General features: G+C 42.2%; 3 protein-coding genes and 2 long non-coding RNA genes across 10 annotated transcripts; 3 read left to right on the top strand and 2 right to left on the bottom strand.

The window, feature by feature from the left end:
- Positions 1–358: 358 nt before the first annotated feature.
- ST6GALNAC1 (ST6 N-acetylgalactosaminide alpha-2,6-sialyltransferase 1) lies at positions 359–26,184 on the top strand. Its single transcript, XM_081938883.1, has 9 exons — positions 359–487; positions 4,229–4,997; positions 5,601–5,769; positions 10,358–10,529; positions 14,670–14,808; positions 15,027–15,130; positions 17,853–17,939; positions 21,678–21,777; positions 25,605–26,184. The coding sequence occupies exons 1-9, from the start codon at positions 375–377 to the stop codon at positions 25,773–25,775; spliced, it is 1,824 nt and encodes a 607-aa protein (XP_081795009.1). The 5' UTR covers positions 359–374; the 3' UTR covers positions 25,776–26,184.
- A 14,451-nt stretch (positions 26,185–40,635) lies between these two features.
- On the top strand, positions 40,636–97,635 carry ST6GALNAC2 (ST6 N-acetylgalactosaminide alpha-2,6-sialyltransferase 2). 5 transcript variants are annotated; one of them, XM_081938884.1, is made up of 10 exons: positions 40,636–40,890; positions 79,307–79,399; positions 81,721–81,760; positions 83,936–84,110; positions 92,873–93,038; positions 93,228–93,366; positions 94,449–94,552; positions 95,522–95,605; positions 96,349–96,448; positions 96,817–97,635. In XM_081938884.1, exons 1-10 carry the CDS (start codon positions 40,769–40,771, stop codon positions 96,982–96,984), a joined length of 1,191 nt encoding a protein of 396 aa, XP_081795010.1. In that variant the 5' UTR covers positions 40,636–40,768; the 3' UTR covers positions 96,985–97,635. The 5 variants fall into 5 exon arrangements, with proteins under 5 accessions (XP_081795010.1, XP_081795011.1, XP_081795014.1 ...); XM_081938885.1 differs by lacking the exon at positions 40,636–40,890 and adding an exon at positions 40,954–41,069; XM_081938888.1 differs by lacking the exon at positions 40,636–40,890 and adding an exon at positions 41,037–41,056.
- Positions 97,636–103,248: 5,613 nt separating this feature from the next.
- Positions 103,249–130,234, bottom strand: LOC309382890. 2 transcript variants are annotated; one of them, XR_014173724.1, is made up of 6 exons: positions 130,225–130,234; positions 110,755–110,831; positions 110,357–110,504; positions 109,304–109,505; positions 108,882–108,998; positions 103,249–104,603 (listed from the first exon to the last, which is right to left on the bottom strand). It is a non-coding gene; the product is annotated as an uncharacterized lncRNA (long non-coding RNA). The 2 variants fall into 2 exon arrangements; XR_014173725.1 differs by lacking the exon at positions 130,225–130,234 and adding an exon at positions 111,672–111,732.
- LOC309382891 lies at positions 129,492–138,751 on the top strand. The gene is made up of 3 exons (XR_014173726.1): positions 129,492–129,667; positions 134,367–134,546; positions 138,216–138,751. It is a non-coding gene; the product is annotated as an uncharacterized lncRNA (long non-coding RNA).
- Positions 138,752–140,205: 1,454 nt separating this feature from the next.
- Positions 140,206–140,919, bottom strand: LOC309384573 (pseudouridine-5'-phosphatase-like; the record flags this gene model as incomplete). The annotated part of the gene is made up of 1 exon (XM_081938271.1): positions 140,206–140,919. The coding sequence occupies exon 1, from the start codon at positions 140,908–140,910 to the stop codon at positions 140,206–140,208; it is 705 nt and encodes a 234-aa protein (XP_081794397.1). The 5' UTR covers positions 140,911–140,919.
- Positions 140,920–144,179: the final 3,260 nt, after the last annotated feature.

The raw sequence follows: 144,179 nt of genomic DNA, 5'->3' as shown, positions 1-144,179 counted from the left end.
TGGGGGGAATTGCACCTCCTGCAACTTTGTAAAGGAGCCCTGTTCCTTTCATAACTCATTCATTTTAACTACACACCTTTGTGAATTCAGGAAATATTTGCACCTACTTGTTTAACTTGTGGGAGTCTATCCATTTGGGCAGCCTGCCCCCAAGTACAGTAATTCCAATAGGAGGAAATAGTCTTCTCTAACTTTCTGGCAAAGGAATGAAGAATAGATATTTTGCATGGAGCTCCTACCCTGCCCTGCCCTGCCCTGCCTCCCTCCCTCCCTAGACAGGTGATATCAGAGGACAAAGGCTGTGGGATTAGCCAATATGCACTATATCTGGGGCCAGGACAGATAGGGATAGTCTGAATGTTCAGGATAACACCATGAGATTAAGGGGCAAGTTTCCTACTTCATCCCATCTCTTTCTCCTAGGCTTTTTGTTCCTCATTCTGTCATTTGCTGCTTACATTGGCTTGGTTGAAAAATATCCATACAGGTAAGAAGAAATTCAACTTCTCAAATGACAATTATGTACTGCTTGCTCTAACATGATCAGCTGGTCTTTGATTGGGTACTGAAAAGTACTATGTGTTGTAGTTATCTATATCTTCTCTTTTGTGAATATGGCAATATGTTCTCCAGGCATGTATTTGTGACTTGTCAAGTTATAAAATATCTTCCATTATTATCATTCCCATAGCTTTGGGATGGGGTCAGTTTTGTTTTTGTTTTTTGCAAGATACGTCTTTTGCGTTATCAGGATAGGTCCCAGCAATGTGACTAATGTTGCTCCCAAGGTTAAAAACCTTTCCTCAAATTTGTGCATAATATAGATAAAACATCAATAGAAATGATGCTGCTCCCAGAGGTATGCTTCAACCTCATCCTTGTCTCTTTCAGCCCATGGAAGTCCCTGAAAATCATGATGTTTTGCCCATAGGCTGAGTGTGGGCATCTTCCAATCATTAATATCGCTGTGATCATTTTTAAGGGGTTTTTGAGAGATTGCTTTGATCTTCTATGTCCTGCCTGAAATTTCTTTTATTGGGACAGAATTAAAAGCAAAGTGATTATGATTCTAGAGACAGCAGAAATCTAAAAACGTATTAAAATGTGTACATATCTATGGGTATACAAATACCTACCAATTTATATACGAATGATACAGAAACATATTCTTTCTCTGTTCTGTGTGTGTGTGTTTGTGTGTGCATGTTTAATTGAAAAGTTTTCATCTATTTGTAATATATTCCTTAAACAATAGTGACAGGGTAGAATTTATGTAGCTTATCAGATTGCTGAGGTAAATAACTGTTATAAAGTTTTGTTTCAAAAAAAAGAATGGATAATGGAGTGCAACAAGTATAATTTATCAAAAATATGTTCTGTAGCAATGAAGTGAAAGATCATTTAATTTTCTTAGACTGTTGGTAGTGAACTCTTGCTACTTTCCAATATTTTTTTTAAGAATAGTATCAGATCACAAAAAAAAAAAAGATGCCGTTTCCTACCTATAAAATTATAGCACTTTCAGGTGTGACTATTTTCACTCAGAAATTAGTAAAGAGCATGAGTTTAACTCTTCTAAGTAATGACCTGGGGTTTGGTTGTTAGATAAAAAGCAGGAAAATCTTTTAATGTTCCTATTAGGTCAAGAATTATAAACCTGGGAGAAATTTTAGTTCTGCTTTAGCCATGAAAGCTGTCTGCTCTAGTCATTCTCTCTCTAGTAACCCCTCTCACAGGTGGTTGTTGTTGTGGGGAAAATAGGAGGAGGAAGTAATGTTGGATATGTTCACTGCCTGGAATTTGTAGGAATAGGAATAATAAGAATAGGAATATAATTGTTTGGCAAATGTGATTGGACAAGCAATTTGTGTTTGGTGCATAAGCTCTCTGGGTACATATAAGCAACAAAGTCATAAATCATAAGATACAGCAACAAAATGATAGCCATAAGAGATCAATAGAAGTAGGTAATAGAAAAGATGAGGAGGATAATACTAATATAGTCCTATTACATGGTTAGATATCCTTAAGCATAAGACAGTGCTGTGGGAATTAGCTGTTTAGCAGAGTGATTGCATGGCAGTGGGGGTGGGGGGGGACTTTTCCTCTTGGTTCTTCTTCCATTGTTGTAAGAAGACAACAACCAGTTTTTTAACCCTCACAGGAGGAACAAGTGTTATTCATGCCTCTTATTTCTTGCAAAGTTGGACTGCAAAATTTTCTATTTCACCTGAATAAATTGCCTGTTCCTCTATTTGTGTCATTTATAGGGTGCTTCAATATTTACTAAATGTTCCAGACGTGTTTAACAATTGAAGGCATGTAACTGTGTGACTGGAAGCTTTTGTATATCCTGTTTTTAAAAGTTGGCATCTTTTTAAGTTTGAAGTTGGTTGATAATATGTCTAAGATTCTGTTCATTTAGAAAGACTTAATATGTGATCTAAATGTGTGCTCTTAAGGCAAAAGAAGGGTAGAATAATGTTCAGAGAGTGAAGAAATAATATTTCTTTATAAATCAAAGTCTTATGTCTATAGCTGGATTATTATTTACAGCAGTGTTTCCCAATTTGGTCAACTTTAAGACATGTGGATTTCAGTTCCCAGAATTCCCCAGTCAACATGGCTGGGGAATTCTGGAAGTTGAAGTTCACATGTCTTAAATTTGGCAAGGTTGGGAAACAGTTCTAGAAAAATCATGCTGGCCAGCACACGATTGTGAGTCAGAGAGAGGCCAACAATTCTCACAGAAATCATGTTTTAAAAGGCTGGCACCTTAGCAGTGTATTTCCATTGCACTTCAGTGAATGATAAATGGGTATACCATCATAACCATACAATCTTTGCAAAACCATGGCAAACACTGTTTGTTGTAGACTGAATTTTCTTTGACTTCATATCTATATGTCAATCATTGCAGATTATGTTCCAGCAAGATCTGGTTTTGTCCCTTTACTTACCTAATAAATATTTTCAAACGGAATTTATGAGCTGCAATAGCAACCCTAGATAATTATAAAAGAAGGAAAAACTGCTTTTATAAATCACAACCATCCACTAGAACAGTATCTGTACACTGGGGATTTTTTTTTTTGCCTTTTGTTAATTTACTGCATTATATCTAAATATATGGAGAGGTGGACTGATTATGTTTTCCTACCATCAAAGATATTGATGTACCAAATTTCTAATTGCTATAAAGAAATAGGAGTTTTGCTTCTCTTTTCCACTTTTAAAATTAAATGAAAATACAATATATAAATATGATGGAGAACCCCAAAAGATAGTTATTATAGCAATAGCACTTAGACTTATATACCACTTCACAGGGATTTACAGCCCTTTCTTTCTAAGCACTTTACAGAGTCAGCATATTGCCCCCAACAATCTGTGTCCTCATTATCATACTTTTTGGTATACTCCTCACCTTTGCAGCCTAAAGCCAAGTACAAAATGTAGTATGGAGTGGTCTTGTGAACGCTTTGAGATTGGCCATGTCAAGAAACAGTCACTGCAGGGGTTCCAAAAATGCTCATTGCTGCTTGTGATTAATTATATCCTATCATTATGTTATGGACTTGGTGACCACATAGATAATTTTTATCTCTGATAATCTGCCCCTGACTTGATCCTTCAAGTCTTCCAATGGTACTTTCACCATCACTGTAACTGAATTTATCCACCTTATTGCTGGTAATCCTCCTATCTTCCCCAACATTTAGAGTCTTCTCCAGAGAGCTAGGTCTTTGTGTAATGTGTTCAAAGCAGGATAATTGCTCTTTGTTGTAGGACAGTAGAATAACAGGATATTGAAAGCCTCCCCATATTGCTTTCTCCCCATCCTATACTAAAATCAAGGTTAGGTTATTTTGTGGGGAGGGGGTTCTCCTCACACTTCCCTCTTTCTGTGAAATCTGTTTTGAAAGTTCTCCTGCAACTGCTTGTTCGTACCTTCCATTCCAATCTTCCATTTTCTTGAATTAACTAGATAATGAAAATATACCTATAGCAATTTGTAATCAGGTGCAGCACTTAAAAAGATAAAAAGGGATGGTTTGAAAGGCAAACATTTCTGAATAGGAAGTCTGCAATCCAGATGGGTTTAGGAGATTTACTCAGGTTTTTTTATTTTTATCATATGTAGGCATCTGCGTTCTAAATGCCATACATATGGACTACTTTAAATAAATACATTTTGAATTCAATTATCTTTTTAACTGCATTTCAGCCATTTGTTTAGTTTCCAATATGCCAAAACCGTGCCTCTGTTTGACATCCAAAACAATGTTCAAGAAGTGGTAGCTACCAGTCCAAAGACATTAGAGCTTCCAGATACAAGAGTGGGACCAGGCAGTTCTTCATGGCAGAAAGATTCTGTGAAGAAACCGGCAAACTACAATGCCCATCAGAAGCATACGGAGTTCCAAGGTGCATCAGCATCACTTCAAAAGCAAACCAGGAGTAGGCTTGTCTTAGTGGGAACCGGTCAAGAATCAGCCGAGAAGAAAGAAAGGCCTTCATTAAACAAAACTCATGCGAGTAAGGAGATACCAGCAGGAAGCCAAACCCATGCTAAAACTTTGGTTGAAACACGATCATTTATAGATGGGAAGAATAATTCATCACCAGCCTCCAACAAAAAGGAAGAAACAAATAAAGGTATGGCACCAGGAAATGAAGAAAAGGAGAAAGCAAAGGCTAAACGAGTGACACCAGTACCCCCTAGACAGCAGGCTGCAGGAAAAGCAGCCAAACAGCAGCAGTTTCTTAAAAATGCCACACTGCCCTCTAGAGCAAATCAAACTCACCTGAGAAACCAATCCAACAACACAAACCTAATTAAAAACCACTCTGCCAAGGCACCTGATGTTCAACATGTCACACATCTGGCTCCTTTAGCAACAACCCCTAAAAGGTTAAAAGCAGCTGACTTTAAATCTGAGCCCCGTTGGGAGTTTGATGACATTTACCTCTTGGATAATTCAACACCACCGTCGGTAAGTACCATAGCACGATCTTACCATAAATTTCCTAAAGGCGTGTGTGCTTGCTGCAACAAGCACACACATTAATAATTATATTCTGTGATATAAACAAACAAGGGGTAGATTTTATTGCGATGTATGATGCTTTCTGTTCTCTTAATGGCACTTAATTTTTCTGGGAAACCATGTATTATGAAGGCCCATAATTCATTTCTAGCAGAACTCAGTGAGAGTAAATGTTATGTCATGCTTGCCTGCATGGTTCTTCCAACTTTCAGACAGTTTTGGAATTGAACTCTCCAACCACATAATCCAAATGTATTTTATTTACTTATCCAATTTAGGCAAAGCCCATCTAGCTATCTAAGTGGGTAGGATTGCATAGGACCTTATAAAATGAGAAAAGCACAAAATTACTTAAAGATACATTGCAACAATCTCCACGGAAGATGAATCTGAAGACTAGTTCATGTTGTGATTGTGCTGTTGTACCCTGGGAAGAAATAGAAAGTCAGTGATTTGTCATATACATACATGAATATTAAGTATTGGGCGATACTGTTTTTTCAAACAGTTGTCCTGTAACTTTTCTCCCCTTCTTTCTCCACTTCTTAGACCTGCCCAGATTCTCTGAGGAACAAGGCTGCCAAATCTGATTGGTTACATGATATTTTCCTACCCAACATCACAATCTTCATGGACAGGAGTCACTTCAGTGACAGTGAATGGAAGCGTATGGACCATTTTGCTCCACCGTTTGGCTTCATGGAGCTAAACTTCTCATGTGAGCATTACTATTATCGGATTGCATAGTGTGGGTTAAAAACAAGACTACTTTTTCTGGTAGAAGGTATTAGAAGTCATATACTGAGTCAGTTATCAATCCATCCACCCAAAACCTGCTCCATGTTTCCCCATCTTGTGATAAGGGAAAAGTCCATATTCTCAGCATGATCCTAAGAAAAGAAGAAACAAAAGTCACTAGATTATTTTTTTTCCAAATTTTTTTATTGGTTTTTACACATATATGGGGAAAGGTATAGGGATATACAAAAAAATTTGGCACCTCCCACACTAGTGATAGAAACCCATCCAACACTCACAGTTTTTACAATCTTAAAAACAAAATATAAAAGATAAGCAGAAAACAAGGTCTTATTCTATATTGTCAACCATGTCTTCATTCATTTTCCTTTGTCACTTTCTAGAATATCACCAATTGCTTTTATTTCAAATGCTTTTATTTTTGTGATCTGAGCCTTTTCGATATTGCTCCTTCCTCCCTGTCCCCAGAGGAGGCCTCAGCCCGCCCCTCCTTCTTATCTTGCACCATACTGTCCCTTCCACTACGTTCGCTATGTTCGTCCTCTAGGAGGAGAGAATTCTTTTTTAATGAAGGCTTCCGCCTCCTGCACTGTATTAATTCTAATCCTGTTTCCCTCCCAAAAGATCAACATTCCTTCTGGCAATAACCATCTAAACCAAATTCCTTTCTTGTATAATTTCTTTGATAAGGAGGAATACTTCCTCCTTCTCTCTCTTATCTTTTTTGGAATCTGCTTAAGAATGGTGATTTCTTCATCTTTATATTTCAATGGTCTCTCCCTTTGGGTCCCAAGCACCTCATCCCTTGTGGTCCTCCTGAGAAATTTAACATGTACCTCCCTTGGAACATTATGACTTCTAGCATATGCTGAATTTATCCTATAAACTAAGTCCATATCCCACCACAGCTGATTTTTATCTCTCTTAATATAATCTGCTAAGATTGTACTCGTGATATCCTTAAGGTCTTCATTTTCTGTCTCTGGTAGGTTCTGGAATCTAAGAAAAAAGGACATTCTTTCAAATTCTACTTTTGCCAAAAAGTTTTCCAAGTCTACATCTCCCTTCCGGATTGTTTTAATTTCTTCCCCCAACCCAGCTGCTCCCTCCTCCAACACCACAATCCTTTGTTTATTTTCTGCAATATTGTGTTTAACATCTCTGAGTTCTTCTTTAAGCTCTATCATTTCTTTTTTCAAATCATTTTGACTCCTCATAAGTTCTTGAAACATTTTGAGAGACAGATAGTTCTTTTGGTCCCTCTCCAGACCCCTCTTGCTGTAACATTGAGGTGATTTTTGTTTGTTGCATACTAGGACTGGAGGAGACAGATGAGGGGGGCCGAGAGTGACTTGCCCATCGGTGGCTTCTTAGGCCCCATTTGTTTAAAATTCAGAGATGTAAGTCTTTTCCCAGGAAGATGGTGTCCGAGGATTGTGCAGCTGTGCTGATCCCAAAATGCAAAACAAAGCCGAAAGTGACAGTTCACAGTTCCAAGGCACCAAGACAAACCAAATGAAGGGTATCAAATAGTCAAAGTTCAGAAGAGCCACATTCAGGGAGGTGTCTCAGTTTCCCTCAAAGAGATTAATGAGGCTGAAGGTAGTTTCAAAGGGCAGACTTCATTTATAAGTAAACAAACAGAGAAGGGTGGGCGCCATCTTGGCTCCTCTTTCCACAGGGAGAAAGAAAATGGATATCTCTTATCAAAGCTTTTAAAGAAAAAACAGCTCCAAAGTCATTACTAGCAGTTGTGATAAAGATCTTTCTCCATTGGCTAGCTGAAGTGACGGGTCAGCCTTTGTTCTCTCTCTTCTAAGAGAGATCATTCAAACGCCGCTTAATCTGAGGAGGGGTAGAAGAAAGAAACATCCCCTTCTAATCTCCATTCAAATAGGTTGAACACAGAACTTACAAAAGTCTGCTGCTTTTCTTTTAAACGATCAGAGAGTTCAGGATGGGTCCCCTACCACCAGGATCCAGCCGCACTTCTCCAGGTACGCTCTCTCCTCCGGATCCATTCAGCAAAAGGGCGGAAAGCACAATGCTGTCCCTCGCCCCCCCCTCCACTCCCCGGCTCCTAGGCGAAGCTGAAACCACCCCTGCTGGCTGCCGTCGATTCCGGGGGGCTTCAGCAAGCCGCCCTTCGGCAGAGAACCCCTCCAGGGCCCCCTGTGCTCCTTACGGAGCCAGCTGGGGAGACGAGCGGCAGACAACACGTCCATCACCTTCAGGAACCGGAAGTCGTCTCCTAAGAAAAGAAGAAACAAAAGTCACTAGATTATTGACATGTGATTGCATTAATATCTACTACAGTAGATATTGTCAGTAATAGGGTTGGTTTACTATGCACCATAGGATGAAGCCAACAATTATAGAGCACGATGCCAACAATTATAGCCTTTTTCTATGTCTTAAATTGTCTTATGTCCCAATGGCGCTCTAATTCTAAACCTGAGTGCAGTATTACTGATCCCCTGCTAAATGCAATGCCATTAAACATATGAGTGGGAAAGGATCCTTCATATAGAAAAATAGTGATGACAGACAATGAGAGATAATAGTACTCTCTCCTCTGATGACTAAAGCAAGGAACAGGGTCATATGATCATGGCACAGAACCAAGTTGTTTGTGGGGGCCCTTATCTGCAATTATTTCTGCCCATCCCACCTGATCTGACATAGCAGGCATGCTCCAACTCTCTTCTATGAAACAGAGTAATGAGGTCCCCAAAGTATGCCTTCTCTGTCATGGTCCCTACTTTAAACACCCCATCTCCACCCCCAAAGACCCTCTTGGTCTTCTATAAGGCCTTTAAGATTTCTCCAAACCTTAAGTGAATGTGATTCATATGATTTCAGTGTTGGGAGGTTTTTTTTCCAGTTAAACCCCAATGAATTGTGCTGTATTGATGGATATATTATCTGTATCATTTTATTTATTATCATTATTGTTGCTACTTTAAATTGCTGTTAGTTGCCCAGAGTCATATCCTGAGAAAAGTGGACATAAATAAAATTATGTTGAAAGATTTGCCCTAGCTACAAGTTATCTACTAGGTAGATATTCTAAATGTCTTAGCAGACAATTATCTACAGGAGCACTTCTCCTGCTATGAACCTATCAGGTTATTTAGATTAGATGGGGAAAAAACCCTCATTTGAAGATGTTCCTATTGCTAGAAAGTAAACTTGTGGAACTATAGGTTGTTCTCTTACATAGTTACCAGACTAAGGAACATGCTCCATAGGAAGCATGTTAATGAAGGTGTCAACTTCTAAAGCGTTGCCATGACTATTATCAGGCTGGCATGGAAGGGGAAATTCCATGCATGTTTTTGGCCAGAGTCGGATCTCATGTCTACAGCCTAGTTGGAGAATATGAGTTATGACGCAGGACAGAAGGGAGGGGATACAGGGGTAAAGTTCAAATGCAATTAAGCAAAAGCAGTTTTGGCTCCACAGAAGTCCATGCCAGAATGTTGATCCTAATAAATGATTGGATTTGTTTTGAACTTCGTCTCGAGGCTCGTAAATTAATTAGGCCATCTTCTGGGAACTTCACAGAAGATGTTCAGCTTTCATTCAGAGTAGAGCAATACCTCCATGCAATAGACTTGGCATTTTGTTGTTGTTAGTTGTGAAGTCGTATCTGATCCATCACGACCCCATGGACAACGTTCCTCCAGGTCTTCCTGTCCTCTACCATCCTCTGGAGTCCATTTAAGCTCATTCCTACTGCTTCGGTGACTCCATCCAGTCACCTCATTCTCTTGGCATGCAAGGGACCAAATTCCATTATGCACATTATAATATCAGGCAAATGATTCTCTTTTTGCTATTGCATCTGTGGGCAGATACTACAGAAGGCAGGCGGAGGGATTGCTACAAGGGGATGCATGCTAGGAAATACAAATCTCCTGGCATCTCATATACCATACCCAGGCTCCTCGGGAGAAAAAGCAGTGGGAGTGGGAGTGATTTGCCAGCTTCCCCATTTACTTTTCTTGTGGGAGGCTGGCAGGGAAGGCCACAAATGATAATCATATGACCATGGGACACTGCAACCATCTTAAGTGTGAGCTGGTTGACAGGTGCTCAGATCACAATCACATGACCGGGGGGTTTTGGTCAGAATTTCAAGGACCGGTCGTAAGTACCCCTCATGCAGCACCACTGTAACTTTGAATGGCTGCTGAACAATTGTAAACTGAAGACTGCTTGTATAATAATAGAATCTCGCATGTACTTCTTTCTCCTTCCTATACTCCAGTGATTTGGGGGAAACATGCTAGCTTTTTATTTCCTGGTCAGGGTTATGAGATGGCACTGACAATTCCAGATTCAATTTGTATCAGGGAAGATCACAAGCTCTATGGACAACTGAACTTTCAATGCAAAGACAAGACAGTCAATGTAATATATTCTAATTCAGTTTTTCAGCTATGCCTGAAATGTTTGTTATGTCCTACCCAGTTTGGACCTGTGTGATTTTATGTAACCTGCTAGCCTCCTCCTGTGAATAATAGTGTCTCATTTCTTTGCAGTGGTAAAAGAAGTGATATCCATGCTTCCTTCTAAACCCTACCATCACATTCTCTTTGCACACAACAACAGTCAGACCTCCAAGTGCATCACTTGTGCAGTAGTAGGAAACGGAGGGATACTGAATAATTCCAGAATGGGCAAGGAAATCGACTCTCATGATTATGTGTTCCGGTAAGAGTAACTGTAGTTCTGCAGAAGGCCCTAAGTTGTATGCAGATTTACCTATTAAGATGCCACCTGCGCAGTCACAATTCTTCTGCTGTCATCCCTGAAGCATAGCTACCTCCTCCCCTCCAGCTTAGCTGCATCATCATCTATGTTACAGCAGGAACTCTTTAGCCAGGTAGTCAGTCACCTTTCAGAAGACTGCTGGGCGCAGAAATAAAAAGCAGCCCCCCAAAGTGTACTGGAATAGGCAGCTGTATTGAGCCTCTTTGTATTCTGTGCTACAGCAAAGTTTGGAGGTGCTGGCTATTTCCACCCCAATTTTCTTACCGCTACCTGGAGAAACAGAACTGGAAAATGGCTCTTCAGCTGCCACTCCATGGAGAGAAGTAAGCTTTTTGAGGACTAGGAGAACTTGCACCAAATATACTTTCCCCCTGCCCCTCCTCCCGTTGTTGTTGTTGTTGTTGTTGTTGTTGTTGTTCTTCTTCTTCTTCTTCTTCTTCTTCTTCTTCTTCTTCTTCTTCTTCTTCTTCTTCTTCTTCTTCTTCTTCTTCTTCTTCTTCTTCTTCTTCTTCTTCTTCTTCTTCTCCTCCTCCTCCTCCTCCTCCTCCTCCTCCTCCTCCTCCTCCTCCTCCTCCTCCTCCTCCTCCTCCTCCTCCTATATATATAAAAAAGGCTGTGTGTATGTACTGTATGTTTCAGCCAAACTTGGTACATAGATGACTTACTCTCTGGAAACAAATACTGTGGCGGTAAGACGTCCTTAAACCCCTCGGGGTGTGTGTTCTGTTAAGATACAGCCTGTTGTGCCCTAAAATGGTTTCTACTGTACTGCCATAAAATGGATTCTACTGTACAGCACAGTGGAGTTGCCGTGGTAATGACTTCAAATACTCTACAAGGGGGTTCACTCTGGTAAGGGGGAAAATCCAACATTAGAAATTATGTTTGATCCGGACATTTTCCCGCTATAAATAAATACCTGGGCAATGCTGGGTTATCAGCTAGTCATTATTAAGAGATGGAAGATATTGCTTTTTTAATTAAGAGAAGTGTTTTGTTTAGCACAGAATAGAAGCTGTGATTTGCCCAGTGCCAGAAAGCAAACGGAGCTGAAAATCAGAGACCAAATATCAGAGAAAGGTCTGTGAAAGTTTCAGTTAGCCAATGGACCTTGCTTCTAATCTTTCCTTAGTCTGATGCTCAGTCTTTCAGTCCGGGTCCATGACTACTGCTGGAAGAAGCTGGAAAATATAACCCTGAAGCAATTGAAGAAGAGACAGACAGTAGCTGCCTTTGCGATGGGCCAGAATAGATAGAGGACAATATTGTGTGTTCATGTTCTCCACAAACAGTGAGATATCTTCATGCCACGGCAAGCAGGATGTCTGGATGATTCCTTAGTTTATCCAAACAGGAACCAGGAATAGTCAGTTTTAGTTCCATTCTGTCAGTACCAATATAATACTGCTAATAATATACCGTGTTTCCCTGAAAATAAGACAGGGTCTTATTTTCTTTTGACTCCCATAATAAGGGCTTGGTCTTATTATCGAGGAGGGGGACGTGGGCTTATTATTTTCTGGCAGGTGGGGTGGGCAAGAAGCGAGGCACGTGTCTTACCTTTCCAACTCTGGACACTGACAGCTCCATCACATCTCTCAGCCAGTCTGTGCAGGGAAACACCTTGCACAGTAAAGAAAAACTTCTCGCAAGTGTGAGCAATTAACAACTTCTTGAAGTCGTGAGAAGTTTTTTCTTTACTGTGCAAGGTGTTTCCCTGCACAGACCAGCTGAGAGATGTGATGGCCAATGTCCAGTAAGATGCATGTCTCGCGCTGGGGTGCAATTTGGGGGTGGCAGGTGGGGTGTGAGGCGCATCGGGTGCTCTTTTTGCGGCAGACACTCTTTTTGCCAGGCTAATTTTCAGGAGGGGGCTTATTTTAGCCCATGCCCGGAAAAGCCTGATTGGGCTTAGTATAAGGACATGTCCTATTTTTGGGGAAACAAGGTACTTTCTTAAGTTTTCTTGGAAAAACAGAGTGATTGTTACTCCAATTGTCATATTTGATCGGCTGAGAGGTTTCTTTCATATCTATGCCTGTGGGCAAGGACCAGTGACGTGCAGTGAGGTTTATGGCTGGTGAGGCACTGACACAGTGGTGGGTTTCAAATATTTTTAGACTTATGGGCTTCAACTCCCAGAATTCCACAGCCAGGCATGCTGAGTTCCGATTTAAAATGACAGCATTTGTTTTTCTCCTTTGCTCCTTTCTTTTTCTTTTTCTTCTCCCTTCCCCTCCTTCCTCCCTCTCTCCCTTCCTCCCCCTCTCTCAAACACACACACACACACACACACACACACACACACACACACACACTGGATTGGACTATCCTACCCCCTTCCCTCTCTCACTCACTCTCAAACAAAGACACACACACACACAAAAGTTGGATTGGATATCTTTTCCAATGGCTTGAAAGCAGCTCCTCTGCCATCCCCCCCATTCCCCTGCTGCCTTCCCCAAACACCTCCACCATTGCAAATGCAGCCTGCTGTCTGGGTGGGAAATGCCTGGAATGCAATAAAGCCCACACCCACTCACCTCCTGCTGGCAGGCTGGGGTGAGAGAAGAGGCAGAGAAGCCAGAGGGGAGCTGATCCGAGCTTTCCAAAAGAAAGAGGCTGGGGGAAAGTTTGTGTGCTACAGCATGGCTCTTTGCCTGGCTTCCTGCCTCCTCCTGTGGTCTCCTCAGTGTTACCTTGTGCTCTCCCTTCCCAAGTGGTTTGATTGCAGGCGGAGCCACGTTGCCTTTTCAAACTTGTAATCAGTGAAGCTGGGCTGGATTTTATATAGTTTTATCCAGCTGTGTGTGTGAGAGAGAGAAATGGATGGGGACCTGGAGAGGAAGTCACTACACTTGGGGAGGGAGAGCACCAGCGAGGAGACCACAGGAGGAGGCAGGAAGCCAGGCAAAGAGCCATGCTGTAGCACACACACCTTCCCCCAGCTCCGCAACATGGCTCTGCCTGCAATCAAACTGCACTTGGGGAGGGAGAGCACAAGCGAGCCAGGGTCCTTCCCTCCAGCCTTTGCCCAAAGCCCCGCACAGCACCAGGAGGATGAAGTTTGAATTCCTCCCCCTCCCTCCGATCCACACGTACCTTTTCCAGCTGCTTCAGAGAGGACCTCAGCTTTGCTCTTGCCTCTGGTCCTCTGAAGAAGCCCGGCCCAAACGAGCGCCCTCTACTGTGAGGGAGGAGAACTGCTGCCTCAACTACGTCAGGAATTTTTAGGCTTTTAACCCTTGCTTAACTCTACTCGAGTGATCATAAAACACCTAAAGTCAGATTAGAGGAGGCATGCAGTTCTCCTGCCTCCTAGTAGAGGGCATTTTTAGAGGCTTTTTTTAACAGTTAAACAGAGTCATCCATGATGAGGCAGCAACTAGCTCAGCTTTTTCCTTTTACATTTTTTTGCTTTTCATGATGAGAGCGGTGAGGCTGTGCCTCACCTGCCTCACCTGACTGCACGTCACTGGCAAGGACCTTGGGAAACTAAGCTGATTAACTATCAGCTCAGTTCTTCTTCTAGAGGAGGCAGTTTTGCAAGTTTCCTTCTAGAGCAGCAAGGAAGATGTGTTCCCTTTGAAGGAAACTTTCATCTTGTTCCACTTCCTGCTCCCTGTAAGTTCTTCCTGCATCTAAGATTTTCTGACATATCATCTTCCCAGATAATGTCTCCACAGTGACTGGCTGGCTTTGATTTTGTTTTCCTTCTTCTTCACATGAAAGAACAGCAGTCTAGCTGCTTTTTTGTACTTTCCCATTGGCCGGCTGGGGGCACCGGCGGATGACTTACTGGAACTCAGTAATCAGCGCTGTGGAAATTAGACAGCAGGAAAAACTGTTACTAGTGACTGGACACACAAAAAAGCCCACAGTAGTGCTCTGTGAAAGCTTAAAGCTAAGACATTCCCTAAATCCAGTTGGAATTAATGAGAGCAATTCTCACTCATCGACCGATGGGTATGCATGTATGGAATGTATCTTAATATTCTTGGAATCTTGCAAATTATGCATATGTATCTGAAGTAGCTCCACTTAGCTAACTTGGTGGTTTTATATGATCTCTTTTACCAGAGTGAGCGGAGCTGTGATCAAGGGTTATGAAAAAGATGTGGGAACAAGAACTTCTTTCTATGGATTCACATCCTACTCCTTAATGGCTTCAATTATGGTTCTGGGGAATCGTGGATTCAAGAAGATCCCTGCAGGAAAAGTAAGGCAGATATCCTTATATCTCTCCTCCTCCTAGTTGAACAGAAGTTGTGAGAGCAACTTAGATTAAAAAACTGTAAACTTTCCTCCACAAGCCAACTCTGATTTATCCGTCTTTCACCCAAGACCAGCAGAGAGTGCCCCAGCCCTATCTCTTATGCCACTGTGGCACTCCATCTGCTGTGCCCCTTCCCAGTGTATCTGTGGCATGTTTCCTAGGAGATCAAGTATCTACACTTCCTGGAAGGAGCAAGAGATTATGAATGGCTGAAAGCTCTTCTTCTGAACATCAATGTCAGGAAGGGATTTTTGGACTATTATGGGTGAGTAGTGCTGTGCTTTCTCGATGAGGACTGCCACAATGGAAGGCAAGAGGGGTCAAATGACAAGACATGCAGTGACAAGGTCATCTTGCAAATGTTTTGATTAGCATAATCTCATAACCTCAGGTGTTGGGATGCAAGTACATAATGGTATTGGATATGCTTGACGACATTGCCATGTCATTGTGTGGTTCGCTATGGATGCTGCTGAGGAGAAAAATACAGAAATGAATATGCATCAATAGAATATGGGCATAAAAATGCCCATTTGAAATGCATAAAACTAATGTAGCATAATAGACATATTCAATTTAAAGCAGGTCCAGATGCAGAGTTTTATTTGTACTGCCTTTATATGTACCATATTTTTGGAGTATAAGATGCACCGGAGTATAAGACACACCAAGGTTTTGAAGAGGCAATTTTTTTAAAAAAGTTTTTGCACTCTGCAAACCTCCCAAAAATGGCCCATTTTTCACAAAAACAGGCACGTTTTTTGTCAAAAAAAGAGAGGCATGTAGAGTGCTCCTGGGGGCCGTGGGGGCAAAATTGAGCAAAAACGGCCTGTTTTTCACTCATTTCTGCCCTCCCCAGCCCCTAGGAACACTCTGAAAGCCCCCTAAAGGCTATGCATGGCCATTTTGGTAAAGGGGGCGGGGTTTCAGGAGGCAAAAAATGCTGTATTCAGTGTAAAAGATGTACTCAGATTTTCAGCCTCTTTTTTGAGGGAAAAAGGTGCGTCTTATTCTCCAAAAAATATGGCATGCATTTTTATATGTATATAAAATATATATGCCGTATATATCCAGGTTAAGTTCAGATCATCCCCAAAGTATATCTGGATGGGGACAAAGTAGTCCTTCCAGTCTTTATTATCTTGCAATTTTTCTGCCTCAGCAGCGTGGAGAGTTTTTCTCAACCTTGCATTGCTGACTCCTTGCAAACATTTTGAAGATCTTTCTTCAGTGTGTAAAACGTTAATGAATAAGGATGGCTGCATTTTCATAATTTATTAACATTTTGGTACACTGTGCCCACATCTCATTTGACATAACAGAAAAATAACATTCTCAAATAAGAACTCTAAAAACATTCTCCCACCCTCAATATTTTAATGAATAATCAGGAGATGAACCAGACAAATGTAGATTAATTTTGTGAATTCTGTTTTCAAGAATCTCTGGTGGCCCATCAGTTTCCTATTAATGAAAATAAATGGCAAAGAGATGAAAAAAAAAGAGTTTTGAGTATAACAATTTCTATCTTTCATAGAGCTTATCCCTTCAGCCTTGTTGTGATGTGCTTTCTCCTGTTCTTACAATGGGAGTGAAGTGTCTTGTCTTGAAACCCACTCAGTGGTGGGATTCAGCCAGTTCGCACCACTTCGATTGTTAACTTTCTGAGCAGTTTGGTGAATTGGCTGTTGGAAGAAATCACTAGGGCAGAGAACCTGTTGTTAAATTATGTGAATCCCACCACTGAACCCACTGTCCAATTTCTTGCCCTCTGGTGCTCTTTCCTTCCCTCACTGGGGACTTACATGGCACTTTGACCAACAATTTTAAGAACATTCAGAAGTTGGGAGCCCAGCTGACTTTCACCATTGCAGTGGCCCTCCCCATTTCTTGCTAAAGACATGTGTTGTGAAATGCCTGGAAATGAATACTTGCAGAGTTAAGGAGGAAAAAAGACTGGGATCCCTCCTCTTATTCAATTGTCCATTTCTATTTTGCTGAACGACCCAGTTTCTTTGCCTACAATTTTCAGTTCCCCCACAATTCTGTCAAAAATCAAGTAACATCAAATAACATTCACCATCACAGTAACATTTTAATAATACCGAAAAGGAGGGGGGAAAGCACACAAACACACAAACAAAGGTTGTTGAACAGGTTGGCATATTTCCTGTGCACTGCTGCAATGTTCCTTCCATGATTGACTAAGATGATGGACCAAAGAGGAGAAGGACGAGCAAAGTAAGTGTTTGTATCATTGCCCATTTCACAAGGCCTTCATGGTAGAAGATGCTACAGCAGCAGAAAGTCTGGTCTCAGAGAAGGAATTTCACAAGGTCAATATTCCCTGAGTTGAAAAAAAGAGAAAATTTTAGTGAAGTTTTGTTCTCTCTGGCAACTAAAGAAGGAATGACTTTTTCCAATGATAGAGCAAGGTCTTATCATTTGGAGCCCTGAAAGCTTCCAATGTTTCCTAGGAGTACAGATTGTTTACACGGATGCTTTTGTTCTGTTTTCTGATGGAAAATGTTACTTTCCTTGACCTGGTCTCAGCCTCCCTCAGGAATGGGATGACAGTAGAAGCCAAAACATGCATAAAGGTATTGTTCAAATACTGCCATTAAGTACATATCTCCTGACTTGTGTTTTGTATCACCCACATTTTGCCATAGGTCTCTGGTCCCTTTTTAAACAATCATATTCCTTATAATTTTTGCCACCTTCTTTCTTTTCAAAAAAGACTCTGTTGATCCACTATTTTTTCCTTTCAATAATAGCTGTTATTTTATGTCAATGTGACTTTAACCAAAGAATACAGTATAAAAATAAACGCTTTGAAGCCTCAGTTTTCCCCATTCTGATCTTAGATACAGTGTGCGAAAAGATAAGACCTTGCATCATACACTCTAACTTATAGAAAAGCTGGCCAAACCAGCTATGATTTTAACTGCACATAGTTTGCCTAAAGATATATTTCGTTTTTATAGACGAAGGCCCCGGGATAAATTTAACAATTTCAATTTGGATCAATACTTTGTGATTCATCCAGACTTCCTCAGATACACTAAAAACAGGTAAGACATAAGTGAAGTGAATTTCAAACCTCAGGAACAGTTTCAAGATTTTAAATAAGCAGTGTTGGCAGTATGAATAGATGTACAAAACATTTGTTTCAAATTTGCAACCGAAGTACAAAACATTCCATAAAAAGGATTACAAATTGGCTGTATGCTATTGGAATGAAACATAAAACAGTTGAGCATTCAATATCTGCTCAAAACAAAACCCAAAATATTTTGTGTCCTGACTGTATAGGAAACAATGAGAACTTGGAGCCAGCTGCTACTGCCTTATTTTCATTCTAGGATTATAAGAATTAGATGGTAGTGGTGGCATTTCATTGATTTATTTAAACTACAGGTAGTCCTCAACTTACGACCAGAATTGAGCCCCAAATTTTTGTTGCTAACCGAAAGATTTGTTAAGTGAATTTTGTCCCATTTTACGACTTTCTTGGGGGGTATAGTTGTTAAATGGATCACTGCAGTTGTTAAATTAGTAACACGGTTGTGAAATTAATCTGGTTTTCCCATTGACTTTGTTTGTCAGAAGGTCACAAATGGTAATCATATGACTGCAATAGTCATAAATGTGAGTCAGTTGCAAAGTGTCTGAATTTTGATCATGTGACCATGTGGATGCTACAGTGGTCATAAGTGAAAAACGGTTACAAATCATTTTTTTCAGTGCCATTGTAACTTCAAATGGTGACTAAGTTAACTGTTGTAAATCAGGACTACCTGTATTTATATGGTTCCTTCTTTCTAAATGTGTCTGGGTGGCTAACAAGGATTAAAAATATGTAGGACAAGGCCAAGGATAAAATATAATGTGAAACACCCTATACTAGCAACCAGGTACGTAATACATGTTGCACAGCAGGCTCCTCTAACTTCCTGGTCCAGTGCCTGTGGGGGAAAAACTGCTCTGTCATCAGGGCGACAAACCAAATTGGGGAAGGCTGCTCCATAGGGCAGAGGCTGCAACAGAGAATGCCACAATGCTCAAATCAGGTAGGTTCCTGCCAGTTCTAACCTCTTCTATAGAAGAGGTTCCACAAATCTACAGTGCCATTTAGAACCGGTTCCAGCTCCCTCCCCCCCCGCCCGTCTGCACATCATCAAGATGAAGAGCGAGAGGAGGAATTCTGGGAGTTGAAGTCCACAAGTCTTAAAGCTGTCAAGTTTGAACACCCCTGGGGTTTTTTTCTACAGGGTTAGGGGTGCAAGGGTCTTGTAACTTGACAGCTTTAAGACTTGCACGCTTCAATGCCAGAGTTCCTGAGCCAACATGTCTGGAGGAGGAATTCTGGGAGTTGAAGTCCACAAGTCATAAAGCTGTCAAGTTTGAACACCCCTGGGTTTTTTTCCCCAAAGGGTTAGGGGTGCAAGGGCCTTGTAACTTCACAGCTTTAAGACTTGCGTTCATCAAATGCCTGAGTTTCTGAGCCAACATTTTGATTGCTAAGCAAGAGCATTGTTAAGTGAGTTTCACAAAATTTTACAAGTTGGCCACACCCACCCAGTCACATGACTGCCAAGCCACTCCCACTCAGTCACATGGCTGGCAAGCCACTCCCACCTGATCACATGGCTGGCAAGCCACTCCCACAAAGCAGGCCACACCTACAGAAGAGGTTCTAAAAAAATTTGAAACCCACCACTGGCTCAAATGGAAGAACATTTAACTAAACTTGTGACTTTAAAAACATTAACCTCTTACAAAAAAATCTCTGCTGAAAATAGTAGAAACAAGTTTAAAAAACATCTGAAAGTTATATTTAGATTAGCATCTGTTATCAGCTCTTTTCCATTCCCCTACTCGTTCTCAACAGAAAGAAGAGATGACGTTTCTTCTTTAACTGAACCTTCAGGGTCACTTACCCAACACATTAGGATACAAAAAAAGCAGCTAAATTATCTAGCATTTATTTCAGTCTTTGGTGATTGATTTGTTATCTTAACATTAGTTTATGTTTTTGTTTACATTTCCTTAGCTAAGTTTCAGAAGGCACAGATTTTTATTTTATTTTTCAGCCTGCTTGCCAGGTGCAATCCTAACAAAAGCAACATAACCATTCTGGGATGAACCAGCTGGTTGATGATGCTTCCTAACTGAAATAATAATTCTGTAATGTTATGATCAGATATGAGAGCATGCGCAGGACATACACATACACAAAGTTCAACATGCCAATCCTGTATTATTAATATTTGTATTTCAATCTCAGGAACAGTATAATAAGAACTCTTGTGGAGAGGACACAAACTTCTGAATCTTCATTTTGCATTATTTCCTTGGCGGGGAGGGGGAGGAGAGAATCCTTGTTCTCATAGGAAGCATCCTGTCAGCGGAAATTTCACCCTGAGCTAATGAGGTCTAGAATCGACGACTTTTCCAAACAGCATATCTTCAAGAAAAACAAAAATAAAAACCCGAGAACATGTTCTAATTAAAAACAAGCTTTAATACAAAAATAAGAAAATAGAAATAAAACAAATCTATCTAATTGTTACATTTTGGCAAGAACAAATGTTGTCCACCTTCTTGGAAGACGAACAGAAGATCAAAAGGAAAGAAGTCTCTGGAATGTGTGATGTATTATAAACGTGTTAAGCATGCACAGTACATCATTGCTGATAAGGACCTATGACCTGCGCAGTAACTCTTTCAGCTCGGCTAGCAAACAATTAACGCAGTGACACATCCATCCACCCACATGAACTCCAGCTTCCCCAGAAAAAAGTTTCTTTAAAAACCAACTAACCAGGAAGACAGGTGGACAGTTCTGGGCAGCCATCTTCTTCCGCCATGTGTTTACCTACATTTTTTTCCTTCCCTCTTGATGTTCCACCCTCACATTGCTCCATCCACCCTCACATTGCTCCACCCTCACATTGCTCCATCAAGCTTCTGAACTACTCAATATTGAAACTTTGAAGGAAGAAGCCCAAACACAAACCACAAAACAGCTAACTCCATCCCCGGATTTGGAGCAGTCAAAACCCTCAAAACTAGGCCTCTTGAAATGGCTGAAATTTTCTTTCTCGCTTGGAATAAAATAGTAAGAATTTTATTTCATGCGCAGAATAAAATTTCTCAAAGCACCTGCACTCAGAACAATTGAAATGGCTCTTTTGTGCTTGGCATGTTCCAAGGGTGGAACCTTTTGCCATCCCCACCTGCCAGATTCGGTTCAGGATGGGATTCCTGGAGTTTGAGTAATCAGGCTGGCATTAAGCAAGATTTGTCTGGAATGTAGCTGTGAAAAACTAGTGTGTCTCCTGAAACTATTCCTCTTTCACAACCTTATCACTGTGATGGGGAACCTATGGCATGCATACCAGAGCTGGCTCGCAGAGCCCTCTCTGTGAGCACTGCGCCATCGCCAGCTGCTCTTCTGAGTTCCGTTGCACACATGCGCATGAGCCAGCTGCTCTCTTCTGGGTTCCGGTGCTCCAGCGCATACGCACATATGCACACGCACTCCAGTCTCAGCACTCAGTGTTGAAAAGGTTAGCCATCACTGCCTTATCAGATTGAACCCAAGGCAACTTTGAAAACAAACACAATTCATTGTGAGCATATGTCTATGGTCAGTTTTAAAGAATGCCTTATAAATGTCTTTCAACCTGTTTGTTGAGTGCTGAACGGCAGCTCATTCTCTGAGAAGGCCTCAAGGAGAGGACCTGCTCAGCTTTCATTGTCTCCCAGTGCCACCTTTTGAAATCTCCTTTTATAACCCACCCCAGGTTTTTGAAGTCCAAAAGTCTAGAAAAGTCCTACTGGCGTATTTATAGACCTACAACAGGCGCCTTCCTTCTTTTGACTGCACTCCATCTCTGTGATCAGGTAAGGGTTCAAAGATGCTGCATAGAATTTAAAGGTGAGCCACTAAGTTAACAGAGACATTTGTCTCTTGCACCATCCTTTAGGAAAAACCGCATTTAGCAACCAGTGGATCTGCTGCTATTTCAACATTTGGGTTTTTTTTTCCTCCCTACTTCGCTAGAGAAATGCCTCAGGGCAGGGATATGTGCTTTTAGCCCTTGTCCCCCTGCACGACCACTTCTGTGCTGCTGTTCCTTTAATCATATTCTTTCAACCCTTCCTTTCTTGACTTAAAACAACAGAAACCTCAAATTAAAACCCTTTCTGCCTGAGTGAGGTATCCTGGCACTGATTTACTTCATGAACGCCACATCTGCATGCCAGCCACAAAATGCAGTTCTAATGCTTAACTTGTGGTTAAACCTTTTGTGTTGCATGTCTTTCTCATATCTTAGTGAAGTTAATTTCAGTAAAAAAAAATGTTTGAAGGAACTCTGAAAGTCCCAACATCCCCAAGGCTTCTTGAAGAGCAGATTTTAATGAGATAAGCTCATTTCTTTCCTCAACTTTCTCTACAGCCTTCCTTGCAAATTCTTGGATTTCTTTGACATCTCCACAGAGTTAATTCACCATATCCATAGAGGGGCAAAGTCATCTCCCATTCTTGCAAAAAGCTTTAAATTAGCTTGCCTTCTTCCTCTTGCCTTTTCTCTTTTAAGTTTCAACTGTTAAGCACCCTCCCCAAGGTTATGTGCTATGCTTCTCCCTCATCTTCCAAAGCCACAATCCTCAGTTGCAGAAGAATGGTTGCTGTACTAGCACATATTTTTTCTCCCCACTTGCTTCACATAGCTGGTTTGAAGTTGCCTGTTTCCACATTACTCATGGAAATGCTCTCCAGAGGAAGAATAAGGTGTGGATTAGTTAATCACTGAGCAACTAAGAACTAAGCTTTACAGACATTTACTGTGTCCTGGACCAAATATAAGAATACGTAACTCACAATCTCGATCTGAGAAAGATGCTAAAATGTATGGTTTTAATAAAGAATTAGCAGAATTGAATCAGATATTAATTGGAACAGTTGAAAAATTAATAAACAAAATATATAGCTATTTACTAAGCATCAAATTGGAAAGTGAGCAAGTAAAGGAGACAATGAGAGCTTGGGCTAAAAACTTTGGATATGCAATAGAACTGGATAAATGGTAGAAATTGTGGGATAGAAATGTTAACTTAACTATGTCAACTGCATATAAAGAAAATCTGCATAAAATGTTTATAGATGGCACTTCTCACCAATAAGATTGGCAAAAATGTTTAAAGACAGGTCTGCTAAATGTTGGAAGTGTAACCAGATGCCTGGTTCGTATTATCGTATGTGGTGGACGTGCCACAAAGCAAAAAAAATATTGGACAAAAATACATACTTGGTTTGAAAAAAATGATAAAGCAGCATATAGCTTTGAAACCAGAAATATTTTTGTTGGGAATCCTACTGGAAAAGTATTACAAAAGGAATATATATTTGATTTTACATGTACTAACTGCAGCCAGAATTGTATTTGCACAACAATGGAAAAGCGAAGCGATCCCGACAGATGAGAGATTAATTTTAAAAAATATTACAATATGCAGAAATGTACAGATTAATGCTTACTGTTAAGGAAAAAGAAGGAACTAAATACTTTTTGACATGGGACTTATTTTACCAATGGTTAGATAATAAAAACAGAAGTTAGAAATATGGGGATACAAAAAGGACTAATGTTATAAAGGAGATTTAATAAAGTAGACAAGTAAATATTATTATTATACGATTGTATCACAGCGGCCAGTTGTTTTGCCAGATTTGGCATTGATTACTAGTTGGGCCCCACCCAGGGGCCTAGGACGTCGTAACTTATTTTCGTAATATACGTGCAGATCCAAACAGTGCAGCTTTTTGCATTTGACTGATGGTGATTTTGTCAAGTTTTAACTGTTTTAAATGCAATTCCAGTGCTTTTGGAATAGCACCCAGTGTGCCGATTACCACTGGAATTACCACTGCTGGTTTGTGCCATAATCGTTGAATTTCAATTTTTAAGTCCTGGTATTTCGTGATTTTTTCATGTTCCTTCTCATCGACCCTGCTATCACCTGGTATTGCGATGTCTATGATTGTAACCTTATTTTTCTCAACCAGTGTGATGTCTGATGTATTATGCGCCAGTATTTTGTTCGTTTGTATACGAAAATCCCATAAGATGATCTGATTTTCGGTGACTTTTTCAAGCTTATGTTCCCACCAGTTTGTTGTTGTTTTAATATTATAATTTTTGCACAAATTTCAGTGGATCATTTGTGCTACTGAATTGTGCCACAATTTATAATCAGTCTGCGCAATTTCTTTTACAGCAGCTGAGTATGTGGTCAATAGTTTCATCAACTTCTTTGCATTTGGCATTATCAGAGGATTTTTCGATTTTGGCCTTAATGGCATTTGTTCGGATAGCTTGTTCTTGCGCAGCCAGGATTAGTGACTCTGTTTCTTTCTTTAATGTACCTGTTGTTAACCATAACCAAGTTTTTTCACTGTCCACTTTATCTTTTATTTTTTCCAAAAATTGACCATGCAATGCTTTGTTCTGCCAACTCTCCATTCCTGATTTTATTACATCTTTTCTGTATTCTTGTTTCATCTGTTGGGCCTTCAGTAGTTTTTTGTTCTTTACTTTGATTAATAGATGTTCCTGTCTTTCTTTTAAATAATCAGCCAGTGCATGTTTTTCTTCTTCAACTATTTGCTTCACTTGTAATAATCCTCTACCATCTGATTTTCGGGGCAGGTATAGTCTATCAGTGTCACCGCGTGGATGTAAACTGTAGTGCATTGACATTAGTTTCCTGGTTTTTCGGTCCAAAATGTCCAAATCAGCTTGTGTCCAGTTAACTATACCAGCTGTGTAAAAATATTACAATATGCAAAAATGGACAGATTAATGCTTACTATTAAGGAAAAAGAAGGAACTAAATACTTTTTGACATGGGACTTATTTTACCAGTGGTTAGATAATAAAAATAGAAGTTAGAAATATGGGGATACAAAAAGGACTAACGTTATAAAGGAGATTTGTTAAAGTAGACAAGTAAATATTATTATTATTGTTGTTGTTGTTATTATTATTATTATTATTGAATTACTATCATTGTAATGAATACTATTGTAAATACTTTGATTATGATTCCTAAAAATAATTATATTCAGACAGCACAATTTGATTGAAATTGAATTTTTACATGTTACGTAAACAAAACAAATAACATTTTTGAAAAAAAAAGAACATGTAACTCAACATCTTAACAGTCACAGCTTCTTCGTTACAACTCCTAATTTTTGTTTAAGGAATGCATTTGCACTGCCTTTAGACAGCAAGTAGCTTAGCATTTTCTCAAATCAAAGTTCTATACTCTGGATATTGTGTGGCATACTTGGTTAGGTCTATTGTCCCATCTCTTGCAATTTATTCATTGAATTATAAGAGCTGTCTTTAAGATTGGGGAGTTGGTGGTCTGAAGAAGATTGATCCCCCCCCCAAAATCTCATAGGAGTAGCGTTTAATGTAGTTTTGCCTTTTCTCCTCCATCATCATTAACCCTGGGGGAAAGAGCAAATTGCCACTATCCCAGCCTTCAAACAAGCTTCCCTTGGAGCTATTGGTAGATAATGATAATGAAGAAGCTATCTCAGTAAATCCAATGAGCTCGTGGATTTATTAAGTATTTCTCATGTATTTTACTAGGCTTTTTTTTTCAAATCAACCACATTTATTTCCCTTCCCAATGATAATCCTTTGCTTTCCTAGGTAAGCGCTTATGGGTACATCACCGAAGGCTACCAAAAGTATTCAGATCACTATTATGATAAAAAACAGAATCGTTTAATCTTTTATGCCAACCATGACTTCGATCTGGAACGGAGGGTATGGAAACAACTTCATGACGCAAATATTATGACGCTCTATCAACGAACCTGACGGAAGGAGATTATGAACTCCTGACTGGAGTGGGTTATATTGCTATAACGCAGAAACTCTGAAAACAAAGGTGTTGTTTGGACATGCTGTTAACTAAGATGCACTAGTATTTTTTTTTTCTGAATGTTTCCATAACACTTAAGGTATTTCCAAGAATATACAGACCATGAACCATTATTATCCATCTAGTACAAAAGGATTACGTAATTTAAGAGCATAATTTAATGTAGGAATAATTCAGGGGTGTATTGCTGCCGGTTTTTACTATTGGTTCGGAACCCCCGCACATGCCAGACGCATGCTGCGCATGAGCTGTTTAATGTAAATTGTTATTCGTGCATGCGCAGAACAATATACAGTGAACTGTGCACATGCAGTCACTAAAAACCAAAATGGCGGCAGCCCAGCAGCGGTGAGGGAACCGGTTTGGGGGTGGGCAGGCCTGGGTCGCTGCCGGTTTTGCGACCCAGGCCTAAGCAGGGTTGAACCAAGTGCAACCCACCTCTGGAATAATTAAATTCTAGAATTTGATTACACTTAGGAGAGAGGTAGTGTCATAAGCAATTTATGGCGTCTGACCACTTTTTTCCAAATGTTCAGACAAAGAGATTCTTGATACTTGAGGTTAAAACTAATAAATCTGAATCCAAATACCGGTAAGCACTAAATAGGACCAAAAGGGATACAGATAACTCTTAGGTGCTACCTAGTTGCCCTCCTGATAATTGGACCCTGATATACTTGCCCTACTTGAAATACTAGCCTTGAACCCTATCTGCATAAATGTGAACTCTCCCGCCCTCTTCATCGGTAGAGAAACAAGAACCATGATTGCTTAGTTTTAATGTGAAGCCATTACCTTTCAATATGAAAATGGACTTGGTTTAACAGTAAAGAAAAAAAAATTCATATGTAGATTGTGAGGAATGTTCTTTCTTTCTTTGCTCTAGAATTAAGTTAGAAAAAATGGTGAAGCAGATATTTTATTTATTTATTCATATAAATCAAACTTATCAATCACTCCTCTCCCTCACAGAGGGGCTCTCATATTTTGCACCTAAAAGGGTCTCGTTGAATCCCTGGAGTTTTAAGAGACCACGAAAAATTCCTTTATGACTCCCTGCAAAGCTGCTGGCTAACAGAGTAGGCACAACTGAGCAAGATGACCTAAATTAAGGGACCCTCCTATGTTGGAAAGAAGAGAGGAATAAAATTTATTTCTCTCTTCTTGCTACTGGGAAATTAATGTAACTTTTTAGATTTGCTTAACTTCTTGATTTCCGGTGGAGAACTGCAAACCACAACAGTAATGCCTGCCTTCCTGATATTTGGGGGTGTGAAGTGGGAATTTGCAAAAACGGTTGTTATATTTGCCATCTCTCTAATAAAGACTGTTCTCTATAGAGATGTTTCCTCATCCTTCGCACTTGGTTGCTTGCTCTCAAGAGTAGAGCCTCCAGCTTTTGAGTTCTCAGTAGGGTAGCAAGGAGTTATTGTTTGCCTTCCCACTCTGGAATCCAATTCATGCCACATTGCTCCAGGTTGCTAAGTGACAACTCTGTCCTGGTATTCTTCAAGCCTGAATAGGACCTTTACAATTGAATGTTTTTCAAATGTTTTTTTTCTCTCTCTCTGTAGAGGCCCCCTTTCTCCCTTGTGTTTTTCTAGTGCAGAGAGGGCATTAATCTTAGTCTCCTTCACAACATGGAAGATGGTGGGAAAGTCCTTTAGAAAGTAATTTACAAGCCTTGGAATAAATAAGGATATGGAAACATGAACCAAGATTATTTGAATGGCCCAGACCCTCTCTATATTGTTTCATACAAGATCACATAAATGGTTTGAGATCAATAATATTGTAATAGAATAGAAATCATGATTTCATAGGTTAAAATATCACATAAATTTCATATTTATGGTACAATTGGAAATTGGATCAAATCTGAAAATTTTATATCAGAAACAGTGTGATGATATTAGGGCATTTTATAATTAGAGAGGTACTGAATTTACCAATAACCCAAACATGTAATTGCACACCATGGTTACAAATAGGTACAGCTGGTGCAGAGATTTTCAATCAGGATTTTTTTCACTTCCTATTGTTCATCTGCTGCAGACCCTGTTTCAAGTATCTGAGATGTATTGCATATGCTTTTACTGGCCTGCAATAATGCACAGATAGAAATATGTGCAGCACAAATCACCTGTTATTGAAGATACATTATTCAATTTCAAGCCCAAGAAACAAGCAGTGGAGATTCTAAAAATGCTGTTTTGTTGTCGTAGGGTATAATGACAATCTTGAAGACTGACAGAGTTTCTCTCTGTCCCATGAAACAGAATCAAAGTGGGGTTAGTTTGAGTTTCTATGTCATGTTTTTTTTTCTTGTGATTAAACTGCTGTTTCTTCTCCATTTGTTTCATTGCTCTCTTCCCCCTTTCCAAGGCCAGATCTCCATTTTTTTTTACAATCAGCAAAAATATATATTCTATTTATATTCTAGGCTAATCTATACAGGTATAACCCAGTTATAGGTAGTCTAGCACATGGCAAAGAACATTTGTCCATCTGGGGCTTGACTCAGAGCAGAGAGCATGGAAGTTAAGGAGAACTGCTCTCCAGTCTGAAAAGTTTTCTTATATCTGACGTGTTTTCTTCTTAAGGATTCTATGTCCTAAACTTCACTTTTTTATTGTTCAAATTTTTATTGGTTTTAAAAGTTTTACAAGGAAAAGGGGTTATAGGGTTATAAAACATTCTGACAGCTACATCGTGCGGGGGGGAGAAGTCCCCCCAGGTCTTACAACTTTTACAAACGAAAGTAGAAAAATATCAACATTTACATAAGTATTAGCAGTTTTGAGTTTAACACAAAATCATCAGTATGTTTCAATCATTTGTTTTGTATCACTTCCATAAAGATACATTGTAACAACAATTGCAATAATGGTTCAAATCACTTTTGTGATCTGAGTCTTCTAGTTGTCGCATCCTCCCCCCCCCCCCGTCCACTGGCAGAGCCTCAGCCCCTCCCTCCTTTGTTTCTTGTGTAACATCCCCCATTTCACCTAAGAGAGCACTGTGTTTTTTAGTGAAAGCCTCTTCTTCCACTACTGTGTTGATTCTAATTCTACTGCCCTCCCAGAAAATCAACATGCCTTCTGGAAACAGCCACCTGAACCAAACCCCGTTATTGTATACTTTTTTTGCTAAGAAGGAATATTTCCTTCTGTTATCTCTTACCTTCTTTGGGATCTGTTTAAGAATGGTTATTTCTTTATCTTTATATTTTAATGGTCCTCCCCTTTGAGCTCCTAGAACCTTATCTTTTGTAGTTTTTCTAAGACATTTAACATGAATTTCTCTTGAAACATTGTGTGTTCTTGCATAGGCTGAATTAACCCTATAGATCAGATCAATGTCCCACCAAAGCTGTTGTTTATCTCTATTAATATATTCTGCTAGTATTGTGGTCATAATCTCCTTAAGATCTTCATTCTCAACTTCTGGCAAGTTTTGGAACCTAAGAAAAAAAGACATCCTTTCAAATTCCATTTTTAACATCTGATTTCCAAATTCTACATTCCCCCTTTGGATTGTCTTCATCTCGTCTCTCATCCCAACCGCACACTCCTCCAGTACACCTATCCCCTGTTCATTCTGTGTGGTTTGCTGATTCGTCTCTCTGAGCTGTTCATTTAAATCCTGCAGTTGTTTTTTGATTTCGTCCTGTCCCTTTAAGATGGATTGAAGCATCTGATGAGTAGATAAATCCTTTGCACTCTCTTCAGAGGCTTTAGGTTTTAAAAAAATCCCAGTTGTGACTGGTGAGCAATGGGGCTGGATGTGGAAGATGTTGGGGCCAACGAGGCCTTACCAGGCGGTAATTTCTTTGGACCCATCATGAGGCTCAGAGATAATTATTGTTCTGTACAGAGAAATGGTGTCTGTAGGGGAGCACAGCCGGTAGGGATCACCAGACAAACAAGTCCAAAGGAGAATAAGTCTTCTAGTACAAAACTAGAGCAAATAGGTGGGTCAAAATATTCCAAATCCAGGGGAAAAACGTATTTGAAGAGGCTCCTGGAGATCTCTGAGGTGGAAATTAGTTGAAAGCCATAAAGTTTTCCAAGGGAGGAGTCTCATTCATGAAGACAAAGAAGAAGGAGGAAGTTGGCCATATTGGCTCAGCCAGTACAGGTGGTCAGGAAACAACAAAATCAAAGTTCCCATAGATAGTTTAGAGAAGAATCAGGTCAGCCATCCTTTCTCTCGCAGTTGTAGTCAAGAAAAAAAAAATCCCCCATTATTTAAGGGAAGTGAAAGTAGATTTTAAACTTTCTCTCTCCCCCATAAAAGGGAGAGATTTTCCAAGTGCCGCTTTTCCAAGGGGGGTGGAATTTCCCCCCCCTCCAATCTGAACTCCTCCAGAAGTTGAAACAAAGTCCCAAAAAGAAAACTACAGACAGTCAAAAGAGTAAAGATATAAAAGACCCGGGGAGACCCCTCACCTCACCGCGCTTCAGCTGTTTCATTCAAATTAATTGTTTCCTTCCAGGCTGCATTCGGCGAAGCGCGCGGTGGCATTCCGCGTGCTCCCTATGCTCTCCAGCTCCTGGGGCAAAGCTGGAGACCCCCCCGTGGCCGCCGCCGTTCCAGGGGGTCCCAGCAAGCGGCCCCTACAGCAGGGCACCCCTTCAAGGCACCCTGTGCTCCCCCTAGACTTCAGAGGAGCCCACCGGAGCAGCGAAAAGGCGGACGCACGCGTCCGTCACCTTCGGCTGCCGGAAGTCGTCTCCCTAAACTTCACTTTTTGTCAGCATGTTTCAGGAAGCATACACCCATTAAAATTCAAACATGGACAATAGCACAAACCCTACTGAAACCCAACATGCCTTAGCAATGATGCAGGAATCTAGCCACTGCCCAGGGAGATGATGAATTCTCAGCAATTCTCATTTTCAAGCAAATGCTGACCCACTAAGATTCTATAGCAACAGACTGCTTGCCCTACTGAAGATCTAGATGAACTTCGATGACCTTTCTGATTTGTATATTTTACTAGTGCTTATTATGAAAATGCAGGAAAAACGGGTTTTATAAATAGCAAAGAATACATGACTAAATTGGACAGAGCGGCAGGGAAGAAAGACAAAGAGAATATAGTATATTTGATTCTAAAGACGGACATTTTCACTAGACAGCAGAGTTAGCACAACAAAGAAACCAATAAGGTTGCTATAATTTGCTTGTATTGTTTAAAATCCAGGCTCTTAATGCTGCTAATAATTATAGATGTAATGGCAGTAAGAACTATGGCAATATGGTGAGTGGAAGACAATAATGAAAAAATATAACTGTCCAGATGTTACTTGAAAAGTTGTTTTTAATTGGGATGGTTAAAGATAATAGGTACCATCAATTGCCATGCACCAGCACCTGAGCCATCAGAAATTCCCACCCTCAAAAGGTGGAGAAATCTGGAAAATAGGGCATGGTTTTCTGAAATACTCATATAGGTATTTTTGAATTTGAACATTGAAGGTACAAATAAACATTACTCAATGGCCAGTTCCTCATCTGAACGCCACATGCCTATTATTCTGTTCTTTCCAAAAGTCCACATTTCCATAAGTCTCTTATTAATAGTTTTGTAGGAAGTTATCACCCAGCCCTCTCCCAGAAAAATGAAATATCCTAGGAAATATGGAAAAGGCAGAATATTTCTCTGGATGTGAAAAGGGAGAAACATTTTAAAGACAGAATAGCTCCCTGCAGCCTCCTGCCCCCACCCACTTTGTCAATGGGCCATTAAGATGTCCTAGCCAGTCCCTTTACATCATAAAGAGTTCTCCCCTTCAGCTCCAGGGGGATGGGATTAAGGCATGATAATATTGGCACTTTACCCAACTCACCACATGGCATCTGAGAACTCAAACAAACCTGGATTCAAAACACAGCCTAGAGCAGTGATGGCGAACCTATGGCACGCGTGCCACAAGTGGCACACGGAGCCATTTGTCAGGGCACGCGAGGCGCTGCCCTGTCAACTGGCCAGCGCGCATGCGCGCGTTGGCCAGCTGAGTTCACCTTTTTAAAAGCTATTTTTCGGCCTCCCCAGGCTCCAGAGGCTTTATAGGAGCCTGGGGAGGGCGAAAAGAGCCCCCCGCCCCCCCAGAGGCTTGAGGGACTGTCCGGAGGCTTCCCTGAAGCCTTCGGAGCACTTAAAATGATCCTCTGAGCAACCCGGAAGTCACTTCCGGTTTGCTCGGAGGGTGGTTTTAAGAGTTCCGAAGGCTTCAGGGAAGCCTCCGGACGGTCCCTGAAGCCTCCGGAGGGCCTCCGGGGGGTCGGGGGAGGCTCTTTTTGCCCTCCCCAGGCTCCTATAAAGCCTCTGGAGCCTGGGGAGGGCGAAAAAAGCATGTAAAATGGGGGGTCGCGCGTTTTGCACGCATGCGCACTGGGGGTGTCTCGCGTTGCATTATGGGTGCAGCACGCCCGCACACGACCCCCCCTGCGCTCCCCCCACTTGTGGCACGCGAGCCAAAAAAGGTTCGCCATCGCTGGCCTAGAGAGTTGCCCCTGCATGGCCCCATGGGAGTCTGACAACCAATCAGAATACAAGATCAAGATCAAAGGCCAGAAAGGGATAAAACCAGGGGCTTTCAGCATCTCAGGCCTCCCTTCTCTTCTTCTCCACCAACATTGAAGCATGTGATCACCTTTTCTGTTCAGGAGCTCAAGCCATGTGGTCCTGTCCACCATTAAACCATCTTTCCAAGCAGCCTCCATGTCTCCAGTGTCTTTTTCCCCACTTGGAGCCGAACCCAGAAGGACATTTCTTTCATCAGTTTAAAACTACTGAACGTAGTTTGGATTTCCTTTGGAATTCATAAAATGGATCAAGATATTATATGAGTCTCCTACATCTAAAGTGAAGGTTAATGGTATGTTTTTTCCTACTTTTTCACTATTTAAAGGAACTAGTTAAGAATGTCCACTTTTATGAATTCCAAAAGAAATCCAAACTTGTCTAGTTCGGTAAACATGTATTGTTTATTATGTATTTTGTCAAAGGCTCTTTCAGCACCTAATGATAAAATTACAAGTTGTTCTTTACCTTTATTCAAATCTCTTATGTTTATAATTAACCTCATGTTGTCTGCTTCTTGCTGAGTTTTTTATAAACCCTGCTTGATCATTCTTAACAACAAACAATATTACTTATTATATTTGCTAACACTGCTGTTAATATTTTTGTATCAACATTAATCAATGAGATTGGATGATAATTAGCACTTAGAGTGCGATCTTTGGTATAACTGTAATATAAGCTTGGTTAAATGCTGCTGATAAAATTTCCTTATCAAATATCTCATCATACAATTAACTAAGTTTTGGCACCAAAAGATCTATAAATGTTTTATACCACTGAATTGGGAATGCATCCAATCCTGGTGTTTTACCACTTCCCATGATTAAAATTATTTGTTTACTCTCTACCTCAGACAGAGGAGCAAATAAAAATTGCTTTTGTGCATCAGTTAAGTGAGGGAAATTAAAAAGTTATTTTAAAAAGTTAATATTTTCAATATATTCGCTGGTTTGCTATATAATTCTAAATGGAATTTTAAACATTGTCAATTTATACCCACTGAAGTTTTATAAATTTCATCTCTAATAAGTAAAATCAGTGCCCTATTTTTTATTCATTTTATTTTTGCTTTAAGTGATTAGTGTTGGAAGAAATGTCCTTCTGGGTTCGGCTCCAAGTGGGGAAAAAGACACTGGAGACATGGAGGCTGCTTGGAAAGATGGTTTTAATGGTGGACAGGACCACATGGCTCGAGTCCTGAACAGAAAAGGGGATCATATGCTTCAATGTTGGTGGAGAAGAAGAGAAGGGAAGGGAAGGGAAGGGCTGAAGAAGGGCTTGCAGTGCTTTTTATAATCTGTTTGGCCCCACCTATCTGTTTTCTGTTCCTGTGTAAGAAATGTATTCTGATTGGTTGTCAGACTCACATGGGCCCATGCAAGGGCAACCCTCTAGGCTGAGTTTTGAATCCAGGTTTGGTTGAGTTCAGATGCCATGTGGTCAGATGAGTAAAGGCTTATATTATCATGCCTTCATTCCCATCTCCCTGGAGCTGAAGGGGAGAACTATTTTATTATGTAAAGGGACTGGCTCAGGCTTTAATGGCTCATGAACAAATGGTGGGGGCAGGAAGCTGCAGGGAGAGTTACCTTGTCTTTTTGAAACATGTTTCTTTTCACATCCAGAGAAATATTCTGCCTTTTCAATATTTCCTGGGATATTTCATTTTTCTGGGAGAGGGCTGGGTGATAACTTCCTACATTAGCCATAATTTTGCCAGGTCTTTCACTCTTCTCCCAATATCATTGTCATAAACATATTATCATAAATTCTGTCTGTGTGATATTATAGTATGGTCTGCAGTGTCCTATACATACTAGGTTTTGGGACAAAAAAGTGGATTATATAAATATAGTGGCATAATAAGAGCTAAAACTTTCAGAGGATAACCTTATCTTGAAATTACATATCTAGTACTTGCTTTGACAACCAGACAATATAAATGGATTCTACATGCCCTTACTATGGCCAAGACTGATACTGCAGCATCAGAAAGATAAATGTATTGCTCCATTCACTCAATGGACTGAAGACCTGATTGCATTTGCCCCCTACGAGCTGATTGCCTAAACATAGACTTCATGTGGAACAGTAAAATGAAATACGAGACTTATTTATTCAAAATACTGAGGTTAAAAAGAGTTGTACAGATGTAGTATAAATATATACATGCATGAATAATATTTGCATTGGATAAGTATATATATAGCGTAACGGTTTACTGTTAGTGTTATATCATACTATTTTTTTCTTTATTGTAATTTTTCACTTTTTTGTTAAAGCACCTTCTATGTATTTTTTTTCTTTAACTGTATCATAGTTACTGTCATGTTCCTTTTATTCTTCTGCTATTACTTTAAAAGCAATAAATAAATAAAATATATCTGAAACTTACATGCTTTATTTTTACTTTTTTATTAAACTCACTGAGTTTGCCATTTAATCACACCAAGTCTGAATATATTATTTTATTTTATTATTTGGAAGATTCATATCGCCACTCAATTCAGTCGACAGAATTTTGAATTCTTCTTTACGAAATTCTTTTCATTAATTTCTCCTAAATAATTTGATATTGCCAGTATTCCTGGCTATCTGTCATCCCGAACAAAATTATTTCCAATGCTGATTTCACGCCACTGTTCGCATTTCTTTGTGAGGGCCCATCTTCTGTTTCCAGTTTATGAACAAGTCACTAGTTCATATGAGGGCTTCTCCATTCTTCCCAAGGCTTTTTTCGGGTGACTTTAGTGCAGAATTTCAACAAAAGGTTATTGAAAATAGAAGTAATCATCTGCAAGTACAGTTGTGCACACATGTTGATTCACTCTCTCACAAGAACTTTAAATGTGACTGAGGCAGAGGTTTCCTTTACAGTAGTAGTATGAATTTTATTTTGGTAAAACTGATCATGACTCTGAGATATTATTTTCTCTTTAATAATGTTTCGACCAATTTATAGTAATTAATGCACTATTTATTAATTTCTGAGCTAATTAGCCTTTGAAACCTTTCTAAAAATTCTGCTGTAACCAATCAAATGAGGGACAGATTTGCAAAACATAAAAATAAAAATCAGGTGGGATGTTTAACTAAACTCTTGGATATCTTCTGAACTAGAAATCTTAGGTCAGTTAAGTTTAGCTGGAAATGGAGATTTTTACCTGATGAACGATGATGGGTATGAAGAAAAGGTTTTTATTTATTTGGGAAAGAGATATGGCTACTCATCTTAAGCAAATAATTCTGGATGGATAACAATATAAGCTAATATAAAGCAATAAAATACAATTAAAAACCACCACAATGCATACAAAATACACCAGATTGTTAGAGGAGCTCCCTGAAATGATTTTCTTTTTCTATGTCAGTTACTAAAATAAGCAGCCCTAAGATAAAATAAGCAGCCCTAGGACATATTAACTTTGCTAGAGATTTAGAAATTATAAATCTTTTGAGACACAAAATTATTTATTCAATCTTAATTGTTGTTCTACAGCTGGGTGTCAAACTAGTGAATTTCAACTCCCCCCCTGCTAAAATGGGAGTGGGCGTGGCCAGCGTGTGAACCCCCGCTAAAATGGGAGTGGGCGTGGCCAGCATGTGAAGCGGGCTACAAGTTTGGCACGCCTGCTTTATAGGGAACTCTTTCATTATCTGGGTCTTACGCTGGATTCCCTTACTGTGGTAAGCAGTTACCATACACTGTTTATAAAGTTTGGTTTTCTTGTATTGTATAAACTCAGCTATTATTTATATCCTACTTTGGTTTTATATATGAAGGCTGAAAGCCCATTTTCTATTTTGCCCATAGCAACAAACCTGTGAGATGGGTGAGACTGAGAAACAGTAGTCCAAAGTCATTCAGCTGACTTTTATGCCTAAGGGAGGACTTGAACTCACAATCTCCTGGTTTCTAATCTAGGTTTGAACCACTGCACCAAATAAATGTGACAAATTCTTTTCATATTTCAATGTAATGCAAGACCAACCATGGCTTATTCAATAAACATAATTTAACAATATCTGAACTTACTGAGAAAGAATCAGGAATGGAACAGAACTCAAATCAAATGGAGCTAAATCTAGCCTGGGAGCAGGCTTTTTGCTAATGTTGACATTTTGATCAATTAGGCCAGAGATGGCTAATCTTTTTTGGATCATGTGCCAAAAGCGGGGGGAGCGCAGGGGGTGTGTGCGCGGGTGAGCCCACACCCATATTGCTATGCACGCGTGACCAGCACTCCACCCTGCTTCTTGGCTTTCTAGGAGCCTGGGGAAGACGAAAGCAGCCTCCCCCCACCCCCCGAGGCCCTCCGGAGGATTCAAGAGGTTTCCTGAAAGCTCCGGATGGCAAAAAACGGCCCTACGGCCAAACCGGAAGTCCGTTCCTTTTAAGGCGAAAAACGGCCTTAAAAGAAGGCCAAAGTCGGATGGAGCTGACAGGGCAACGCCTTGCGTGCCCTAACAAATGTCTCAGTGTGCCACCTGTGGCACACATGCCATGGGTTCGCCATCACGGAATTAGGCTGTGTAAGCTTTGCAAAGAGAGTTCTAACAGGCTTATAGATATGGTTTAGCTGGGCCCAAAATCTTAAAAAGAGAGGTAACTTCATCTGCTTTAAAAGGTTTTTAATTTGAATTCTCTCAGCCTAGTCTACTTCATAGGGTTGTTATAAGGATCACCATTAAGGGAAAACCACATGGAAACTACTGTCAGGTGCAAGCAACCAGAAGGGTTTCAGTAATGGCTCAGGTAGGTTTCTTTATTGTCAATTGCCAGATTATAAAAAATTTGCCAGATTGTCTGTCTTCCCTTGGGGAAGTCTGACGTGGACATCAATTTCCTCCCCTGCATGCCTCTAAGCTGGAGTATTTTTTAACCCTAGATATCTTTTAAAATCTTTTAACATTGGGGCTTCATCTCCTTCAACCAATGGTTTCCATCAAAACTACCTTGAAGTTCATGAAAAAGAGCAGAATATAATATGCCCAGTAAAGCATGGTTTTTTTTTTTTTTAAAAAAAAGCTAAATGTTATCCAGGCAGTTTTATTTGCTATATTTATACCCAGTTCTGGAAAGTACAGGATATTCCAGAAAATATCATAACAGCTGACTGCAGAGTTATCAAAGCTGAACATGGGGGCACCAGAGGTGGTATTAAGCAAGTTCTGACCAGTTCTGGAGAAAGGTAGTGGAAATTTTGAGTAGTTTGGAGAACCGGTAAATACCACCTCTGGCTGGCCACGATCCCATCTATTCTTTGCCTTCCGAGTCCCAGCTGATTGGGAAGAAATGGGGATTTTGCAGTAACCTTCCCCTGGAGTGGGGAGGGAATAGAGATTTTACAGTATATTTCCCCTGCCATGCCCACCAAGTTACACCAAACCCACCAAGCCACAGAATCAGTAGTAAAAAAAATTGAATCCCACCACTGGGGGGCACCCTATTTCCAGACTTATAGTGCCTGCCCCATATTGAAGAAAGTTAGCACCCACCTTCTCCTTCGAAGAATGAAATATTTTGAGAAATATTTAAAAAGGCAGAATATTTTATTTCCCTGCATGAGAAATTGAGAAACACGTTTTTTAAAGGGAGAAAGCAGCCCCCAGCAGATGTCAGCACTTAAAGAGATAAAGAGATAGGTAGCTCTATTTATCGGCAAAGCAAATACTGCAGGCAGAAATCTATTCAAGACAGGATATTTTGAAATTCCCTTCAGCAAGGTCTGAAGAAAAATAGGATTAGCCCTCAGCCACAGTAGGAATTGCCCTTCGTTGCATCAGTAGTCCAAACGTAGCTCAGGCAAATACCTAGGATTTGTACTTTGCCTAAAGAGTCAGATATGACCCCTACATGGCCCCATGGGAGTCTGACAACAGCCAATAGAATGCGTGTTCCTGCACAGGAACAGGAAGCTCAAGTGCAAAGCCCAAGAGAAAGTATAACCCCCTTCCAACTCCATGTGGTTCTCTTTCATCATTAAACCCTCTTTTCAATCAGCCTCCATTTTGTCTCCAGTGCCTTTCTCCCAGCTTGGAACTGAACCAGATAGATACTTCTTCCAACAATATGAAAATACACCCCCCCTTTACTCTTTCATAATCATTTTAATCAATATTTATCTTAAGTCTGTCTGTTCTAGCTATAACTAGCTCTAGAGTTGCTTATTTGCCTCAAATCAAGGAAGACTATTTTGCCATTAACTTTTTGACAAATATACTGAGACTGCATTTTATATTCTGACTCCATGCTTTACTGTAGTTGAGAACATCAGCAATTCTTACCAAATAGAGGGTGAAGCACTCAGTTTTCCTCAGGATGAATTGAGGGGTGGATCTGACCCTTAGAGCACTGGAAGCTTCCCTCCCCATAATATATAATAGGAATATTCTACCTGTATTCATCTGCTTGATCTATCCAATAAGACTGTGGTGGGAAAAAGCTGGAAGAGAGGATCTTATGTATACTACGTTATACATACACACACATACACACACTCACACACTTTATCTTCCCCTAATTTTTGGAAGGGGCTTTATTTGTGGTGCAAACATATTTAGAAGCAAGGAAACAAAACAACCTGATGATATCGGTTCTGTTGTTAGAATCATCCAGAGTTGTTGGGAGCCAAACACATGCAGAATCTCACATCTCCAGGAACGTGTTTTGCACATCTCTCTCGTTTTCCTAATTGGTGGGAACTGTTGGCTGCATTCTGCCTCTTGATCCTTGGATTTTAATCATTTATTATTGATTGATTATATTGATACCTGTGATGGAATGTAGTGAAGAGATGGAACCCCAGGAAAGAAGAGGTGCATTCCAGATACTTCTCTGGAAATACTGTAACTCAATCTGTATATCATACAGGAGAGTAAGAAGGTAACAGCAGCCCAATAGTTCACAGAGTATATTGTAGATTCAGTCTTTAATCTGGGACAATTTTGTCTATAGGTGTCAACAATAAATCATTCAGCTTGGAAGAATTTGCCACATTTCATTCTTGCTTTTGTGTCCTCCCTTCCACTGAGATTCACCCTCTTGGCCTGCTATTTATAAGATATTCTTCCTCTCTACCAGCTCAGAGCAGCAATATTAGCATGCACCCATTTGCAAAATGGTTACCACTATGCCTTCATTTCCTTACCGGCCATGAACAGTTTATAAATGCACAAAGAAATAAAGCTTTGCACCCAGTTTCCACTCAAATCAACTTGGGGTGGCAAGTTTGTTTTTGCAACCAACGAAATACACCTATAAAATAAAAACAAGGTTGGAAACGAGGACATGAGCAGGGTATATTGTTTTTCTTTTTTCTTTCTTGGAACCGGGATTTTTCTTACTCCAAAACAGGTGACAAGTCCAACTGGGGCAACTTGAATGATGTTCTTTGCACTCTCCTATTTGTCAGCTGTATTAGGGTACTGATTGGTTCATAGGGTGTTTAAGCTAGAGGCTGGCAGAAAATCCCCCAATTTCCCCTTTTCGACGTTAGGCCTCTACGACCACCGTTCGCTGTTGGGTTTCTAATGACTGCTCTTTTGGGCAAGCCAAGCCGGCATTATAATATCGGATCATTCACTAAATGACTGCCACTAAGTACACTTTCAAACAAGTTTTCCTCCACTGTCTTCTCTCCCCCCCCCCCCCAAACCTCACTTTTATGCACCGTAGTAGAGAAGTTGGGTAAATTCACGCCGCAGCTTTCCCTGTCCGGGTGTACCCTAGTCTTGTTTTGCATCGATCCGTGCAAAGTGTGGGTAAACGGGTGACTCTAGAAAAAAAAACCCGGTTTCTCTCCCAGTGAAAGAGAACAACTTTTTCAAGGTCGACGTGAAAGAAGAGAAGCGACTTCGAAGATAATGTTTTAAGCCAGCTCCCAGGAACGTCGCCCCTCTCCACCATTGCAAACGAGTCCGAACCAGTTAACTCAGGAGCGGCGTTTCTTCCCCCCCTTCCCTTTTTCTCGCTCTCTTAGCTAACCGGCAGAAGGTGCATCAAGCAGCGAGCAACAGATGAAAAGAGCAGGGAGAAACCAGGCGAGTCCAAAGTCTTCATTGCGGCGCGGCAAGGCACAGTACCCGGGCTCCGGAGGAAGACCTTTATCGGCTGAGCTCTGTAACTTTTCCAAAGAGCTAGGAGGAGGAGGAGGGAGGAGGAGGAGGAGGAGATAAAGCCTCCGCTGTTTAAAGCGGGGGGGGGGGGGGGGGCGTCGCTGGAGAGTGGAGGTGACTTGATTTCTTCCCTAGTCAGGGTTAGGGTGCTCCAGCCTAGCTAGCGGGACGAGTCCCCGCGGCGCGTTTCCCCTCAGCGCGTCTTCCTTTTCCTGAATGGGGTCTCCCCGGAGGAAGAGGCTCTGCCTTTTGTTCCTGGTAGGATTAGGGCTGTCTGTCATTCTCCTCGGACTTTACTACACGGCGGATTCGCCCCTCTGCGCCGGGACTGCGGCCAGGTAAGAAGATTTGGGAGAGACTCAAAAGGGAATCTTTCAAAATCAAAGGTTGGGTGGGACGGGGGACGACGACTCTTAACGTTGTTGGTGGCTGGGAATGGGAGACTTGCTCGGAAGCCAGGGCAGCCACCCTGGTGATCTGGTGATCTGGTTAAGATGAGTGGCGGTGGGGAAACAAGGTGTAATTCATTTTTATTTTTTTTTGGTGAAAACAACATGCAAAAGCGTTTCATTGAAGTAGCACTTAGCAACCCTGTGGAAGAACAAAGCGCTCAAGGCAGCCAGGAAGGCGGTGGAGCTACTACTTAATGTTCTTCCCAGCCTCCCAAGGAAGATGTTAAAAGTTTCGAAGTAGGCAGACCCATAATTCAGAGGGCCCGTTTCGTATTTTTCTTTTCAGCTGAAGGGTTTTGAATATATTGTAACGGTAATCGACTTTCCCCCTAACTATGCGTCCTGCAGATGTGCGTGGACAGAATGCTCCCAGAATGCCCAGCCACCATTGCTAAGAGCCCATAAACAACAGGTAAAGAAAAGCTGTGGTAAGGGTTAGAATTGTATTACCTCATATTTGTGGTCTAGCCCTGAGGGAGTAGTATATTCCATGGTTTCTTTGCTTGTAATCAAGAATTCATATAGATTGAGAAGTTACAAATGGATTTAACACTAAAAAAAAACCTTCACCTCGGTGTTGGGAAAAAGATGCAGAAATGTAATAGGATGTGGCTCATGATGTTTCAAAACATGGAGAAATCACACATGTATTATCGATTACTTTAGACATATACTTTTGGGAGAAGGATGCCTATTTTATAAACCATGGAGAGTTTAAAGTTTAAACATTTAGTTCAGTACTTCCCAAACCTGGGTAAATTACCCCAAATTGGGTAAAAGAGATACCCTACATTCTTTTGGGTAATGACACACAAACCCATTAACCAATCACAATATGGATATTTAAATGGCCTTAAAAGTGTTTTGCCTACATTGGGTAAAAAGGACTTTCTGATAAGCAGTTTTGGGTAATGAAAGAAAATGTTTGGGAAGGTCTTCTTTCCTCTAAGATTATTGCATTGTGTATCCTCTTATACATGCCTTCCTAGATTTTGAGCTGCTGGAGTTTTAAAATGAGAGAAATAGTTGACCCAGCATATTTGCAGATCACCAAGACAAAAAAAAAAGCCTGAATGGTCTGTGGAGATTCCTTGTGGACAAGATAGTCATGTCAGTTGGGTTTTTTAAACTTTGTAAATGACAGTGGCCATAATTAAAATGTTACCATATCCACATAAAGATGTATGAATGAATACTTCCATCTTTCCTGCCAAGATAGCATATGGGAGCAGTGTCCACTCTGATTCTTAACACATTTTAAAGCAAGATATAATTCTGAAGTGTTATTTTAAAAAATGAAAAGTTTGTGCTTGTTCTGATAGACAATATATACATAAATGAATAAAACCACAAGTAAGCCTTCATTGAGCCTTTTATTTCCTAGATTTCAGAAAAGCTTTCTGTACCTGTTTGCTGGCTCCTGAAAATACATTCAGAGAGGAAAGAATGTTCCCATTCTTACAAAATATGCTTATAGCAAAACCTATCTCAGATCCATCCTGGCTGTACTCCAGTTGTGCCAATTGCTTATAAACTTGGTTTCAACCTATCTAATGGAAGGAAATAACTCCAAAAAACACAACAGCACAAAACAATCTAATCCTAGAAAAACTTGCAAAACAGTATCTCTGAGTGGATTCCAAACTAAAAATGCATGAGCTTTATGGGAGAAAATCAGCTAATGTAGTTTTGTATTAGCTGGGAAGCACCTACGTTTGAGAGCAATTGAACTTTCAGGCTTTGTCATGCTTATCATGTTCAGTCTCCGATTGACCCAGGCACTTGTCATAGAATACAGAGTAAGAGTTGGAAGGGACCTTGCAGTCCTTCTAGTCCAAGCCCCTGTCAAGCAGGAGATCCTATACTGTTCCAGAGAAATGGCTGCCCAATTACTTTTTAATGATGGAGCACCTACAAGTTTTGAAGGCAAGCCCTCCCACTGGTTAGTTGTTCTCTCAGGAAATTTCTCCTTAGTTCTAGGTTCCATCTTTCCTTGATAATTTTCCATCATAAAGTCTTTTGTCTTAAAGAACACTCTTGTCCCCCTTTAAATGGACTTATCCTTGTGGTTCAGAAGAAATTGAAATCATTCATGTAGTGTTATAACTTTTATAGGTATTTAAGGAACCCATTTATTTTACCTAGCAACAACATCCCAGATAGACAGATCTTTGGCACGCACAATTTCTATGTTCTGATTCTAATGATAACATCTGTAATTGTGGTCAAATTTTCTGTGGCAGCAATCAGGAGGTCATCAAATAATGTGACCCTGGTTATCATAAGTGCAACTTTTTATATTCTTGTATATACTAATAGGATTACTGATTCTAATAAGAATGTAAAATGAAGTGCAATGTTGCAGGACTTCAAAAGAATTTTGGAGATTTACTGGCTGTTCAATTACATCTAGGAAAGGTGTATGTATTCTATAAAAACTCAAAAAGTCATATTGGGAAGCATTATTCTTTTAATACTTTGACAATGATTGTATTCAAAATCTGTAGTATAAAAAAAATTCTTTATAATCTTGTCTGAATGGATCAGCACTTTTGACTATACTATAAACTCTGAGAAACTGAAGTGAATGGAGAAATTGTTCGTTTATCTAGGTCAGTGATGGCTAACCTTTTCCCAAAGCTTCTGTGTGCAAAGGCGCGTGCACCCCCGAACTCCTAAAATGCAATGCACATGCACCCCCCACATGCATGTACCCTGCACCCCCATACATGCATGTGTGGCCCCTGTGAATATGCCTGACCCCCTGCTGCATGCGCGCACTCCCTGCATGTGCCCCCACATGCACAGTGGAGCTGAACTAAGGCGATGGCTCATATGCACACAAAGAGGGTGCTGCGTACCACCTGTGGCATGCGTGCCATAGGTTCGCCATCACGGATCTAGGTCATCATAGTTTGATAGAACTGAAAGGAATTCATGATTCTTTTTTCAATGTAAAATGAAACTTCTGTTTTAAAAGGTCATACAAGCTCATAATATATTGGAAGCTTTGGTTCACTCTTCTACTATTCCATTTTTTTAAAAAACTGTTCTTAACTTTTAGTAGTAAACAAAACTATTGAGGAGATATGGGAGTCAAGGATGTCCTGCATAATCTTCTTATCAAAAAGTTACAGCAAAGCCTCATCCCACGTCTCAGAACAACGGTAAAATCAGGCACAGTATTTATGAGTAACCTTGCTTTTATTAAGCTTGAAGTATGCTTCTTTAAATGTTGGAAAATGAGAGAAAATGACAGTTTGCAGATCTCTGTTAGGATCTTCTGCCAGACTCATGCGTGTTTATTTTCTCCAGGAAAATGAAAAACTTGAAGCTAAGAGCAAGGCTGGACAACTAATCCAGCATGTAAAGTGGGAACATTACATATGAAATGCAAATTGCACAGGCAAGTTCTTTTATAGGGCTGAAATGCTGCTAAATATTCCATGTTCAAGCCCTACTTACTTCTCATTTTGTTAGTGGTCAAAGTAATTGTCATTTTTGGATTACAATCTTAATTCCACTAAAAAAAAACTTGCAAAATAAATCAGGCTGAAAGATAGTGACTGGCTCAAACTCACCACTGACTTTCCCTAGTTAAGTATGGATTTGGACCTGCATCACTTTTTTCCCAATCTTACATTGCAGAGGACCTGGATATATTTACAGGACCATCTGTCTCCAATTATCTCTGCCCACCTCACAAGATCTAGCAGGGTTGGTGTGTTCGAAGTCCATCGATTTAACAGTGTCACCTAATGGGACTTATTTTAAATAAGGAGGTTAATAGACAAGGAGATAAATAAGCAGGGATTAACATCAGACAAACAATCAAGCAGAAAACAATACCCTAATTAAGGAACTATCAAGGAGAAGACTACACCCCTACTAATGCTGGCAAGGCAAGCCACTGTATATAAACAGGGAGCAAATCCTATACTAGTACTGATGATGTTGCTTAGTTGGGTATTCAAATGTCGGCAAGGAAACAACCAAACACAGAGAGCACCAAGGGCCCTGCCTTTTAAAAATGTTTCTGGTAACTTCCTAGAGTTATTTGGTGAGTGACAGCCATGTCATTTTAATTCATAATTAGAATATATAAAATAAATTACTCTTATCACCTCTCTACCTTTCAGTGTAATATTTTAAAAAAATTATTGCTGAAAAGGTTACAGTAAAATATATTTGACTTCAGTTGTGTTATGTTGAAGAGTTTATAGTGAAGTTAAGAATTGGGAGTAAAACAAAGAAAGTCAACTTTTTTGTCTCTTTTTTTTTAGTCTAAACTTTTAAACTGAAGAAGGCATACAGATTTTGCTAGGTCTTTCAGGGCTTTCCTAAAGCCTTCTGATTTTTTCTTTCTTTCCATAAACTATTCATGATGGATGAAGTAAATTTGGCGCAGAAATTCAGAATTGCCTGAGGTCTGCTAAGAAGTGATTTATTGGCAATTCTTCACTTTGCTGACAAAAGCTCTGTTTTTCATCTTAGTTCCAAAAAAAAGTGTTTTTCATTGTACAATGCATACTTGAAATGTAGAAGTCATTGCTATCAGATGTGGGGTGGTGACCAGTCAAAATAGTTTTAAAAATAGCAGGACAAGTCAAGAAAGAATGATCTACTACTTCTCTTGTAGAACAAACTCTTCAGTAGCAGTTCCTGTTTGTGAGCTTCTTAAAAGCATCTGGTTGGAAATTGTATGATACGGAATCCTAGATTAGATGGGCTGTTGCTGTATTGCAGTTGGATTATTGGAGGAATTACCGAGAGAAAGATCATTTTTCCCTTAACGTCCCCTCCCCATGGAGTTCTGTAGGTAAAAGTACAAAGAATCTTACAAAAGCAAAAAGGCAGCCACAGGAAGAGGGGGTTTGAAGTAGAAAAATACTCCTACAGAAGCCCTTTTCATGAAAAGATAAATGATTGAAATTAATAAGCAATTTTCCCCACCTCTCTAGTGCATTGCTAAAGATATTGGCTAAGGATGCATCTCACTGCTTTAAATACATGGTCCTTTCTGTCGCTCATGCATGCCTACTTAGGCTTCTGCTCTTTGTCTCCCTTTCATCCAGTTTACAATATCCAGTCATCCCATTCTTTGGTTCCCCCCCATCTCTTTCACTTTTAAACTTTCCTAAAACCTCTGTTGGAAGAAATGTCCTTCTAGGTTCAGCTCCAAGTGGGAAAAAGACACTGGAGACATGGAGGCTGCTTGGAAAGATGGTTTAATGGTGGACAGGACCACATGGCTTGAGTTCCTGAACAGAAAAGGTGATTGCATGCTTCAATGTTGGTGGAGAAGAAAGAAGAGACAGAAGGGCTGGAGGTTCCTGGCTTTATACTCTCTGCTTGGCCCCACCTCTCTGTTTCCTGTTCCCGTGTAAGACATGTATTCTGATTGGTTGTCAGACTCCCATGGGGCCAAGTTTGAGTTTCCAGATGCCATGTGTGAGTTTCTCTGGAAGGCTAATCCTTCCTTTATTATGTAAAGTACACTAGCTCAGGCTTTAATGGCTCCTTGACAAGGGGGAGGGGCAGGGAGCTACTTTGTCTTTAAAAACATGTTTCTCCCTTTTCACGTCCAGGGAATATAATATTCTGCCTCTTCAATATTTCCTAGGATATTTCATTTTTCTAGGAAAGGGGGGTTGCTAACTTCTTACACCTCCATATGCCCAGAAACAAGCACATGGCCTTTTGCCAGGCATGCCATTCCTTATCTATTGCCTTTGCAGACTCCCTGAACTATTGCAGCCCTATCTTGGTCTCCCAGCTTACTTTTTCCATTCCCTCAAGTCATCCCCACCTCTCTCCTGTTTGCCTCACTGCCATTCTCAAAACCTTTCCTTATTAGGTAGTGATAATGAGATCTGCCTTTTTTGTTTGTCTGAAAGTGCTTCAGAACAAAGCCTCACCTCCAGATACCTACCATCTTTGCTTCTGAAATGGCCTTCTGGTTCCATCTGGGGAGTAAAATAACAGGTGGTTAGATGCCAACCTTTCACTTTGAAGGCATCCCTGCCATCATTCTTTAAAAGAAAGTGTGTATAATGCTTAATGAATTCACAACTAATGGTTAATGGAAAAAATGGAGGAGGTGTATAGTTTTGCTTCCTTTGGCTCAACTGTTGATAAATGCTGATAGAGTGCTAGAGAAGTGAGGGAGACGAGATTGAAAAAGATAATATTTCTGTTAAAGATAATACTTTTATGGCAGCAAGAATAGTAAACGTAATGCTTTTTCCAGTGAAAATGTAGGGCTATGAATGGTGGTCATTGAGAGAGAAGGAGGGAAAGATGAAAGGCTTTCAAGTTTAGGATTTAAAGATGATGAGTTCATAATTCATTGTGTTAAAATATTCATGACTGGGAGAGACATGGAATCAAGGTCAGCCAATGAATAGGCATAGCAGCTAAGTCAGCCAATGGAAACTAAAACAGATCTAAATCTGTGCAAAGAATTGAAACGGAAACCTAAGCCGTCTGCTGCTTTGAGAAGAAAACTAGCAGTCTGTCTGGACTTGTCTGCTGAAATGAAACTAACTGTGTTTGCCTGTAACTCTCCTGCCTTCTGTTTACTAGGAAGAACCACCTGTTGGTATTGCACATTTGTTCATCTATTCATATATATATATATTCATATATATATATATATATATATATATATATATATATATATATATATATATATATATATATATATATATATATATATATATATATATATATATATATATATATATATATATATATATATATATATATATATATATATATATATATATATATATATATATATATATATATATATATATATATATATATATATATATATATATATATATATATATATATATATATATATATATATGTTACAGTGAAAGACAGAAATCTGGTGAATGTCGACATTCACCGGTGAATGTCCGAAATATTTGCTAAATACCCTTATTTATGACTTACACTAAATACCTAACCCTAACCCTAACCCTAACCCTACGTATTTGGTATGTGTTGACATTCACCGGTGAATGTCGACATTCACCAATTTCTGTCTTTCACAGTAACATATATATAAAGAAGTTAATGAATCCAGCTGAATCAGTTATCAGTGTGTGCTTTCTGGATTTGAATTTATGCAACAAACTGACACATTGGCTAGACTGCAAGATGTAACATCCAGACCCTCCTAGATGAAATATGAATAAACACTGGTTTTCTGATTGTGCTGAAGATATATGGCAGGAACTAGCTAACTTACAGAATTAGGTAACATTATTCTTATTTGAACTAATTCACCATGTTGCATCTGTTCAGGAATAAGTTGTACTTCAAGTAACAAAGCAAGTTCTGTCTGTGTCTCTTTACTTAGTCATATTTGGAAATGTGCCCTCAAGGACACTTCGAGGCCCTTTATATTTAATCAGGGATTTTTCTCAGCTACTATATTTTGTAGAGAATAATAGGCAATATCTCTAGCATATTGTCTTGTTTACAAATTTATTTACAACCTTCATTTTATCATCTGGCATCACCAAAATTCATAATTTCTACCTGCTTGCAATGATACAATCAGTTCTCAAGAAAAACAATAGTTAAGTATTTAGACTGAGCTTTAAAGATGCAAAGTGAGGGTGTATGTCTGTGTACACATATGCTAAGTGTATGAATGAGGTAGTTTTTGTTTCTTGGTCTCATGGTTTCTTATTAAGAGAGTTTCCCCGCAACCATTTTTAAAGTAATAGTTGAGGTGCACACTTGAGGGTAATCTTCTGATCTGAGGTACATAAGGTGCCGGAAGGGAATTCAAACTAAAATAGGGTAGTATTAAAACATCCACAAATGTGCTTCTGGTGTCTTGAGAGTAGAATGAAGACTAGAATGTTTCTTAAAAGTTTTTAATGCCTTTGATGTGGCTTTGGTGTTTCTTATCTTCTTATGAGTCATTTAAATGTGTCTCTGAAACATTGACAGCCAAAATGAAGAGTGTTAAGAACTGTAGAATCCCCTTTGGCCATGGTATCCGAGTATCTTTAGTCTCTTGCAGCATAATAATAAAAGCCCTGTAGTATTTAGAGAGTTTAAAAAGTCTTTTTTTTTTTTGGTGCTGTAATTTATACTAGCATTCTTCAAGCTAACGTCTTCAGATGATTTGGACTACTACTTGCCCATTACTGTTCTTCGTCTTCCAACATCTTTTCCCTAGTCTAGATTACCCAATATGTAGAGTGACCATTTTTGAAAAAGTCTTTCTCTAATCCAATCATTAGAATATATAGACCCAAGTTTCACAGTCTAATTTAAATAGATCTCTTACTCTGTCAATATAAAAGTTCCACTTAAATTGGGAATGGAACTTTTGTCTACACTTCTTAATCTGGGAATCACATGTTTATACTTTTTAATTCAATTATTGCAAGTCAAACTGTTAGTTTTCAAATCAAATAGCTCTTTCTTCCTGTCAGCTAGAAACCAGATTTTATGCATTTTTAGTGATTATCAAGTTCTCTCTCTTTGCGTTGTGCTCTATTTATATATTTCACCAGCAATTACTGAAGTTTCCACATTGGTTCTACTTGGGTCTCATACATATCTGTTGGACAGCTTCAACACATTACAGAAGATTTGATTACATGCTGCATGTACACATGAAGTGTTTTATTTTATTTTTTTATTCATAAACATTTTGAACACAGTATATTGTCAGGGTATATCATTTACAAAAGAAAAATGAAAAATAACCAATAAAAATATTAACACATATGGTGTACTGGTAACAATAGTAATAATATAACAATACCTAGGTTTCTTTTTATATCACTTATTTATAATTCTGTTGACTATATTGGCATATTTATTGGGATTCATCTTTATATTTGTTCATACATAGCAATAATCTTTCACCTAATTTCTACCTCTTATCTCTAATGACTCATAAAATCTATTCCATGTCAAGTAATATTCTGCATCATCTTGTTTGGCACACATTAAGAGTTTTAATATGCCCTTTAGTGGCCCAGATCCATAGATTATAGTAGGTAGGGCTCAATCACCTTCATTCACTTACACATCATTCAGGTTTACCTTGCAGTTCATGTAGGCATGGGACTCTTCTTGGAAGAATACAGAAAGAATCCAATCTGGATCGGTCACCGGAACCAGAGGTTTTGTCTTCCAAGCATTTGGACTCGTGCTGGAGCCCATCCTCAGGGAAACAAGAGAGAGGATGGGCTCCAGCACGAGTCCAAAAGCTTGGAAGACAAAATCTCTGGTGCCGGGGACCGACCGAGATTGGATCCCGCAACATTATCCTGGGACACATACATTCGCCTTCATTCATACAGAAAGAAATCCAGGAAGAGGAAGTCATGGAGGAAGAGATATGATACCTTTCTCCCCTGCTTCCATTATAGATAGTCCTTGACTTATGACCACAGTTGGGATCAGAATATCTCTTACTAAGCAAGGCGGTGGTTAAATGAGTCATACCCAATTTTACAACTTTTTTGTCACAGATGTGTTAAGCAAATCCAACTTCCCTCCATTGATTTTGCTTTTCAGAGGCTTTGCTTTTGAGAAGATTGCAAATGGTGAACACATGACCCAAGGATATAACAACCATTGTAAATTAATGCTGGTTGTCAAGTGCCCAAATTTTGATCATGTGACTATGGGGTGCTATGACAGTTGTAAATGCAAAGACTGGTTCCAAGTCACTTTTTTCACTGCCGTTGTATCTTTGGCCACTAAACAAATGGCTGTAATACCTGTATTATATTTTCTCTCAATTTACAGGAAGAAATACCGTGTTTCCCCAAAAATAAGACATGGTCTTATTTTCTTTTGACCCTCCCAAATGTTGCTTGGGCCTTATTATTGGAGGGGGGCTTATTGGTTTGGGGTTGCGGGGTGGCTGCTCTCTTGTGAGCGGGCATCCGAAGAGCCGGGCACAGCCTCAGGGGAAAACAGTTGTGTTGCGCTGTCGCAGCAGCACAACGCAGCAGCCATGAGGTGACCATGCTCATGAGCAGCTGCCCAGCAACCCTCCTTTCTAGCTGGGCAGCACACCACTCACTGACCCAGTAATATCCCAAAGGCGCTAAGCCGCGTGGCGCTCTCCCGGCTGGAAAGGGAGGTTGCGCGAGCGCCTGTTCTGCTCCAGCTCGCATGCTTCCCAGTCTCAACATTCCCTGACCCAGCTCCTACTGCAGGGCCAGGGCGCCACCGCTGCCGCGCTCCGAGCATAACCAGCTTCCAAACTCCGAAGATTCGCTGCAGAGTCTTCCAGCAGCGGCCACTCTGGGACTACACTCTATGGTTGTGGGCTGGCTGTTGGAAGACTCTGGTGGGACAGAAAGTCTTCCGGGAGCCGGCCCACAACCATAGAGCGTAGTCCCAGAGCGGCCGCTGCCGGAAGACTCGGCAGCAGATCTCCAGGGTTTGGAAGCCGATTATGCTTGCAGCGCTGCGGTGGCACCGGCGCCTTGGCTCTGCAGAGAGAGCTGGGCCAGGGCATGTTGAGCTGAGAGGCACACGAGCTGGGGGCGGAACAGGCGCTCGTGCAACCTCCCTTTCCAGCTGGGCAGAGCGCAACATGGCTTAGCGACTTGGGAAGTTACTGGGTTGGTGAGTGGCGTTCTGCCCAGCTAGAAAGGTGGGTTGCCGGGCAGCTGCTCATAAGAGAAGCCGCCCAGCAACCCCCCGCTCTAACTGGGCAAAGCGCCACTCACCAACCTAGCAGTATTGCGAAGTCGGCAAACAGTGTGAGGGCCTTTGCCCTCCGTTCCTCCCGGCTCCTTCGTGCCTTCGGGATATCGCTAGGTTGATGAGTGGCGCTCTGCCTGGCTGGAGGGTGTGTTGTCCAGGGGGCTTATTATCGGGGGAGGGCGTATATTTTTGTCCACAGGAAAAATATGGCATGGCCTTACTATCAGGACATGTCGTAGTTTTGGGGAAACACGGTAGCTGTGTTCCTCGGAGCATACGGATAATCGGGTGAGAGAGGAAACCAAATCTTTCCATAGATTCCACCCTCTCAGGTTTTGGGAGGAGTAGATTAAGATTTCTACCAAGGCTTCAGTGAAGCAGATGGGGGAATAACAGAATAATAGATTGGAAGGGGCCCTGGAGGTCTTCTAGTCCAGCCCTCTACTCAGGCAGGAAACTTCATACCATTTCAAACAAACGTCCAAACTCTTCTTTAAAATCTCCAGTGTTGGAGCACCCCATAACTTCTCAAAGAAAGTTGTTCCAATTGTTCTAACTGTCAGGAATTTTCACCTTAGTTCTAGATTGGTTCTCTCCTTCATTAGTTTCCATCCATTGCTTCTTGTCCTGGCTTCAGGTGCTTTGGAAAATAGTTTGACCCCATTTTCTTTGTCTTCAGGGGCTGGAAATTATTCATTGCTCAGTAATTCTTGCCTGCCTGAGTGTTTTGGGTTTCATTTTATTGTCTAATTAAACTGATATGATTTACAACACAAACACTGCAAGAAAAAAAACTTCCATATACTAGCTGAAGATGCAGATTACTTGGAGAGTACCATGTTGTGAAATGATGCCCCACTATAATTAACTAATTAGATTACCATTCTTGCCCATCCTCATTTTAGGATCTGCTAAGCCTGTTTCTGACTACAAAAAAATATGAAAAAGTTGATAGATTTCAGATACACTGTTTATCACTAACCATGTTATCTCTGACCTGTATTTGCTGTGTAATTCTAAGAAAGATTGTGATGGAGCAAAACTAATTAGGAATACCAACCTTTCATCTGCCCAGACTTTGATCTCTCTTTACAGTAAACGTTAATCTAAGCGTTTATATCAAAGTTTAATAGTTCATTCATAGAGTGATTTTTGCAAATGTGTTCATTAAATCAGTCAGCAACTTAAAGTAGAATATGTTTGAATAAAGTGGAAAGTTTAAATATTAATTCAAAGCATATATTTTGGGAAGGCTAAGAACAACATATGCAGTCAAGAAATATGTCTAAACCAAATTTTAGCAGTATAAGATATCGGTGGACATTTTTTCTTAATGGAGATTCTGCCAAAAAATTATATTTTAGTTCTCGTTAGCTTTAAGTTCCCTCTAAAAGCATGGAAATGATATGGAAGATGCTTGAGAAAGTCAAATTACATTAAACTCTGTTTGCTAGCCTAAATAAATTTCTCAAACATTCCCTTTAGGCAGTAATACTTCCTTCACTTTTTTTTTCCTCCAGGAAAAAGAACTTGATCAACTCTGAGAATCATTGGCAACAGATAATATCCAGGGGCTGTGCTCCAATTTGTATATTTCAACCAATTGTAATTAACATTTTTCTTTATACATTTGCATAAAGGTGATGCATACCATCGGAGAAGATGAAAATACTGCAGTGTTTCAACAATATTTAAGTTTATTTAACTCCAATTATGAAATAATTCTTGGATATTATTAGTGACACTAAGGTTATATATACAGTACATTTGTTTCTACAATGCCACATGGTGCTTTTATCTGTTGTTTGGGACTGGACTTCTCCAGATTCCAAGCCATTATGTTTTTTTTAATTTTTTAATTTTCTTTTTTATTTTCAAAACAGACACAACACAAAGAATCCCCCTTCTTTACATACTGTAGAAAGTGTATCAGTTGGTTACAAAAGACTTTCGTGCATCTCTTCCACAGTCAGCAACCATAATTCATATTAACTCAAGTATTTTAACTCAGATATATTTATACATATTACCATCATCATACCTCTATTTTCATTTGACTATAATTGTTTAAACGTCCTTCATCCTAAAATATATCAAGATTTAAAACATAACCACATACTGGCATTTCATTTGCTATTTCTAATATCCTCCAATAACACTGAATCCTTATGGCCTATTCTGGCTAAACATCCATAATATTTAGTAACAAAAATTTCTAATCCTCCTTTCCAAATCACTGTTTACAATTTACATCCACTTTCCTTATGTTGTACACATGCATATATATATGTTATCATTATCCCTCCTTTATTTGACTGCATCCTTTATCATAGCATTTCCCCCCCTAATAAACAAAAATTTAAATTTTAAAATTTTAAACAAAAATTCTCAAATTTAAACTAAGTTTTTTATAGGCAGTCTCCTTTAAAACGGTAAAAATTCCTCACCAGCTGGAAACACTTTCTCTTTCCGTATCCTTCCGTTTTGGAGCCGCCCCGACTTCATCAGCCTGGTGGCTGGATGTTTTGTCGCCGGCTTGAAGAACTTCTCTTGGACTTCCGGTTCCGGCGGCTGACGGCAACGGGCAAGCTTTGCTCACCCCGTGCTTCCCCGGTGGGCTCCCCACTCCTTGGGGGGTACAGGATGCCCCGTAGACGCTCCTGCCAGAGGGGCGGCACCGCGGGGGATCCCCGGGATCGGCGGCAGCCGGTGGGGGCCCCCCAGCCTCGCTCCAGGCACTGGGGAGCATGATGGGGAGACGCTCCGGCGTCTTTGCTGCGAGGCTGTGCGGAGAATGAGCAAGCAGAAGGACGCGGCTGTGGTGCAGTGAGGCGTAGACTCCTTTCCATTCCTTTTACCAACTTGGAGGAGAAACTGCCAGCAGCTCAAAACTTTTCCTTTCGGCTGATTTGGAGAGGCGCGGCTGGAGGGAGGGGGATTTCCCCCCCCCCTTGGACAGGCGGCTTGGAACAATTTTGCTTTCAGCCCCAGGGGAAGGAGGAGGGGGGAGAGCCAACCAATGATGTCACGCCCTTGCTAAAAGTGATTTTCTTGGACTTAACCTCATAATATATTGATGATCTGGGAACTTTGGGAACTTTGAACTTTGAAAACTTTGTTATGCCTCTAAACCCGAAGCTGGCAGGGCAAGATGGCACACTTCTGTTGTCTTTATGAACTGTGAAACCTGACTCCACCTTTAAAACTTCAGGCTTCTGGTCTTTGTCTCCATGCTACTCAGACAAATCTCTTGTGGATTGCTACCTTTTGAACTCCCTGGAGTGAAAAACTTTGCTCTATTGCCAGGGTGATTAGAGAAATTCTCTTCTGCCTGGACCCTCTGCCCCCTGGACTCTTCTGGCTGCTCTGCCACTCTGACTGACCATTCTCCACACTGACTGAACTCTTTATTCTATAAACAATGTCTCCTAAAAGACCACCTCCTGGAAAGCCTGGCTTTGCTACCTCTGCCCCGACATCTGCAACCTCCAGTCCTAGTACGCAATCAACAATAACAGCTTTGATGCAACCTAAAAGTACAGAGATGGAGTTTCAACAAATGTTTCAGCAACTCTTACAGGGACAAGAGGAAATAAAGAAACAACTAAAGGAGATGAAAGAAGAAATTAAAGAGAATCAGGCTCAAATCAATAAGAACTCACAGAGACTGGATCTTTTGGAGGGTGGGACGGCTGAGATGAGGGAGGGGGTGGAAGGGGTGCAGAAGGGAAACAAAGAACTTGACACCCAGCAGATGAAAATAGAATTTGAGAGAATGTCCTTTTACCTTAGATTCCAAAACGTGATGGAGGCAGATGATGAAAACATAAGGGACATCATGACAAGCATTTTGGCTGAATACATTCAGAAAGAAAAACAACAGATGGGGTGGGAGATAGACCTGGTTTATAGAGTGAATTCAGCCTATGCTAGAACACACAACATACCCAGGGAGGTACACATTAAATTTCTCAGAAAAAGTACAAGAGATGAAATTCTGAGTGCACAAAGGGGGCAAGCCTTGACATACCAGGATAGGGAAATAACCATTCTGAAGCAGATCCCCAAGAAAGTGAGGGGGAAAAAAAAGTTATTCGCAATTAGCGAATAAATTATACCAGAAGGGTGTGTGGTTCAGATGGTTGATGCCTGAAGGTATGCTAATATTCTGGGAGGAGACAAGAGTTAGAATTAATACACCCATAGAGGCACAGGCCTTTATGGAAAAAAACAAAGCACACCTAGAAAAATCAGATGATCCTACAACAGACATGCAGGACACGGGAGGGGCCGGAGCTCCGTTGGCGGGGGGAGATGGGGCAATACCAAGAAAGCTCAGATCACAAAAATGAACAAGAAAATCATTTTGACATAAACTGATCGAAATTACCAATTGAATTAATATGCTGACTATTTACTACTATGTATTAATGATTTTTGTTTAGATGTATATTATGAGTATGGAGGGAGGGGGCACCTACCGCACTTCGCAACTGCCAAAATTTGTATACTTTTTCCACTACCCTGTAAACTTTAAAAAAACCAACAAAACTTTGTTTAAAAAAAAAGAAAGAACTTCTCTTGGATCGATCAGGGACTTTGTGATGTCCCTGAGATCAGCAAGATGTATTCTTCCTGTTCACCATCTCTGCGGGACGGTTTAGGTCCGATTGGACCACCCAGCGGCAAAAGTATTGGCTGCAGTCTTGGAGCATCGAGACTGCACGTCGTGATGTTGGCTCCTCTTCTCAAGCCATGTTATTGGCCATACCAAAAGCTACCTGGAAAATACTTGATTGGGAAATAGCTACTTTAGTGTACTCTGTAATAACTACTGCACACTACTTTAAACTTTCCATGACAATGAGTGGGACTACTGTGGGGTTCCTTGTGTTGAATCAGTAACAAGGCAAATATACATCAAGGAACAACGTCATTGTTTACTTTGGCTGGCTTTCTCTCTGTACCATTTAACCCTTCATGAAATAACTATATCGCATATGGAAGAAGCTGGAAAGTCATTCATCATCTTTGAATAACGGCATGAAACATGTGTTTTGAGTAGTTAGTTCCCAAAAATCAGATATTTTAGAAATAAGAGGAAATCCTTTAATCTTGATTGAGAGCCAACCAGAGTTGATTATAAGATAGGAACTATATCAGGGGTGTCCAAACTTGGGAACTTTAAGACTTGTGGACTTCAACTCCCAGAATTCCCCAGCCAGCATGGCTGGCTGGGGAATGCTGGAAGTTGAAGTCCACAAGTCTTAAAGTTCCCAAGTTTGGAAACCCCTGAACTATATAAATATTTTAAATAAGGAAGCAAAGAAGCAAGCAACAAAAAGACTAAGCAATATCTGACCTTCCAGATGATGAATTCCAAATTTCCAACAGCCTCAAGCCTTATAGGCACATATTACTGGCCAATAGAATTTGGAAATCTACTGGTTACTTTCCTAAAATCTAGAGAGTATTTTTGTGCGAATACATTATGCATTATAATACAAGTTATAATTATACCACAGCACCATTAGTTAAAACTAAAGCTTATTGGTGGGGATGGGTACTTGTTTCACTTTTAGCATATTTTGAAAGTAATGCCAAGACCTCCGGGAAACGGCCACTCTCTTTTTATAAAAGGGACAGTATTGAGCACTAGCTATAAACCTTTTAATCTCTTAGACATAATTAATTAGCTCTATGCTAGGCAATTAAGTTGGAAATTCCAGGATTGAATCAGGAAAATAGAAGAGAAGCAAGATGGGTTTAGAATTGATCAATCCACCACTATTGACTGGGGAATTGGATCTGGGTAAAAACATCCCATCAAGCCTAAAACTTTGTTGATTTCAGTGACAACTTTAGATTCGATCTGAAGATAAATCCTATAAGAAAAATGTACCGTACTTATTTGTATATGAAATATAAAACAATCCTGATGTGACCCATAAAGCCAATTTTCAACACGGAAGAAAGCTGAATAGGTTAGTGTGTTAACACTCCTACTTTTTCAGATGCTTCATTTATTAGGCATTTTAAAGATGCCCCTACTCACCTTTGAATTAGTTATCAAAAGGTAAAAATTAATGGTCTTTGCTAAAAGACCAAGGATATGTAAACCCAGTATCGACGGTAAGGCTATTGATCTGGTTAGATGTTTAAACCCCCCAGGTGCAATATTTCATACTACAGGAAGGAAGGAAGCTCAAGTCAATTAAGTGTCCTTGTTGGCCAAAGAGATGTCAGCAGCTGTTCTGCACTTTTTCCACTTGAAAGGAGTTGATTTTCTACCAGCAGCTATAAAGTTGTTTGTGACTAAATCTCTAGCTCGGTTTCTTTGGGGAGTAGTGTTTCACTTTTGCCAACATTAAGAGAGGTCAATTTAAATTTCTAAGGGCTCTCCTTCAAACCAGGGGTGAAATTCAGCAGGTTCTGACAGGTTCTGGAGAACCGGTAGCGGAAATTTTGAGTAGTTCAGAGAACTGGCTGGCCCCAGAGTGGGGTGGGAATGGAGATTTTGCAATATCCTTCCCCCAGGAGTGGCAAGGGAATGGAGTTTTTGCAGTATCCTTCCCTTGCCACGCCCACCAAGCCACGCCCACAGAACCAGTAGTAAAAAAAAAAGAATTTCACCACTGCTTCAAACCCCAGACTTTTACCAGTATCTGATGCAATCTTTAATTGGAAGGTGAAGTGCTGAACTTGCCTGTCCTAAGTTTGGCTGGCTGGTTAAATTTATGTCAAATGCTGTCTGCTTTTGAATATCTTGGTTTTTTTTAAATAAAATAAAATAATTGGACTGTTTCTATAGCAGTAGTTCAAACTTTGAGGGGAGGGGGCATTATGGCTTTCTAATTGCTCCTTTTCCTCATCTGTCGACAGGTTTGACAGCCTAGATTTATGTTATTCATTTCCTGACTCCCCAACAGTTGACTTCAATCCATCCCCTTCAAATCTATGATCATTCTAATTTTTATACCACATTACTCATCCTATGTTTATATGGACAAATTTGAAAATTGTATTGTTGGCGCTATATTATCATTAGCCTATGTTCTTGAAAATTATGATTTGTTGGAAAAATATTGCAGTTTTAAAAAGGGTATTTTGTGGGTGCTAAGAAATTTAAACTGTGTGTCCACCTTCTCCCTGTTTGTCCTCCTTTCCAATTGCTCATACCCTCCTTTGCCTGTTCAGATATATAAGTTGATCTGTCTTTTTTAATATTTACTGGTAGTAGTCAATTTGAATGAAACTGTGTACGTATGCTTGTTCTCCAGAGCTCCTACCTGTGAGTCATGACTGGCCTACAAACATGCTTGGGTTTTGGATTGAGAAATCATGATTTATGCAGAGCTCCCCCTTCCTCCAAATCCAGAATTTGGAAGTCCAGTCCCAGCCGAGAACCAGCCTCTTGTCTGTTTTGATTGAGCCTAGATACTAGAAAGGGAGCCAGTGTTAGGGTCTGTCTCTGAGTTCTAGGTAGCAGGCAAGCCATTTCCTAAATCTTGCCAAGAAAATTACAGGGAAGACAACACTGACTTGAAAACACATATACAGATACTAGAAAACCGTTGCAGGGAGCATGTTTTGATATACTGCCATTTACTTTATTTCTTTATTTCATTGCAAATTGCTCAACAACAATATTCAATAATAGATTTAATTATTCCCTTTTTCATGAACCCATTTCCCCTTGTGATTCTGCAATCCTGGAAATGGTTGACTGTATTGTCTTAAACTGTGATATTATGGAATATAGGAACTGACACAGAATTCCGGGATCAAACAGAAAAGGTTTATTGCGCAATGTTCATTGGCTACGCAGAGGAGCCAAAGACTGAACTTCGAAGGATTCTAAAACATGTATTTTTATACATACTTTTGACATCTTATGACTACGTTTCCTGCCAAACGCTTCCTGTCTTCAAGCCTGCGGTTTGGCTAGGTGTGATTTAAGCTTCCTCTTGCAAACCTTTAATCTTCAAACTAAAGTTTTCCTCTTACCGAACTCTTAACATGCTCCATTATAAAGACAGTTACATATATTTAAGATTCCTATTATCCCATATTATTTCATTCCATCTTAGTGATATGGTTTTTTTTTAAAGTGCAGATAGAAACAATGGCTTGATGTTGCCTTTTTAATGGTCTCTTTCTGGATATTCATATGAGCTATTTGCATTGTTTATTTTCTCTCAGTTAAGCAGCCTCTTGTTATATACAAGGTAGCTGGATTCACTAGTAAGCAAGCCAACTAAAAATTATTGCAGGTTCACCCATTATCTGTTAATAGGTTGCATGTCTGCTTTGTGTTTTATCTCTGGGATAAATTTTGCTGCTGTTCTGAGGTTGTAATTACCATCTAAGTGATAATAGAGTGAATTTGTATTCTAGAGCTAAAACATTTAAATATTCCCTCTAGCTGAGATTAACTTCTAGTGGGCAACACATGAATGTGATTTGGCGCTCTGTTCCGGTGTGATATTTTTAACTTCACAGCCTAATTTATAGTCCTGATTCTTCCATTTTTTCATCCACTCGGGTTTACCTTGCTTAGATCTAGGAAACTCTACCAAATTTTAATGTATCTTAACTTGAAATAATTCTCAATTTTATATATTTATAGTCTCTAGGCCTGTGGAGATGGGTTTCTTGAAATCCATTCTAACTGTTACAGCTTAGGTACTTGACCTTTTGTCAATGTTTGTGTGCCTAGAGCTAGACCAAGTTGTCCAGAAAACCTTTGTGATGGCTAGATGGAAATGTGTACATTATTGTACAAAAAATAAATACATTTACATGGGCTTCTGCACTGAAGGCTTAAAATGCTAGCTTAATCATATCTGAAGCCTTATATGAAGAATCCATGCAGTTACCCAGCTAGGCATGACTTATCTTGTAAATCCATGCAGTTACCCAGTTAGGCATGACTTATCTTGATGGAAGTTTTTTGTGTGAAAGGCAAGCTGCCAGATCACTGAGGTCAAACACTAAAGCAGTTAACCAGGACATTCAGGTTTATAAACTAGCTCAGTTGTGTTAGGATGTAGAAATATTTCCCTTAGAGCCATATACTGCTGGCTCCTACTTATGCACAAATATTCCCTAGCAACATTTTAAAAATGTTGACACCATAATGTTGCTCCAGGTATAAACAGCACAACCTTAGTGTAGCGTAGCTTAACTCAGCTTTGCTCAGTATATTTCAAACTTGGCAATTTTGCAACGTGTGGACTTCAACTCCCAGAATTCCCTAGCCAGCATGCCACGTTTGAGAAACTCTGACTTAGCTGCACCATTGATAAAATGGTATTTTTCCTCCTTAAACCAATAGCATCCAGTGAGAAGTATAATATGTGCAAAATATATTCAATTTCACTGTTCTTTATGTTGAGGATCAAGACAGAAGACTGCTGGTGAATGGGGTCATAGCAGTATTTATTGACTACTAGCTGATAACCCGCCCTTGTCCTGGTATTTATTTAGAAGGGGAAAAGGTCCGGACCAAACGTAATTTTTAATGTTGGATTTTCCCCCTTACCAGAGGGAGCCCCCTTGTGGAGTACTGTGAAGCTGTTACCAGGGCAACTCCACTGCACTGTACAGTAGAAACCATTTTACGGCAGTATAGTAGAAGCCATTTGAAGGCACAACAGGCTGTATTATAACAAAACATTCCCCCCCCAGGGCTGTTACAACACCCCCACAGTATTTGTTTCTAGAGAGTAAGTCATCTGTGTAGCAAGCAACGATTCTGATCTTGACTCCCTAAAAAGTTGGACACAGTAACATTGTGCTGGAGTTGCACAATAATGCTTCATTGCTCAGCTGGTGTTATACATGCTTTCACTATACAGCCGAAGCAGTGGAATAATGGGATCAATAATGCTTCCCTACTCCGTCTCCCAAATAGAGCAAGGAGGAATTTGGAGGTATGCAGCAAAGAAATGAAGAGGGCAAAAAAATTCAAAGTGTTCTTGTGGTTCGGCTTCCTTTTGTGACTGATTTTCTCCTAGTAGGTGGAGACATCATCCAGGCATAGGTATGACTCCGTCAGGATCCAATCCAACTGGGTCTACAAGCATTAAAGGCACACCCACGAGGCTCCTTCTACACAGATTAGACTCAATCGATTCTTCGATTAGCTGTGTCTGTGTTTCTCTCCAATCTAATTAATTCGTTCTGAATCTAAATTTCCTCAAAAAACTTCTAAATTTCTTTAATTGGCTTCTTTCTTCAAATTTAACTCATTTGGCTTACTATTGGATTGATTTGAGGCTCATAGCCCTTGGGACTGCAGACCTCCCCTATCTCGCGCTTGCCATTGCGCAGAGATTCAGCGGCGAGCCTACGAGGTTTTCCTTGGGCTCTACCTCTCTTCTGACATTATAATAATAATAAATAAATATTTATTTCTTAGCCGCACCCTCTCCCGAAGGACTCGGGGCGGCGTACAATGAAACATATGAAATAAATATGTGGACAGAACAAACATATAACAGAGACATATACCGAGACATACACAAGGAGGAGGTCGGCTGATAAATAAAACAATTAAAATACAGTATTTAAAAACCCCTAGATAATTAAATATAATTAAAATACCCAGTAAAAACCCGTCAGGAGCGATATGGTTAGATCAAAGTTGAGCCAGGCCAGCTGCTTGGAAAAGGTGGGTCCGCGCCGCCAGCTAAGCCGCTGGAGCGCAGGGCGCTCGTGTTTTCTGTTTCAGAGCAGCCCTTCGTTGGGTGGACTGCCGGGGGACTTAAATTGCTTTGATCACCTTCGTCGTTCTGATTATTGGCTTTGGCTTCAAGTTTGTTTGTCAGGCGGCCGTTTAATTAGCGTAATAGCCGACTTGTCGGTTCGCTACCTCAGCCCTTCCTTAGGGCCCTGTCTACTCAGGCAGCCATTTTGTTTTGGCAGGAAGCCTGCAGTGGCCATTTTAGGTCCTCTCCTCAACCATGAATAATGCCAACCAACGAGACCACCATTACACAGGGATAATCCACCTTCTCCAGCCATTATTTCTCCTCCAGCCCCCTCTGAGCCCAGGATAAAAAGAGAACCACTGCTTCTCAGCCGTCTATAGCTAAGCCTGCTAAGGCCCCTAAGACTGTCCCACCTCAGGAGGCCCCAAGCATAGCTACCCCTGGTTCCAACTGTGACAAGGCCTCAGATTCTGCTCCACGGAAGGCCACTTCTAAGACCAAGCATTGCACTGCTCCCATCTCTGTCCCATTGGTTTCTCCTCCAATAATAATCAATCCTACTGAAGATCTCTCTACTTATACTGATGGGGAAATCTCCACTCCTGCTTCCCCCTTAAACTCTGAAGATGGGATTGGGTTTCAAGCAGAGTATGATTCCAAGGGGGAGGGTAGTGTCACCCCGGACATAGATGTGGGTTCTCCTTCCCCCAGAATTATTACTGTCAATCCTAATGATATGGCTGACATCATAGCAGTTGCAATTGAATGGGGCATTGCTGCAGGCCTTCAACATCGGGCACCTGCTACTGCCACCCCTCAGTGTTCTACTTCTCATAAGTCCAAAAAGGGTCCCTATTCCCATTCTCAAGGGGCAGGTCCTGCAAGTACTTCTCAGCCTTCTGATGCTGAACCTGAGGACAGGTAACCCGTGTTTCCGACCTTTTGGATGACGAGGACTTGACACCCGCCCCTTCGGCCTTAATGAGTCTGTTCAAACCCGCCTTATTTCGCTTCCTCTTATTCAAGGCCAAAAAGGTACATGGCATCCCGGCCTCAAAGCCATCCTCTACTGCAGATGTTGACAAGTCTGACACCACAGATCCACTCTTTTCACGCCCACCTGTCGAAAAGGATGTGGTTCCTTCCCCAAAGCTGCTGTTGGAAGTAATTCAAAATCAGTGGGCATCTCCGGGTGCGGGACCCCTCCCTTCTACACTGGACAAACAACTGTACAATGTCAGTCCAGAGCTCTCTAAGCTTTTGGAAGTCCCTTCCATCGACTTACCTGTGGTTTATCTTTCGTCACCCAATGCAGCCACTAATGCTCCAGAGCATGCTCTCCATCCTGAGGACAACCGCTTTGAACAGTCATTAGTCAAGGATCATCAGTCCTCCGCATGGGCGGTCCGGGCTGCCTCTTCTGCCTCTTTTTTCAACAGGGCGGCCCACCTTTGGCTGAAGCAGATGTAGGACAGAATTCCTCCTGCTGACTCCTGTTCTCATCAGGACATCAACAAGCTCAAAGCAGCAATGGAATAAGCTGTCAATGCCTCTCTGGATGTGGCTCGTTTCTCCTCCAAGTCGATGGTGTTCTCAGTCACCACACGACATCTTCTATGGTTGAAACAGTGGCAAGCGGAGACCAGAGCAAAGTGGCGTTTGGCTTCTTCTCCTTTCTTTCCTGGTCTGCTCTTTGGCCTGCCTTTGGAACCTCTCTTAGTAGAGTCCAAGGACAAGTGAAAGGTGCTTCCTTCTGCCAGCCGCAAAACAGATTCTTCTTTTTTCTGTAGGTTGTCCTTTCGAGGGACGGACGGGGGATTTGCCTACCCCCATCCTCAACGCCAGGCTCCCCCAAGACAGTGTCCTCCATCTCAGGACAGATTGAACAGAAATTCCCAGCGTTTCTCCTACAGGAAGCCCTTCAAGGGCAGCTCCAACCGTTCCTTCCTAAAGCAGAAGTAATTCTATAGGAGACCTCCCAATTGGGGGCCATCTTTCAGCTTTTGACGATTGTTGGGATGACATCACCAACGATGCCTGGATCAGACATACTATCCGATTTGGCCTTACCCTGGAGTTTCTCTCCAGTCCCCCGCACTTTTGTACTATGTCCGGTCTCTAGGGACATTACCAAAAGATATCTGGTTGAACTTGCAATTGGTCATCTCCTCCAAATTCAGGCCATTGAGGAGGTGCTTCCTGACCAACATGGGCAGGGGTTTTATTCCCATCTCTTTATAGTGCCTAAGTCTTCAGGGGGTTGGAGAGCAATCCTCGACCTCAAATTTCTAAACAAATTTATAGTCTACAGGAGGTTTAAAATGCACTCTCTGCTATCCATCTTGGAGAGCCTTCGGCTCAATGACCTCCTCTCCTTGGTGGACCTCACAGAGGCATATCTCCATATCCCTACTCTTCCAGATCACAGGAAATTACTCCGTTTCTCCTATGTGGGGAATCATTTTCAACACCGTGCCCTTCCTTTTGGTTTGTCCTCTGCCCTGAGGGTCTTCACCAAAATCCTTGCTGTGCTGGCTGCCCATCTTAGAACTATGTGGTCAAAATTCCCTGTTACCTTGATGATATTTTGTTACTGTCCACGTCTCTCCACCAAGCACACAGAGACATCCAGATCACTCTTCAGACTCTAGAAGAACACGGCTTCCTGGTCAATTTGAAGAAAAGCCATCTGCAGCCCACTACTCGCCTCACGCACCATGGGGCAGTGATAGACACCTCCCTGGAACAGGTGGTCTTATTGCCAGAGAGGCAGGTGAGCATTTGAGATCTAGTCTCATCCATCAAAAGCCATCTGAAGTTTCCTCTCATTCACCTGTCACAACTTCTGGGGAAAATGGTATCCACCTTCAACATCGTCCTATGGGCCAGATTTCACAGTTGCCAGCTCCAATGGTTTCAACTACCATATCAGAAGGCACACTGCAGTTGTTCGAGGCACAAGGTTTGTCTCACCTCAGAGGTAAGCCGGTCCCTTCGCTGGTGGCTCGCCCCTGCCTTGGAACAGGGATCTCTATTTCGCGACCTCCCCCACGCATCACTCTAACCACGGATGCGAGTCTGCAAGGCTGGGGAGCTCACATTCTGTCACACACAGCCCAAGGCCTTTGGTCACGCTCTGACCAGAGGAACAGTATCAACTGGTTGGAGCTAAAAGCTGTCCTCCTGGCTCTTCTTCAATGCGAACATCTCGTAACCAATGTGCACGTGCTCGTCCTTACCGCCAAAGCGCACATAAACCGGCAGGGGAAGACGAAGTCCCTCGCCTAATGACCTTGTCTTTCCAACTGGGGTCTTGGGCGGAAACCCACTGTTGTCTCTCCGGGCCGAGCACATCTCGGGAGTCCAGAACACTCTGGCAGACAACCTCAGCCGCATGCACATCGAGCCGGCAGAGTGGAGCCTGTATCGGCGCATCTTTCAACAACTGACGTTCAGGTTCGGCCTTCCGGTCCTTGACCTCTTTGCTTCCCAGGGCACCAGTCAACTGCCAAGGTATTTTGCGTGCTATTTGACTCCAGGGGTGGAGGGCGTCGACGCTCTGAGGTACGAGTGGCCTCCAGGCCTTTTGTATACGTTTCCCCCGATCCCTCTCATACAGCGGGTAATACAGAAAATGCTGATGGAGGAGGCGGAACTGATCTTGATCGCTTCTCACTGGCCCCGCAGACCTTGGTTTGCCGATCTGCTGAACCTTTTGGTAGCTTTTCCATGGCAACTTCCTCAGTTTCCCTCTCTGCTCATACAAGGGTTTGTTCCAACATCCCAACCTTCCTTGGTTACGTCTCACCGCCTGGAAATTGAGCGGGAGGGTCTTAAGGACTGCCAATTTATCTACTGACGTTATTCATACAATTCAAGCCTCCAGGCGCTCTTCTACTAACCACATTTACGATGCCACTTGGACACAGTTCTCTGTTTGGTGTCATAGACAAGGCATTACTCCTTTACAGGCTTCTATTCCTAATATTCTACAGTTTCTGCAACGTGGGCTAGATCTAGGACTCTCGCCAAATACCCTCCATCGGCAGGTTGAGGCCCTGTCCTCCGTTCTGTCACTAGCTTCCATTCAGCCCCTTTCTCATGATCCACTTATCCATCGCTTTTTGAGGGGTGCCGCAAACATCAAACCGCTTACAATACACAGGTTCCCGACTTGGGATGTCTCCAAAGTCCTGGACGCTTTAACTCAGACTCCCTTTGAGCCCTTACATTCTGTATCCTTATATGACTTAACCTTAAAAGTGGTTTTTCTTGTAGCCATAACCTCGGCGAGGCGTATTTCCGAGTTGGTGACGTCCATCAGACAAGATTTATGCATTTTTCATACAGATAAGGTCGTCCTCCGCCTTGATCCAGCTTTTGTACCTAAGGTAAATTCTGTATTCCACAGAGGCCAGGAACTGGTGCTTCCCGACTTTTGTCCTCAACCATCTCATCGGCTGGAGCGTAAGTGGCATTACCTTGATGTGCGACGTGCTCTATGTGTTTATATTAAACAAACTGCCAGTTTCAGGTGTTCTGAGGCTCTTTTCGTGAAGTTCCAGCTGGGAGGTAAGAAAGGCTTCAAGGCCTCTTCTTCTGACATTGGTTGTTGGGTGCGAGCTGCTATTTCTAGAGCCTACTCCGCCCTACCCCTGCCTGTTCCGCCTAATATCACTGCACACTCCACTCGCAGCGCGGCCACCTCTGCTGCCTGGTCATCTCAAGCTTCATTAGAGGAAATTTGCCAAGTGGCCACGTGGACTTCGATTTCTCCATTCGTCCGCCATTACAAGCTCGACAGATATGCCTCAGCTGATGCTTCATTCGGACAGCGCGTGTTGCAGCGAGTTGTTTCTACTTAAGATTATTAAATTCTTTCAGGACCCTCCCGATGGGCCAGATTGGGCTTTGGTATGTCCCATGCCTGGATGATGTCTCCACCTTCTAGGAGAATGGACGTTGGTTACTTACCTGATACGCCCTTTCTCGGGACGGTGGAGATATCATCCAGCCCCACCCTTTCTTTATGCCTTACACCTGGATTTGTCTTTTCTTACCTTGAGGAGAGATAATATCTATCATCTGAGACTGTTTAGACAGCGGTCTACAAGTCACTCCTTCGTCTAATCTGGGTAGGAGGAGCCTCATGGGCGTATCTTTAATGCTTGTAGACCCAGTTAGATTGGATCCTGATGGAGTCATACCCATGCCTGGATGATGTCTCCACCGTCCCGAGAAAGGTCGTATCAGGTAAGTAACCAACGCCCATTTTCAACTTCAGTCAACTTAAATTACAACAGAAAGGCAGGTGTTGATTCATTATTAGAAAAAGCTTTTCAACAATAAAAGTGGTGTAATCAATCACTAGGGGGAAATGGTGGGTTCTTTTTCATAGTATACAGATAGTACTTGACTTACAACAGTTCACTCAGTGATCTTTCAAAGTTACGACGACAGTAAAAAAGTGAATTGTGACCATTTGGCAGATTTATGACCATTGCAGCATCTCCATGGTCACGTGATTTTCAGATGCTTGACAACATTTAAGATGGTGGCAGAGTCCCTGGATCGTGTGATCCCCTTTCCCGACCTTTTGGCAAGCAACGTCAATGGGGAAGCAGGTTCACTTAACAACCGGGTTACTAATTTAACAACTGAAACAATTCACTTAACAAATGTGGCAAGAAAAGTCTTAAAATGGGGCAAAACTTAACTTTAAAAATTTCTCACTTTGCAGCATAAATTCTGGACTGAATTGTGGTTGTAAGTTGAGGACTATCTTTAATTTTATGATTCTGTAGTAGTGTAAAATATAGGTGGAGAATTAAAATGCCCTTTGTTTTTTATTATTCATATGAAATCTGTCGAGCACAATGATTTTACAGCTTTCATGTGGCAGTATATGAATGTCTATATGGATTGTAGACTTTGTTGCTGGCCTGATCAGGGGCATCAGGGGGACAGGAGGGTAATCAATGGTGACAAACTGGTAGGCATAACTGGGGTTATCAAAGCCTCACCTCTTTGTATGGTATGCATGCAACTCACATTAAAAAGGAGCAGGGCTTTGATCACTTGATTCTACCAATCACTTTGACACTGTCGATTTTCTCTACTGACGCCCCTGGCTCTGATGTCCGTAATCAGGGAATGGGCTATTGAATAATAAATTAACATCGTTATTAGCAATCAGGTCTCACCAAAGCTGAAAAGGTGTTGAATGCTAAAAGCATGCTATTTGATGCTAATACTAAAGAGAAATACTGTGCAGCTGGACATGAGAATTCTGTTCACATGCATTGTGGTTTAGTGTTTCTGCAGAATGCAAAATCTCAGATCCAGAGAACCTGACTTGCTTCTCAGAATGTTGTCTATGGAGATTCTCAAGTCATCCAGGTCATGGTTATCCCAAAGGTGCTTTTTTTCAAGAGGCAACTGGACCTTCTGTTTTTTCTTTGAAGATGTTTTGCTTCTCATCCAAGAAGCTTCCTCAGCTCTTCTTCCCACAATCCAGTCAGAGCTGAAGAAGCTTCTTGAACGAGAAGCGAAGCGTCATTAAAGAAAAAACAAAGTCCAGTTGCCTCTTGAAAAAAAGCACCTTTGCGATTCTCAGAGTGTTGCGTTTGTATGTTGCAATAATGCTGCCAGAAAGAGTTATCGGCTTTGCCAGTTCTGTGTTTCAGTCTGTGTTCTTCTACAGGCAATCAATGATGCCTGAGCTGAGAATATTAATTATTTGGGTGATGGAGAGTAGTGGTGGGGTGCAAAACTTCCTGAATCAGGATTGAGGTCGCCCCCTTGTTTCTAGCCTTTTCAGCATGATGAAGAGTGAAAAGTTGTGCAAGGCTTTTAATTCTGCAACTTACCGTATTTTGGGGAGTATAAGACGCACTAGAGTATAAGACCCACCTTAGTTTTGGGGGAGGAAAATAGGGGAAAAAAATCCTGCCTACCAGGTATTCATCTGGGTAGCGTTCTTAGTCTGGTCAGCTTCAGCACATAAGTTTGCCGGTTTTGCGCGTGTACCTGGTTGGGGATAAAAAACAGCTTCTAAAGCACAACTGATTGTTGGAGACAGAAGTAATGAGAAAAGCAAACAAAGCACAGAAGATCACTTCACTCACTAGTGCCTCATTAGGGCTGAAAAAGGAACTTCTAAAGCACAGCTGATTGTTGGGGAGAGAAGCAATGAGAAAAGTAAACAAAGCACAGAAGATCACTCACTAGCGCCTCATTAGGGCTGAAAAAGGAACTTCTAAAGCACAGCTGATTGTTGGAGAGAGAAGCAATGAGAAAAGTAAACAAAGCACAGAAGATCACTTCACTCATTAGCGCCTCATTGGGGCTGAAAAACAGCTTCGGAAAAAGCTACATTCGGAGTATAAGACACACCCAAATTTCCAACCTCTTTTAGGGGGGTAAAAAGTGTGTCTTATACTCTGAAAAATACGCTATGTGTACTATCCCATATTAGTAGGTGATTGTGCAGGACAGAAAACTTGGTTAGTTATGGCTTGATAGACGTGGTTTGTAAATTTCACGGGCTAATGGCATAAAGAACGACTTTTTGTGGTAACTGACATTCTACACCTCTCTTATAAGTTAGCCTCCCATGTTAATTTTTGTATGGCATGCCTTTTAAGAGGTGGATTTCATTATTATTTTTTAAATTCCACAATACTTCTTTTATAAACCACTTCAGGAATGTGTGCTATGAGAAGCAGCATATAAATTCTTTTGTCAAAAAAAAATCAGTAACAAGCTTCTTTCCTGTCATATCTGCAACCTCAGGAAAATTTACCTTTGAATGTAAATTGTTGAGATGATAAAAAAATTGACCTGTTTCAGATTGTTTCTCAACAGTTGAGAAACTGTTTTTGTGAACTTGGGAAGTACTTGGCACGTTCCAATCATGATTAGAAAGAGAGGCTTGTAAACTTAATGTTCTTTAAAGGGCATTACTGTGGTTGTGAGAAAGTATGTTAAGAAAGAGTTACTTACCTGTGGTAAGATGGGTAGCCAATAAATTGGATACATAAATAAATAAGACGGTTGATCCCGTCATCTCCCAGTGCTCAATCCTACAGAAAACTACTGTCTTGTAGTCTTGTTTGCAAGGAGTAGCTGGACTACTTGTACAGGCGATCTCCTGTCCTCTCCTTTTCTGGAGAAGTTCTGTCTAATCTATCATAGAGAAGGACTACAGGTAGCCCTTGACTTACGGCCACAATGGAGCCCAAAACGTCTGTTCCTAAGCAAGACAGTTGTTAAATGACTTTGATGACCTTTTTTGCCACAGTTGTTAAATAAACCACTGTAATTGTTAAATAAATCTGGCTTCCCCCATTGACTTTGTCAGAAGCCAGCTAGGAAGGTTACAAATGGTGATCCCATGACCCCGGGGACAATGCAGCTGTCATAAATGCATTGCTAAGCGCCCCTCTTTTCCTGTACACCGCTTGGAGAGTCCAAGCAATGGGTTAATTCAGTCTGCTTGCCCTTAGGACTGAGGAACTATTTTTCCTTAAGCCACACCTCCTCCTGGTGTGCTCAATCCCCCAGAATTCTTCCTCAGTCAGCCCGTTTGGACGTAATTAGTTGGAGCTCTGAGCTAAATTAATCCTTTTTTTGGCTTGGACTCTCTATTTGCGTTTAAATTCTATTTCCTAATATTCCCCAACCTTGTGAGACGTTTCTCTCTTCAATTCTGCGACTTTCTCCAGTAGAAATTGCATTTGAAGGCCAGGAGGTAAGCTGGAAGGTGGTGGGGGGGTGCCCCTCAGCCGATCCTCATGGGACGGCTTCGGAGGCCTGCCGCTTGTCGTTTAAAACGGCGCGGCTGCAGCGGCGAGGTCCCTAAGTTCCCAGGCCCCCCGTTTGTTGTTTTAGACGAAGTATTTTTCGTTCCCGGCCTGCTAGAAGACCTCGACCGCAGGGAGGAGTGGGCGATCGTCGCCATTCGAGGCGCGTTCGCTCCTCGCTCTCCCTTAGCCCCACGCTGTTGCGGCGGCCATTTTAGGCGCCAAAATAGCGCGCCCAGCCATGGCCGCCATTTTGCATCAGCCGCGTTATCAGGAGGCCGCTGGAGGTGGCAGGGCCTAGCAAGGGTTTCTCGGGCTAGGATCGCCACCTTCGTTTTTTTGTCTATTTTTGCGAGCGGCGCTGGTTCCTGTGCCATTCCAACGGTCATCATACCGGCTCAGGGAGGAGGCCTTAAGTAAGCGCAGGCCAAAGCTTTTTGATAGTCATTCTCCTCCCTGCTTCTCCTGCAGAGCCTTGCACCTCGGTGCAGGCTCCAATCCTACCCCTGGGCTTCCGACTGGTATTAAGCATGGGATGATTTCTTACGTATTGATTCAATTACTGTGCATATGCCAATTTTAACGAATCTTTTCGTTTTGTTTCCCATTGCAGCAACCAGTCTATCTCTATCCTTCTGCCTTATCATAGCCTTGCTCCATCTTGTGTGGTCATTGACTATGGATCTGCCCAGTCCCCCCGATTCCCAAGATACTAGGCCGAGCCTCTCGCAGGCCCCTAGCAAGGGTTCCTCCTCATCGGGGAGTGGGGGTGCGGGCAAGAGTGGTGGGGGTAGCTCTGGGAAACAGCGTTCCAGGACCCCCTCTGTGGCTGAGGCCAAGGATGCTGAAAGGCGCCAGCGGGCCCTTGACAAGCAATTTGAGAAGGCCAGACGCCAGGCAGACAGGGAGCAGTCCCTCTCAGGAATCCCTCCCTCCCGGGTAGAGCTCCAGATGGTCCTCGCCGAGGAGGTGGAGTCCCAGGACCTATCCCCAAATAGGTCATTTGCAGAGCCGGCTTCCCCGGCGCCCTCTTGGGCCTGTGAGCAGGCCCCTCCCCCTGGGGATGCTAGCATAGACGATATGCAGGGTGAGGCTTCACCCCCCCTAGAGGAGGGTTTGGATCCTGATTCTGACTCTGAGGAGTTATCGCCCCGCATGCAGGAACTAATGGCCCGTGCCATTGCCAAGGGCATCACGGAGGCCATGAAATTTAAGAGTCCCACTGCAGTGGCCCCTAAGGGCCCCAAACCCGATCAGGCAGCTCCCCCTCCAAGCAAGCGTGCTCGCCATCCTTCCCTGGAATCCTCGGTGGTCAGCGAGGCCTCTGCCATTGAGGACCCTGACCCGGAGGTGCTAGGTCTCTCGGACGACGAGGACCTCCCCCCTGAAGCGCCCGCCTTTGCGGGTCTGTTCAAGCCCAGCCTTTTCAAATCTGTCCTTCACAAGGTCAAGGCTGCCACCAGGGTGGGGATCAAGCCCAAACCGACCGCGCCGGCGGCGGATGCCACTCCGGCTAATCCCAATGCGGTCATGTTTGATGTCCCAGCGCCCCAGCAAGAGCTGGTTCCGGTCCCGGGGCTGTTTCTTGACCTAATCCAGCGCCAGTGGGCTCAGCCAGCCACGCAGTCCTCTCCCAGTGGGGTAGATAGGAAGCTTTATACTATGGAGCCAGTGCTGGAGGACCTTCTGGCCCTGCCCACTGTCGACCCGCCCATCGCTGCGCTCACCCCCAACTCCTCCCTACTGGCCGACCTCCTGGAAGGCCTTAAGGCGGAGGACAAGAAGGCGGAAAAGGCGTGCCACAAAACCCACCTGGCGGCTGCCTGGGCCATCAGGGCCTCTTCATCCGCCTCCTTTTTTAATAGGGCTTCTGTGATCTGGCTGCGCGAGCTCCTAACCAAGCTCCCGGCGGGAGACGTCCGTCTCCACCAGGACGTGTCAAAAATAATCGCGGCCTCCCAGTATGCCGCTGATGCATCCCTTAATGCCACAAAATTTGCCTCCAGGGCGCTCGGCTCTAATATAACTTCTCGTCGGCTGATCTGGCTCCGACATTGGCAAGCGGACCAGAAAAACAAGTGGAAACTGGCTTCCGCCCCCTTTAAGGGGTCCAAATTATTTGGCGAGTCCCTGGATCCTCTCCTCATCGAGTCCAAGGACAAGAGGAAGATCCTACCTTCTCTAAACAAAAAGCAGGAACGTAAGGCCGCTCCCTATCCTAGGAGGCAGTCCTTTCGTGCCTCCGAGCCTTCTACCTCTGCCTCTTCCTTCTCTCCCTCCAATAGGTCCTTCGGCCAGCAGGGAGACAGATCCCAGGACAGGGCGCCCTTTCGGGACAGAGGCAGGCAGCAGTTCGGCTTCCGCAAGTATAACCGCGGTGGGGCCTCCAACAGGCCGTTCCGTAAGTCAAAGTGACTGCCCGGGCTTCGCGCCCATCGGGGGTCGCCTCCAGCTGTTTGCCTCCCATTGGGCTCAGAACACCGAGGATGCTTGGGTTCTGCAGACAGTCAGGGAAGGCCTCTCTCTGGAGTTCCTGTCCCTCCCCCCCCGGACCTTCATCCGGTGCCCTGTCCCATCCTGCCCCCAAAAGAGGGAGCGTATGGACCAGGAGGTCAGTCATCTCCTAGACATCAGGGCAGTGGAACCAGTTCCCCAGGGCGAAGAGGGGAGGGGGTTTTACTCCATCCTCTTCCTGGTGCCAAAGAACTCGGGGGGGTGGAGAGCCATCTTGGACCTCAAAAACCTCAACTGGCACATCGCCTACCGGAGGTTCAAGATGCAGTCCCTGCAGACTATTCTGGCGGGGATCCGACAGGGGGATCTACTCACATCTATAGATCTCAAAGAGGCATACCTCCACGTCCCCATCCGTCCTCAGCACAGGAAGTTCCTGCGCTTCTATTACGCGGGTCGCCACTTCCAGTACAAAGCTCTTCCATTCGGCCTCTCGTCCGCTCCTCGGACGTTTACCAAAGTGCTGGCAGTAGTGGCGGCCCAGCTAAGACGCAGGCCCATAAGGCTCCAGTGCTACCTGGACGACATACTTATCCAGTCGTCGTCCAGGCAGCAGGCCCTACGGGATCTCCAAACCACTATGAGATCCCTCAGAAATCACGGCTTCACTCTAAACATAGAGAAGAGCCATCTCACTCCAACGAACAGACTTGTACACCTGGGGGCGGTGATAGATACCAACTTGTGCAGGGTTTTCCTCTCCCGAGACAGGTTGGCCGGTCTAAGGTCCATGACCCACAAGGTGTTGAGCTTGAGGCAGGCTCCAGTGGTCCTTCTGTCGCAGCTGCTGGGAAAAATGATCTCCTGCATTTCCATCGTGCCGTGGGCCCGCCTGCATTCCAGGGCTCTTCAGTGGCTGCTGCTGCCGCACCAGAGGGCATCCAGGAGCAACTCTACCAGGCCGATTCGAGTTACGCCGGACGTAAAGAGGTCTCTCCGCTGGTGGGTGTCTCCGGCCATCCTCAAGGGCCACCTATTCAAGGAGCCCGAGAGGTTAATCATCACCACAGACGCCAGCCTCTCCGGCTGGGGAGCCCACATGGGGTCCCTGGTTGTTCAGGGCAAGTGGTCCCAAGTGGAAACCAGCTACAGCATCAACCTGCTGGAACTGAGAGCTGCTCGCCTGGCCCTGCGCCATTTCAGCCGGTCCATCCATCGTCAACATGTGCTTCTGATGACGGACAATGTGGCCACCAAGGCCCACATCAACCGCCAGGGCGGCACCAGATCCAGAGCACTGATGAGAGAGGCGGAGTCCCTGGGCCGCTGGGCGAGCGCCATCTGGAATCTCTTCGCTCCGACCATATCTCCGGAGTGGACAACACACAGGCAGACTGGCTGAGCAGGACGACCATAGATCCTGCGGAGTGGAAACTGGACCCTCGCCTGTTCCACCAGATGTCCGACAGATTCGGGACTCCGGCTGTAGACCTGTTTGCGTCCAGGGACAACAAGCAGCTCGACCGCTTCTACTCCCGGTTCTTCACCCCGGGGGCGGAGGGGACAGACGCACTGCGTTGCAAGTGGCCCCGCGAGCTACTGTATGCCTTCCCTCCCCTGCCTCTCCTTCCTCAATTCATTTCCAAAGTCATCGCAGAGGGAGCAGAGGTCCTTCTCGTGGCCCCGCATTGGCCCCGCAGGTCGTGGTTCGCCGACCTTGTCCACCTGTCGGTGTCTCCTCCGTGGCGCATTCCTCCGGACCAGATCTCCCTCAGCCAGGGGGCCGTGATTCATCCAGAGCCCCAGTGGCTCCAGTTGGCCGTCTGGCACTTGAGGGGGACCAACTAAAAGGCCAAGGCCTGTCGGAGGAGGTAGTGAACACCATTCAGGCGGCGAGACGCCCTTCAACCACCAGGATTTATGATGCGTCCTGGGCCGCCTTCGCCAAGTGGTGTGAGGAGCTGCTCATCGAGCCGACGACCGCGCCTGTTTCCAGAGTGCTTGACTTCCTTCAAGCGGGACTCAACAAGGGCCTGGCCCCGAACACCCTTCGACGCCAAGTGGCGGCTTTGTCTACTGTCTGGTCAGGCGACCACCTTTTGCCTCTCAGCAAAATCCCGAAGGTGCGTCTTTTTCTCAAGGGCGCCTCTAACCTTCGCCCTCCCACCGTTCATCGCTACCCTACTTGGCAGCTGTCCGTGGTCCTGCGGGCCCTCTCTGGCCCTCCATTCGAGCCTCTACGCACTACTTCTCTTCGATTCCTGATGCTGAAGACGGCCTTCTTGATTGCCATCACGTCAGCTCGCCGGATTTCGGAGCTGGCGGCTCTTTCTGTTCGCCAGGATCTGTGCGTCATCCACCCTGACAGGGTCATTTTGAGGCTGGACCCGACCTTTACCCCCAAAGTAAACTCATGGTTCCATAGAGCGCAAGACATTGTGTTGCCAAATTTTTGTCCTCATCCGTCGCATCCCAGAGAGCGATCCTGGCACAATCTTGATGTCAGGAGGGCCCTGAAGGTCTACATCGCTCGTACTGCGGAATTCAGGAAGTCAGAGGCTCTTTTCCTCTCCTTCCAGCCCGGTTCCCTAGGGAAGAAGGTCACTTCCTCCACAATTGGCAGGTGGCTTCGTGCTTGCATTGCGACTGCCTATGAAAGTCAATCCAAGGCCGTTCCGCGCGGCATCACTGCACACTCCACACGAAGTGCTGCTACCTCAGCGGCCTGGGCCACCCAGGCCTCGATCCTGGACATCTGCAGGGCCGCTACGTGGTCCTCTCCTTCTCCATTTGTGCGACACTATAAATTGGACGTTTTCGCCTCGGCTGAGGCGTCCTTCGGCAGGCGTGTGCTCCAGGCGGTTGTGTCAGAGACCGAATCCCGGGAGCCTTCTTCTGCCCGCCCAGATGGGCAATAACTTTGGTATGTCCCATTGCTTGGACTCTCCAAGCGGTGTACAGGAAAATGACCATTGGCTTACCTGAAGGGTCCTTTTCTGTACACCGCGGGAGAGTCCAACCCACCCTGGCTCTCAAGGCCGGGATTCGGGTTCCTCGTGTCAACAGTACATCATCTTGGACGCTTCGCTCCGTCCGCACGAACTGACTCCTTCTAAGAATTCTGGGGGATTGAGCACACCAGGAGGAGGTGTGGCTTAAGGAAAAATAGTTCCTCAGTCCTAAGGGCAAGCAGACTGAATTAACCCATTGCTTGGACTCTCCCGCGGTGTACAGAAAAGGACCCTTCAGGTAAGCCAATGGTCATTTTGATCATGTGCCCATGGGGGTGCTGCAACAGTTGTAAGTGTGAAAACCAGTCATAAGTCTCTTTGTACACTGCTGTTGTAACTTCGAACGGTCACTAAATGAATACTTTTAAGTTGAACACTATCTGTAGGCCAGCAACACCAGAAGCCAGTCAGTGGCCTCTTTCCAGCTCACCAATAGGGTACTGCAGAAAACGTTAATTGGTGAATGTCTCATCCTGAGCTGCTCAGTTCTCAGAGCAAGAAAAACACAATCCATTTTTCCCCTGCTTCATTTAGAAAGAAAATTGAGTTAATTAGCTGCTCTGATATGTCCAAAATGTACTCCGTGCATTTGTCTATAAATGTCTATGTTTGCTTGTTATAAATGAGAGACCATCATTCTCCCATTCCTTTGTAGCACTTAAAAGCTTCCTGGAAGTTGTGATGATGAAAGACAGAATGCTGGTAATTGTACAATCAAATGATTTCCCCAGCGACTGTAATAGGGGTTGCGTTTTTTTTATAGTGGAGATAAGAGCCTAAATCAGGGATGTGCAACCTTTTGACTTGCCTGGGCCACACTGAATGAAGAGGAATTGTCTTGGGCCACATATAAAATATGTAGTTGATGGATAGAAATCACACATTCACGTTAAAGGTTTACATTCTTGTGGGCCTGCGTTACTGGCTGTCCATGGCAACGTGTGGTGGGCCATGGGCTGGACTCTCTTGGTCTAAATAATGCCAACAGGCAAGGTGCCAAATATTGCTAGGGAGAGGGAGAGACTGACATCCCCTCCATACAGAAGGAATTGTTCATACACATATCCCAGACGTGAAGCAGTTCCCCCCCTCCCCTTTTTTAAAAAAGCAACTTGGGGACAGTGCAGTCAACTGGTCCCTGGCAGAGACAAAGAGGGAATAAAAAGGCCCCATACAAAATTTACTCTAACTTTACATAGGCTAATGGCATATTGAGGAACAGTTGTAAGGATCATCAAAGAGTCAAGCACCCAAAATCCATCCATTTTAATATGGAACCAGCAGAATGGTTTACACTTGCCTGGTTCTTTCCAAAGTAAAATTTTTAGAAGTTAATAGGAAGGGAGACTTGTGAAGCTATCAAGCAACCTTTACAGAGCCTTCTGCAGGATGCTGCACTTGTGTTGACAGTGTGGAAATGGGATGAGGGAAGAGTTGCCAATGGGAACGACAAAGAGCTCACAAATTCTGCAGAGCCTCAATGTTAGAAATGGAAAAGGTGTGTCAGTAAGAGAAATGATTTCAGCTGCACCATAGTTGAGCTAAAATTAATTAGCTTGGCTGCTGGTCAGTGATAGTGGCATGGAAACACAGCTCTGGAACAGAGGATTTGAAGAACAAGAACTGGCATGGAAACACCTTGTGTTTTGTTTTGATCTGGCCAATTCAGTTCCCTTCTTAGCAAAACACTTTATACACAGTATCAATTGACTTTAGGGAGCATAGTCAAGGTGAAGTTGACACAGGCAGGTGTGGTAGATACTACAAAGTGTTTTTTAGAGTCTAACTAGCTGATAACCCAGCATAGCCCGGATATGTATATATCCCAATCCTGTATTAGAGGGAGTCCCCTTGTGGAATAATGCGAAGACATTACCATGGCAACTCCACTGTGCTGTACAGTAGAAGCCATTGTAAGGCACAACAGGCTGTATCTTAACAGAACCTGAATCCAAAATGCACATTATCACTGTCAAAAGTACTGTGACTTGACACAATAGATAGAATTCAGTCGTTTTCATTTCAGTGGCCCAGGTGTTCCGGAGTTATGCTGGAACACAGACACACAGACACACACACACCGAGAGGTGTTAGGGGTGTCTTACCCCCACAGTATTTGTTTCCAGAGAGTAAGCCATCTGTGTACCAAGTTTGGTTGAAATTGCTTGAGGCGTTCCAGAATTATGCTGGAAAATACACACATGCACAAACATATTTATATATATATAGATAAGTAGGTTTTGGTATATTTTCATGGGTTGCTAGCCACTATCAGATTAATTGTTATTCTATAATTATTATTCTAAGTTACATTTGCATATAGTTTGGAGGAAGGAGATACAGAAACATAATTTGAGAAGAGGGTTGTAAAATGGGAGGTCAGAAATGTATGCAGCTACAGAATAGCATGGCTATTTTTCTAGAAATTTAAACAATATTGCTTCTCCAGTGTTTATTTTAATATTACTGCCTCTCTTAATTTAATCCATGCACCAATCCAATGGGGTACAGCTGTACTCCATTGTTTTTCACCGTGAAATGATTTCTAACATCATATAAGCCCTTGTGGATTGCTTTGCTTAAACTTTCCTTCTTCCCTGTTATTTTCCAGAGCACAGCAGCAAGAAATATGGGACCTAGAAGATGCAGAAATATTGCAAGATGTAAGAAATCGTGATTTGATTAGAAGAGCCATCATGAAGAGGTTAGGCTTCTCATAGAAATGTGGTTTTCTTCTGATAAAATGCCGTGGGGTTTCAAGCTTATCATTTCGGGATAGCAAGAGCCTGCAGCTAACTGACTTTGTTTGCTAAAACAGCCTTGCATGTTAAATTTTTGTGATCTTTCTATATGGTTAACTGCTACTGTTCTTGTTGCCAAGAGTGACCCATGTTTGTCCTTAATAATAATAATAATAATAAATATTTATTTCTTAGCCGCACCCTCTCCCGAAGGACTCGGGGCGGCGTACAATGAAACATATGAAATAAATATGGACAAAACAAACATATAACAGAGACATATACCGAGACATACACAAGGAGGAGGTCGGCTGATAAATAAAACAATTAAAATACAATATTTAAAACCCCTAGATAATTAAATATAATTAAAATACCCAGTAAAAGCCCGTCAGGAGCGATATGGTTAGATCAAAGTTGAGCCAGGCCAGCTGCTTGGAATAGGTGGGTCTTAAGCTTAATACGAAAGGAGCGGAGGTCAGAGGTATTCCTAATATCCGGAGGGAGGTCATTCCACAGGGCTGGGCCCGCCACAGAGAAGGCTCTACTCCTAGGCGCCGCCCCCCGACACTGTCTTGTGGACGGCACCTGGAGGAGGCCCTCTCTGTGCGAGCGGATTGGTCGCAGGGATGTATGGGGCAGAATACGATCCCGCAAGTAACTAGGTCCTGAGCCATGGAGCGCTTTAAAGATTATTATCAAAACCTTGAAACGCACCCTTAGAAATTGGTGATCAACAATTGTTTCTGTTAGAGTAAATACACAAATACGTTATGGAGGCAAGGCATGCTTTCAGTGTTCCGTAACTGATCTGATAGAAATCTACAGAATTATGCTTAATTACGCAATTCTATTTCATATTTACTCTCAGAATGCTCTGGGCATTTTTAAAGGCTGAAGCCACAGACCAGTTTCCAGTTTAAACTAAACAAACTAACAAGCAAACTAAAACTGGAGGAGAGGGAGAAGAAAAGGCAATTTTCAGGACCTAATCCAAAGCATAAACCTTTTGGCAATCAACCAACTGGTAAGAAAGGAAGGAAACTTCACTACGAAGCAGGAGATGTAGGAAGCAAACCAGTGGTGGGATTCTTTTTTAAAAAATTACCGGTTCTTGGCTTGGTGGATGTGGCAAGGGATACTGTAAAATCTCCATTCCCACCCCACTCCAGGGGAGTTTACTGCACAATCCCCATTTCCTCCCGACCAGCTGGGACTCGGGAGGCAGAGAATAGATGGGGGCGAGGCCAGCCAGAGGTGGTATTTACCGGTTCTCCGAACTACTCAAAATTTCCGCTACCGGTTCTCCAGAACTGGTCAGAACCTGCTGAATAACCACCTCTGAAGCAAACAGGGGTCAATTAAAAAGGACTTGGATGGCATATCCACTAACGCTGTAAGTATGAGCAACAAACAGGGCGAATTTAAAGTCCTAGTACATGAGGGCAGATATGACATTGTTGCCCTTACCCAAACTTGGAGGGGTGGAACCCATTTCCGGAATGTACTGCTAGAAGGATTTAAATTGTTCAAAAGAAACAAGACCTAAAAAAAGAGGAGATGGAGTTGCATTATATGTAAGAAATAATTATCCCTCTACAAGGATGAAAACCTTCATGAATGCATGTGAATTAATGTAAAAGGAATGACATTGCCATAAGTGTGTACCAAAAACCACCCAGCCAAAGACAGAAAATAGATGAACTTTCTGCTAATCAATTACTTAGGTGTTCAGGAAATATGCTACAATAATAATGGGAGACTTTTAACTATCCTGACATCAAAAGGGAGACAAACTCTGCACCAAGTGGGTGATCAAACAGGTTCCTGATGAATCTGGTAGACAGCTCTGTCACCCAAAAAGTAGAGGAAGGAACTAGAGGGACAACTATACTGAACTTCATTCTTAAATGGTTAAATATTCTGGTTGTTTACCTTGGTTTGAGATCACCACAGGTTTCATCTTCGCAAGTACAATGCAAGCAAATGCTGAATTTATTTGATTGTCTACTTAAAAATTAACCATTGTGTGTGGGGGGGGGGGGGAGATAACAAAATGTACCAGTGTGGTGGATTTTCATATTGCCTGTCTTTAGCCAATGCTTATAATAAAGGATGAGAGTTAAATCTAATAATTGCTATTTACCTGCAGGTCTTTTGATTTGAATTGTAGCAAGTATAACTTCCTCAGAAAATGTTATTGTGTCTGTGAATGCAGAACCCATATAGTTTTTGAACAATGAAATGCAAGTTTTACTCCTTTTCCTTGTTGTTTTATTTTCAGGAGAAACTCAACCAAAGATGTGTCTAGCCCCAAGGAGAAGGTAACAAGCATATCAGCATATCGTGTGTATTAAAATATCTTATTTGTCAGTTTGTTATTTCAGTGATAATGCTCAAATGACCACTTTGATGCATTAGTAACCATTTTTTTGGATTCTCTGCTATACCTCCTTTAGTATGTACCTCTAGCACTTACTGAAGAAATGAAGGACTTGGGTCCTCTCAGACCCTTGCATATAGGGCTGCATACAGATGCAATTGTACTTTTAAAAATGCATCAGGACAAGGTTCAGCAGTCCATCTGCGTTTAAAAGATTAAGGCCACTCTTTTTAAGACAGCAAAATCCATATTTTGGACAGAGGATGGCTGGTTTGAAAGAGGGGTCAAAGAGGCCATCTATGTCAAAACTGATCAGCCCCCGCTCAACAGAGGGAGAGGGCATACCTACCTCCAGTCTACCACACAGTCCTTTCAACAGTTCCAAGAAGGCTCCACACCCATTTGCACCACTCAGGTGACCCTGAGGACACAGATAAACCTCCAAGTCCTTCAGTGACCTTCTAAAAGGATGCAAATGACCAGCTGTCTGCAAGGAATATAAATCCTTCCATTCCCCACCATCCAATGAGAGCTAAAGAAACTTCTTGGATGAGAAGTGAAATGTCTTCAAAGAAAAAAGCAGAAAGTCCAGTTGCCTCTTGAAAAAACACCTTTGGAACAACTATGATCTGGGTGACTGAGAATCTCCATAGAGACAGGACAGAATGTACCTTTGTACTGCTAAGTTCGTTCAGGATCCCTGCATAAGAGAATTAGTCAAGGAGTTCTTTATTTTTCATATCCAAAGTTTAACGTGACATTATTTTAAGGCAAGAGTTCATTTTCAGCTAGCTTTTTCTTATGTGCTTTAATGATACTCTTCTCCATTTTACATGGATGAGATGCTTATTGCCCTTGATGGTTCTTTTAACAGCTATCCTTTTCCAGAAATCAAAGTCACATTGGTTATTTCCCAGTTCTTGGGAATTGAGGTGTCAAGCTTGAAAAAAGTTTCTTTTTTTATTGTAGGAGCTGCGATTAAGATTATTGTTTGCAGTTGAATAATATCAGTCTTATCTCTGTGTTAATTAAGCAGATTAATTAACTTTAAGTATGGGTACGGCTTGGCCTAGGCTTGATAACTATTGTCCTTATAAATTTTAACAAACAGTGAAGGCCAATGATTACTTCTCACATATAAGAAAACTTTCCAAGTAGCAGTGGATACCTACCTTCTTAACTTCATACAAAAGTGAAATAATTCGTTGGGTGTATTGGTGTATTGCATGATCTTTCCAATGTGATTTATTCAAAAAATATGGTACAGCACAATGAGTCTAGAATCAATAAAACAGTTAATAAATCAGTGCTATTGTTCCTGTACATTTTTACATGATTTAAACACATTTGGAATATTCTAGCACCCGGTACTGCTTCTGTATAATTTAAGTATGCAGTATACGTTCTGTTTATTTCTGCCTACTTTAAGTGCAGTAGGAGATTTCCAGAGATTAAAAACCAAACTCCTGGACAATCTCAAATACTTTGAATGTGTCAAAATGGAATCTTATCTTTTAAAAATTTGATCATTTTATTCTGAATCAAGAGTTGGGTTTTCTATTATTTACAGCAGAAATTGCATTTGGGGTACAGGTAATCCTCGAGTCACAACCAGAATTGAGCCCCAAATTTATGTTGCTAAGTGAGACATTTATTAAGTGGGTTTTGCCCCATTTTACGACTTTTCTTGCTACATTTGTCAAGTGAATTACTGCCATTGTTAAATTAGTCACACGGTTGCTACGGGGATCTGGTTTCCCCACTGACTTTGCTTGTCAGAAGGTCGCAAAAGAGATCACATAATCATACTGCAATTGTCATAAATGTGAGTCAGTTGCCAAGTTTCTGATCACATGGCTATATGGGGATGCTGGTCATAAGTGTGAAAAACAGTCACAACTCACTTTTTTCAATTCCATTATAACTTTAGACGGTTGCTAAACGAACTGTTGTAAGTCGAGGACTATTGAATTATAATATAGGTATGCTATAATATATTTGGGCCTGTTGTATGCACATTGCTCTGAATGGCCAGTGAAAGTGGTCTTTCCAAAAACTATAGATAGATTGCAATGTTTCCTGCCTTTCAAATTTACCCACTTCTAATCTCTCTCAGTCTAGATCATGCCTCTCATCATTAAAATCCAGAGTGAAGCACAATCCCACATTGGAGAAGCAGTTTGATTTTGATATCCCCGTGTTTATGTGGGAGCAGCACTTCACTCCTGAGACTTGGGGGAGACTGAAGGATCGCAGCGTCCCATATGGTTGGCGTGATGTGCCATATCCAGGTATAGACCCATATATAGAGCTTTAGTGGTGGAAGATGGGGCTTTGATGAACGTTTGTGTCTTGTTGGATCAAATTGTTTGATTATCGGCCTAACCTCATTGCTGCAACAGATGTCAAAAGGGTTAGCAGACAAACCAGTGTTCATGATTCACATAAATTTTCCAAGTGTTTTAAACTTTCCAAATTTACAAGACACAAGGCCAGGAGTTGCATATTATATATTTGCTTCAGGGCATCTCCATTCCCTTTTAGAGATTTTGACACTGAAGCACCTTGCCTTATTCAAAAAACAACAACATGTACTTAAAAAAAAAGATGCATATCAAAATATCAAAATTGATATTTTCATTTGAAATGATATCGACCACAGATGACTACTACCCCTGACATGCATTAAAGATTTAAACCGCTCTTTGTATTAAAGACGAAGTCTGTCATCATCTGTCTTTGAACGTGGATGTAGTTTTCTCTTAAAATAGAAGCCAGAGGGGAAGGGTTTCTCAACCTTGGCAAGTTTAAGCCGTGTGGATGACAATTCCCAGATTTTCCCAATCAGCATTAATCACATCTCAAAGTTGACAAGAAACACTGCACAGGGGTCCATGATGAGGCCAGCAGGAAAAGGTAGTTAACACTTTTTGTTGCCTGGCTGCCCTAACCGAAAATCCCTCTTCTCGAGAAAAGTTGCAGCTTGAGTCCGTAAGGGCTGCAGCATAAAGGATAAGGTTTAGCATCCTGCTGTGTACAAATTCAGATTTAATCACCTTGCACCTTTTTAAAACGTGCAAACAGTGAGTTATACATCCAGCGGAACTTCGTGTAGATTAAATAGCAGTGGAGCAAGGTAGACTTGTGTTCATACTAGTTGCAGCTCATGCCCCAACTAAGGATCAAAAGAATGTGACACGTGTATCTCAACATGATGCTTTGCTAAGGTATGGGCTATTGCAGTGATGGCTAACCTTTTCAGCACTGAGTGCCCAAAGCATGCGCATGTGAACCCACAATGCATTGCGCACGTGACCCATGTGTCCCATCCTGCGTATGCACGAGAGACCTCCCTGCCCCGTACATGCACCCCCCTCCGCGTACAACCCCCTCCCTCATGGGCGTGTGCGATACCCAGTGTGTGCCCCACCCCCGTACATGCACTTCCATCTCCCACATGTGCCTCGCCCCCCCCCCCAATGCATGCGTAGCAGAGACCTGAAAACCAGCTGGCCGGCGGGAGGCGTGCGCACACCTCTGTGTGCCCCCTGTGGCATTTGTGACATAGGTTCGCCATCACGGGACTATTGGATTCTGGGAATTGCAGAATAGCAGACAGTAGTGAGTAGGATGGGTGAATGTAGCTTGTCAAATCAGATGGCTGGTTGTAGCATACAATTGAACCCCTGTACCTTTTGTACACATATTGATCTGTTGATGGGTAATGCTTTGATCACGCTGCCCTGGGCATTCCCTTGCCTGTTTTAATCCCCCTGTGGATGCTGCTACTTCTAGATCCATAGACAAGACATTGGGGGAAACTCTCAAACTGTCTATTTATGGTTCCCTAAAATGAGAAAAGAATGTGTTCAACACCTCTCTGACGTGAATAAAGCTTCTTATTAGGCTTAGGCAAGAAATAAACACGCTGCCTTCGATACATTTTAATCTATATATCACAGAGGGATTATAGTAACTCAGCCCCGTGTTGTGAAGATGCAAAAATAAAGTTCCCAGCTGAGCAAGCCTTGCTGCTGTTTTCTAATGTCCAATTTGACCCAAAATGGATAAAGGGAGCACTATGGCTAGGTATATACCATATCTTTGAAATGTGATCACTGTAGTTTCTGGGCACAAGAGGGAATATACTTTGCTTATAACATTACTCTTTATAAGTTCATTTGACTGGAAAAACCTCTTTCTCTAACTAGTTGCAGCACCCAAAATTTTGGATTGCTTAGCACCATTTTTGTGTTCATGAAATCTGTTGTTTTCCTTTAAAGACTGGGTTCTGGGAGGGGAGAAATCGTAATTGGAAATGCTGGTACTATCCATGTCTTATGACATTTGCCTGTATCAAAGGTCCCAGTGTCTTTCTGATGATTAACTTGAAGAAAAAGGCTTTGACACAACCCACTCTATTGTTGCTTTTTACCCTGTGACTTCTGGGAATTATCTTGCTTCCTGCCCCGTGCCCATTCTTAGTTACTTGCCAAATATCTCTGGCTCATGCCCTGCATCTCTTAGACAGGAGTGAGCAAGGGACACACTTTGAATGAAGGAGAAGTGAAGCAGCGTAGGACTAAACTAGAGGTAGAGAACTTTAGGGAGAACATGTGAGAATCCCCAGTGTGTCTGGACGTAGAACTTGGTAAAGGATTATTTGCAAGGTTGCTACTTTCCCAGACATTTCTTGTGTAAAAGTTATTTGTGACTGATGTACAAGAAAAAGAGGTAGCCCCAGTGCCAAGAAAGAGTAGGAAAGAACAAAGAAATTCTTTACACCACCACTCCTTGCAGGACCTCATGCTAATTCAAAAGGAATTATTAAAGCAGTAAAGCTGAAGTTCAGTGCCTGACATTTTAGAAGCAGGACTGGAACCATTAATCATTTTTGAGGCATATAATTCATCAAAGATTGTTACTCAGACTTAAAAAGATTCCCGACACAAAAATACTGTTCATAGCGGACATCAGTATATCTTTTAATAAAAATAGTATTAGTTACGTCCATTAAATATGCTCAAACTGTGTTGTCCAGTATACAACATAGATATATCTGTATAGTGTACATTCATGGATGTCTTGTAGGGTCACATAGGAATTAAGTGTTCATTTCAATTATGACTCACATCATCATTCCTAAACTACTTCAATATTACAGGATAAGAGAGTTGGAAGGGACCTCGGAGGTCTTCTAGTCCAACCTGGCTCAAGTAGGAAACCCCCATGTTCTTTCAGACAAATTCTTAAATATCTCCAGTGATGGGGACAACTTCTAGAGGCAAGCTGATCTACTGATTAATTGTTCTGTCAGGAAATTTCTCCTTACTTCTAGGTTCTCTCCTTAATTAGTTTCCATTCTTTGCTTCTTGTCCTGCCTTCTGATGCTTTGGAGAATAGGTTGCCCTCTCCCTTCTTGTGAAAGCTTCTCAAATATTGGAACACTGCTAAAATGTCACCCCTATTCCTTCTTTTCACTAGACCAGAGACACCCAATTCTTGCAACGTTCTTCCTTTTTTTTAGCCTCCAGATCCCTAATCATCTCTGTTGTTCTCTGCACTCTTTCTAAGTCTCAACAACTTTTTTATATTATGTTGACCAAAACTGGATGCAAGATTCCAAGTGTGGCCTTACCAAGACATTATAAAGTGGTATTAACACCTCCTGTGATCTTGATTCTATCCCTCTGTTTATGCAGCCTAGAACTGTTAGCTTTTTGGGCAGCTGCAGCACACTGCTGGCTCATATTTAAATGATCATTCACTAGGACTCTTAGATTGCTTTCACTGTTACTGTTATTGAGCCAGGTACCATCTATTTTGTATTCGGGCATTTGTTTTTTCTTGCCTAAGTATAAACCTTAACTTGCTGCACATTTCTCTCCATGTAGATGTAGATAGTACTGGCGTTGGTTCAGTAAGTGGATTGCTTGGCTATGTGGCTGTATCATGATTGGTAGATTGGTGCTGCTTGGTGCTGGCTATGTGTCCATTGTTGTTTTGTGTTGTAACGGCCTGGGTGGTGGGTGGGGCTCGTTTGTTTACCAGGGTTGGTTTCCAGATGTCTGGCAGGCGGGAGACATCGTCACGTTTATTCATGTTGTGGAGGTTTTTCTCTATTTCAATAGCTTCCATAATTATTCTCTTGTTGAAGTGTTCAGTTTTGGAGATTGATTTGGTTCCTTCAAAATTGATTTCATGTCCTGTAGCTTTAAGGTGCTGGAAAAGGGAGGAAGTTTTTTTTCCAATCAATCCACTTACTGAAACATCGCCAGCACTCCACCCCTCCCCCACCAAGATTTATAGAAAGAAGCAGCTCCGACCACGCTTTAAGCCAAAAAAACCAGCCTGAAGATGGTGAGTGAGACCTCGCCGAAACGTTGCCAAGACAATCTCAATCTTACATGGGAAAAGACCCGAATACAACAAGACCAGCATACCTACACCCGTGAAAATCTATGAATATATATATACACACACACACACATACACCGTATATACTGCATATACCGTATATATACACCGTAAATGGTGTATGTATGTATGTATGTATGTATGTATGTATGTATGTATGTATGTATGTATGTGTATATATAAATATACATACACACACACATTACATATATATATGAGTTTCGATGTCATATCCCTCTTCACCCAAGTGCCTATAAAAGAAGCCTTGACAGCCATCCAGAACAAACACAACCCCCCTAAACACATCCTGGACCTGACCAACCACTGCCTAACCAACACATACTTCATCCATAATGGACAAAGATACAAACAGATAGAAGGAGCACCCATGGGATCACCCCTCTCACCTGTCATTGCAAACTTATACATGGAACATTTTGAAACCAACGCCTTAGACAAATCTGAACACAAACCCAAACTCTGGCTTAGATATGTTGATGACACTTTCGTGATTTGGCCACATGGGAAAGAAAAACTGGACAACTTCCTCACACATCTCAACAGCCTACACCCCAAAATACAATTCACCATGGAAATAGAAGCAAACAACCAACTTCCCTTTCTGGATGTCCTAATCTACAAAAAAACCCAATGGCTCCCTAGGACACACCATCTACCAGAAAAAAACACACACCAACCGCTACTTAAATGCACAATCCCATTACCACCCTGCACAGATCAACTCTGTAGCCAAGACCTTCATCTCCAGAACCAAACGCCTAGCCGACAAAGACCACCTGAAAACTGAATTACACAAACTTACAAATGTATTAATCTCCAACAGATTCCAAAGAAAAACAATCACCAATCTAATCCAAAAGGAGACTCCCCCAAAAAACCAAGACACAGAACAGGACAATGGCATCGCCCTCCTCCCTTACATCAAAGGCACCACAGATAAAATCAACAAAATTCTCCACAAGCACAATATCAGGACAGCCTTCACCACTGACCAAAAAATAGCCAACATTTTAAGAAACCCCAAAGACAAAATCCAGCTAGAAAACCAAGGAGTCTACGAAATGCCATGCAAAATCTGCCCGGCAACATATATAGGACAAACAAACAGGAGGATAAATGCACGCATCACAGAACACAAAAACGCAGTAAGAAAAAAAGAAAAAACTTCCTCCCTTTTCCAGCACCTTAAAGCTACAGGACATGAAATCAACTTTGAAGGAGCCAGGTTAATCTCCAAAACAGAGCACCTCAACAAGAGAATAATTATGGAAGCCATCGAAATAGAGAAACACCCCCACAACATGAATAAACGTGATGATATCTCCCGCCTACCAAACATCTGGAAACCAGCCCTACTCAACAAACTAACACCACCCACCACCCAGGCCGTTACAATACAAAACAACAATGCACACACAGCCAGCATCAATCAGCACCAATCTACCAATCATGATACAACCACACAACCAATCATTCCACTTACTGAAACAAAGCCAGCACCCCATCCCCTCCCACCAAGATTTACAGAAAGATGGCAGCTCCGATCCCATTTTAAGCCCAAGCCTGAAGATGGCAAGTGAGATATTGCTGAAACGTTGCCAAGACAATCTCAATCCTACACAGGAAAAGACCCGAATACAACAAAACCAGCATACCTACACCCGTGAAAATCTACGAAAACAAATATATATATATATGTTGTATTTGTGCTGATAAAATAAAGGGAGACTAGTATAGATCCATTTCGAGCTATTTAGCTCTCATCAGCTAGCCATACCCTTACTGGGATTCGAACCTGGGCTGTATTATACACTAGGCAAGAGTCTTAGCCACTATGCCACAGGCTTCTCCTCCTTTATCAGCTGAGCCAGGGAAATAAGTATGTGTTTGTGTTACAACCCCTGGTATGACCAAATATGGGAGGGAGCTCACTCCTCCCCCTTTCAGTCCTTTCGGCTCATCACAGAAAACCATCCAGGCAGAAACCCATATTGTTATTTTTAATGTTGCCTTTTTATATTTGTGTTGTATTTGTGCTGATAAAATAAAGGGAGACTAGTATAGATCCATTTCGAGCTATTTAGCTCTCATCAGCTAGCCATACCCTTACTGGGATTCGAATATGCACAAACACCCACACACACACACACCACACAGTATATACACTATATTGCCAAAAGTATTCGCTCACACATCCAAATAATCAGAATCAGATGTTCCAATCACTTCCATGGCCACAGGTGTATAAAATCAAGTACCTAGGCATGCAGACTGTTTTTACACACATTTGTGAAGGAATGGGTCGCTCTCAGGAGCTCAGTGAATTCCAGCGTGGAACTGTGATGGGATGCCACCTGTGCAACAAATCCACTCATGAAATTTCCTCGCTCCTACATATTCCACAGTCAACTGTCAGTTGTATTATAAGAACGTGGAAATGTTTGTGAACAACAGCAACTCAGCCACGAAGTGGTAGGCCACGTAAACTCGTCCAACATCAGTGTGTGACCTCACAAATGCGCTTCTGGAAGAATGGTCAAAAATTACCATAAACACACTCCTGAACCTTGCGGACAGCCTTCCCAGAAGAGTTGAAGCTGTTATATCTGCCAAGGGTGGACAGACGTCATATTGAACCCTATGGATTAGGAATGGGAGGTCACAGTAAGTTCATATGCGAGAAAAGGCAGGTGAGCGAATACTTTTGGCAATACAGTATGTATGTATCTATGTGTATATATATATAGGTTGTGATCTACTTGGTTGAATGCCTTACTGAAGTCCAAGTGTACTATGTCCACAGCATTTGTCTGATCCACTAATTTAGTCATTTTGTCAAAGAATGCAGTAAGATTGCAGTGGCCTGTTTTTGACAAACCCATGTTGGCTTCTGGTTATAATGTTGCTATATGAGTTTGCTTTGCAAACAATTCCAATCCTGCCATTGATGCAAAATGCAACAATCTCACCTACAAACAGAGAGGGATAGTTCTAGCTGCATTAACATATCTTGCAGGCACTGCATTGGTTGCAAATGATTTCATGGCTCAATTCATGGTTCTGGTATTGACCAAAAAATATTCCTCAATTTATAATGGCAATTGGGACTGGAATTTCTGTGATTAAGTAATAGCACTTAAACTTATATACTGCTATCATGGGGTTTTACAGCCCTCTCTAAGCGGTTTACAGAGTCAGCATATTGGCCCCAACAATCATTTTACTGACCTCAGAAGGATGGAATGCTGAGTCAACTTTGAGCCAGTGAGAATCGAACTGTGGGTACTGCATTCTAACCACTGCATCACCACGGCTGTATCAATGCAGTCATAAAGTGCAACTACCTAGCTTAGCAACAGTAATCAATCCCTGAAATAGTCTTGGCTGTTGGCATTAACTGAATCCTGTGGTTGTTAGGTAAGGCAATTGTCTGCCGCCTTCCTACAATCAAATCAGTGGACAAGCCAGCAGAAAGTTTCAAGTCCTGGCAGGCAGATAAATGACTAATTCTGGATGGGATAGGGAGCATGGTGAAGCACCAGAGATGCAGTGTGGGTCGGAGAGCATGTGCAAGGGTATGTGTGAGAGTCCTGGGTCAGTGAGGGTGTGGCACAGGCCAGGCAGGGTACATGGGGGTGTCTTGGGTGGCTGGTGTGGAAGCATAGAGGGACTGGGGGAGGGTGTGCATGTGGGGAAGACTTATCTCAGTGAGTTGGCGACCTTCCCTGCTGACTTCCCCTTTGACTTTCTGGGGAAGCCAGCAGGAAAGGTTGCAAATTATGATTGAAGAATACTACAGCTGATCATAAGTAGGAACAGGTTGCCAAGCGCCCAAATCACAAACATGATTGAGGATGCTGAGATGACACAACTCCAAGGACCAGACATAATGTTCAACACCATTGTAATTTCAAATGGTTTCTGAATAAATGGTCATAGATTGAGGATTACCTTATAGAGCTCAACGCGGTCCATAACCACAAAATGGTCTTTCTCTCCCTCAGATGTAGCCTAAAATGTCCCATTTCCAAATGAGATGAAAAGTGTGGGTGAAAAATGGTATAAGTGGTTAGAAGATAGAAATAGGAAATAAGAATTTGGGAAATGTAATTTGTAGTATAGAAGAAGTAGGAAATAGAGATAAGAATGTAGGAAAAGTAGGATTAACAAAAGTAGGAAACATTATATAGTAATAGAAGAAGAACAAAGACTGACTGATAAGCAAAAGAATGAGAAATAATAGGACTATAAGTGTAAAATTAGAATGTATTGAGAGGGAAATAGTGTTTGTAAAGATCCACTGATAGATATCTGCTGTAAGAAGGAATGCGTAGTTCCGATGTTATTTGTAAGTGTTGTGTATGTTTTTGTCAATGTGTATAAGTGTTTAGAATAAAAAATAAATAAAAAAGAAAGGTGTGGGGTTCTCTGAATAGCTTGTATTCAGCTATTGAATTGAGGGGTTTGCCTGTCTCATGGTACTTAATCTCGGTGTAGCTCCCTCTGCTTACTTCTCTTGCTGGCCTGAATCTATAGGTAATGTTTTCACTCTCTTGCTGGAGTTGTTGCTCGGACTTTTTCCTAACTTGCATCATTGCATTGTTTTAATCTGCAGTTATTGCATCCACGGTGCAGCTTCTCACTGAGTCTGTCCACAGTCAGCTAGTCGATGAAACCAGGTTCCTTAACTGTTGCCTCAGCTGTGCGGTGGTTGGGAATGGAGGAATTTTGAATGGGTCTCGCCAAGGGAAGAAGATAGATGCTCATGACTTTGTCTTCAGGTAGAAACCCTCTTCCTTTGAAAGGGACAAAGGCACCATTTTGGGGCGGTTATGGAGATTTAATAAACCCACAAGATCCATGCTCTTAAAACTTTCAGAATAAAATCTCAGACATTTGAGTTATTTACTTAGTTGTGCTTTGTTGACAACTATAAATTCTTGAGTCTTTGCTTCTGTTGTTCCTTACAGGCTTAATGGGGCAGTCACCAAAGGTTTTGAGGAAGACGTTGGGACCAAGACTTCCTTCTATGGCTTTACCGTGAACACTATGAAGAATTCCCTTGTTGCTTATGCAGAATATGGCTTCACACAGATCCCACAGGGAAAAGTAAAAGCACAACTACATCCTTCTTTTCAGTTGCAGGATTGAGGAGTCCTTGGTGTTCGCTGAGCTTGTTTTCTTGCAGACGCTTCATTACCCTAACTAGGTAGCATCATCAGTGCTAGTAAGGGATGCTGTTTGCTGTCAGTTTATATTCTGGTGACTTGCCTGTCTGTGTGGGTAATCTTGGGGATTTTGGGGGTTGGGCTGTTCACTGATGGCTCTTTGTCAGTTTCCGCAATGAAACTTCTGCAAGAAAACAAGCAAGCTCAGAGAGCACCAAGGACTCCTAAGCTTTAACCCTGAGCTACAAATATTCTTCTTAATTGCAGGACTAAAGTACTATTAACTTCAGTCACGTTTGCTTTAATGTGGGTAGCTGGTTTTGCAGTTTATTGCCCGTAGAATGCTTTTCAGTCCAGGAAGGTTGAAGGCAGAACAACAAGTCTTTCCAGCTTCACTTTTAAAAATCTTGTATGATTTTCAGGCTTGATGCTAAAACAGCATCAATACGAAGATTTCCTGAATTAATTCAGCTATTTAAGCATACGTGAAGGCTTTCAAAAACAATCAAATTATGGCTATACAGTGCCCATTAAGTATTTATTGTACAAGGAGTAAAAACTGGGAAGAGAGATAAAGGTAAAGGTAACAGTTCCCCTCACACATACAGTATGTGCTAGTCATTCCCGACTCTAGGGGGTGGTGCTCATCTCCATCTCAAAAGACAAAGAGCCAGCGCTCTCCGAAGATGTCTCTCTCTGTGGTCATGTGGCCGGCATGACTAAATGCCGAAGGCGCAAGGAGCACTGTTACTTTCCCACCAAAGGTGTTTCCCTTTTTTTCTACTTGCATTTTTACATGCTTTAGAACTGCTAAGTTGGCAGAAGCTGGTACAAGTAATGGGAGCTCCCTCGGTTATGCGGCGCTAGGGATTCGAACCGCGTCTTAGCCACTGAGCCACAGAGCTAGAAAATGGTTTATCTGGGAAACGGTATACATAAATGGCTGTAATTATACATGCTTCCCTGCAACATATTTTCCTTTGTCAAACCTCATGCTTACATTTCCCTTTATGTTGATTGTAGGGCATACAATACATTTTCATTCCATCAAATGTACGAGACTACATCATGCTTCGGTCTGCCATTTTGGGCAGTCCTGTCCCGGAGGGCTATGACAAGGGTGATATGTAAGTAATTCTGCTTGCAGAATTCTTCTTCCTCAACTTAATGGTTATGAACCACATGCAGTATTATTTTAATGTTTTTAAACTTCTGGTTTAGCATGTGACCTCACCATCACAGTGTCTACTGACCCCATGAAAGCCCTTATAAACAGAAGAACACTGACATCCCCTAAACTCCGCTGAGGATGTTACTTAGCCTGGTAACGAAACGTTTGGAACCCACAAGCTTGGAGAACGAACTTTCATCCACACCACTCTCTCTCACTTTTAGGGATTGGATTATGTTAATCCTAATCTGCATCCTGTGTTATGTTCCTCTCCCTTTTCAGAAATATCCACTATATTAAAAACTTTCCATTTACAAAGCAGATTAAACTGTGGGCAACCCAGCACGTTTCTTTAGATATAGAGTGTTTTCTACACCACAGAGTCACATATGGTAACATAACTGGGAAGGGCATCACAGAGACTGTTGTTGGAATGGGCATTTCTGTCTTACATGCACATATAACAACAACACAAAACATCATGCATAACTCCCCTGTGTCCCTTATAAATCACCCTGTTGATCGCACAGGTTATAGAAAGAAAGGGGCAAGAGGATAACTGTCCTTGCATGCCACACTACCCTCTCTTTTGTGCCTCTTTCTTGAGCTGGAAAAAGTGAGATTGTTGGAAGATGTTGATGACAAAATTTAGCTAGATTGGGAAGGCTTGGTATCCTGATGGGTCGGAGTGGAGGCCTCCATGGGCAGCATCGGTGGTCCCCTTTGATATCTTGACACTAGGCTCCAAACCATCTTGAATATTTGGAGTCCCCCCCCCCACTGTGAACATCTGTTGTTTCAGATTCACTACCAGGAGTGCTATTGTTTAATCGCTTAAATTTCTTTCCAGTTGTGGGGTTAATTGAATTGCTTAATCATAGAAGTGTTTACTAACGCTTTGTTTTCCTTTTCTTTCTTTCCATAGCCCTTGGAAATATTTTGGATCCGAGGCATCTGCAGGGAAATTCAAGATGCTGCACCCAGAATTCATGCATTATCTAAAAGAAAGGTGATGTTTTTGAGCTTTTTATTGCGGCAACAGAACTTGATGTTAAGAGCAGTTGATTATTCACTGAGTAGCCATTTATGTATGAATAGCAATAGCACTTAGACTCATATACCTCTTTACAGTGCTTTACAGCCCTCTCTAAGCGGTTTAGAGTCAGCCTAATCTGGGTCCCCATTTTACCCACCTCGGAAGGATGGAAGGCTGAGTCAACCTTGAGCCAGTGAGATTTGAACTGCCGAACTGCAGCTAACAGTCAGCTGAAGTAGCCTGCAGTACTGCAGTCTAACCACTGTGCCACCTCATAACTCTGAAAGTTATGTACCTTTCACATAACTTTTCACATACCTAGGGCAGGGGCAAGGCTGAGAAGGGGATTTCAATATTTTATTGACTGATATGAACAATAGCACAGAAGCAAGCAACAACACAGATGCATGTATTATATACCAGTTCATCCTTAGGGTATCCAATATTTGGGTTTTGTTCAAAACGCCTACTCTTTTTGGCCTGGAAACCCTAATGATATTTAAAGACAACCCCCCTCCCCTCCAATAATACAAACATGAAAGCAGGCATTTGAAAACACTCCATATCAGATTTTGTCAGTTTGCAAACCTAGCATGTCAAGGACACGTGAAACCTTCCTATTTGCCAGCTTCTAACATATGGAAACTAAGGAAAGATCAAAGTATTCTGATTTTTCCATTAAAATTTCTGCTGAACCTCCCTCTTTCTCTTCCCAGGTTTTTAAAATCAGAAATGATTAATTCTCAGTTTGGCCATCTCTACATGCCCAGCACTGGAGCACTTATGCTTTTAACAGCTCTACACAGTTGTGATCAGGTAATAATTCAGTGTCCCCTTTTCCAGTTTTTGGTAGTGGAGATTTAAAACTACTGGTGGGGTGAATTGGTACCTTACAAAAAACAGTGAAAGGAGAGAGGCGTCAAATGGCAGACCTGTCTTTTGCTTCCAAGGTATACTAATTCCACTTGTGTGCTTTGGAGGAAATGGGAATGTTGCTTTTTTGTTTGTTACTCCAAACCATGTGCCACTTGGGCATCTACTTCATGCTGGCTGACATTCCATCTGATGCAGCTTTGTTTCTCCAAGGGAAATTCCTTGGCCATGTAAGCAACCAGCATGAAAAACCATATCTCTTGGTCCATGCCTGTCCCTTGCTCATCCTTTCACTTCCTCTCCTTCGCTAGGTCAGTGCCTATGGATTCATCACAGAGAATTACAAGTTGTTTTCGGATCATTACTACGAGCAGGAGAAAAAGCCCTTGGTGTTCTATGCCAATCATGATATGTTACTAGAAGCCGAGCTATGGAAGAGCTTGCATCGAGTTGGCATCATGAAGCTCTATCAGCGATGAAGATGAGCTATTCTGTGGGGGTGAAAATCTTCTCTTGACTCTCTTTGTATGAGCGCTCTTCTCATGAAGAGGAGCCCTTTTTTGTTTGTGTCCAGAAATGAAACTGATCAGCAGCACACACTCCAAGCATATTGGACAGTCGAGGACTCTGGGAATCATTCCCATTGGATTTGGTACAGACAAACCCATCTGCTGTTAACAACGATGCAGCAAAATTACTGCTTTACAATAGTTGTTTCTATTAAGAAGGGGCATCTTCACCAGTCTGTCTTGGACTATATAGATCTCTCTCATCCATCACAAACCTGAACTCAGGGATCCTTTGAGGTGTACAAACATTTGGCCCCCTTCTGTTTTCACAATCAAGTGCAATGGTACTGAGTAATTCTTCCACCTCCACAGTGGGAGAGATCAACCTTCTAACTGGATGTTGTCCAGTCGGTAGTCAAGACTATTGACTATTACGATGTTCAAATCAATCTGTGCTAAGAAAGTTGTGGGCAATAGTTCTCTAAATGTTCAGTAGCCTGGATTTCTCTAAAGACAAATTGTGGCTTGGGAAAAGGGACAGTTGCAGATGCAAACCTAACCAAGTGTTCTTATTAAATGTATTTATATGTAAAGCAGCAATAAATTTGAGTGTCACTGTTACTCAAATGACTCAGTTTTCTTTTAAGAGGTGGAGAACACATGTTTTGACACCTCTGGAATATCAAAAAGCAAAAGAGCCCTCCAATGAATAAATAAAAACAGCCAGTTTAGTCTACTGATCAAAGCACCAGGCTAAAACCAGAAGGCTGTGAGTTCTAGTCCCACCTTAATCATGAAAATCAGCTGGGTGACCTTGGGCCAGTCACTCCCTCAGGCCAAAATGTCAAGACTCTGGCAACAAACTGGTCAATCAATTCCTTTCATAATCAATTGATCAGCACTCGATCTGGAAAAAAAATTGACCCTGCCCTTTGGGAAAACACTAGAAAGAAAAAACAAGAGGGATGATCAGGAGGTGGCGTATTAAAGCAAAGCACGTGGGCCTGTGGCACATGATTATTCTCATAATACTGCCTGTTACAGTTATCCTTTGTTCCAAACAACCTACTCCCCTTGTATGGCAGCACAAGAGTCTGCCAGTGGCCATTATAACTAGCCTTACCAGATATTGTAAAGGAAGTTGGAATTTCTCACTTTTCTGGTCTTTAATTTTTCCTCCCTTTGGAGGTTGACACCTATCAGCCCTTCAGCTGATCCATGTTAGGAATGCCCATAATACTATTATAGTATAAGAATCTCGCATGTCTGGATGCACCCCCCTCTCTCTCCTCCCGTTATCTTCAATGAGAACCAGAGTTCTATCTGAAGTGCTTTCTCAAATTACTTTTCTGCCCCAAACTCAAGATTTCATTTATCTGACTGGCCTTGGCTGTGGCTTTTTCTCCTATCCCTCAGTATTATTCCTACTGCCCACTACAAGTTCCAGAGTATCACTCTTACTTGTTTCCAATTCTTGCATCCATAGGTGTGAAAATGAGACCAGTCTAGGACTCCATCTCAGATGGAAATCTTTGAAACCCCAATAGGAACCCTCAAAGAAAGGAGATCACAATAGAAAGGAGCTGACTGACTACTAGGAGGACTTACTTTCCCAAAAGACCAGGCCTGATAAGGTCAATTGGCTGGGTCAAGTAGCACAGATCTAGAATAGTATAATGCAGTGGTTCTCTGGACCACCAGCAGATGGGGGGTGGGGGGAATGGTTTCATATACATAATGTAATCCTGCCCATGTGCAAATGAAGCTTTATATGCTCCCCCACTTGCACAGCCCGGTTCCCAACAGTTTGAGTTGTGGACCTGTTTATAATGCACTTAATTCAAATTAAGCATGTTCTAACGAGACTAGACAAGGGGCACGGTGGTTCAGTGGCTAAGACGCTGAGCTTGTCAATCTGAAAGGTCAGCAGTTTGAATCCCTAGCGCCACATAACGGAGTGAGCGCCCACTACTTGTCCCAGCCTCTGCCAACCTAGCAGTTCGAAAGCACATAAAAATGCAAGTAGAAAAATAGGAACCACCTTTGGTGGGAAGGTAACAGCATTCTGTGCGCCTTCGGTGTTGAGTCTTGCCGGCCACATGACCATGGAGACATCTTTCGCTTTGAAACGGAGATGAGCAACGCCCCCTACAGTCAGGAACGACTAGCACATATGTGTGAGGGGAACCTTTACCTTGACTAGGATCTATGTTTTCTTCGCTAAATTTTTCAGAGCAGTTAGGATTTTGTCTTTTGCCTTAAGTGTTCCTTGCCATGAAATGACAGTTAATACTGTTGCCAATTTCACACAATCTCAGTGGTTGCATAAAGGTGGTTTGGGAGGCTGGGACTGCAAATTGCCTACCATTGTGATGTGATAACTTCTGTAATCCTTCATTTGTTCTCATTGTTCTGAATCCAATTGTTCCAGTCCAAGAATTCTCCTAGAGTTTGTTAAGTATCATTTGTACTGTAGGTGGGTCACACTAGACATGTGCCACTCCACTGCATCTCCTCTCTTTTGGAAGCAAATAGAAAACTGGGTTTGTTTTTGTTTGCTGCTAGCATCAGGGTCCCATTTGGCTACTTTTTGTAAAACTGCTTGCTGCTTTTACAGCTGCATTGAGACATGAAACCACCATAAAAAGGTCTTGCCTTAAAACCCTTTCTTCCGCTATATAATTTTCTCATTGTTATTATACATATATTATTCAAAATTGACACTGTCCCTGCAATGTAACACCACATAATTTCCAATTTCAGGATGCTGAGACACGCCCCCCCCTCCGCCCCCAATGGAGCATAGAACTGGCTGCAGATTCTGAATTCCAAATTTTTAAATTTAGGAATTCAAAGCTTTATGCAACAAGAGGCTATAAAATGCATTCAATTTGCGAACTAGTAGAATCTTCACTTCTTTGTTTTCCTTTATTGCTTTCCCAGTCTTTTTCTCTTCTCCATGGTGTCTTAAATAACATTTCGAGAAAATTGGAATGACTATTACAACATGCTGACTTTATGTCAAGTTTTTATAATGATCTGTGTCTTTGTTTACTTCAATCCACTTATTGATTTAATCAAAACTCGATAGAAGTCATTTCCACATACATGTATGATTATATCTCTTAAAAGGCTGGCATAGGGTCAAAGCCAACAGTATTTTTTATATCAAGATGGTATAACGTTTTTCCCCCCCTAGGATGAAGCTTCTTCAAGGCCTGTGAATAAGAAACTAGAGTTGATCTCATCCAAACGAAGTGGGAATGGAATCCCCCCCAAAAGGGCTGAGCAATATAATTCAAATTTATTAAAAAAATTATTAACGATTATTAAAGTTTATTTGTCTTACAATTTCCTATATGTAATCATATTCACCTGCTCTCAGGTTAAAAAAAATAAAAAATCAGTTGCTGTTTTTGGAAACATTTTGGAGGCATCTGCCCAGAGGCCATAGCAGAATTTGTGGTTTAGGTTTAGGTTTTATTAAATTTATAGACCGCCCCCTCTCCCCGTAGGGACTCGGGGCGGTATACAGACCGTTCGTGTATAAAACAACAAAACATAACATAAAACATCAGACAAAACAACGCACACATACCGTCTGTATATACAACCCAAACTAATTAAATAATTAAAAACAATTCTAAAACCAGTTTAAAACCCCAAAATTTAAGTGTTGAGAAGTGGTGAGAAATACGGGTCACCAAATAGGTTTTTAAAAAAACGAAAAATGGAGAAGAGGGGGAAAAAACCCGACTGCTATCCGGGTGCATTATGCAACCTGTCGTCCCTCTGCCCTTGCACAGGGTGCATGCTTTGTTTCATAGGATGCACAGCCTCACCTAGAAATGAAGTCATTAAATGAGCAAGAAAGCATTGCAAAGTGCCAGGATGGTGGCGTTTGAGGGAATGTACCTAGTGAGAGGGGAATTAGCTTCCACTCAAGCTAATTAAACAACCGCTAGGTTCCAAGAAGCAAAAGGAAGGGATGTTGACACAAGTAACCTTGCAAACACCTTGCATTTGTTTCTGTAAGGTAAGTGTAAATAGCAATGAGAAGATCAGAATCAAGTCTTTGTTCTGCTGAAAAGTAATGGCTAGTGACAGAGGGTTGCAAGCACATAAGGGGAATAGATGGATGTAACCTGAAACGTGTCCCCACTTTGTGTAATTGCATAAATGTTGAATGATCTTTCTGCTTTTGTTTCTTTTCATGGGGTGGAGGGTGGGAGGGAGAGGAATAGAAATTTCTGTCCTCCTGACTGAATAGATTAAATCAAAAAGAAGGCCTGACTGAAGAAGAGAAAAACTGGTGTTTTCCGCTCCTTATTGTAAAATGAATGAGCAGACCCTACTCAGAAAAGGCATTCAATCCTGCCCCATTAACTGTTTTCTGGGAGTCCTGCTCTACTAAGATAAAAAGAAGTGCGCAATAATGCAGCATTTTCCAAGCCAGCACACAATACCACAGCCACCACTGTCCTCATTTATCACAAACACAAGGGTTCTCATAATAAGTTTGGCCTGAAGACCCTCAGGCATTGTTTAGAGACTGTCTTCATTGAGGAAATTAGTGGTTCCAACCTTGATTCACAAATGTAATCATCCATTGCCCCCACCAGTCTGCAATAGAGATATTCAACTTGCAAAAAGCTTAGGTAGAACAGCACACATATCCAGCAGCATTGTTTTATGGAACATTGTACTGTAGAGTAAATAATAACATCAACATGGTTAATGCCCAGCATGCTCCAGAATTGCATTACAAAATAGTGTCCAGACTCTTTCTGCCTATTATGTAACATGGTTGGCAAGCCCTAAATGAAATAATTATTCACTTGGCTACTTCACCTCCAGATCAGGGGTAACACATCTCTAGTTATCTGGGAACATGAAGTGTCAGAGTGATAGTAAATCTTGAGGGCTTCCTTGATGGACGTGACTGGTAACAAACTACAGGACAAGAGAGATCTTGTATAATCTTTTAATGGCCTCCAGCTATTATCCAGCTATCTTTCTTCAACAGAGAAAAGGATCGAGCCATTTTCAAAACCAACAAATATTGCTGAAATGTATCCTGCTCTATTCTGATTATACCCGTCATTTAAAAAAAAAGTTAGTGTACATATAACATTTTATTGAAACTTTCTCCCAAACCTTTTTAATAAACATACTAAAACCTTATAGATCTGTTGATCTATAATCGTGTCAGATCCTTGGTAATTCTATGGGCCAGGTCTCTCCACATCATCCAATCCTGCTGTGCTTGGTGTCAGCCTTAATGGTATCCAGCCGGTGTTCTTTGGCGGCCTGATTTCCTTTAACCTCTAATTTTCTCCAGTGAATTCCCAGTGACATGGCCAAAATAAGTGGGGCAGAGTTTTGCAATTTTGCCTTCCCAGTACATTTCTGGTATTATCCGCGCCACTCATATTCACCTTTCTGTTTCTTTAAATGGGCAATGTATACCTTAGCTGTAAGAAATTAAGGGGTGGTGGTGGATACCATTAATACATGAATTTCACTCCATCACCCACTCTTTGACATGAGGACACGTTATCAACTCAGTATGGCTGGATGCTCTACAACACTACCAAGCTACCCTTTGCTAACTATACAAATGCAAAGTGAGGCTGCAGTCCTGGAATACAAAACCAAGGCAAGAGCTGCTGATAAAATCTTGATAGCCAGCAGTTTGGGAACAGAGTTAATACAGGAGTTTTCCTTTTGTGTGTTCTTGCAGACCCCAACTACTCATCTCAAGAGGATCTCCAAACCTCAGAATCACAAATTAAGAACCTACACTGTGTCTGCTGACATAACCCTTAGTTTGGTCTTGAAAAATGCCATGGCGTCGTAGAAAAACAATGATTAACAATGATAATAATCTATATATACTAGAGGGATAATATGGAATTTTACATAAACTGTGAGAATATAAAGATGTAATACCATTGTATGATGTAATGAAATGCCATAATATATAATTTACTTTAAATTTAGCATGTTTCACATAAAGAGGTAATAGTTATACTCACTGAATGTTTTATAATCATAATAATTGTATATCTATATATTTGATTGATGATATGAACAATGGAATGTGCTGAAATGAATAAGTTGACATGAAATTAGAGAAGATAAATAATTATATGGGATTTATCTTATCTGTGGTTAGATTAAAAAAACACATGGAATTGAACATTAGAGAATGTTACCAAAAATGAATCAGAATAGGGTATAAAAATATTTTATTATTGGATATATTGAAGATGTTGTAATGAACTACGACAATATAAATGAACCAATATTTAAGAGTATTTTGTTTAAAATGAGGAAATAATAGTGAGTCAAATAAATGAAGTACTATAATAACAATGTATATAAACATACTTGATTGACAATATGTGACTTTATATAAAGTTTAAGTGATGACTATGGAAAGGATGCACAAAAACCTTGTAACCAACCGACACAGTGTACGTAATGGAAGAAGTTTTTACGTTTTTTTGTCTGTTTGTTTAAAAATAAACAACTTTTTTACATGTAAAAAAATGCCATGGCATTTAAAATACCTACTGACCTAGTTATTTGCGGGATCGTATCCTGCCCCATACATCCCTGCAACCAATCCGCTCTCACAGAGAGGGACTCCTCCGGGTGCCGTCCACTAGGCAGTGCCAGAGGGCGGCGCCCAGGAGTAGGGCCTTCTCTGTGATGGGCCCAGCCCTCTGGAATGACCTCCCCCCAGATATTAGGACAACGACTGATCTCCGCTCCTTCCGCACGAAACTCAAGACCCACCTCTTCCAACTAGCCGGCCTGGCTTAATTAGAACTCTCTAACCTCCCTGGCAATTTTAAACTGTAAATTTAAATCTTTGGGGTATTTTAATTGTTTTAATTGTTGTAATTTTATTATTTATCTTAACTTTGTGGCTTTTATTTCTATTTGAATTGTTACATGTTGATGTATTTACCTCCTCCATGCCACATGCCTATATATTTGATTGTACGTCGCCCCGAGTCCCTTCGCGGAGAGGGCGCGACTGATAAATTGAATAAAATAAAATAAATAAATAAATACTGATAGCACAACAAAAGCAATTACGGTTTTTGCAAGGTATGTGCATCGAACATGAATTTGCTTACACAACATTTGCTTTGAAAACGTAGGCACATACAGTGGGGGGGGGGGAGTATTTGATCTGCTGCTGATTTTGTACGACAAAGAAATGATCAGTCTGTAATTTTAATGGTAGGTTTAACAGTAGAAACAGAATAACCAAAAAAAAAAAAAAAAAACAACCCAGAAAATTACACTTCAAAGAAGTTATAAATTGATTTGCATTTTAAGGAGTGAAATAAGTATTTCACCTCTTCGCAAAACATAACTTAGTACTTCGTGACAAAACCCTTGTTGGCAAATCAGAGGTGAGATGTTTTTTGTGGTTGGCCACATCTTAGGAGGGATTTTGTCCGACTCCTCTTTGCAGAATCTCTCCAAGTCATTAAGGTTTTGAGGCTGACAGTTGGAAACTCGAACCTTCAGCTCCCTCCAGATTTTAAATGCCATGGCATTTAAAACACCTACAGACAATGCAACAAAAGCAATTATGGAATTTCAAACATGCAATTTGCTTACACAATATTTACTGTGAAAATGTATACATTTAGGCACATATGTACGCAGGGAAGCAGGCTTCTACACACCCCACTCACCCGCTCCACTTTTTTTAACGTTCCATATGAAGCTTGAGGAAATGACTTTTTGATTTTTCAGGGTGGGGGTCGCCATGGCCTTATTTTCCTATCATTTTGGAAAGTAGGGAAGACATGGAACATTCTTAAAATATTCCTTTTAAAAACACAAGAGAATACTCTTCTCTCTAGAAAACCTTATGTAGTTAACTTCATTCCTTAGTTGTCTTATGTTTTCATTTTCTATTTTTCCTCTTTGGAAGGGTAGAAAAGAAAGCTATGGTGGCAAAAAGGTGTTCCACACCCTTTTCCCACTTATTCACCATGGGTGTAAAAGATCAGCTGGAAAAAAGACATCAACAAAAGAATCTGAATCACAAGGATTCAAACGTGTCTCGGTGTATATCGCACCTGGAGATAGCAAACACCATCCTTACAGTCTTGAACCCAGGAGTTCTGCTTTGGTTTTGACAAATCTACGCTCTCTGACCAGATCATTTAATTCTGACTGTTACGAGATGAGGCTCACCAGACATGCCCGGTTTAAAATCTGGATCATTATCACTGTCTGTGCCTGACTGGTGCATTGCAGCATCTTTGTCTGTTTCATCTAAGCTCCTTTTCTCTGGACTGGCAGATTGTCATCATGTTGCACTGGCCTCAGACTTGGGTAACTGTCTCCCTCTGAGCCAAATGGCTGTCTAAATGCTTCCTCTGGGTATGTATGTGTATTTCCCTTGTACTGCCACTATGCTTGCCTGTACACGTGCATGGGGAAGTACAAGGACTGGCAGCATGAATTTTAACCTTGATCATTTGACTGAGAGGGAGACATAAACTGGAGTGGCCAGTGGCATTCTGAGCTACTGCCCAACTCCCAACTGAAACACATTGAGAAAACTTGGTGTAGAAATGTTTTTCTTCACAGACCTAGCCCAGATCGACCATTGACTTACTGAACGGTCCTTCTATGTGCGCTGCAAGGGGAATCCAAGCATGGGTAAACTTTGTCCATTAGCCTAGAGACTGAGTTATGTAATTGTTGACCACGCCTCCTCTGACCGGGATAGTTCAGTTTTGTACGAAGAAGGCTCAGCCGATCCAAGAGAAGCAAATGAATCAGCATACAAGAAGGTAAGTAGGTAAGTAGACGTGTTGCGTGCGTGTGTGTGAAATCAATGTCAATGCCCAGACCAGCCGAAGCTGAGGGTGGGTTTGGATTTCCCTTGCAGTGCACATAGAAGGACCGTTTAGGTAAGTCAACGGTCATTCTCCTGTACGCTGCTTGGGGAATCCAAGCATGGGACATGCCAAAACAATGAGTTTCAAGGGTGGGACGTAGGCTGGTCAGGGGCCGTGGATGATGATACAACCCTCTGTAAGACACACCGCCCAAAGGAAGCCTCCGCCAAGGCATACATGTCCACTTTATAATGTCGGATGAAGGGCGACGGCGATGACCAGGTCGCCACCCTACATATGTCCTCCATCGAGGCCGGCGTTGCCCAGGCTGCCATGGTGGCCGCACTCCTGGCGGAATGGGGAGTGATGCGCCTGGGTACAGGTTGGGATTGGCAGTCGTATGCAAGGGCAATAGACGCTTTCAACCAGCGCCTCATGGTGTTGGAGGACACCTTCTGTCCCATGGATGCCGGCTGGAAAGACACGAAAAGCACCTCCAATCTCCTGAATGACGCCGTACGTTTCACATAGTGACGGAGTGCCAAAGCCGCTACAGGGGAATCCACAGTGGGGAACTGAAGGATCTCATCCAATTCAGGCATGGAAGCATAGAGCTTTGTCACCATAACTAGGTGGGGGGAACAGCAGTCGTTTGGGACCACTGTTTCTGAACAACATCCAGAAACAACTTCGGGAAGGGTATGACGTCTTGTTCCTGCACCTGTTCCGCGAAAAAACGGTCTGTGGAATCAAGGCCCACAGCAGTACTAGCTTGAGTGGTGGCGCCTCCCATTTTGGTAGTTGCCTTAGCTTTATATAAAACCGATTTAAATAAGGCAGGCCGGAACAGGCCAGTGTGTCTTGCACCAGACCGTCGTCATCAGACAACTTCAGGGCAGCAACATCCTCTTCCTCACCCAGAATAGAACCTTCACTATAAGCTGAGGGTGGTGGTGAGGAAGGATCAGCCTGGAAATAAGAGGTCTCTAGCAAGGCTGGCAGAGGCAGGGCGCTGGACCCTGCGCTGCAATTCTGCATCCACTCCCTGGGAAACAGCCACAGAAATCATGTTGTGAAGTTCTGGGGGCAAGTTAAAGTCGGGCCCATTCTCGGGCCTGAGGCCTGCAGTGGTGGGTGTGAAGGTGGCGGTGGGCTCTGAGCGTGGGGATGCCTGAATCGTGATCGGGCTGACCCCAGGAAGGTCTGGGGTAGATCGGGACCCTAAACCCCCTTTGTCTGCACTTATTCCTGGGGGGCGTGGGAAGATCGGGGGACCAGTCTTGGATCCCTGCTGGAGGAAGCGAGGGAGCAGGAGAATGGCATTCAGTCACCAAGGTAGGAGGGGACCTATTAGTGGGCCCAAGAACCTTGGCTGATGACTTGGCCTTATCTTTGCGCTTGGCAGCTCTATCTGGGGCTGCAGATGATAGTCACACGCCTTATGTCTAGAGACCCTAGTGGTGGACCTACCCACCCTGGTGATGGGCCCAGGGGCCTCAGAGTGCAGCGGGAAAGAGCTGGAAGTTCTATCGCTGCCTCCGGTAATAGAATGATCGGCCATAGCAAGGTATGAAAGGAAACGGGAGAGTTGAAAGGCTCAAGCTCACGTCTGAAAACAGGGCAAACCGCTGATCAAAGGGGCGAGCTGACTCCATTAGAGCGATGATGCAACACGGTGCTAAAGGAATGGCGGTGAACCGACCTCCGCAGCACAATGACTCTCCGAAACGATAGGAAACAGCCATCCGATGCCTGGTCAACCGCTCCTGCTGGAGACAATGGCGTGCTGCCTCTCTCCGTGGCAACCAAAAAGGACGGGAGGCGGTAACAAGCAGGTGGTTCACCCCCGTGCCAACTCGAGAGTGGCGAACCGACTCACCATGGCCACTGATCAGGAAAGAGAGTGGCAAACCGACTCTCTTCTGATTTAAACCTGTTCAAACGCCCGATAAGTAATCCTCCTGGCGACCATTCCTCTGGCCGCTAGAGCCGCAAGGAACCACAAATTATTTAAATTCAAGTGTGAACGAACTATGACAATCCACAATCAAAGTGTGTTCCACGATAAATTTGGTAGCATGAAGAATCAGAGTCCAATGAGATAATTTTGTCTATTATCCTAGAAGAAAATTTTTTGCATCTCTTTAAGGCTGGACTGAGCTATCCTGGTCAGAGGAGGCGTGGTCAACAATTACATAACTCAGTCTCTAGGCTAATGGACAAAGTTAACGCATGCTTGGATTCCCCAAGCAGCGCACAGAATTGGGCCATTCCCAGTTTTTTCTGATGCTAGCTGCGACTGTCACTCCTAAAGTGATCTGTCCTTTTTGGAATTATTCAGCTGACAGAGCGAACCTTGGAAGATCCTTTGCAACATTTTTTTCCTCTGTCCCATTGGGATGGAAAGAATTACAAGGTAGGAGAAAAGCACGGAGAGTTTCTGTGTAATCAAATAATGCCTTTGCGCAAACAGATGCTCTGGGAAATCTATGTTCCACTCTGGGTCACATGACCAAGATGGGAAGGGCTTAGAATCAAAGAGTTGACAACATTCCAAGCCACTGCTTCCAATGACATCTTGCGTCAGGATGCACTTGGTTTTCTCCACAGCCCCTAGCTAGATTGGATCTATTGTTAAATCCAATTTTTCTTTTGCCTGCCACTTCCAGACACCAAATTTGGCTTGGCTCTGGTTTTAGAGTGCAATCCTGCTGACACACAGATAATTGCAATCTTCCTTACCAAATTTAACTCCACATTTTCACTCAGTTAGGTAGAAGGACCCTAAGCATAAACATCTTCCTTTATTTCAAAGACTGGCAATGTACAATCATATGACATTGCCATATTCATGCTAACCCCCACAAACTGGATTGTTCAATTGTCTGAATTCACTGTGGTTGACTAGCTTGGTCCTCAAGCTAGTCAACCACAATTTAGTGTAATGAGTCTTTGAAACCCAGTCCATGTCAAAGTGCTACTCACATCCAGATGTAATCTTGTCAGATCCATTCCCAACAGGCTTACATGGAACTCTGCTTCCAGGAAAAGTTTCAGAGGTGGGTTGTGCTGCTTTTGTTACCAGCAAACGCTGAGATTGTTCTAAAGAAAAAAAATACAATTGCTGCGTTTAATTTTAACTACCTCAAGAAGTCAATGTAATCATTTGCAAAGCAATTGCTACAGAAGACCACTCCCTGGTGAATAGCCTCAGCTGATATTAATTTTCCCTCATGGCTGAATTTTCAGACAGGGATAACATCACATCACAGGCTTGAGTGAACAAATGCCAAAACAACTGAAAAGCAGTTCAAATTCAGCTGGAGAAATAACTCTTAAATTAACACTGACTGATCTTGAAAAATTAAGGCAGAGTGGACTTAGTACAAACAAATGAGAACACTTACCAACAGTCCCTGGGACCAGGAACTTCCCCGCTAAGCCGGATGGTCATAAAGCAGAGTGTCACATGACCACAGACTTATGATAACCATTCCAGCAGTCCAGTTGCTATTAGGTGAATTCCATTTAGTAACAATGTCTCCGAGTTACATGACTGCCATTTGTGAACTCCTTCCAGCTTACTCTTTTGACTTTGCTTGTTGGAAGCTGGAAGTGAAGGTTAAAAATGGTGATCACATGCCATTAATATCATTAATTGCAAAGCCAGTTGCCAAATGCCTGAATCACAATCACATGATGATGCTGACACTGGAACGGCTGCAACTATGGGTATGGGTTGTAAGTCCCACTCGTTCAGCACATCAGTAGTTTTGAACAAGTGGTTGTTAAATGAGGACTACCTGTATTTGCATGAGGGACCAGAACACCCCAAAGTTGTGCCTTGTTTTGTCTCAATGCAATGTTTAAACCCTACCACTTGATTTACGAATCATGATAAGGATTGTGTAAACCTACCACAATTCAATTTGATCAACTTGACTAAAATACATGGCCCTGAACAAGCTGCCAGCAAGTTACCAAAGTCACCCAAGATCATGCAAATGTAATTCAGGAGCAAATTAAAGAGTTCTTAATCCTCAAGCAGCACAGTAATATGTACACCTTGACTCTCCAAGCAAAAAGAATGCATCACATTGGATGTGTTTAAAGAGCATTCCAGCATGTTTGCTAACATGAAGCACTATTTCCTGATTAATACTTCAATATTTATTAACCTCAGAATGACTACAAATGGAAAAGTTACTGGGTAACTGACGAAGCAGAAAAGTTCAAGAGTTCTCTTGACCACGGTCAAGTCCAATGAGCTCAGACCAGACTTCTACATGTCAGCCTAAAATGAAAATCTCTTTGGAGCAGTTGGTCGTTTTGGGTTTTTTTCCCCAGAAGCAAGGAGCATCACTCGCATTTTCCAAATATCTGAAAATGGCAATTCTCTACTTTAACAGTGTCCAACTTCCATAACTGCAGCTCTCAAGAGCATCCAAGCAGTCACATACCTTGGAATGTAGATCTGAAGAGATGCATCTCTAACTCTCTTTTCTCCAAAAAGGGATTTTCTTGGGATTAGAGTTTACAGTGAAGATATGTGACCTCTGCATTCCTGCCTGAGTTGACTCCCATGGCAAATATATGCACCCTTGCAACCTGAGGATCAGTTAGACATATTATCAGATACAGCTTAATTTTTACATTTGCTTTTACGTTTTCCAGGACTGAGCTTCAGAATCCACAATTCCACAAAAAGAGTAACTTTCTCTTTTCAGACAGGGATAACTCTGTATCATCAGTAGCTCACTTCTTTTAAACTTTGATGAAAGTTACCAAACCAAACCAAACCTGTCTTTTGAGCAGCAAACAAATCCTAATACTGACCCCTAGTAAATTTTAAACATACCTTATGCATGCAAGCTGATGGAGAGTTATATCCCCCAATCCACAGAGACTTGAGATGTTTCCATGCTGTATGATATGCTATAATGTTAGGAAATAAATTATGTTATTATTCATACTGGGGAACAGACACCCAAGACATGCTGGGGAACACACCACCTCTTGACAAGAGTTTTCCAAATTAATTCCCTTCGGGTACATAAAAACTATGGAACCGCAGTCTTATCCCACAAGGGGGTGGGGACAGAGTTGAAATCCACATGAAGCCATGTGGACTCACATGAAGAATCTATGTACAAAAGTGTACAAATAATAAAACTATCCCTAAAATGAACAAAATACTAGTCGCCTATTGTTCTGTGTAATCCCCCACCCCGCTTTTTAATCCTACCATGTTCTTTAAACTTTGCCGAATGGTAGCTTCCCCAAAATATTGGTCTCAATTAAAGATTCATAGTTACAGAATAAAAACATAATCGGTGGATTCCCCCCCCCCCCAAGTTAAAGAAACAATGAAGTTTGTGCTTTACTAATACAGAGGTCTGCTCTCCATTTCGCTTTTGGAGACCAAGAGGGCTATTATAGATCGGCCCAGCACGAACCAGGGCGACCACGAAACAAGCAGCAGCAAAGACCATTCTGACTGCTGCCGTCTAATGATCGTCGGGATCTTTGCAATCTACGTCTGTGACCCTGACCGCATCACATGCACCACCAGAAAACACCCGCCTGCACGAGTTTTCCAGCTCCTAGAAGCGAAATAACCTTAAAAATAACAAAGCGGCAGCCGGAGCCAGTCAACCGATTCATCTTTTCTCTCGCTTCCCTCCCCACCCCCCGTCCTTACTTCGGCCCCGCGTCCTCTTAGAAACAAACCCCGCGAAGGATTGCACTGGATCCCGCCAAGAGTCAAAGCCTTACCCGCCATGGAACCGCGACGATCGAGCGGTGGAAATGAACTCGCGCCTGCGCAAAATGGATCTTTACTTCCTCCGCGCGGGATGGAAGTCTCGTTGTCTCTCGCGCGACTCCAAACACTCCCGGCGAGCGCGTGGCTCCTTCAGTCACTGGGAGGGGTATTTCGATAAGAGGCCAAAGGCTGTCCTTTCTAATGTAGGAGCTTGCTGCAGGTGTTCCTCTTTTTAGAGTAGCGCATGTTCTTTACCATTTCTCACAGTGGGCTGGGAGAACAGCTCTGTTAACACGTTGCAAAATAATAATAATAATTTAAAAAACCCACAAAGAATCTGGAAATAACCATAAAAGTTTGCTTATTTATTGTGGCATCAAAGGTTTTTCCCCCCGGATCGCGGTTTATTTAATCCTGAAAGGCACTCTGCATTAAAAAGAAGATCCAACCCTATTTTAAAATAAATGTTAATTTGTTACGTTTTATATCCAGCATGTTCTTGGGGATCTCAAACCAGATTACTAACACTTCCACCTCCCATCCCCCCCCCCCCCTTGATCTAAGTATGAATGAACATGTCATGAATTCGCATCTGAATCTGGGGAAGAGTTTTGATCCCATTTTTAATGATCCCTACTGAGGAATTTTTTTTTTCATGGTTGAGATGGACTGGTTTGACATTTTCAGAAGAATCCAAGTGTTTGAGGCCAGGCAGGATGATATCTTCTACTACGCATACTGTATAGTTACTTTTTGGGCACCACTGTGGAGGGTGTATATGTTTTTAATCTTACAAACTACCCAGTCATTCCATCACAAATGAAAATTATTTGCCTGCTTATGTTGAAAAATAATACAATAAAATCCTATCAAGCAATTGTGAGAAATGCTAGGAGCACTGAGTGTGTCAATTTTTAATATAGTAAATATTGATACATATAACTCATAAAAACCTTTTTTTGGGGGGGGTTGTCCATAGTTTATAAATGTGGGAAGAGTCGTAGGGGAAAAACGTTTAATAAACATGGCCCTGGATTATTATTATTATAAGAACACTCACATTTTGCTATTTTCATTTTGGATACATTTTACCACTAGGGGGCACTGCTGCTACACCCAGATTTCTAACTTTTCATTTTACTGTTTCTGATGGCTTTTGCATTATATCATAGAAATTAGCAGGTTTGTCCTGCTATAACATAACCCACCCCCCCACCCCCAATCAGTTATATATTTGTTTTTAAGTAAAAACTGCAGGCAGGATTACTTATCGGCTCATTAGTACTTGCCAAATAGGAAAAAGCTAACACACGTTGCATGTTGTATAATATACTGACATGGATTTAGCATAATTATCTTCAAAAGGATATGCATAAAATTGAAGAATAAGCTGTTTCACTTTTATCTGACACTTATCTGACAATTCTTTTGTGAATGACAAAAGAGAAAATTCTCTACAAATTAGGACATGTACGAAGTAATAACAGCATGAAGTATTTATCCCAAGATTTGGATGGAAATGTGATAAACAAGGGTAATTAAAGAATTTGTAAACAAAAAATCCAGTGATTTGATTTGCAGTATCAGAAGAACAGAAAGAAAGAGCTCATTTGTGAAAAATACGATGCACTGCAAAAAATTATAATGCCATGAGTAAAGTTGTTGTTCGAAATCACAAACAGGAGAGAAAAATCCAAATAAAATTCTATAATGTTCACTCATTATTGAAAATAACAGGATAAATATTGGCTATTCGTTTCACCCCATCTGTTTTGAAGATTTGGACATCTCATTAGTATATAGAGAAGTTCTGCGTATTCTATAAACATGTATGTGTGTTTATATGTGTGTATGTGTGACTTCCATGAATTTGGAAGAGGAAATGAACTTCACAAAAAAAATCATAGTGCCACACTGTGCTTAGGAGAGCTCATACAAATACATCTCCCCTTAGGGTTAGGCGTCTAATGAATTCAGAGAGGAAAACAAATATCACCAATGCGTTTGGAGAGGCTTGCCATGGTTAAGAGGCTCTTAACATTTCCAGCCCTCTTTATTTTCATTTCTTGGATAAATAAATGAGAAAATCCTATTGGGATGAAAACCCACCTAGGGTTAGGGCTACGCTTCCATGAATTTGGAGTGGAAAACTAATATCAATAATAGATTCAGAGAAACTCAGTATGCTTAGGTTATGTGTTTCTGTCTCTCTGTGTTGGCACACACACATACGATAGATAGATAGATAGATAGATAGATAGATAGATAGATAGATGATAGATAGATAGATAGATAGATAGATAGATAGATAGATAGATGATAGATAGATGATAGATGATAGATAGATGATAGATAGATAGATAGATAGATAGATGATAGATAGATAGATAGATAGATAGATAGATGATAGATAGAGAGAGAGAGAGAGAGAGAGAGAGAGAGAGAGAGAGAGAGATAATCTCAGAAATGAAAATATAGCTGGCATTTTCTAATTGGCAGAAGATATGCTATATTATTTTGTGTTTATACACAGAAAGACAAAGATAAGAAAAACATAGAAAATAGTATGGCATTTATACATTCTGCAAATACCCTTCACATTTTCTCCTCCTGATAGCTAGTCTGAATTCTTTGCACAGTGGCTCTCTGATACAGCTGCTGCTCCCTGAGGCCTGGATTTTCAATCAGAAGTGCTGCTCTGAATGCCGTTGGCATCTCACTGTCCTGATTTGCACTGTTTTTGTCCCTCCCTTTTGTTCCCTATGGGCTCCCGTAGCTTAAGCAATGAAAATATTGCAGGAGCCAAAAAAACTCCAGAAGCTCACATTCATTGGAGCGTGTGGCTTTCTTCAGACGTTAAATCTTCCTTATGTCCATGAATCTCCCATCTGAATTGGTGCTTTGGTCACCTTTATCCGAATGCAAAACCTGTTCCCTTTCTTGCTTTTGGGCAATGCAAAGCTGGGAAAGGCGCTGCACTTTGAACTGTTGGAAGCTGCTTTTTGAAGCGCGATAGTCCTGACTTTTAAATGCAAAGGAGTTGCATTGCTTTGTATGGCTTCCTCTTGCTTCTGAGGCCCCCAGCAGAGACTCCTGTGCTTGTACTGCACGTGGGCAGGAACCTAATGGTTATAATTGGTTGATGAATGTGAAGAAGCTCTGAATGGCAGAAGTCATACATGTCATATTGCCTCTATTTCTCAGGGAAGAGCAGTGTCATCATGACATCAATTGCCTCTAACTTTCCCCCCACTCTGTGGAACATCATTCCCCAGAGGTGAGGCTGGCCCCAAGCCTATTCACCTTGAAGGCCTTCAAAACAGGTTTTCCAACTGTTGGAAGAAGTGTCCTTCTGGGGTCAGTTCCAAGTGGGGAAAAAGACACTGGAAACATGGAGGCTGCTTGGGAAGATGGTTTAATGGTGGACAGGATCATATGGCTTGAGTTCCTGAACAGAAAATGGGGATCACATGCTTCAAGATGTTGGGTGAAGAAGAAAGGAGAGAAAGGAGGCTTGCTGAGAGTTCCTGAGTTTTATGCCCTCTCTGGCCTTTGATCTTGATCTTGTATTCTTTAGGCTGTGTTTTGAGTCCACGTTGGGTTGAGCAGTTCTTCTTCTCAGGTGCCCTGTTGTGAGATGGGTAAAGGGCTAATACTATCATGCCTTAATCCCATCAACCTGGAGCTGAAGGGGGAAGATCTTTGTTATGTAGAATAGACCGGCTCAGGTCTTTTAATGGCCCACTGAAAAAGGTGGGGGCTATTAAGAGTGAGTCCATTTCCTGCCTAAAAACATGTTTCTCCATTTCTTATCCAGGGAAATATAATATTCTGCGTTTTCAATATTTCCCAGGGTATTTCATTTTTCTAGGAGAGAGCTGGGTTTTTACTTCCTACAGATGTATTATATGCATTTCAGTTGTTTCCAACTGTACTTAGTGAGCTGTACAACATGTGTTTTCATCAGTCTTTCCAACTCCACATATACCCAATTTTGTTCCATGGAATACACCCCAATTCAGCTTTATTAAGTCCCCCATTCCTCCAAATTTGGAAGGTGAGGTAGGGAATCACATACCTGTTTAATTGAATGAACAGCATCCCTGGATATCACCTTGTTTTATTATGTCTTAAACTTGTATTGCACACGCTTTGGTGAACAGTTACTAAAAAAGTAATGTACAAATATGATATCTAAGACAAAAGAAGTGTTTTGTGTGTAGATGCAACAAAATATCTATTTGGGTGGGAAAGCAGTTATTTAACATTATTTAAATCTGGGTGTGTTTTTAACATTGATAATCTAACTGAGGGATTAACATACAGAAATACCTTCTTGTTGTTAAATTCAAGATTTTTGTAAGTTTCTTCAGCAACCCTACTGAAGTGTTGCATTTTCAAGAATTTTGTTTAAAGCAAAGACAGGGAAGGAAGATAACTAAGTTTAGAAACACAAATATTTACTGCTTGTATCATAATTTGTCTGCAGCTCTTACTTTTACTGAGAAAAACACCCACATATCAGTCTTATAGTGTTACAGTATCATGAAGACTGAAAATAGCTTCACAGTTGGGGGTTAATCCAACTTTTTCCCCTCAAACTGATCAGTAATAGAAATAGGTCTACAAATGCTTCCACATAAGGATTCTGTCTCAGTTTGGAACAGATCAATACACAGATATTTCAATACACGGATGAGCAATGCACAGGCACCTAAGCATTGATAAGTTGAACTCATTTGTTTCAGGTATAGTTGAAACAGTAGCAAAACTGACTTGGTTCATTTGTTCATTTCCTTCTAGCATTGCTTTTCTCTTCATGAGGAAATCTTCCTTTGGTCCTCCTGGCTCCTGAGCTGCAGGCCTGTTAAAAGGAAAGACAGTTGGATAGTTTTGCAGCTCCCTTCTGAAATCCAGACTGGAATAGAGGAATAATTAATATGTTTGGATGAGCTTCCTCCTTCTCTTCAATAGAGATAAGTTAGCAGCAGGGGTGGCCCTCAACATTTATAGCAAGGGGTTCTCTGCCTGGTTGCTGGGTGGGCGTTGCCATGGTAGGCATGGCCTAGTCGGCCTCCTGCACCAGCGGGGGGGAGGGCGTTTTCACCCTCCCTAGGCTCCACTCTCTGGAGACCAGAAACGGGCCGTTTTCGCCCTCCCCGAGCTCCAGAGGCTTTTGTTGAGCCTCCGGGAGGGTGAAAACGGCCTCGCCTGGGCTCCGGAGGCTCCCTGGAGGTTGAAAACGGGGCCATTTCCAGCCTTCCAGAGCCTCCAGGAGGCGCATTTTTCACCCTCTCCGAGCCTCCACGCGAACCCTGCACTTACCTGGCATCCAAAATGGGTCACGTGGAGACTCCTGGTAGGGGAGGGCTGGGGTGGGCAGGGCCACCCAGGTGTGGGATTTTGGGGTTTGCTGAACTGTGCAGAATCTTGGCTAGAGGATCGAATGAATTTGGGTGAACCCAGAGCAGCCCAGCCCTGGTTAGTAGGCAAAGCACCATGCCACTGGTCTTCTCACATTACATCTGATCTGTTTAAACTGAAGATGTCAGAGACCGAATCTGGGACCTTACTGTAGGCAAAAAACATCCATGGCTTCCCCAGAAGAATCTGCCTGCTTAGTGTCAGACTGATGCTTTCCAAGGAAGCCATCAAGTCTTACACAGCTTCCATGTAAACATGACTTTTGTGCTCTTTTGAAAGAGCTGCATGGGAAATTGAATTAAACAGCAACTTTGGGCCTGCCAACTCTGTGTGACTTGTTCTTTTTATTACAGTTTTCTATTTTGCTTACAAGGAGTTTTCTGTGACTGGTTTTTTTTTTACTGTTTTTATTATGGGAGGTGGAAACACTGTTTGTGTACTTGATTTCAGTTACATGGCCATCCATAGGCTACTTCTGGGTGTGGCCAGCTACAAAGTTAGCATTAAATTCACAGTGTTGTCATTCTTTTATAGTTTTGTCATGGGCAGAGCCCATCAGCTGCTCCCTCCACCCTGTGCCCCTCGTCTGCTCTTGTCACCTCTCAGCCAGGCTATTTCTAGACAAGGGATTAGCACTCTTTGATAACAATGTTGGATTCATGCTCAGAAATTGCTTGGTTTGGAGTGCCTCCATGCATATACTCTGTTAGTGGGGCAAACCTCTCCAATGGAGTGACAAGTTGATAGTAGTTTTGCCCCTGCCAAAATAGGAAGTGAAATCAGGCAAAACAACTTTAACTTCCCCTATCCAATGGTAGCTTGGTACTCAATTGCTTTGAAACTCATTGAATTTGATACTCAATGCATTTTGACACACAAATTTTATCCCTGTACTCATAGTTTGTTTGGTACTTGATGCATAAGTTAGAACTTATTGCAGTTCACTGCCTTGTAACTCACAATATTATTAGTTATGGGAAAAATTAGTTTGGTACTCATCATTTTTGATACTCATCATGGAATCAATTAATGATGAGTACCAAGGTACTGCTCTACTTAAATTGCTGCCCAGCACCAGTCACTGATCTTGTAAATGTGACAGAAAACGGGAGTAAATTATCTATCATCTATCTATCTATCTATCTATCTATCTATCTATCTATCTATCTATCTATCTATCTATCTATCTCTCTATCTCTCTATCTCTCTATCTCTCTATCTCTCTATCTCTCTATCTCTCTATCTCTCTATCTCTCTATCTCTCTATCTCTCTATCTCTCTATCTCTCTATCTCTCTATCTCTATATCTATATCTATATCTATATCTATATCTATATTTTGTTGGCTCAAGGATATGTTTAAAGGCGTCTGACTATGCCTTGAGATATATTGCCAATGGAAATATACAGTATACATCTTCTGTTTCTTTTCAGGAACATTCACTGTTACACCAAACTGAGTCAGTGGGTCAATATGGGACCTGGAAATTGCAGAGCAACATTTCAGAACAGTTCTCCTGCCGTGACAGTCATCTCCTGAAACACAAGACACAAGGGATAAGTGACATGAGATGAATTCAGTGGCCTCGTGGCAATAGCACCTTCAGACATCAGTGCACACAGGCGAGAACAGACTGAAGGGTCAGGGGAAACAGACGCACTGGAGCATCGCACTTACATAGCCTACAGCTGAGGTGAACAGCTCGATGTTCAGCTGGAGCTCAGTGGTTCAGGCTCTTAGGGAAGAGGGGGAAGAGAAAAAAGCAAGATAATTCAGTGCTTCGTTCACCCTCTTAAATTGTTTTTCCAGCAAAGCAACAACAAAATCTTGACATGTATTTTTTTTTTGTTGCCACCTTTTCTGCTAGTTTTTAAAAATGTGATGGCTCTGGAACTGTGGACCCTGATGAGAAAGCCAAGGACTAGAAATGTGAATCGGTCTGCCACAGCTTTGATCCTAAACAATTACTATAACTCTATTGGGCAATTGTGCAAATGCTACAGATTTTGGAGCTTTCTCATTCATACACAGCCCCCAATTTTCCTCTCTGATGGTTTTGACAAGTAAACCAGTTTTGAAGGGGATAGTCTACATGAGACTTCCCCACTCTGGATTGAACAGCTCCCATCAGATGGGGACAGGGCTGTCACAGCCCTCCCTCCCGTTAAACTTCTAACACATTGGTACAGAAGTACTGTATTCTTTACTATGTCATACTTTTCATTGCCTGGCTGAAAAGAATGGGTTGCTCAATTACAACTGGCGAGAGGCTCCAGCATTTCAAACAATATGTGACAGGGACAGCAGCAATGTAGCCAAGATGGGGCCATTTTGGTTTGCCAGCTGGACTGTTTCTAGTTGAATTCAACTAGTTTAGCATTCCAAGTTCTTTTTATCTCAGTAGTGCACAAATCATCTTTGTGTCCAAGATTAGGAAAGACAAAAGAAAGCAAACAAACCAATAGGATTCAGAAGGCAGCCAATTAAAGAATTTGTTTAACTTCTGGGAACAGTATGAAGCTATAGGATTCTGTCCAGATGCAATCTAAAATGAACCATTTATGTGAAGGCAGCAATCAAGGCATTTTATACGCCACCATTACCACAGACCACAAGAGGTCCCAAGGTGTGCATTTCATTATGTAGTACAGTTGTTTCGTTTGCAGAAAATTCTGGAATCTTTGTAATATTCTCTTTTGATGTGGTCTGAAGCCTAATTGTAATTTCCCAAATAAGGCTCCCAGGATTGATTGGGACTTGCAAGCGATGTGGATGAGTCTCAGTACGTATTTGCCAGAGATCCTGCTGTATCCATAAATAAATGAATGAATGAGTGAATGAATTAATATGCCATAATGTCACTGAAGGTTCAGCTTCATGAAAATAATTATTTGGAATGAATGCCTCTCTTACCATCCAAGGTTCTGTCTGTCGTTGACGAAACATCTGTACAAAATACGAAGTGGATCCTTCGGGGTCACTGTTTAACTTTGTTTTCTAAGATTCTGTCTGCTTTGCCTGGACATTACTTTGTAAAGACAGAAGAAAACATTTTAATATAGTAAGGCAAAACAATTTTTGCCGTAGTATATTAACAAAGAGCAACAAAGATGATTAGGGGACTGGAGGCTAAAACATATGAAGAACGGTTGCAGGAACTGGGTATGTCTAGTTTAATGAAAAGAAGGACTAGGGGAGACATGATAGCAGTGTTCCAGTTTCTCAGGGATTGCTACAAAGAAGAGAGAGTCAAACTATTCTCCTAGGCACCTGAGGGTAGAACAAGAAGCAATGGGTGGAAACTAATCAAGGAGAGGAGCAACTTAGAATTGAGGAGAAATTTCCCGACAGTTAGAACAATTAACCAGTGGAACAACTTGCCTCCAGAAGCTATGAATGCTCCAATACTGGACGTTTTTAAGAAGATGTTGGATAACCATTTGTCTGAAATGTTATAGGGTTTCCTGTCTAGGCAGGGGGTTGGACTAGAAGACCTCCAAGGTCCCTTCCAACTGTTATTCTATTCTATTCTATTCTATTCTATTCTATTCTATTCTATTCTTTTATGTGTTTGGGGATAGAAAGGGATTAAATCCAGTCCATCCAATTGTGGTTTATACTGATTAAATATCCAGGGCATCTGAGGTATCCCCAAGAAGTGGGATACAAGAGGCAAAGAATTCTCCATTTAAAAGTTCCTGGAGTCCAGTAGGAAAGAAGACTAAGTAGCTCAATATCTATCCAGTAGGTGTTTACAGGTGGCCCACAACTTACATCCACAGTTGAGCCCAGAATTTATGTTGCTAGGTGAGAAATTTGTTAAATGTGTTTTGTCCCATTTTACGACTTTTCTTGACTTTGCTTGTCAGAAGGTTGCAAAAGATGGCCACTGCAACCGTTATAAATATAAACCAGTTGTCAAGCCTCTAAATGTAAATCACATGGCCATGGGATGCTGCAATGGTCACAAGTGTGAAAAATGGTCCTAAGTCACATTTTACAGTGCTATTGTAATTTCAAATGGCTACTAAACAAACTGTTGTAAGTCAAGGACTACCTATATAGATTAATTATGTTAGAGGACTGGTCCACATGAGCAGGTTGCTCCAGAGAAAGTGGGGACCATTTTTCAATTATAGAAACAATTATAGAAACACCCTATGTACCTTTAAGCCACAAAGAAAGCGGTATCCACCCATACTTTTCTGCCACATAATGCTTTTTGACATCCAATTCAGGAGCATTATTTAGTTCATCTATTGTGTTTCACATATGTTGTGTGTAAGCATATCACTCCACTCTAATTGGCTATTGGGCACTGTGGCAGGAATGCCTCCCCCCCATCACTGACAGCTGTTCTGTGTTGTAATTTCCTCCAGGGCTACTCTGTGCATGAAATAAGGAAGGGGGGGGGGGGAAGAAACAGTTTACTGATTAAAAAAGAAAGATTGGGCAGGTTCGGTGAAGGAAGAATAAATCCAGTGGATCATTTTTTATTTGCCAGATGAAATCGACAAGAATACCAACGTTTTCCCCTAAAGTGCAAGGGAGAGAAATAAATAAAGGTACAATTGTGTTTTAGAAAGAATCACTCTTCCTTCCTTCCTTGTTCACATTCACCAAGGGAACAATAAAATGGGGGGGGGGGGGGCTGTGCCTCTACCTCAGAAATATGGGGTGGAGGGTGAGAATAGTGAGAATATAAAAGTGGGAATTGGCAAAGTCTTTTTTTACAATTTTGTCATCTTACATTTAACAGAAGAAAATTGATCCACTGATTGTATTTTACGAGGGCATTGATTAAAGGGGTAGCAACAGGCAAGCCGTGGTTGGGCAAGGTTTGTTATGAAAAAGTGATACGAACCCTTATTCTTATTGGGCATGTTGAACTGGAGGAGGACCTTTCCAAATCAATTAAACATTTGCTTCCATAATTCCCTGTCAGCATGGCCATTTCTGAAAATCCCCAGAGTTGACGCAATGCGTTGGGAAAGCGACACACTGGGAGAAATGGCTGTGTTCTCTGCATCACTAAAAAAGGAAAGTTTACACCAGGGATTCTCAAATATTGTCAATTCCCCCAGACCCAATAACGTTTGTGGTCTCCATGAATAAAATAAATATTTTCACTGAGTTAGGTTTGGGCAAGTAATAAATATACTACTTTTATTAAATATATTTTGGAAAAAATTATAGATTAAAAATGAACTTAAATCTATACATCAAATAAGATAATGCTAGTGCAGCAACTGTTTAGCAACTGTCCTTCCCTAACATTTCTACAGATATTCCAAAGATTGTTGGGTAGATTGCTATATGTCACAGGGATTGAAATTGTTTAAAAGAAACAGACCTCATAAAAGAGGAGGTGGAGTTGCGCTATATATAAGAAATAATTGCATCTGTTCAATAAATAACAGCAGAACAATGATAGCAATAGCACTTAGACTTATATACTGCTTCATGGTGCTTTACAGCCCTCTCTAAGCGATTTACAGAGTCAGCCTATTGCCCCCAACAATCTGGGTCCTCATTTTACTGATGCTGGAAGGATGGAAGGCTGAGTCAACCTTGAGCCTGGTGGGATTTGACCTGCTAACCTGCAGGTAGCAGTCAGCTGAAGTAGCCTGCAGTACTGCACTCTAACCACTGTCCCACCCCGTCACCCTGTACTATATTAAAAATATAGTACAATCCTCCTGAATGCTGCTCATGAATCCTCACCCTCTGGGCTCACAAGTGAAAGGCCCCAACAAGGTGGTTCAGGAGCACTCATAGAAGCCACTGACTAAGGAAAGACATCTAGTTTGCTTTGCTTTTATGGCAGTCAGTCATATAATTTCAAGCATTCCTGCCAACAGATGTCTATCATCCTCTTGTTTTTTACCGCGAAATCAGACCCAGCCACATAAAGTACGCTGCAGCTTAACAATCTGTGGTGCTTTCAGCTGCTTCTGCCCTTCCACATTTGAAAGCATTTTCCTTTTCCCCTACAGCTGTCATCTGAAAGAGACTCCCTGCCAAAGACAGAGTGGGAGGGAGGGGAAGGCATGCTTCATGAAAGATGGCTGATCTTTTCTGGCATATGGGTTTGTGTAGGAGAGAGAGAGAGAGAGGAATAACTCTCCTCTTCCCTCCCCACTCTCCAATACTTATCCAGGAGATAATGCCCTGAAATCATCATGCAGCATAGCCATTTGGGGATAACAGCTCTGCTCATCTGTGCTGTTTGTGTCAAGGAACATTCTGGAGGGTTTTGAATGAGACTTCTGCTTTTGACTGGGTGCTTTAGTTTGGAAAGCCCACTGTTTCCTCCCCTGTTGTCTGTCATCTTCTGATTCCTGTCATTAAACTTCTTCATAAACAGTGACCTTTGAGCCATGCAGATGTTTGCAAATAGAGAAATGTTCTTCCCAAAATGGAGATTGGGACCATTTGCAGCAATAGGAGGTAGGGAAGCACTGTTAATGATTTGAACAGGTGGTATGAGCCAGGGCTGAAATGCTACCGGTTTGGACCGGTTCGCCCAAACCAGTAGTAACAAAAATGCTACCGGTTCTGGCGAACAGGTTTTTCCTACGATCAGCTGTGACGCACCATTTATATTAGTTAGAAAGCAGGATTTCACGCTCACATTGCTGCTGAACCAAAGGTAAGTGGATTTCACCCTTGGTATGAATAAAGACATACATGTTTTTATTTTCACACTTGTTACAGAACCATCTAATAATGCATGATTTTCAGACAGAGCCATAATACTGTAACCAAGTGACAGATGGTTGCAAACTACCTTCTTTAAAAGGTGGATCACAGCATCATCAAAATCATCCCAGAATAACAGGAGTTGGAAGGGACCTTGGAGGTCTTTTGACCAACCCACTGCTTGAGCAGGAAGCCCTATAACATTTCAGACAAATGATTATCCAGTCGTTTCTTAAAAACCTCCAGTGTTAGAGCACCTACGACTTCTGGAAGCAAATTGTTCCACTGATTAATCGTTCTAACTATCAGGAAATTTCCCCTCAGTTCCAGGTTGGTTCTTTCCTTTATTAGTTTCCGGTCATTACTTTTGTCCTGCCTTCAGAAGCTTTGGAGAATAGGTTGACCCCGTCTTCTTTGTGTCCGCCCCTTAGCTATGCTATGATGTCACCCCTGGTCCTTTTTTTCACTAATCTAGGCATATCCAACTCCTGCAACCATTCCTCATAAGCTTTAGCTTCCAGTCCCCTAATCATCTATGTTCTCAGGAATATTTCTAGAAATCTTTTTTATCTTCTGCCAACCAAAACTGGATGCAATATTCCAAGTGTGATCTTATCAGGACATTTTAAAGTCGTACTAGCACTTTATGTGATTTGTCAATGCTGCCTAGGATCCCATTTGGCTTTTTGGCAGCTGCAGTACACTGCTAGCTCACCTTTAAGTGACTGTCCACTAGGACTCAAAGATCCTTCTCACACTTACTGATATTGTGTTCATTTGGTTTTTACTGCCTAAATGTAGAACCTTACATTTCTCACCAATGAATTCCATTTCATTAGATAGGACCCAGTGTTCAATTCTGTTGAAATCCTTCTGTATCTTGAGTTTATCTTCTGGGGTGTTGGCTATTCCTGCCAGCTTAGCGTTACCTGAAAATTTGATGAGTTTCCCTTCTATCCCCTCGTCTAAATCATTGATGAAGATATTGAAGAGTACTGGGCCTAAGACAGAGCTTTGGTGTACCTGACTGCATATTTCCCTCCATGTAAATGCAGTTCATTAAGGACTAAATGTTGAATGCAGTTGGTCAGCCAGCTATAAATCCATCTGGGGGTGGTGCTGTCTATCCCACAGACAGCACTGTGTGTCAGGGTTCCAAATAGTATCCAAATGTAAGTCAGAATCCAAGGCAAAGTATTGCTCAAAGTTCCAATTTATTAAGAGAGCCATGTTGGCACATCTGGGAAAACCCGAATCTGAAAGCTTCCAGGTTTTCCCCACCTAGTTGAAAGTTCAGGATCTTGCCCCACATCCAAAATTCCATCACATGGTCCAATTTCCCACCGCCATGCTGGCAGTTCCACCCATCCAGTTCCAGTCAGGTGCAGAGGTGCAGAGGCAAAGGATGACCTAGGCTTTCTAGAAAGAATTTTGTTATGGCTACACAGTAGGAAATTCCCTACAACCCCCCCCCCCTCCCATTTTCCCACAATAGAAAAAGGCATAGCATGCCAAAGATCCAAAAGAAAGCTGCAGGCCTCACACTGCGATAGTCTGTCCTTGAATTCACATAGCACCAGTCATCTTGATTGATGCTCAGGTACCCACAAAAGCGCCTGCTTCAAATAAATCAAATTTATCTATCAGGTTCATGCACCCTGTTGAGGATGATGGTATTTTCTTCATGAGGAGATCCAGGGGGAGGGGTCAGAAGTCAACTTTATTTGGGGTGGTTCTTCTGGAAGACCCACTCTCAAAATTTCACATGATACCATCCCTCCCAAAATTTAGGAAATCAGAAAAAAACGAGCTTATCACAATATGAATGATAAAACTCTATTAGTATACTGCCAGATGGTGATTTGTAATTTTCATAATCAGTTTTATTCTGTGTTAGTATTTTTGCATGTGGAATTTTGGGAGTTGAAGTTCCAGACATTGTCAGGAAACCACTGGGAGTTTGTTGATATAAGAAAGTAGATGAATTATGTTTCTCAGAGATGAAAAGCTGATTGAAAATATTTATGGTCTTTGAATAACTTGTCTCTGTTATCAAAAGAAAGGATGTATGCTAAGAAGCAGCAAGAACATATCAATAATGGGATTTCCAATGACTAAACCCACCCCACAGATTCCCCTTTCCTTTCCAAGGGAATGCCATAAATGCCACAAAAAATGCTGAAAAGTTATTGAGATGATAGATGAAAGTATTGTTCCACATGAAGGAAAATGATTGCTAGATGTTGCCCACAGCATTGCATTATGGTCACTCCAAGGAGTTCCTTATGCATTTGGAACAGGAACAGAACCATAGTAAAACATAATGTCTTTTGTGAGCAAGGAATGAGCAAAAGTTTAAAAAGAATACCTGCAGGCATGCTACTAACATTTTATGCTCCAAGTATAAAAAGTCCTCTCTCAGATTGTTCAGAGAAACAATCAGAGATTATTCTGATTAGAAGGTAGAATGTGGATTATACTAAACAAAAAATTGGAGAGGAAACATATGCATTCCACCTGCCTATCAGATGTCTTACTTTTTAAAAATCAATTTATTTATTTATTTATTTTTCAGGATTTATAGACCGCTCCCTCTCCCCGAAGGGACTCGGGGTGGTGTACAGGTGTCTCATTAAAACGAATACAAAAGATAAATATCCTATACCCTTAAAAACGAATTAAACCTAATACAGCTGTACAGAAAAGTAAAAATTAAAAGCAACTAAAAAGCATACCCCTAAAAAACTTGAAAATGCAGGCTTGAGGGACTAAAATTGGGAATTAGGCCAGGCCGGCTAAATTGAACAGGTGGGTTTTTAGCTTCTTACGGAAGGAGCGGAGGTCGGTGGTAGTCCTGATATCCGGGGGGAGGTCATTCCAGAGGGTCGGGCCCATCACAGAGAAGGCCCTACTCCTGGGCGTCGCCCGCTGGCATTGCCTAGTGGACGGCACCCGGAGGAGTCCCTCTCTGTGAGAACGAATCGGCTGAAGGGATGTATGGGGCAGGATACGATCCCACAAATAACTAGGTCCTGTGCCATGGAGCGCTTTAAAGATGATAACCAACACCTTGAAACACACCTGGAAAGCCACAGGTAGCCAGTGCAGCCCGCGCAGCAAAGGTGTTATGTGGGAGTATCTAGTGGCTCCCACAATTGTCCGCGCGGCCGCATTCTGAACCAGCTGCAGCCTTCGGGTGCATCTCAAGGGGAGCCCCATGTAGAGAGCATTACAGTAGTCCAGTCGAGACGTCACAAGCGCATGAATGACTATGCAGAGGGCGTTCCGGTCCAATAGGGGACGCAATTGGCGCACCAGGCGAACCTGGTGAAATGCCCCCCTTGCCACGGCTGTCACATGGTCATCCATTGACAGCCGGGCATCCAGGAGGACACCCAAATTGCGTGCCCGATCCACGGGGGCCAGCTGTTCGCCCCAATGGCCAGTGATGGACGTAACTGGTTGAACCGGGGTGCCGGTAGCCACAGCCACTCCGTCTTGGATGGGTTGAGTTTGAGTCTGTTACCTCCCATCCAGATCCGAACGGCTTCCAGACATCGGGACATCACTTCGACGGCATCGTTGGGGTGGTCCGGGGTAGAGATGTACAGCTGCGTGTCATCAGCGTACAGATGGTAATCTACCCCGAACCCACGAATGATCTCGCCCAGTGGCTTCATGTATGTGTTGAACAGGAGAGGAGAGAGGACCGACCCTTGCGGCACCCCACAAGTGAGCGGCCTCAGGCTCGACCTCTGCCCCCCTGTCAACACACATTGCGTTCGACCAGAGAGGTAGGAGGAGAACCACCGCAGAACGGTGCCCCTCACCCCCAGCCCCTCCAGGCGACGCAATAGGATACCATGGTCAATGGTATCGAAAGCCGCCGAGAGATCTAACAGGACCAAGATGGAGGAGCAACCCCCATCTCTGGCCCTCCAGAGATCATCCACCAACGCGACCAAAGCCGTCTCCGTGCTGTGACCGGGCTGGAAGCCGGACTGGCGTGGATCCAGATAATCAATTTCCTCCAGGTGCCGTGGGAACTGTTGCGCCACCACACTCTCTACAACCTTCGCCAAAAAGGAAAGGTTGGAGACGGGACAGTAATTAACTAAATTAGCTGGGTCCAGGGAAGGCTTCTTGAGTAGGGGCCTCACCACCACCTCTTTTAAGACGGCCGGCAAGGACCCCTCTCTCAGTGAAGTGTTCACTAGTTCCTGGAGCCAGCCTCGTGTGACCTCCCAGGATGCCAGTATAAGCCAGGAGGGACACGGGTCCAGTAAACATGTGGTGGCTCGCAGTCGTCCACGTAACCTGTCCATATCGTCGGAAGTAACAGAGTAAATTTGTGGATAGCAACCCAAATTTAGTATTCGTTGTTTATGGCCTATTTAATTATTGTTGTCTATACTTTACTGGCAAAACATAAATATTATTATTAAGTTTATACTCTACTATCCTGTTTATATAAGCAGTCAAATGGCTTTTCAAAAAAAGTGACTCACAAACCACATACCATTGGGCCCAACGATCACTCACACACACACACACACACTATCACTTTGGGAGAATATCAGGAGCTGAGAAATGGGTGGGTGTATTTATATGTTTGATTTATGACTTCCTATCTTGGTACAACTCTGGGCAGCTGCCAGTAAAATGAAAACAAAAAACAGCAGCACAACCAAAACAATGAAAAAGGAAATTATAACAACGATCAATAGGCCATGTGCCAGAATGGCAAATACTGCAGAGCTCTCCATCTTGCAAACTGTTAATAAACAAGCTTTGTTTGGGATACATTCAAAAGTCCTTCTAGCCATGGCTGCCATCAGCTTCTTGAGCAGGAGCCATAATTCCAAGAGAATTGCCACATTGTGTACTAACTCTGTCTGGAGGAGTGTGAATCCCTTTCAGAGTTAAAAAGGGAATGCATCCATAGTTGGGATGCCACAACCCCAAACACACCCCAGCTTTTTACTTTTCCAGGGTTGGTTTGAAGCCTCTTCTTCCCCTTCCAATTTCAAACTAAGAAAGAGTCTTGACAACATCACTTGGTCTACCCAGAGTATAGAAGTACAGTTGAGTATCAATAGCACAATCATTATACTTCACCTCAAGCCAGCCCAAGACCTTGCACAGTGGCTTCATATAGAAACTAAATAGAGACTTGGAACATCCAAGAGAGTGGGAGTCTAGATCTAGATTCTCCCTCCCTCCCCCCAATATCAGCTGGAACTGTCCCTGGAGATAGGAGAGAACCACTGTAACAACATGCATTCCATTCTTCATTTCCTAAGCCGGTCCAAAAGAATGCTATGATGGATGGTACTTACAGCCAGCTGTCAGCCCTCAGGCTGCCATCCGGGGGACCCTGTCCATCACCATGCCCACCATGCAATGCTGCCATGTCGATGTTGCCTCTCTGATGTTGATTGAGCCTGTAACTGCAAGTGGCTCTTCTACCCAGGTGCAACTGCCTCCTCTGATGTAACTCTTTTGCTCGGATGCGGCTAACCAGGAAAGAGGCTATGATGACACTGAGTGGGGTGGTGGTGGCTGGAGGTGTGGGTCATGGTGATTGGTGATGGTGGGTGGGTGGGTGTCATCTGGGTGGAGTTGTGGGTGGAGCTGGGTGGGGTAATGGTATATATATGGGTGATGGTGTTAACTTGGTTAGAACTGACTGGATTTGATTACCTTTGTATCATAGTCATTTAGTGCTGGTTATCACGTAGTTTGTTAGATAGAGATAAAAGTTTTTCACCAAACAAACTGAATCTCTGTTTGTATGCAATGCGAACGTCGGAATGTGACACCAGCGCAAAATGAATGTGAGCCAGATGGATGCCCCACCACCATCCTACTCTTGCCAAAGGTAAGATCAATACAATCTCAGTGATAAAGCCAAATATTAAACCCAACTGAAAAGCTAATTCATTCCATCAGGCTCACCAACCTCAACAACCTTCTCTAAAAAGAGAATGTTGGAGACTAAACCCAAAATCAGTTCTGTTATTTTGTGGCTTCTTGAGAAGAGGGAAGAGAACTACCTATTTCAAGGCAGGCAGAACCAAATCCTCCCTCAAAGAAGCATTATCCACCACAATGATCCAATTTCAAGTCATTTCCCGGAAGGCCTTGACTAACCAGAAGGAACATGGATCTGAAACACAGATGGGAAAACTCAGAGCTCTGTGTATCTTATTCACTTTATCAAAATTAGCAAAATCAAGCTCCTTCCTGACAAAATTGTCCCTCAAGCAATTACTTTGGATCTGTACATTTAGACTTCAGCTCCTTCAACCCATCAACAACTCTGGGTGATTTTATCCAACAGCTGCCTAAGCTAGTTCTCACAGTGGCCCTATAAATTTTGAAGTCTATTTTAAGGGACCAGGTTACTGGCGTTTATGACAAGTTGCCATAGCCAACTCGCCATGGCCAACTCACCATAACTAACTCGCCACGGCCAAGTTGTTTGCAGGACAATTTGCTGCGGGATAAGAGTTACACTAATAGTAAAGAAATGATGGAACAGACTCATTAAAGAAAGGATGCAAAAAGAGGAAAAAAATGAAATGTGAATGACAAAAATTAAAATAATTTTTATTTATTTAAATAATTAAATAGAATTATAAAATTGTTCTGTGGTGAGTTTTCCCACAGCGAGTTGGCCATGATGAATTGGATGTGACCACAGCAAGTTGACAGCAGTGAGTTGTCCCATTCCGAACTTACTAAAACAGTCACTCCCCAGCATTCCACAAAAAAACAATTGCTTTGCCATTCCTATTACAGCAGTGAAATCCTTAGGAAAGGCTCTAACTTTTGCTTGATCAGATTCCTTTATATCTTCCTCCAATGTTGTGTTAGGCATCTTTTATGCTATTTCGTCAGGCGACGTTCTTCTGAAAACCAGGTGGCCTTCCACAAGCAAGAGACATAAGAGTTCATGCAAGTACAATCCAATCTATGGCTCTCCACCATTTCATTCCAAGTATCCTGTAAAGCTAGGTTGAACTGTGCAGCAGAATCCCGGAGACAGCAATACTCTCCGTCTAAAGCAGGGGTACCCAAACTTGGCAACTTTAAGACTTGTGAACTTAAATTCCCAGAATTCTCCAGCCAGCATAGCCAAGTTTGCAGATCTCTGCTCTAAAGTTTGAAGAGTCCACCAGGTGTCTGGGCTGATCAAATGAATAATCCTATCTCCATGCAGCAGCATGCAACTGCAAACAATTCCAAGGCCAAACAGATGATAGGAGACAAATCATCAGATCCCCAATTCCAGATCACATACTCTCTTCTCCAAGATTAAAAAAAAAAAGAGATTTAATATGTGAGTTCCATTGTGGGTCAGGGCCATGGTTGCCATTAACTTCAGAGCAGCCTCCACATCTCCACCCAAGGAAGGAAAATGGAAGTCCAGCCCCCCACCCCATGTATCATAAAGCTGGACAACTCCACTGCCAAACTAATTTTTTGTTGGTTCACAATATTTCTGAGATTGCATTCTCAGCTCAGATAGAAATGTCGCTATGAGGTAGGGAAGCTGGTACATCATCAAAATACCCTCTAATCTGCATAGCCCAACTTCACAGAGTCTCCCAACTAGCTATCTCCAGAGCAGTGCTTCTAGACGCCTTCAGGATTTCTCAGGTAACTATAGCTATAGCCACAGTCCTGCTCCGCCTTGGAGGTACAGCTGATGATGCCACAGAGAGAACCCACCTGGGTGTATTTTTAAGAAAAGAAGTCTTCCCACTGCACCAAGTCAGGTTTTACCAGTGCATAGAAGGCTGGCTCCCTCATCCATGATTAAGTTGTAGAGTTTTATTACAGGCTAACCACATATGAAAACCAGGGCATCAAGAGAAAGCACAAGGGATTGGAAGATGGTTCTAAATACTGCAACCCCCAACTCTAAGGCAGAAGCGAACAGTTAACATAAACTCACAAATTCCTCTTACCAAAAGCCTTCCAACCCACAGATCTAAAATCCATCAGAGTTATTCTATTACTCTACTGGTGACAGAGTAAGAAATCTAGAGCCAAAACAAAAGTTATAGGCTCCAGTCCATTTAAGCGTATGATGCAAGATGAGTTCAATTGACAAAAGGGCCACTGATTCAAATAGCTGATCTGACAGCAATCGGAAGACATGGGCTGGTTCTTTCGAGAGCCCGCCAGTCTGCTTGCACTGACACTGGCCTTATCTGTCCACCTGTACTGTCACTCGTCTGAAAACATAAAGCAGTTTAGAGTGTAACAAATTTTTTGCTGGTTCCCATTATTTATGAGATTTCATACTACCTTTCTGTCAAAGCCTTTGTTGTGGTTCACAATTTAATAATAGAGCAAATCGGCAAGAACAGTCCCTTTAAGAGCTGGTAATTCTGCTGCTTTCTCTCAAGACATGTGGGTCTTAAGGAGCTGTAGGCAAAGGAGAGAAAGGGCTACCCACCCCCTATTTAAAAAATCTGTTTAGAGGGAAGGGAATTTGTAGAGGACAAGAGGCAGGCAAGAAAAAGGTTTGGCACCCCATTCTGTGTTCTTTCCGATCATTTCAACTGTCTTCCCTGGAGGTAGCTTCTCCTGGCCTCATGTGTGCTGACATTAAAACAGCATATTGCTTGGTCTACATGTGGTAGGAACGTGAACAAGGAAAGTTACAGTAGAATCACTCCAATGTTTCCAATTTAAAAAATGAACAAAATCCAATGGGACTGCTGGTTTCCAAACACAGCTGAAACAAAAATTATAGGCTGACTTGAATATTACACAAGAAAAATGATGAGATGGAAGGGAAAGGCTGCTACACAGAATGTGCAAGTCTTAGCTAGGATACAAGGGTCAACAGAGACACTACATAGGGCCAAGCAAACAGAAGTGAAGTGCTGCCATCAGCCCACACAAGGAGATTTATTTACTATTCATTAAGCTCTGTTTATTGGCTATTTACAGTGTGAGTGGAATGCCCTGGAAAAAAGTCACTTTTGTCTCTCGTCACTTGCATACTGGCCTTGTCTCATCCCAACCATGATTTACACAGCTTTAGCCCATTGCTTTTCATCCTGCAAAACATCATCCAGCTGCAGAACACACATAGCAGTGGGGAGGGCATGAGAACAAGGCATTATTTTAGCCACAGAGCATGAGCTAGATTTCACTAAGGTTCACTGGTAAGGGACGGTTCTTTTTCTAGGTTGCCGCCTAGTCTTTAAAAAGTTACTGAGTGTTTTAAGAACTGTAGTGATTGCGGTTTAGAGACTCTTGTAAAAAAAAAAAAAGAATTTGTTCTAGAAGTCCCAGGCTACATTCTTGAGCTTGCATGTAGAGACTTAAGTTTACAGTCCCAAGAACAACTCATTTTAAATATATTTCGCAGGATTGTTGTGAGAATAAAATATTTCTTTTTAGCAGGGTGTATGAAATGAAATACAGAAACTATTTTATGTTTGTTGAGTGATGTATCTCTTCTAAGGAGACCCAAACTTCCGGTTTGCATGTTGGGCTGTTTTTCAGGTGAAAAACAGACCTACCAGGCCCACCGGAAGTCAGAAAATGGGCCATTTCCAGCCTTCATAGGGCCTCCGGGGGGCGAGGAAGGCTGTTTTCACTCTCCCCAGACTCCAAGAAAGCTGGGCATGCATGCACAGGGCAAAGGGGGTGGGGTTACGCACGTATGCGCAGGGGGCATGGCATGGGGGGTATTAAATGACGGGGTGGGCATGCGAGCATATGCAATAGTGCGCATGTGCATGCTTTTGGCACCAGAGGCGAAAAAGGTTTGCCATCACTGATCTATACTATTATAGGATACTTCTGTGGAACCTCAGCAGACGAGACTAAGAAGTCAGAGAAACTTTCAAGATCTAATGTTGAACCCTGGAGGTATTTGCCAGGGGCAATCTGAGTCTCTCTCTCTCTCCTGGTGTCTCTCATCAATAGTTTAAAGAGGTTCTCAGCAGATGTATAACCAGCACCTTCCTAGGCTCGGCTGTGGCTCTCTTTTGCCCTTCCTGACTGTGTGGCATGAGAAACCAGCTCTCTTCCATGGGTCGTGACCTCTGCCAAGGGCTGGCAGAATAGGGACTACTCCGGGTGCCGTCCTCCAGAGAGTGCCAGAGGGCGACGCCCAGGAGTAGGGCCTTCTCTGTAGTGGGCCCCACCCTTTGGAATGACCTCCCCCCAGATATCAGGACAACAACCGACCTTCGCTCCTTCCGTATGAAGCTGAAAACCTACCTGTTTCGACTAGCTGACCTGGCATAATACTACAACCTCTCCAGCCCAGGGCATTTTTAATTGGTAATTTTAGTTTTTAAGGGTTAATTTCACTGGGGTTTTAACTTTTTTAGGTATTGTAACTTATTTATTTATTCTTACCTCCTCTGTACGCTATATAATACTTTTGTACGTCGCCCCGAGTCCCTGTGGGGAGAGGGGGCGACTAATAAGTTCAAGTAATAAATAAATAAATAAATAAATAAATAAATAAATAAATAGAGGGGAGTTTGTGTGAATGTGAAGAAGATAATCCAGCAGCTCCCTTGTCTCTTTTTGTCAAACAGGGGCACCTGCCATCTCTTTCAACCCTTCTACATCTTCTCCTTCAACAGAGTAGCCTCCGCATGCTCAGCAGGGACTCCATTTGCAAGCATTCATCCTCTGCTGAGTTGGTTTAGTCACAAGGAGGCTGGGTTTCCCTTCCCTGCACTCAGCAATGGGTTGAGTTTAGACGGTGCACCCAGGTATGCATGATGTAGAGCCTGAGGCCTAAATTAAAACACAGTCGTATTATAAGGTCCTGTATAAAGCAAATAGCAAGGCAAATTGAAGACAAGACTGTTAAGGTATTGGAGGTAAACCATAATTGTGGTCAGACTCGGTACTTTCTGATGCAACAACAATTGAACAGAATTTTGTCACCTTCCTGGAGGGAATGGTGGAAAATCTGCAAGTAAGAAGCAGAATGTCTATGGAGATTCTCAGTCATCCAGGTCGTGGTTGTCCAGAAGGTGCTTTTTCAAAAGGCAACTGGACTTCCTTTGCTTTTGCATGAAAACATTTTGATTCTCATCCAAGAAGCTTCTTCAGTTCTGAAGAAGTTCGCTTCTGTTTGCTTCGGAACTGAAGAAGCTTCTTGGATGAGAAGTGAGACCTCTTCAAGAAAAAACAAAGTCCAATTGTCTATTGAAAAAGCCCCTTGGGGACCAGGAAGCAAATGTTTTCTGCACTTGACCATCCCAGGCGGTCTGAAGCTCTTTGTTTTCAGGACTCTGAATTCATTTTTAGCCTTACGTCTGAGAGTTTTCCTCTCTCTGGGGCAGTAAGAATACAATAACAATAATTGACTAACTGGAGAGATAGGATGACAACTAACAGAAGAATGAGGACGATAGTCTTCCTTCAGGTTCAGAAAGGTTTTTAGATCAAGGGTGCGAACAGGAGACTGTGACAAGCGGTGACAGTTTGGGAAAACAAAAGTGAAGGGAACATTTTGATGGTGTCAGGAAACGTGAAAGACAGCATTGTGGTGGCAGGTGCCTCTGGCCTTTCAGCTCTTTGTATTTAAATGCTTCTGGGAGAATATTAGAGGAAACTTTCTCAACTTTTAGTTTTGCTGATTGGAGTATTGTGGAAGCTGTCATTCAACACATTGGAAGGGCTGCAGGTTGACGGAATAATAGATTAAAGCAGGGGTGTCCAAACTTGGGAACTTTAAGACTTGTGGACTTCAACTTCCAGAATTCCCCAGCCAAGTTTGGACACCCCTGGATTAAAGGAAAGAAGTAATTGGTCAAATGGATAACCTGTAAGATTGCAGAGATGGGGGTGGGGTAGGGAATCCCAGTTCTAGCTTCACATCGAGTCCCAGCCATTCCTTCTACTTTCATCTATAATGCAGATCAGAGGTGGGTTCCTATCAGTTCGGCCAAACTGGCCTGGGTCACAGAATCAGCAGCAACCTAGGCTAGACATGCCTCTGAACCGGTTCCCTGGTCAGCGCCACCACCGTCATCTTTTTCTTTTTTTTAGTTCTGCACATGTGCAGAACAATTTCTGTTGAACTACATATGCGCGTGCGAAATGCATGCACGAGTGAACCGGCAGTAACGCCAATCAGAACTCACCCCTTATGCAGATATCGCTATAAAAGACCATACTTTCCAGCAACCACATAGCATGCACATAATCAGGAAAGATTGCAGGAATTGGGTAGGTTTACTTCGATGAAAAGAAGAACTAGGGTTGACATGATAGCAATGTTCTAATATCTAAGGGGCTGCCACAAAGAAGGAAGGATCACTCTAGTCTCCAAAGCACCTGAAGACAGAGCAGGAAGCAGTGGATGGAAATTAATCAAGGAGAGAAGCAACCTAGAACTAAGAAGAAATTTCCTTACTCAGTGGAACAACTTGCCTCCAGAAGTTATAAATGCTCCAACACTGGAAATTTTAAAAAAGAGATTGGACAACTGTCTGAAATGATATAGGACAGTGATGGCAAACCTTTTTTTGGCTCCTGTGCCAAAAGCGGGGGAGAGCACAGGGAGGTTGTGTACCGGCATGCTACAACCATAATGCTATGTGTGCGCCCCCCACGTGCGCATGCGCATGTGACCACCAACTCCCCTGCTTTTGCTGTGCTTCTTTTTGCCCTCCCCAGGTTCCAGAGGCTTTCTAGGAGCCTGGGGAGGGCGAAAACAGTCTCCCCTGCCCCCCCCCCCCCTGATGCCCTGCGGAGGCCTCAGGAGCTTCCCTAAAGCCTCCGGAGGGCAAAAAACTACAGGGATCTACGGGGAACCCGGAAGTTCGAGAATGGTAACTTCCGGTTTGTTGTAGGGCTGACTTTCGACCTCCAGAGTCTTCAGGAGGCTTCCCTGAAGATTCTGGAGGGTGAAAAAATGGACCTACGGACAAACCGAAGTCACTTCTGGTTTGCTTGTAGGGCCGTTTTTTGCCCTCTGGAGCCTTCAGGGAAGCCTCCTGAAGGTCCCTGAAGGTTCCAGAGCGTGAAAAACAGACCTAGGGGGAACCCAGAAGCTCAGGAATGGTGACTTCCAGTTTGTCGGTTGGGCTGCTTTTCGACCTCCGGAGCCTTCAGAAGGCTTCCCTGAAGGCTCCAGAGGGCAAAGAACGGCCCTATGAGCAAACTGGAAGACACAATTCCCGAACGTCCAGGTTCCCCATAGGTCCATTTTTTACCCTCCGGTAGGGCGTCCGGGGGGGAGAGAAACGGGCAAAAAACAGCCTCAAAAGAAGGTGTGCGGTGGCCATCTGACAGGGCAATGCTTCGCATGCCCTGACAAATGGCTCCGCGTGCCACCTGTGGCATGCGTGCCATAGGTTTGCTATCACGGATATAGGATTTCCTGTTTGAGCAGGGGGTTAGACTAGAAGATCTCCAGTTGTGGTATTCACTTTTTTCCCTACCGGTTCTGTGTGCGTGGCTTGGTGATGGTGGTGGGGTCATGTGACTAAGTGGGTGTGGCCAACTTGACATCACTCACAGCAAGGTGGGGCGGCACCACCCCACCAAGCCACGCCCACCAAACTAGGCTCACAGAACCGACATAAAAGTTCAGCCAAGTCTTCTAGCATTCAACCTGGCTGATTCTCGCCTCCTCCTCAGGTTTGCTCTGTGTTTATGAGCCTGAGAAGGAGGAGAGAAGCAGCCATGTTGAATGCTGCAACAGAGAGAAGCTGAACTTTTCTGCCTCCCTTCGCAGTGGAGCTGCTCAGAAGGCAGCTCCTGTGGCCTGTCCCTTTATGGCCCCTTTCCCCCACTGCATCTTAAGTACCTTAAAGGGGCAGACTGCAGCAGGTGCTTTCTGACCTCTGGAGCAAGGCCGGAGCCAGGGCATTCCCTGACCCGGCCAAGGCGGTGGTGAGCGGAAGGACCTCTGGCACAAGACCAGAGCTGGGGAGTGGTGCGTTCCCCGACCCAGCCAAGGTGGGCGGTGACTCCAGGGCCTTGGGAAATGGCACATTCCTGGGACCCAAGGCAAAGGGCGAGCGGGTGGCATACATTGCTTACCTTTGGTGAGCTGAGCGGGCATCGGCAAGGCGGCTGGAGAGGCGACTAGCTGGGCTGAATGACAAAGGCAACATATATAGGATGAGGGTGGGTGGGGTGAGCAGCAAGTGGCTGGAAGGGGTGAGTGGTGACCAGCTGGAAAGGGTGAGCGGTGAGTGGCCTGATGGGCCCAGTGACTAGTGGGCAACCAGGCGTGTGTGAGCAGGGCCAGCCAGAGGTTGTATTTTCCGGTTTGGCGAACCAATTCAAATTGCCGCTACTGGTTCACCCGAACTGATCCGAACTGGCTGAATACCACCTCTGATTGGGTTCCTTCAAATACCAAATGTCTGACGTTCACCGTTCTTCTTGCTAATTTCTTCATTCCTTTCCTTTTACAGAGGCAACTGTTCTATTCAGCACTACTAAAGATGCTCTCAACAGTTTTGGTTTCCCTGGCAGTTAAGAATACAGCTTCCTAAAGGAACAGTAGACATTTGAAGTCCAACATCACAATTTCCAAATGTACAATAAACACATGTCCAAAAGTAAAAAATATTGTAGTCAAGATCTGTTCTGGCTCTCTTGTAGCAGATAATTCCTTTGAACCCTTGTTTCAACTTGAAAATATTGAAATAATTGTTTGCTTTATAGTAAAAAAAATCAAAGATCTACCCACATTATTACTGAATATATCTAGATTTCTCATACCATAAAACTATCATAAGATTATCTGAACCTCAAAGAATCTCATTTTAAAGATCTTTGACATTCAGGTATTCTTATGATAGTTATTGTTCATATATTCAAATATTGAAGAATGGCATTGTTCTTAGAAGAAAGACATGAACAGGTTAGAATTTCAAAAATTCCATAATGCTTTGTTGTTAATTTCTATTTTATAAAATATCAAAATACTTTTTAGTGAAAGGGTAAATATTTACACATGCACTACAGCATAAAACAATTAGTAAATTAAAATGACTGCTTAAATTTTATGTTACTTACCCATAAGTACTTTTTATAGTTTTGACTCTTTTGCTTCTGTTTCATTTAATGCATGTACATATACTTGCTCTTTTTCTTTCTATCTTAATCATCTTTCTCTGCAGGTTGTCAATTAAAGTTTGGACAATCTAATTCTGAAGTCTTCAAATCAGTCCCAATGAGGCTATTGACATCTTCCTCCACTTCTGTCGGGGGAGCGTCTATGTTCCACCTTTGGGATTATGATGGAATAACTGGTAGGTAGATCATGCATGAGACTGAACCACAAGTACTTGTGGGGGGGGGGGGGGAGTGACAATACAAATAAATATGCTAAGTAGAAAAACTGAACATTCTAGACAAAAAAAGTAACTTATTTGTTAAGTAGTGGACGATAGAAAGGCAGAGACCGATCTTCGACTTCAAACTCTTTATTGCAACAAGCAATAACCCAACAACAGTCTGTCTGACAGCTTGCCCTTTTATAGGGAGCAGTCAGATGCCTCAGCCAATCAGATTCAACTGTTTCTCCTCTCCTAAATGGTGGACATGAGTGAAGCCTTCAATCTCTGGCTAAACTCCCTTATTGAGTATTCAACACTATTTATCACTTCCTATGCTTATATCTGCCTTTTTCACTCTTTCCCCCATTTACTACGACTGCTCCAACTACCCTGGACTTTCTCCCCTTCCCTCCCTGTAACGATTTACTCAGTAGTGATCGTCAAAAAATGTAGATTTATAATTTGTGCTGCTTATCTTACCAGCTATTTTGTTAACAAAAATGACCTTTCAGTGGAGCCATTTTGGAATAGTGCCTACTTATTCCCCACCTCCAAAAGTTTCACTAGTCCAAAACTATTGATCCTGACCTAAGTGCACTGCTTCCTGTTACTTTTATTACAGAATATGGCATAGGATTCAGTAGTACTGTGTAAATCCAAGCAATTGTGACTCATGCAATGTTATAGATAACAGACCATGGTTAATCATATTGGAATCCAATTAACATGAGCAGTAAGTGGATTGACTGCATCCTATTGTGGGAGGATAGGGTATCAATTGGAGACAAGATTGCAGCATTCCCAAGCTAGGAATATTGATGTTGTGATGAATCGCAAGCAAAGATAAATGTTATTTGTATAGAAAACTACTGAGTAAGTTACATACACTCCCATGCAAGGCACCAGTTTATTCCTTGGCAGGATATTAGCAACATAGGAATAGTAAATTCAACTAATCTTTTTCCACCTACCAGTGGTTGATTTCGATATGTAAATTATCCAGGAATAGAGAGCATCCTTTTATAGTAACCACTTAAGAATTTTTGGAATGTTTTTAATACTGGAAGGCATGTCCTCCGGTCGAAAAACCTGAATCGGTAAGATCAACTAACAGCAAATGTCAATCAAACTTTGGCAAGCCATACATTTCTGGCTTGAAATCATTCATTGATTGTAGGACACGGGTGGCTTCTTTCGTTAGTTCTTTTGGCAAACCGCTATCGGGGACCATGATTACTTGCATGCCGGCAGCCAGGGCTGCTTTGACCCCGTTTGGGGCATCTTCAAAGACAAGGCACTTTGCCGGAGGTACTGGCGGTTCGAACCTCTTGGCGGCAATCAAAAATATATCGGGCTGTGGCTTGCCATTTTTTACCTCAGGGTCATCTCCCATCACAATGTGATGGAACAAACCGAAAAAGGGCTTCAGTTGCCCCGTTTTTATCTCAAATACCTCGCGAACAGAGCTGGTGCCGATGGCAATGGGGATCTTGTGACCGTGCAAATGACGGACCAGCTTTTCCACGCCAGGCATTAAGGCAGAGGTGGGATATAGTTCTCGTTTCTTTTGGGCGGTTTCATGGAGGATTTCTTCAACAGTTAAGGGCAGATCGAAGAGCTTTCGGAGAATCTCCAGGGCATTCACTTCTTTCATCCCCATGATCTGGGATCTTTCCTTCCAAGTGTATGTCTTCCCATAGCGGCTGCAGAGTTCTTTCATGATGTTGTTGAAGATATCCTCGGTGTTTATGAGGGTGCCATCCAGGTCAAAGATGACATGAGTGATGGGCTGTAGCGGCTTGCCTCCATCGGAGGAAGCAGCCATCGCAGCCTCTGCTCTCGGCCCACTCTCCTGCTAAACCTACCGCCAAAGAAAGACACAGGAAACAAACTATGCCTGTGCAATGCCGTTTCCCTGTCTCCGCAATGGATGCCTCAAGCACGCCGTGTCTTGAGAATTCGAGGTTCAGTTGTCTGTTTCAACCCTTTGCAAAGATTGCCGTTGGATGTGTATAGCGTGTGCGTCTCCTTCTGCAAAGATGTTCTAATAATCCATAGGAATGAAGAGCCGGTTGTAGTATCAAACTCTGTGGTCCTAGCATTTGGTTAAAATAAAGGAGAAGAGTCATTAATTAAATCAGTTTGCTTTGGAGGGCAGATGTAAAACAAGCTACAAGCCCACGCTGGAGATCGAATGGACCCATGCCCCTTTTCCTAAATTGGTATGAATGGATCCAGTGATGTAACCCAGACTTCCCCAATGTAATGCAGCAGAAATTGTAATTCTCATGCTTGGCTTGAGTGAGTGGGAGGCAGGTTTCAACATACTTGAAAGGCCCTGGGTTGGAAAGACTGGCACAGATAGTCTTCGACTTACAACAGTTCGTTTAGTGACCGTTCGTTACAACGGCACTGAAAAAAGTGACATGACCATTTTTCATGCTTATCACTATTGCAACATCCCCAAGGTCATGTGGTTTTCATTCAAATGCTTGACAACTGGCTCATATTTATGATGGTTCGAGTGTCCTGGGTCATTGCGATCACCTTTTTTGACCTGACAAGCAAAGTCAATGGGAAAGCCAGATTCACTTAACAACAGTGTTAATAATTTAACAATTGCAGTGATTCACTTAACAAATGTGGCAAGTAAAGTTGTAAAATGGGGCAAAATGTACTGAATAAAGTTTTCACTTACCAACATAAATTTTGCGCTCAATTGTGGTCATAAGCCGAGGACTACCTGTGTTGTGTTCTATTCGAAATCAAGATCTCACTATATACTCATTTTATTTATTTAGATTTTTATCCTACCTTATTTATTACTTCATGAGTAATTCAAGGTAGCAAACATATATGATACTCCTCCCTCCTATTTTCCTCACAACAATTATCCTGTGACCGGCCCAAAGTCATTCAGTCAAGGCAGAACAAGAACTCAGTCTGCTGGTTTCTAGACCAACACCCTTGCAGTTACACCAAACTAGCTCATATATATGGCATATACAGGTAGTTGTTCTTGACTTAACAGTTCATTTAGTGATAATGGTACTGAAAAAAGTGACATCGCCATTTTTTACAGTTATGGCCTTTGCAGGCCTGGGCGGGGCCAGCCAGAGGTGGTATTTACTGGTTCAGCAAACCAGTTCAAATTGCTGCTACCGGTTCAACTGAACCGGTCTGAACTGGCTAAATGCCACCTCTGAAGGCCTCCAAGGTCACCTCCAACTCTGTTACTCTGTTAAGATGGAACTGATGATCAGCAATATCTAGCAGACCATATGTTCCCCATTCCTCAATCTAAAAGGGGAGACAAATTAACTTATTTTTATCCTTATTTCTGCGAGTATTTAGGGATTCATTTGATAGCCACATCTTGTGTTTGGTTTCCACCATTATCCTTTCCCCCTATCAACTGTAGATGATTAAAACTTGCAACTAGAGTTATGCAAGTTCCACTTCTTAGAGCTCTGAAAACAGAGGCTCACACTGATCTGAATGTAGGATTTGTACATTCTTGGCATTGAGTTTTCCCTTCTCTTCAATAAAAACATTTTGTTTTACATCATACATAGTTGCTTTCTGAGAAGCTGATGGAGCAGAAGGCTTTTCCCTTTTCCACACAACTATTCAATTGATGATTGTTTTGTGGAGCTCCAACTTAGCTCACATCCCAAAAACAGAACTGACAACACTCGAAAGAGTCCCATAAACACACAAACTGAGGGCAAAAATGAACGATGGCGGGCACAGTCTAAGCCAATGTTCTACTTCCCCCATACATCCTCAGTGTTGTCTTCTGTAATTGCAAATTCTCCCTCCTAGTAAAACCGCCTTGGCTAAATGAAGTCTGCTAGCAAAGCAACTTTCTGATGTTTCAGCTGCTTGCTCCAAAGAATGGATAGTTTCATTTCCCTCCCCCAACCCAGACACACAGTTGTTTCCCAGAAACAGCAATTTTGCTGACTGCCCATCATTGCTATCAAGAACATACCAATTAAGCTTTAAGGGGACTTGACTCTGGAGTTGTATTTCAAGCAGGTCTGCTGTTGCATCTGCTGGAAAAAAAATTGGCTAGAATCATCCAGCTACATCGCCCAGTCCAGCTCTCACAATCTGTCTTCTTATCCACTGTACTTTAGCTAAAGGGTACCATAAGCACAGAGACAGAAGAATTAGAGAAAGCATGTAGCCAAACAACACCTCTTGATTACTCCTGCATCCTTCAAGATTGATGTTGCAATCCTCAGGCCAAGACAAAAAAACCTCTACAGCCAAGCTGCTTTGAATTAATTAAAAACATGGGAAGCTCTCCCTCCCAGGGAGAATGGATGGTTAAACAAACAAATACTGATTGTAATTGTCTGTCTGCAAAATATTGTTAACAGAGATTGGCAGTTATCATTTCAGATTTTTTAAGGGGACTTTTGCAGCCTTCCCTAGACATGCCAGGAACTAACCATGTCTTTCACAATTAACAACCACCGTGGTGCATTGGTTAGAGTGCAATACTGCAGGCTACTTCAACTGACTGCTAGCTGCAGTTCAAATCCTACCGGCTCAAGGTTGACTCAGCTTTCCATCCTTCCGAGGTGGGTAAAATGAGGACCCATACTGTTGGGGGAAACATGCTGACTCTGTAAACCACTTAGAGAGGGCTATAAAGCACTGTGAAGCAGTATATAAGTCTAGGTGCTATTGCTATTAAAGTTGTTTTCCTTTAATTTCAGTTCTGAAGGATTCTTGGTACCCCCTCATCATCAGTGCTAGTAAAGAGAGGGGTTTACTCTCAGTTTATCTCTAGTGTCTTGTCCTATCAGTGTTGGTGGGAGTGGCCTTGAAGATTCTTCGGTTGGACTATTTACTGTTAGCAAACCCCGCTTCTTACTAGCGCTAATGATGTTACTTCGTTTGGTAATGAAACATCTGCAATAAAACAAGCAAGTTCAAAGAGCATCAAGGACACCTCATTTCTACCCCAGCTACAAATATTCTCCTAAGTCCAATTTTGACTGGCATTGCCAGAGGCAGGTGCTTTAGAGGAATGTAGTAGAACAACCTGGAGACCTGTCAGTTAAAACTTACAACTTAACA

The sequence above is a fragment of the Natrix helvetica genome, assembly GCF_964273705.1.
Source record: "Natrix helvetica genome assembly, chromosome: 1".
In the NCBI taxonomy this organism is placed as follows: domain Eukaryota; kingdom Metazoa; phylum Chordata; class Lepidosauria; order Squamata; family Natricidae; genus Natrix; species Natrix helvetica.
This window is presented reverse-complemented; position numbering and strand designations above follow the sequence as displayed.

Bases quoted from the DNA above. Each gene is read 5' to 3' on its own strand.
- ST6GALNAC1 (XM_081938883.1), top strand. From the start codon at position 375: ATGAGATTAAGGGGCAAGTTTCCTACTTCATCCCATCTCTTTCTCCTA. The intron at 5,770-10,357 runs GTGAGCATTACT...ATTTCTTTGCAG, and splicing joins CATGGAGCTAAACTTCTCAT to TGGTAAAAGAAGTGATATCC. The intron at 10,530-14,669 runs GTAAGAGTAACT...CTCTTTTACCAG, and splicing joins TCTCATGATTATGTGTTCCG to AGTGAGCGGAGCTGTGATCA.
- ST6GALNAC2 (XM_081938884.1), top strand. From the start codon at position 40,769: ATGGGGTCTCCCCGGAGGAAGAGGCTCTGCCTTTTGTTCCTGGTAGGA. The intron at 79,400-81,720 runs GTTAGGCTTCTC...TTTTATTTTCAG, and splicing joins AGAAGAGCCATCATGAAGAG to GAGAAACTCAACCAAAGATG. The intron at 84,111-92,872 runs GTATAGACCCAT...TTTAATCTGCAG, and splicing joins GCGTGATGTGCCATATCCAG to TTATTGCATCCACGGTGCAG.